Raw genomic sequence first — 125807 nt, 5'->3', positions numbered from 1 at the left:
GAATGCAATGTACTGTAAGATTTCAGCATAATAATAATGTATTATAACAACGCAATAAAAGAACGCAACATAAGAAAATGTAAGAATGCAATATAAGAATGCAGCATAATGTACAATAATGCAATAACAGAATAGAATAGAATAGAATTAGAATAGAATAGAGCTGGAAGGGACCTTGGAGGTCTTCTAGTCCAGCCCCCTGCTCAAACAGGAGATCCTATACCATTTCAGATAAGTAACTGTCTATACTATAGTCTTAACAATCTCCAGTGATGGAGTGCCCACAACTTAAGAATAAATCTTAAATATATTATAAGATGTGAGAGTGCAATATAATGCAATATAAGAACACAGGATAATAACGTGTTAGAATGCAATCAAATGGTGCAATATAAGAATGCAGCATAAAGTATAACATAAACTGCAATAACATAAAATCTAAGAATGCAACATAGTGCAGTATATAAGAAAGCAGAATGATAATACAATGCAATAAAATAACACAATAGAATGCAACAGAGGAATGAAATATAGTGCAATATAATAGTGCAATCTAAGAATGCAACATAATGCAACGGAAGAATGCAGAATGATAATGTATTATAATGCAATAAAATAATGCAACAGAGGAATGAAATATAGTGCAATATAATAGTGTAATATAAGAATGCAACATAATGCAATGTAAGAAGGCAGAATGATAATGTATTATAACGCAATAAAATAATGCAATGGAATTCAATATAAGAATGAAGTATAGTGCAATATAAGATTGCAACATAACGCAATATAAGAATGCAATGATGGTGATGATTGTGGCAGCCATATCAAGATAGAAAGAGGGTCAAATTAAGGGGTCAAATTTGGCTTTTGTTACCCCTGACAAAACTAATCTCTTTGGGGCAATTCTGCCCAAATTGAGACTCTGGTGAGCAGAGCTAAGCATCTCCTCCATCTCTAACCCCCAATGCACCAGCCGCTTCCTTCCTTCCTTCGTTTCAGTTTAATTTAGACTGACAGGAACAAGCTGCAACAGATTTGACAGGAACAGACTTCACTTTGTACTGGGTGTGCAAAAAATGTGCACAAAGCCACACTTTCAGACAGGAATAACCCTTCGCGGCGGGCGCCCCTAAACGCCCTGGTGGTTTGGGGCTCGTTTTAGCAAATCGGAGCTTTGTTAAGAACAAGGGAGCAAAGCTGGATCTGATGGAGAGAGGGGGAGGGAGGAAGAGAGAGAGAGAAGAAGGTACGAGATGGATGGATAGATGGCTGAAAAGAGAGAGAGAGAGAGAGACAAAGAGAGGAGATGGATGGATAAATGGCTAGAACAGATGGACAGAAAAGATGGAAGGGAGGGAGGGAAGAAAGAGAAAGGAAGAGGGCAGGAGGAAAGAAGGAAGGAAGGAGAGAGAGAATGGGAGGGAAGGAAGAAAGGAATGAAGAAAGGAAGAAAGGAATGAAAGAAACCTGGGGAGGAAGGAAGGAAACACAAAAAGGATGTATGTATGCCAGAGAGAAAATATAAGAAAGATTAGATAGATATAAGATAGATAGATAGATAGATAGATAGATAGATAGATATAAGATAGATAGATAGATAGATAGATAGATAGATAGATAGATAGGTAGGTAGGTAGGTAGGTAGGTAGGTAGGTAGGTAGGTAGGTAGGTAGGTAGGCAGGCAGGCAGGCAGGCAGGCAGGCAGGCAGGCAGGCAGGCAGGCAAGAATGAAGGAAGGAAGGAAGGAAAGCCGGGGAGGGAGGAAACATAGAAGTAGAAAGTAAAAGATGGATGGATGATGGCTAGAGAGAAAATATAAGAAAGATAGATATCTAGCCATATCCAATTCCAGCAACCATTCTTCATATATTTTAGCCTCCAGTCCCCTAATCATCTGTTGCTCTTCACTGCCCTTTTTCTAAAGCCTCAATATCATGGCAACCAATTGGTAGGGACCTCGGAGGTCTTCTAGTCTAACCCCAACCCTGCTCAGGCACGAGACCCTATACCGGTAAGGACAAATAGTCTCTTCTTAAAACCCTCCAGTGTTGGGGCATTCACAACTTCTGGAGGCAACTTCTGTTCCACGGATTAATTGTTCTCACTGTCAGGAAATTTCTCCTCAGTTCTAAGTTGCTTCTCTCCTTGCTTAGTTTCCACCCATTGCTTCTTGTTCTGCCCTCAGGTGCCTTGGCGAATAGCTTGACTCCCTCTTCTTTGTGGCAACCCCTGAGATCTTGGAAGACTGCTATCATGTCACCCCTAGTCCTCATATTCATTAAACTAGACATCTCCAGTTCCCGCAACCATTCATCGTAGGTTTTACCCTCCAGTCTCCTAATCATCTTTGTTGCTCTTCTCTGCACTCTTTCCAGAGTATCCGCATCTTTTATATATTGTGGAAAACCAAAATTAGATGCCACATTCATATGTGATCAAACCAAAGCATGAGAAAGTGGCCTTAACAATTCCTCCAGTTTTTAAGAGATTCACCAAGAAACTGGCACTCCATATAAAAGAATCTTTAGGGGAAAAAAGGTTAAATAGGAAGTTGGGAAAAATCACTTAAGAGACACTTACTCACCTTTCGCAAAAGGCAACAGATGCGCTCCACATTTTTCAACCTTTCTCTCTGTGGGGAAAATATAAAATATATGTTGAAATGGTCGCTTACGGCAGGGACGGCTACAATGGAGGGAAGAGAGACGGGTTGGGTGAACTTCAATTGGGGCTACGAAAATCCGGCTTTGCGAAAACAGCTGGAAAAAAAAGATACTCAATCTGTCATATTGCTCCCCCACCCTGCCCTGCCTGTTGCAGCCCGCAGCAGATTCGGAGAGTGAGGAGGGTTGGGGAGGAACCTGGGCCAGTCCTGGAGTCTGGGGAAGGCTCTGAGGAGGGCTCTGTGTCGGAGGCAGAGAGGGGACCAGAGCCATATGCCGGTTATCAGCTGCCTTTCAGTGGGGCAGAAGAACAGCTGGAGCCTGTTCCCAGTGTGCGCATGCGCAGAGTGGCCAGACGAAGGGAAGAGCTAAAGAACAGGGGTCGACTTGGGAGTAAGGCCCCAGGTGGACGATGAATGGCCCCTCCCAGAGGGAATAAAAGAGGAGCAACAGGGGAGTGGAGTTTGCAGGAGACCATTAGTTCGCTTAATTGGTTTGTGACTCTCCGAGACTCCTGGCCAAGTTCTGCAGATATCGGCCTGGCAGCTCTCCAAGCCAGATAAAGTCTGTGACCGTAAATCCTCCCTCGAAAGACTTTGCTGGATGTAAATGAGCAGAATTCACAGTCAATTAATAAAAGGGTTTTTTGTCAGGACGAGGAGTCGGCTTCAGGCTCTTGGGAAGCCTCGGTTAGAACACCGCTCCCAAATATTTATTTATTTTATTCTTCCCACATTGGAGGGCGTCGCACGGAGAAAAAAGTCGGGTCTCTGCATCCCCTTTGCGGTATAATCGCTTGGGAAATCCAAGAAAAATGTGGCCAGCCTCCGAAGCCCATTTTACAGACGGGGAAGACTGAGCTAAGGATGGCAAAGTTTTCCCGGCTGCGAATCCCAGATAGGGGAGCTTTCCGCCTTCCAGATGGAGCGGAGAACTGACGTTGCCAGATCTCGTAGCGCAACCAAAGACGGGGAGCTGTGAAGTGGGCGCCCGTTAACATTTGGTGGATCCAAATTTTAACTGTTCAGGAACGGAAAGTCATAAAGCTGCTATCAATAGAAGAGACTATTTATGGCTCAGAGTTGAACCGAGGGGTCCTGGGTGCTCTCTGAGCTGGGGGGGGGTGTTCCTTGCAGACGTTTCATGACCCAACTAGGTAACGTCATCAGTGCTAGAAGGGAGGAGGAGGAGAAGGAGAAGAAAGAGGAGGAAGAAGAAGGAAGGAGGAGGAGGTTGTCCTTGATGCTCTCTGAGGGCCAAAGAATGGAGGCCTTTGAACTCTGGTGCTGGAGAAGAAGACTCCTGCATTGAGTCCCTTGGACTGCAAGGCCATCCAACCGGTCAGTCCTAGAGGAGATCAACCCTGGCTGCTCTTTAGAAGGCCGGATCCTGAAGAGGAAACTCAAAGACTTTGGCCACCTGATGAGAAGGAAGAAGGACTCCTTGGAGAAGAGCCTCATGCTGGGAACGATGGAGGGCAAAAGAAGAAGAAGGGGACGGCAGAGAAGGAGGTGGCTGGATGGAGTCACCGAAGCAGTCGGCGTGAGCTTGAATGGACTCCAGAGGATGGGAGAGGACAGGAATGCCTGGAGGAACGTTGTCCATGGGGTCGCGATGGGCCGGACACAACTTCGCAACTCACAACAACAATCAACACCTCACGTGATCTGTTCATGCCAGCCCAGGACTTCACCTCTCTCCTCCGTACGTCCAACGGGCAAAAAACAATAATCCCTCTTTATTTTGAGTTCAAATCTCAGCATCACTTTGGGTGATTTTGTGCAAAGATGATGGGGAAAAAACGATTCCGTTTTTTCCACCTGCGCCATCCGTAGCTTGCAAACTGATCCAGGGCATCCACCTCGTTCTGCGGCCGGCGGGATCATTAAAGGGGGGGAGAATACAATTTTTTTAAAAAATCGAGGTCAGACGGCACTATTTATACACCTGGAGGATGAGATGGGCCAGCTGAGAGACATCGCACTCTCTTGGTGAGGTGCCAGCCACCGTTTAAGAGGCACATCGGGAAGATCTGGGACTCTTCGGCGTGTCCTTTTGCTCTAATCCCTTGTGAGGATAAAATGTCCTACTTTGATCTCACAAGGGGGCTTCCTCGCCGGCAGGAAACAGTTTACGCAGGTCGGAGAAGGAGCAGGATTCTGAATTTATTCTCATGTTATTTTTAAAGGCCCTTGGCCTTTTCTCAAACACTTTCAGAGCCCTGTTCTATGGGAAAGCTGGTGAGAAATATATCGGGGGTTGCCCCAAAGAACGTGTGTGTGAGAGAGTGAGTGTGAGAGAGTGAGTGTGAGAGACAGAAAGAAAGAGGGAGAGACAGAGAGAGAGACAGAGACAGAAAGAGTGAGTGAGTGAGTGAGAGAGAGACAAAGAGAGAGAGAGACAGAAAGAGGGAGATAGAGATAGAAAGAGAGAAAGACAGAGACAGAAAAAGTGAGTGAGAGAGAGAGAGAGAGAAAGAGAGAGACAGAAAGAGGGAGACAGAGAGAGAGAGACAGAGACAGAAAGAAAGAGTGAGTGAGTGAAAGAGAGAGAGAGAAAGAGGGAGACAGAGAGAGGGAGACAGAGAGAGAGAGACAGAGAGAGAGACAGAGACAGAAAGAGTGAGTGAGTGAGAGAGAGAGAGAGAGAGAGACAGAAAGAGAGAAAGACATAGACAGAGACAGAAAGAGTGAGTGTGTGAATGAGTGAGAGAGAGAGAGAGACAAAGAGAGAGAGAGAGACAGAAAGAGAGAGAGAGACAGAGAGAAAGACAGAGACAGACACAGAGAAAGTGAGTGAGTGAGTGAGTGAGTGAGAGAGAGAGAGAGAGAGAGAGAGAGAGAGAGAGAGAGAGGGAGAAGCTATTCTCCAAAGCATCCGAAGGCAGGACAAGAAGCAATGGAAACTAATGAAGGAGAGAAGCAACCTAGAATTTGCTTCTTTAAAAACTCCAGTGATGGGGAAGGGAGGAAGGAAGGAAGGATAAAAGCATTGGAAGGGACCTTTGAGGTCCTCTAGTCCAACCCCCTACTCAGGCAGGAAACCCTCTGCCATTTCAGACAAATGATCAGTCGCTTCTTAAAATACCGCAGTGAGGGGGAAGGAAGGAAGGAAGGAATAGCAAAATAACAGAGTTGGAAGGGACCTTGGAGGTCTTCTAGTCCAACCCCCTGCTCAAGCAGGAGACCCTACCCCATTCCAGACGAATAGCAGTCCAATCTCTTCTTGAAAACCTTAAAAGCCAGTAAAACCTCTGCCATTTTTAACACCTCCTTCGTCCATTATTGTCGGTCTTAATTTGGCTTTTGTACTTTTTCATCTTCAATTTTACAATGAAATTGAATTTTTTTCCCTTTTCATTACGAACTGTTTTTTTAAAAAATCTTGGTTCTACGCCATCCGTAATCGCCGTTTACGAGATGCATAAATTGCTTTAATTAATCACGAAATCATTACCTCCAGCTTGCCCCGTCTCTCTCTCTCTCTCACACACACACACAAACACACACAAAAAAAACACACGCAAACAATCTAAACAGCAGGAGCAGTGTCTCTGACAGCCCCTTCAATTTGCAAATTTCCGCCCAACCGATGGGGCAGAAAAATGTCAAAAAACAGCTTGTAAATCGTCGGAGCTTATGTTAATTTTCATTGAGATGATATTAAATTCAATTTAAATGCTGGTTGTGGAGCATGGAAAACCATTCCATCTTTAAAGGTGGTTTTTTTTTTTTCTACAAACCAACTGGAATATTTTCTCGTAATTAAGAAGGTGACAGTGCGAAATTAAGTAGGAATTAAGTAGAAAAACAAAACAAAAAAAGGGGAATTACATACTTAATTTTACACGTGCTAACTTAAAGAGGAAAATGAAATCCCCCCCCCCAAATATTATAATGTGCAGAAATGGATAGATTAATGTTAAGAATCAAGGAAAAGGAAGAAACGGAATACTTTTTAACATGGGATTCTTTTTATCCATGGCTAGCCAATAAAGACAGAAGTCAGAAATTATGGAAAGATGGGAAGGATTAATTTTATAAGGAAGGTTTATTAAAATGGAGAAACAAATACGATTACTATGATGTGATCAATATTAAGGTTATGAATATTACTGTTAGGGTGATGATTGCTGTTTCTCAAAATTAATTGTACGCAGACAACACACTGTTTATGTAAAAAATGGATTTTTTGGGTGGGGGTTATTAAATAACAACTTTTAAAACTTTAAAAATATTTATATATTTGGGGGGGGTTGATTTGCAACTTCTGTGTCGCAACGCAGCTTGCAAAAGGAACGCGAGAGAATCTTCTTCGGCGACTGACGCTGTGTGTATTGCCGGTTGCTTCTTGTAAACTTTTGGCTAGTTGCCACATTTAGACTCGGGTTTAAATTGTTTAAAAGAAGCAGACCCAACACAGGGAGTTCTGGACTTACAACAGTTCATTTATTGGCCGATTGAAGTTACGACGGCACTGAAAAAAAGTGACTTAGGATCATTTCTCACGCTTACGACTGTTAGGCTCAGCGGGCTGAGAGGGTCAGCCAGTTCCAGGCCATGATGCAGTCCCACTGGAACGAGGCCCTCCGGCTCTTTGCCATCAAAGCCTTCACCCAAAGCCCCCCACCAGGAGGCCGAAGCAGACCCCAAGTGGGAATTTCTGCCCCCCTCCGACCCACAAAAAAAGACCCCGAAGGGGGAGACTCTCTGCAGCAACACAAGCACGTCTCCGTCCCAGGGGCCGTAGTTTGAGGACCCCTGATTGAGTGCAATATAAAAATGCAAATAATTTTTCTGTGGACCACCAAAGTTTTCTCACAGACCCCCAGTGGGTGATCGCTGTTCTAGTCCAACCCCCCTCCCCCCAGTAGGCGGGAGAAGAGTGACAAAACTTTTCGGAGCTGTTAAGAAACCAAAGGCAGCTTAACAGCGTTGGAAGGGACCCTATAGGTCATCTAGTCCACCACCACCACCCCCGCCCAAGCAGGAGATTTTTTTTTTTTTGACTAACGGGGAAGGAGAGGGAGAAGACAGACAAATGGAGACAGAGACACACAAACCTCAGACACGATATGTTTAGACTTACTGCCCTGGCTGGATTGCCCTGGTCGATGGGGTTCTTAAAATCTATGTGCAATTCGTCAAAGGCGATTATCTAAAAAAAAGAAAGAGAGAGAGAGAAAAAGAAAGAAAGAGAAAGACAGAGAGAGAGAAAGAGAGAGAAAGAAAGAGAAAGAGAGAGAAAGAGAAAGAGACAGAGAGAGAAAGAGAGAAAGAGAAAGAGGGAGAGCGAGAGGGAGAGAGAAAGAGAGACAGAGAGAAAGAAAGAAAGACAGAAAGAGAGAGAGAGAGAGAAACAAATTTAGAAAATGTTTTGCTCAAACATTTAAAAAAAGCAAATAATCAGGTCAATCCATTGCAAACATCAACTGTCATTCCTGAACTCGCACTGACGTTCCATCAGGAAAGAAAAATGGGATTTAAAAAATATATATATCAGGGTGCAGAATTAGCACCTGGACCTTAAAGCCGCAGGGTTCGCACTGCAGACAGAGGAGTCTGTGCACCTGGTTTTAAGCCGCCCCGTTAAACTGAGAAGGGGATGTTTCGGAGTCCAGAAATTGGCCTTGGAGTTGTGGAATCCCAATTTCCATCAGCCCCTGCCAGGAAAGAGAATGGCTGTTGGGGTTTCCAGTGACCGCTGGAAATTTTGGAGACTGATATAATCTCATACAAATAAAACAATGAATACATGCTTCTGTCTATCTGTCCGTCTATCAATCATCTCTCATCTGTCTCTCTCAGGTGTCTGCCTGTCTGTCTGTCTATCTTTTATCTATCTATACGTACCTACCTAATCTATCCTATCCATCTATCTATGTCCATCTATCTATGTCTATCTTTCTATCTATCTATCTATCTTATCTATCTTTCTTTCTATCTCTCTATATGTATCTCTATCTCTCTATCTCTTATCTATTTATACCTACCTAATCTATTTTATGTATCTATCCTATCTATCTATCTATCTATCTATCTATCTATCTATCTATCTATCATCTATCAATCATCTATCTATCTATATTTATCTATCTCATCTATTTTTCTATATTTATCTATCTTTCTTTCTATCTCTCTCTCTCTCTATATATATATATATCTATCTATCTCTTATCTATTTATACCTACCTACCTAATCTATTTTATGTATCTATCCTATCTATCATCTATCTATCTATCATCTATCTATCATCTATCTATCTATCTATATTTATCTATCTCATCTATTTTTCTATCTATATCTATCTCTTTCTATCTTTCGTTCTATCTCTCTCTCTCTCTCTCTATCTCTTATCTATTTATACCTACCTACCTAATCTATTTTATGTATCTATCCTATCTATCATCTATCTATCATCTATCTATCTATCTATCTATCATCTATCTATCATCTATCATCTAATCTATGATCCATTCATCATCTCTCTCTCCCTCTCTCTCTCCCTATCTCTGTATCCTTCTTAATCATGCACAGGTAATCCTCAAAGTACAACTACATCTGAGGCCAGAATTCTTGTTGCTACCTAAGGCAGTTGTTAAATGACTCACATCTAATGTTACCACCTTTTTTTTTTTGGCCTCAGTTGTTAAGCGAACCACTGCAGCCGTTAACTGCATCACACAGTCACTAAGTGAATCCGGCTCCCCCCCCCTTGATTTTGCTTATCGGAAGCCGGCTAGAGACTTTGCAAAAGGTGATCATGTGAAACCAGCACCCACCCACCCAGAAGGCTGCAATCCTCAATGCTGTGGCGGTCATAAACCCAAGGACGGGACGTAACTTCGTTTTTGCCATGCCGTTGCAACTCTGAACGTTGTTAGGTCGTACCAAACCTTGCTCTAATCTAATATTCTCCCATTCTCTTGGGGGGTTTGGATGCTGGCAAAAAAAAAAAACCTTAGCCTTTTATACGCTGATTTTATTTTATTTTTTAAAACCACGATAAGCTTTCTATTTACAAAGATTAGCGCCGTTCTCATTTCTTCCCCCTTTGCTTATTCGCCGTTGAAAGAGTGCGGGAGGAGGAAAAAAAACAGCGAAAAGGATTCTAAAAGTTCATAAAGAATGAAACGTTGAAGAGGAGATAATTCAGGGTTTTTGTTTTTTTTAATCCGTTTCCGGACTCGATTTGCAGCTTTTCTGACGGATCAAAGCACTTCTCACAAAAGGAAAAATTATCTTTCTTTCTTTTTGAAAAAAGAGTTTATTATTCATTAAAACTATCTTTTTTTTTAAAGGGGAGGGTTTATTCCTTCTATCTCATGGCTGCTTTCACATATTATCTCCGAGCCGAAGTATTTCCAACCGTCGTTACATGTTGCATGTACACCCCCAAAAATTAAACATCAATCAATTTAAAAAGCAAGAGAGGAGAATTCCCACGTTGAATAAATCTTACGTTTAGGAACTGGCCGCTATCTCCGGATTTCCTTCTTTTAAATAAATAAAAATAGGTAAAGGTAAAGATTTTCCTTGTGCATAGGTGCTAGTCATTCCCAACTCTAGGGGGCAGTGCTCATCCCTGTTTCAAAGCCGAAGAGCCAGCGCTGTCCGAAGATGTCTCCGTGGTCATGTGGCCGGCATGACTCAACGCCAAAGGTGCCCGGAATGCTGTTCCTTTCCCACCAAAGGTGGTTCCTATTTTTCTACTTGCATTTTCTTACATGCTTTCGAATTGCTAGGTTGGCAGGAGCTGGGACAAGCAACGGGAGCTCACTCCGTTATGCGGCGCTAGAGATTTGAACCGCCGAACTGCCAACCTTTCCGATTGACAAGCACAGCGTATTAGCCCTCGAGCCACCGCATCCCTATAAATAAAAATAAAGGCGCCCTAAAAGACGTAAATTAATGCAAACAGACCTCCTTAAAAGGCTACGGGGGTTGTGACAATTCAATAGAGCCTCCATGCTCAGGAATAGTGTACCGTTTCTAAAGCAGATTCTGGAAATCTTAGTAAGGGCTAGATTGGAGATCTAGTTGTCCCTCAAATAACCAGGCCGGCTGTCCTGAAGAGCTTTCTAGATATTAGGCAGTCCTCGACTTACGACAGCGACATTAAGCCCAATATTTCTGTTGTCACGCGAGACGGTTGTTAAGTGAGTTTTGACGACCTTTCTGGCCACCGTTGCTAAGCGAATCACTGCCGTTGTTAACTCAATGGCACAGTCGTTAAGTAGATCCGGCTTCCCCACTGACTTGGCTTGTCGGAAAAGGGGGAACCCCGCGACGGTCGTAAATATGAGAACCGGGCGTCTGTCGTTCTCCATCTTCTCCACTGCCAGATCCTGCCAAGTTGGGTGAGTCAAAGAAACAGGATGGCTTCCCAATGCAGGGAAGCAAAAACGACATTTTAATTTTCTTTTCTTTTTTTCCTCCCGCTTCATATTTTCTTTCTTTCCCTCCCCTGAAGGCTTTGGGAGCCCAGGGGGGACTGAGAGCCTGGCCAGAACCACCCACGTCTCCTGGGGTCCCTTGTCCTCTGCCGGTGGAGGAGCTGAACTTCCGCTGCCTCCCAGCACGACAAAATAATAATAATAATGATTTCTTTCTTTTTTAAAAAAAAAAAAATCCTTCCCTTGGAAGGGATCTTTCCACTCCAGCCCATAATAGGAGCTTCCCTGCCCACGCAGCCTTTGCCTGCTGCTGTTGAGAGAGAGAGAGAGAGAGAGGGACAGAAAGAAAGAAAGAGAGAGAGAGACAGAAAGAGAGAGAGACAGAAAGAGAGAGACAGAGACAGAGAGACAGAAAGAGAGAGAGACAGACAGAGAGAGACAGACAGACAAAGAGACAGAGAGAGACACACACAGAGACAGAAAGAGAAAGACAGAGATAGAGAGACAGAAAGAGAGAGATGGAGAGAGAGAGACAGAAAGAGAGACAGAGACAGAGAGACAGAGACAGACAGACAGACAGACAGAGTGAGACAGAGAGACAGAAAGAGAGAGAGACAGATAGAAAGAGACGCAGAGAGAGAAAGAGACAGAAAGAGAGAGACAGAAAGAGAGAGATGGAGAGAGAGAGACAGAAAGAGAGACAGAGACAGAGAGACAGACAAGACAGACAGACAGAAAGAGGGAGACAGAGAGAGAGAGAGAGAGAGAGAGAGAGAGAGAGAGAGAGAGAGAGAGAGAGAGAAAGAAAGAAAGAAAGAAAGAAAGAGACAGAGAGAGAGAGAGAGAGAGTGACTGACTTGCCAGGAGCGAGAAAAGGACAGTGGAGACAGCTCACAAGGATGGGCAGGTCTTCCGGGAGGAAAGGGCACCACTGAGCGATCTTTCCAAGCGGGGAGACGAGGCAGAAAATGGAGACGAGGAGGATGGGTGGAAAACCACCCGCCGTGGGAAGTCAACAATGGGGTTTTCTTTCTTTCTCAAGTTAATTGAGAGCGGTGTGTGTGTGGGGGGGGGGGAGGAAATCCAGAGCTGATTAACTGTGCAGAATGGGGCAGGTGAGTCTACGGAACTCCCTGCCACTAGATGGGGGAAGCATTTGAGCTGGGTTTTTTCAAAAAGTATAGAGAATCAAGACAATATTAGGCAGAATAATTTAACCCGCAGAAAGACCTGGATGAATGAATAAGGCAAAAGAGTTGTAAAACTGGGCAAATCTCACTCAATCAATGTCACACTTAACAACCTGGGCTCCATTGTGGTCGTAAGTGCAGGACTGCCTGGAATTCAACCCATGCCGGATGAGTTTCTTTGTATAATTCAATGCCCGTTCGCCCATTTCGGGGTCCGTGGCTTCAAACCCACCCACCCCTCCACTCTATGGAAATTCGTCCCTCGCTCTATTTTATTTTTTTTTCTTTCCCTTTTGCTCCGGCGACAGTCAAAGCACAAATTACATCCATCACCTGTCAAAATCACGCTGAGTCCCCGCTGAAGTCCCGGGAAAAATGCCTAGCAACGCTGACAGGGCTCACTTCCGTGTGCCCAGCCAGAACGATTTTCACACCACGGGGGTCTCTCTCCTTCCTCAATCCGCCTTCACTTATACTTTCTCTCCCCTCCCTTCCCCGTCTACCGAGGGCCAGATATCTATCTATCTAGCTATCTATCTATCATCTATCTATCATCTATCTATCTATCTATCATCTATCTATCTATCATCTATCTATCATCTATCTATCTATCTATCTATCTATCTATCTATCTATCATCTATCTATCTATCATCTATCTATCTATCTATCTATCTATCTATCTATCATCTATCTATTCTCTCCTATCTATCTATCATCTATCTATCTATCTATCTATCTATCTATCATCTATCTATCTATCTATCATCTATCTATCTATCTATCTATCTATCTATCTATCTATCATTCTCTCCTATCTATCTATCTATCTATCTATCTATCTATCTATCTATCTATCTATCTATCTATCTATCTATCTATCTATCTATCTATCTATCTACCTACCTACCTACCTACCCACCCACCCACCCACCTACCTACCTACCCACCTATCATCTATTACTCTCTATTATTCCAACCTGCCTTCCGTTGAGGACCAGTATATTGCACGAGTCGAAAAGAAAGCTGGGAAAATATCTACAGACCCCTCGCATCCTGGACATAAATTGCTTCAATTCCTACTCTCAAAACGACACTATAGGGCTCTGCCCACCAAGACAACTAGACACAAGGACGGTTTTTTCCACATGCCATCACTCTGCTAAACAAATGAATCCCTCAACACTGTTAAATTAGCTACTAAGACTCTATTACTATTATTCTTCTCTTCCTTCCTAGTAACTATCTCTTCCCACTTATGGCTATAACCGTGTTGCTTGTTTCTTTAACATTTATGTTGTTTTATTTGTTCCCTAGTACCAGTTGATAGTTTATGAGTAACCTATGACTGTCACTGTGTTGGATCTTATGATTCCTGATGAATGTATTCTATTTGTCTTTATGTACACTGAGAGCATCTGCACCAAAGACAAATTCCTTGTGTGTCCAATCACACTTGGCCAATAAAGAATTCCATTCTATTCCTATTCTATTCTTTATTCCAATTCTATTCTATTCTATTCTATTCTATTACATTCCATTCTTTATTCCAATTCTATTCCATTCCATTCCATTCTTTATTCCAATTCTATTCCATTCCATTCTAGTTATTCTTTATTCCATTCCATTCTATTTATTCTTTATCCCATTCCATTCTTTATTCCAATTCTATTCCATTCATTCTATTCTATTGTTATTCTCTTCTCTATCCTATCCTATCCCATCCATTTGGTCAAGAGAGAGAGGGGGGGGGAGGGAGGGAGGGAGGGAGAGACAAATTAACAATTCTTCCAGTAAGCTTCCCAAAGATTCAACAGGAGGGTTGCGATGAAAAAGGAACGTGTAGGTGGCAAGAAGAAGTAAAAAAAAAATGACCTACTCAGATCTGCACGTTTCAGTTCATCGACAAAGGGGAAAAAATGGAAAAGATTGATGAGAGGTTGGCGCAAGCCGTCAGCAGTCGTGCTTAAACCTGGTTTAAGGAGAGGCCGGCGTTGCGTTCACTCAAATGTCCACTGCCCCAGGGAAACAGATGCTGTCCTTATTTCTTTAAAAGGACAAGGGTCTAATCCTCATCTGATTTTTTCCCTCTTCCCTTCCTCCCACTTTTCTCATTCCCATCCTTACATGGATTTTCTTGCTTAGAAATTTCCTTCCTTCCTTGAACTTGTTTTTAATTTTCCTTCCTTCCCTCCTTCTTTCCATCTTTCATTCCTTTCTCACACAAATTCCTTTCCTTTCCTTCCTTCTTTCTTCTCATCCTTCCTACAATTTACATACTTCTTAGAAATTTCCTTCCTTCCTTCCACTTTCTTGTAATTTACATACTTCTTACAAAATTTCCTTCCCTCCTTGAACTTAATTTACCTTCCTTCCTTCCTCTTTCTCACACAAATTCCCTTCCTTCCTTTCCTTCCTTCCTATAATTTACATACTTCTTATAAAGTTTCCTTCCTTCCTTGAACTTAATTTACCTTCCTTCCTCTTTCTCACAAATTCCCTTCCTTTCTTTCCTTCCTTCCTTCCTTCCTTCCCATAATTTACATACTTCTTACAAAATTTCCTTCCTTCCTTGAACTTAATTTACCTTCCTTCCTCTTTCTCACACAAACTCACTCCTTCCTTCCCTCCCTCCCTCCCCCGTTTCTCACACAACTTCCTTTCCCTTCCCCAGGATTGATTCTCAACCAGGGATCCTCTGATGGAAGATCTCTTCTTCCCAATTTCCAGATCAAAAGAACCAGAGCTCTGGGTGATCCAATCTAATCTCGGGGCTTGCGAAGGAGATTCAGGACTACGGACAGCTCTGTTGAAGAGACGTGCAGAAAATTCACCCAGCATCCAACAATTGGAAAGAGGACAAAACAGGGGAAATTCACTCCATCTTGTCATCTTTGATGCCAAAAGCCATCGTGGAGAATTGCAAAATTGCATCCTCACAAAAGACACTTTTCTAGAAATGTTTCGCTGGCCAGAAATCAAGATTCGTGGTGTTGGTTCATTCCGAAGCCTGGAGCAAACAGATTTTTCCTACCAGGAGAAGCCCTTCCTGTTGCAATTTGTATATAAAAGGTAAAAGTTCCCCTCGTACATCTGTGCTAGTTGTTCCTGACTTTAGGGGGCGATGTTCATCTCCGTTTCAAAGCCGAAGAGCCAGCGCTGTCCGAAGACGTCTCCGTGGTCATGTGGCCGGCATGACTCAACGCCGAAGGCGCACGGAACGCCGTTCCCTTCCCAACAAAGGTGGCTCCTATTTTTCTACTTGCATTTTTTAACGTGCTTTCGAACCGCTAGGTTGGCAGAAGCTGGGACAAGAAACGGGAGCTCCCTCCGTTACGCGGCACTAGGGATTCGAACCGCTGAAATGGCAACCTTTCTGATCGACAAGCGTTTTAGCCCCTGAGCCACTGCTGGGAAAATCTTCGCGAGGATTTCTTATGGCAAAGTTTACGCCTCGCATTGAAACTTTCTCGGACTTTGGGCAGAAAGTGGGAGCCAGATTCTGCCCCTCCAGTCCTCGGCTTACGACTCCCTTATGTCACTAAGCGAGACATTGGTAAAGCGAGCTCAGCCCGATGATGGTACGACCGTCCTTGCCCCAGCTGTCAGGTGAATCCCTGCTGTTGTTAAAGTGTGTCCCACGGTCATTAAGTGAATCCGGCTTGGCTGGTCAGATGGGTTGCAAAAGAAGGCCACGTGACACACACACCCCGGGACACTGTGACCGTCGTAAACACGAGTCGGCGGACAAGCGTTTGAGTTTTAATCGCGTGACGGTAGGATGTCAGCCTGAGAGACAACCTCTTTTTTTCAGTGCTGTTGTAACTTCGAACCGTCACTAAACAAACCGTCGTAAATCAAGAGCAGCACATAAAAACACCTCTCGCCCCCTTGAATGGCTCACATTTTAAGGAACCGCGCAAATCACGCAGGCGTTTTCCAAGTGCCATCTTTCCGGCATCAAAAGCCGCAATTCAGAACGATTGTTTCTGCTTCCCCCGACAGGATGGCAGCTGCTGTCAGTCCTGATACCAAGATTCGGCAAAGTGGTTTGAGCTTATTGTTGTTATTATTATTATTATTGTCATTATTATTATTATTATTTTAAAGAAGCTTATTTTTTAAGCTTTTAAGACCCGGGCGGCTTCCAGCCCGAACCAGTTCCCCGAACAAATTAAAAAATAAATTTGCGTTACAATCACACCCCCAAACTTTGGAATCTGCGAAAGGTGGAGCTGGTGTAAAATAAAGAAATAAATAAATGGCATTTGGTTTATTTTTATTTGAGCGTGGAATGGAGATAACCAGGTTTGCAAAGTTTCGGGTAAGGGAGAGGCGACTGTAAAGCCAAGATTTAAGATGTTAAGATATGAGAGAGGGAGTGAAGGAGGATGGAAGGGAAGGAGGGAGGGAGGAAGGAAGGGAAGAGAGGGAGAAGGATGGAAGGGAAGGAGGGAGGGAGGGAGGGAGGAAGGATGGAAGGAGAAAGTAAGGATGGGAGGGAGGGAGTGAAGGAAGGAAAGGAAGAAAAGGAGGAAGTAAGGAAGGGAGGGGGGAAGGAGGATGGAAGGGAGGGAGGAAGGAAGGGAGGGAGGGACGTGAGGGAGCAAAGAAGGATGGAAGGGAGGGAGGAAGTGAAGGAAGGAAAGTAAGAAAGTAAGGGAAGGAGGAAGTAAGGAATGGAGGGAGGGGAGGGAAGGAAGAAAGGAAGGAAGAGAGTGAAGGAAGGAAAGGAAGAAAGGAAGGGAGGGAGAAAGTAAGGAAGGGAGGGAGGCAGGGAAGGAGGATGGAAGGGAAGGAGGAAGGAAGGAATGAAGGAAGGGAGGGAGGGGAGGGAGGAAAGGGAGGGAAGAAGGATTGAAGGGAAGGAAGGGTCACAACAACGGGTTACCACAACTGCAGGGCTTCACTTAACCACGGGAGTCCATAAAGGTCGTAAAACGGGGCGAGACAACATCCCTCTCACTCAGCCATTAGGGTCTCCTGCTTGAGCAGGGGGTTGGGGTAGAAGACCTCCAAGGCCCCCCTTCCAGCTCTATCCAGATTCTGAATGATGGGCTCTTCTTTTCACCCCCATCCTGTTAGCATCTTCCGGCCGCTGGGGGCTAATCTTTTGTGATCCCTTTCTCTGCAAACTGCTCGGGATTTGGTTGGTTTTTTCCGTTTTGCACAATCCTTCGATCTGGATTGGCGGTTGGCGCCTGCCGAGCTGAATCATGGCAGGCCGTGCCAGGGAAGTGGGGGGGGGGCGTTTGCTTCTTACCTCGCACCCCCTTTCTTCCTTCCCATCGGGGAGGAAGGGGGGAGGGCAAAGGTTTGGGAAATTTGGAAGCCAGCCCCCCACTCACCCCTAATATCCTGGCGGCTCACGGGTGTAGGAGGGTATCTGAGAACAGGCTTGCCCGACAGAAACGCGGGGGAAGAGAAGAGAGAAATAATATACGGGAAAAGTCTGCTTTTATTCTTGTTTTCACCTTGAAGGTACTGTCGGTTGCTAGGGCAACCGGAGATGTCAATTTTGGGGGGCTTGTGTGCTGAATCTGCACCCAGCAGACAAGGGGGGGTGCAGAGGGGGGGGTGGCAGCTGGGATCCATTGAGAGTCTGTGTCCCCCTCTAGATCAGCGGTCACCAACTGGTGGTCTGCGAGAAAATTTTGGTGGTCCCTGGGATGGAGACGTGCAATGAACGCTTGTGTTGCTGCAGAGAGTCTCCCCCTTGGGGGTCTTTTTGTGGGGGTCGGAGGGGGGCAGAAATTCTGATTTGGGGTCTGCTTCGGCCTCCTGATGGGGGGCTTTGGGCGAAGGCTGGAGGGAAGAGCCGGAGGGCCTCGTTCCAGTGAGACTGCATCCTGGCCTGGAACTGGCCATGTTTTGCAGAGATCGGCCTGGCAGCTCTCCAAGCCAGATAAGGTCTGTGACTATAAATCCTCCCTTGAAAGACTTTGCTGGATGGGAATGAGCAAAATTCACAGTCAATCAATAAAAGGGGTTTTTGTTGGGACCAGGAATTGGCTTCAGGCTCTCGGGAAGCCTCGGTCAGAGCAAGGAAAGCCTATACCAATTAGGACAAATTGGTGGTTGAATTAAATTTAATCCAATTTAACTAAATTTGTTTAACCCTTCAACTGAGACAGACTGAGCTGGGCGGCTGGCTTGCAGACGTCTCATTACCCAACTAGGGAACGTCATCAGGGTTTGCAACCTTTATAGTCTCTGCTTAGGCCGAAGAAATCCAATTTTCTCTTTTCCTTCCCTTCCTCAGCCAGGGATGCCTTTTATTTAAAAAAAAGTATATACTGTACTTTTCCTCTGGAAAAAAATAAAAACAAATGATTCCTCGATGGCTTTTCTTAAAACATTCTTTCCAAGTCGGGGTCAATTAATTTTGGCATCCATCGCTTTGCCAGCCCTGGCCAAGATTTATTTTGGATGGCGGAATATTTCTCGAATAGCTGCCTCCAGAGGTGCCAACATACACAGAGAGAAAAGAGAGGCCAGAAAATGGAAAAAAACCTCGTACCTCAGAAGTCACTCATCAATCCAAAAGGAACAATCAATTTCCCCAAAAGGGTAACCATGGAAGCAAAAAAAAATAAAAACCTAGGTGCGCCCAATTGTTGAGCCTGTTTCCGACGTCTAGCAGGCCTTGTTGTGGCCCGCCAGCAGAGCTGGCAGCAGATTCAAGGAGTAAGGAGGGTTGGGGAGGAACCTGGGCCAGTCCTGGAGTCTGGGGAAGGCTCTGATGTGGGCTCTGTGTCAGAGAGGGGGCCAGGGCCGTCTGACAATTCTCAGCTGTCGATGATGAATGGCCCCTCCTAGAGAAAATAAAAGGGGAGCGACAGGGGAGTGGAGTTTGCAGGAGACCATTAGTTCGCTTCATTGGTTCGTGACTCTCTGAGACTCCTGGCCAAGTTCTGCAGAGATCGGCCTGTCAGCTCTCCAAGCCAGATAAGATCTGTGACCGTAAATCCTCCCTTGAAAGACTTTGCTGGAGGTGAATGAGCAGAATTCATGGGAAATTAATAAAAGGGGGTTTTGCAGATTAAAGACCCTCACTGCTTCCGGGGAGAACACGAATCAAAGCAAATCGCATTCCATCGATCCCCAAACTTTCTCCAAATGTTGATTCGATATTGAATCGCATCCGTTTTTGTGTTATTTTTGTCTATTGCTTGGTATCCTGAGCTTGTCAAAAAATAATAATAAACAGGCCATTTGACTGGGATGCTTTAAGGCGCCTGTCTTGAGCAGGGGTGGGGGGGGGGTTCAGACTAGAAGACCTCTGTGGTCCCTTCCAGCCTTAAGATTCTACATACAAATAATTCAAGGCAGCAAAGATATCCAACAAAACAGGTCCAAAGTCACCCAGCCAGCTATATGACTAAGGAATTACTAGAACTCCCAGTCTCTTGGTGATTCACCCAGCCCTCCTTTTTCTGCAAGACAAGAGCATCTATATATTTAATATTTATTTATAAGCCGCTTTGATTGTTTCTTACGAAGAATTCCAGGCAGTGAGGATGCCTAATAACTGTTTTTTCCTCCTATCCCCCCCTCCGCCCCCCACAACGACAACCTGTTGAGGTAGGTTGGGAGGAAAGGGAAGAGAGGCTCAAAGAAACCCAAACACTAGAACTCACCGTCTCCTGGCAATCGGCCCAAAGTCACCCAGTCAACTTTCATGCTTAAATTGAGATTAGAATTCACCACCTCCTGGTGATTGGGCCAAAGCCCCCCAGTTAGCTTCCATGCCTAAGTCTGAACTAGAACTCACTCTCCTGGTGATCGGGCTGAAGTCAGCCAGCCGGTTTTCATGCCTAAGGCAAAACTAGAACTCCCCGTCTCCTGCTTTCGTGCCTGATGCCTTAACCGCAAGACCAAACAGACTCGCTAAAGCCTCCCTGGACAAAAACTATAATTTCCAAGAGCACCCACTCGGCCTAATGACAAGGTAGCCTGGGAATGGCCGTTCCCAGCGCCTGGAAAGCCACAGGTTCCCCCCTTCAGGTGTTTCAATGAATTGGGTGGGCGGGGGGGGGGGGGAAGAGAGGCTTTCTCGAGCTATACGATGCTCCCTAAAGAATCTCATCTACTAAGAAACGGCGCACCCTTCGTCGGTTTTATTTTTTAAAAAAACAACAACTTTTGAGGTAGACCCTCCTAGCTCAAAAATAAATCTGCAAAAAATAACCTTTCGGATATACTGTATATCGAAATTTATCCAACAATCTACAACCCCCAAAATTTCAGCATGCTGGGAAAGTCATCGAAACGAACACCAAAAGCTCGGATAATATTCCAGAATATTTTGCCATATCAACGCAATATTAATTCCTGCATATTTGACATTTTTAACAAGGCGGGACCAAGCCAGCTAATCAACCTGCCTAAAACCCACTTCTTCTTTAAGAACGAAACAAACCATGGTGAAAAGCTCAGAGAGCGACGAAAAAAACCTATGTTGGTTTGTATCCTTTAAATAAAGGGATTTTGCTAGAATTGCACGTGATTGGAAGGGTGAAGAGATCCCCACAGATGAAAAAGTGTTTAAAAAAATATTAGAATGTGCAGAAATGAATAGATTAACACTTGCAATTAAAGGAAAAGAAGAATCTGATTATGATCATAGACGGGAGCTATTTTATCAATGGTTATGGAATAAATATGAAAAGAATGTATTATAAAGTGAAGTAAATTAAGAAGAGAAATGTTATAATAATAGATATGTGATGTTTTAAGTACTAGTATTAGTATTAAAATAAGAATATATATACAGTATATATATATACACACCCACCTATCTCTCTCTCTCTCTCTTTCTCACATCTATATCTATCAATCTATCTATCTATCTATCATCTATCTATCTATCTATCTATCATCTATCTATCTATCTATCTATCTATCTATCTATCTATCTATCATCTATCTAATCTAATTTCTCTCTAGGTATGTATGTATGTGTATATGTGTGTGTGTATATATATATAATATATGTGTGTGTGTGTGTATAATATTATGGTATCATTAACTATTATGACACAAAAAATATTGTACCCAGGCGACACACTGTTTTAATGAATGATGAAATGTTTGCATTAAAAGAAAATTAAAAGAATTTTTGGGGAAAAAATAAAGGGAAGGTAAGCATTCTTGGACCGTTTTATGTCAAATCGAATCCTAAGAATCAACCAATATTATTATATTATATTATATTATATATATAATATAATATACTGGATTCAAATCCCAGTAAGGGTATGGCTAGCTGATGAGAGCTAAATAGCTTGAAATAGATCTATACTAGTCTCCCTTTATTTATTTATCAGCACAAATATAACACACACACACACATATGTATAGCTGATATATATAGTATATAGCTGATAAGGAGGAGAGCCCGTGGCTTAGTGGCTAACACATCTGCCTAATATGTAACACAGCCCTGGTTCAAATCCCAGTAAGGGTATGGCTAGCTGATGAGAGCTAAATAGCTTGAAATAGATCTATACTAGTCTCCCTTTATTTATCAGCACAAATACAACAATCACACACACACAATATATATAATATAAATTATATTATTATTTCTTTTATTCATTAAACATGAAACTCAGTCAACTGAATATTTAAAGATGTGTCACAAATACCACAGACTGGTGCTAATGGTTGATATGGGTTGCTGCCAGCCTTCTAGGTGTCAACTTATGATGATGTGTTTAATCTTTGGTGAGATTCACAGCCTTTGGGGTAGCTTCTTGGTAGCTCAACAGCTCGAGTCCTAACCAAGGACCTAGGAACTGTTAAGGTATTATTATTATTATGGTATTATTACTATTATTATTGAAGAAGCGGGAATTCCACGCATTTTTACACTCCAATCAGATCCACGGGGATTCATTTCGCTCAGATCCTGCCCTCCCCACCCCACGGGGAAAACAATAACAAAAACCCACCGCCCCCCACCTCCTCAAAACGAGGAGATGCCCCCGCAGCGAAGGAGTTAAAAGATGCCAACATGCCCAATTATTAGGAAAGGACTGTCTATTGTAAACACATGTAGTTCCCATGGCAACTGGAGTCAGGCTCTCCTTGGTTACAGATGGAGGAGAGGAAAATTGGGGAGGGGGTGTCAGGGATGGAGGGATAGAAGGATGATTTTAATAAAATAATATATATATATATTTTGTAAAAAAAAGATTTCTTTTTCTGGGATTCCGAAACACGTCAGCAGAAAAGGAAGACGACGATGAAAAATTAAAATAAACCCTCATATTTTGATTTTTTTTAAAAAAATACCCCCCCCTAAAAAGAGGTAGGGGGATCGCTGGAAAGTTGCAAAGGCCAGGAAGGAGGGGGATTTTTCTGAATTTGGGGAGGGGGCTTCGAGACCCCCCTTTAAGGGAAGATTTGGTCTACGAATGGATTAGTGAGTGTTGGAATTTCGCATCCAGTCCTTTGAGAGGCGACTGCTGAAGGCCCCCCCCCCTCAAAAAACCCCAACTCCACGACCCCCCCTTTTTTTTCAAGGCAGCTTTTGCACCCCCAGACTCAAATCGTGGGGGTCTCCCTCTCTCTCTCTCTGCGAGGACAGAAGGCGTTTTGAGGGACTCACTGTGATGGCTTTTTCACCCATCGAGAATTGCTCAGATCTGCACCCCCCCCCCAGGTGCCGAAAGACCCTCCCCTCAAAATAAAAAAGGCTGAAGATTGAGATAGACAATGCTAGAAGCCGGAACGGCTGCCCCCCCCCCCACCTGGGTTGGAGTTGAAAGGATTGGGGGGAGAGAGAGAGAGCCCACCCACCCAAAACGAAGGAGCCTGGAGTTCTATCTTTGGTGCTAAGCCCTCCCTCCAAATTCCAGGTCTTTCCTAGTCCTTTACTGAGGAGGGGGTTGGTCCTTCACAATGCTTGCTTTCCCCTCCTTTTGATTACGGCCCCCTCCCCATCAACCCCTGACCCCCTCCCCATCCCGGGTTGCCAGGCCTGCGGGAGCTTCCCTATCAAAACTGCTCCCTCCCCAATTTCTCCCCCATCAGTTTTCCAGCAGGATAGGAGACCCCTCCCCACCCCCGCTTCCAAAGATGGATCGACGCCTGCTTTGGATGCCCCCCCACATCCCCTTCGCCTCTCCCTCCCCAAAATCCCTAAGACCCAGACCCCTGCCTCACTCCTTTCTCCCCTCCCGAGACCCTTCCTCAGTCGCCTGCTCTCCCTTTCCCAATCTTTATGCCCCCTCCCTTCCAGAGCTCTTAAGCCCCTTCCTTCTCTCTTCCCTGGCCCTTAAACCCCCTGCCCTGGCTCTTGAGCCCCCTCCCCTCCCGTTCCCCAACCTCTAAGCCCCCTGCCCTCTGGCCCCTGAGCCCCCTCCCCTCCCTTCCAGAGCCCTGAAGCCCCTTCCCCTCTCTTCCCTGGCCCTTCGCCCCCCTGCACCCTCCCATTCCCCAGCCCCTAAGCCCCCTGCACTTCCCTCCCCAGTCTTTGAGCCCCCACCCATCCTTCCCCAGTACCTGGTTTCCCTCCCGTCTTTGAGCCCCCTCCCCATCCTTCCCCAGCCCCTAAGCCCCCTCCCCTCCAGCCCCTGAGCACCCTCCCCTCCTTTCTCTGGCCCAAGAGCCCTCTCCCTTCCAGAGCCCTGAAGCCCCTTCCCCTCTCTTTCCCGGCCCCTAAGCCCCTTGCCCTCTTTCTCTGGCCCTTGAACCCCCGCCCAGAGCCCCTAAGCCCCTTCCCCATCCCCTAAGCCCCTTCCCTTCCCCGGCCCTTGAGCCCCCTCCCCTCCCTTTCAGAGCCCCCGCTTCCCCCTCCCCTGCGCCCCTTCCCCATCCTTCCTTGCGCCCCCTCCCCTCGGCCCTCCCTGGCCCGGCCCCCATTCCGGGTGGGCGGTGGGGGGAAATCGATCCGAGACCCCCACTCACATGCCAGATGACGAAGAAGATGAGCGAGGCGCAGAGGACCAGCGTGAGCATGTAGCAGAAGGCGGCGAAGGTGAAGGCCATGGCGGGGGGGTTCGAGGCAGGGCAGGGGGGGGCTACTCGGCCATCGGAGGCGCCGGGCCGGGGGTCTCACCGCCGCGGCAGCCGCTACGAGACCGGCGGGAGCAGCCGCGACGCCCCCCGCATCCTCCCCGTCTGCCGCCGCGGAGAGAGCGCGGGGGGAGGAGCCGAGGGCGGGGACAGAACGCGAGGGGGCGGAGCCAAGCTGCCCAGGTGAGAGACTGGAGTGCGAGCCAGCCGCTTAGGATCATGGGTGCTTTTTTTGGAGTGGAGGGGGGATTTTGGGGGGACCCCCCCTCCTCTGCAGCAGCCCCATGGTTTTGGGGAAGGGTGGACCGCAACTCCCATTGTCCCCTGCCAAGAAAGAACACTTCTAGATTCATCAACGACCCTATCACCAAGATCTTACTTCTTAGGAGCTGGACTACAAATCCCACCCTCTCCCCAGCGGGCAGGCAGGCTAGATCCTGGTCAGTTGAGGATGGGGTGGGGGTACTTCTGACCGGGGGTTGTGAGTTCGATCCTAGGTAGAGGCGCACGGACGGTCTCCTGCCTGGGCAGGGGGTTGGACTAGATGACTTGTGAGGTCCCTTCCAACACTCTTCATCTGTCTGGGTGGGGAATTCTGGGAATTGGGTCTCTCTTCCCACCCCCCCTCCACCCGCCAATCGTGCAGGCCGGGAGTGGGGATTCTGGGAGTTGAAGTCCAGTTTAGAAGCTCCTGGGCAATTGAAGGGTCAGCCCAACCTACCTCGCAGGGTGGTTGTGTGGCCAAAGGGCAGCCGGGGGTCCCTTTGTAGAGAAAAAGCAGAATATAAATATAGATGAAAGCTTCGTCCAGACAGCAGCCCAAAATCCCCCCCCCCCCACTTTCTTCCTTCGTGGCATGGACATCTCTTTCGTACAAACTTCGAAAGTTGACCGCAGTTCGCAGGCTCAAACCATGGCTAGTTCATTTCTGGTTTGTCCCCCTAGCCGGTTCCTAAAGAAATCCACAGTTCCTAGGCCGGACAATTGAACGGTAGTTTTCCAGCTTTGGCGCAAAACCTCAAAACCGTTAACTAACAAACAGGTGGAGCTTGGAAATCCTCCTCTCCCTTTCCACAAAACGAATCCTGGTTAATCCGAAGGTAGCTTGGCAGATGGTGTGAAGGCAGCCGCGACAAGATCTTCCGGGAGAAACTGGCTTAAGGGCGTGAAACGGAGCTGGCGGTGTAGCCATTCTTGATGGGCGCCAGGTTGCAGACCCCGGGGGAAGCCCGAGGACGGCCACGCGGTGGAAGAGCGCCCTCTGCTGTCCCCTTTGTAGACCTTCCTGCAGGATGGGAAAAGCTCCATGGGCAGGTTAAGACGGATTCAAGAAATGATTGAATGATTTCAATGTATTTTAATTAAATCTGAATTTGCCAAAGGCCATTTGGCCCAGGCAAAGGTTCCCCTCGCACATCTGTGCTAGTCGTTCCCGACTCTAGGGGGCGGTGCTCATCTCCGTTTCAAAGCCGAAGAGCCGGCGCTGTCCGAAGACGTCTCCGTGGTCATGTGGCCGGCATGACTCAACTCCCGAAGGCGCACGGAACGCTGTTTCCTTCCCACCAAAGGTGGCTCCTATTTTTCTACGCATTTTTTACCGGCTTTCGAACTGCTCGGTTGGCAGAAGCTGGGACTAGTAACCGGGAGCTCACTCTGTTATGCGGCGCTGGGGATTCGAACCGCCGACCTTTCTGATTGACAAGCTCAGCGTCTTAGCCACCGCGTCCTTCTTTTACCCAGGTTAAAATATCCTGCCCAACCTGGTTAACAGCAGCCGACCTACCTCGCAGGGTCGTTGCTGCTGCAGGGAAAATAAGAGGAGGGGGCTACAAGCCTCATTGCCCGTTTATAAAAATAATAGAACGCGGGACACGAATTAAATAAATGCATAAATAAATTGCCAGCGGCATCGCGATCCTTTCCCACAGACGGGCTGCTTTTCACTTTTATACCACTAGAGGGCAGCCGACTTCTTTGGCCCATCTCAGCCAGCTGGGGAATTCTGGGAGTTGAAGTCTCCCGCTCTGAAAAGCCGCCAAGGCTGAAAAAAGCCAAAATGAGTGCAAACGAATTAAGCCAGGATGCACCAAACCGTCGTTCGGGAACGCAACCCCGCCGTTGTCGTGCAAAACGAAAACAAAAAAAAACCACATACACACGCAAACCGAGCCTGGAAAATCCTCGTTTTGCAGAGGCTGGTTATGTTTTATTCGGGTTTTTATTTATTTTTTCCCCTCCCTCTTTTTTCTCTCATCTGTGTTTTGTAATGTCACTTGTGGAAGAGAGAGAGAGAGAGAAAAAAACGAACGGACGAATCGAGAGCCGACGGAAAATTTTTCCACCCTGCGGCGGGGGGGGGGGGGTTGTCCCTGACGTTCCTTAAATAAAGCGGGTGGGGGGTTGTCGGGCGTAAAAGGGGAAGAAGCGAGCGAGCGAGCGGGAGAGGGTGAGAGACAGACGAAGGGACCGCCGGGGGCAGACAAGTGGCCGGGGAAGGAAAGGACTTCCTGCTGCTAAAAATGGGGGAAGGGGCAGCTTTGGGCAGGGGGCTGGGCCCGGCTGCATGGGAAAAGAGATACCTGGGGCGGGGGGGGTTCCATTTGGTCACTGATACATGGGGGAGGAGAGTGGGGTACGAGAGGAAAAGAAAAAATGGGGAGCGGGGGGGGGGGTGGGACCACAGGAGACCCTATAAAATTATTCACAACCTCGGAGGGGCTGCCCAGCAGAGATACATTCATTGTGAAATGCAGAAGCCGGGGGAGACCTCAGACCCTCCCCCCTCCCCCCAAATCTCCCTCTTCGTCCCCTCCGTTTCGAGGAAGGGTTACGGGATTGGATCCATGGGAGCAGACGCGAAAGGGCAAAAAAAGCGATGGGCTGAGAGGGAGGGAGGGAGGCATTGGGGAGAGGGGTGGCTGGGAGGAGGAGGGTGTGTGTGTGGGGTGTTGAAAGACCTTTGGGGTGGGTGGAGAATGGAGGAAGAGGAGGAGGAGGGGAGGGCTCAGGAAGGGCCAGGGAAGGAATGACATAGCCTTGGAGGGGAAAAAGGAAATTCGGGTGGAATGAAAAGGAAACACCACCAAACAGATGCAGGAAGGAAGGGTGGGGTTTGTGTGTGTGTGAACAGCCTTCATTTGGGGAGGGGGGGTGATCTCCTACTTAAGGGGAGGAGGAGGAGGAGACGATGAGGAAGCAGGCAGACGGAAGGAAGGGTGGAGATGGGAAGGCTCAGCTTTGGATAACCAAATAGGGAGAGAGAGATTTGGGCTGGGGGGGGTGAGAAGAAGGGGAGGGGGGGGCTGAGCCCCCCCCTTTGCAGTAAAAGAAAGTGCCACCCAGTTCCTGCCTAAAGGAGAGGGAGACCCCTGTCCACCCCCCCATCAAACAAGAGACTAATGTGTTCCCCCCGCCCACCCCCAAAACAAACAGAAGGCAGGGAAAGCTTGGCCTGGGGAGACCCCCCTCCCGGCCTCTCCCGCCTCCCCGTCCAGAGTTAAAAGGGGAATGGGGGGGGGGAGACACACAAACGGCTAAAGACCCCTCCCTACAACTCGGAGCAGCAGCTGCGCTGGAAGGGAGGAAGGCCCCGTCCCCTCCGGCACGGAGGAATCATCCAGAAAGCCGCTTTCGGAGAATGAAGAAGAAGAAGGGAAAAAAAAAAAAAAGGGAAGAGGAGGAGGAGGAAGGGGCTGGACGGTGGGGAGGGGGGCAGGACCCCGCTGCCCCGGCCTGTCCCAGGCACCCCTCCCCGGCCCTCCCTCCCGCCCCCCCTTCTCCACAAAGCCATCATGTCCCTCCTGTTCAGCAACAGCCGCCACCGCCTTGTTTGACCGGAGTGCTGTCGATTCTCAAGTTGGGCCGGTCCCCGCCGGCCGTGGCCCCGGGGCCCATCCGCTTCTTGATCTCGGCCGCCATGGTCATGAAGGACTGCTCCACATTGGTCGCGTTCTTGGCACTCGTCTCCAGGAAGGGGATGCTAAGCGAGTCGGCAAACTCCTGGTTGCGGGTGGGGAGGAGACAGAAGAGGAGGAGAGGGTGAGGAGAACGAGCGAGAAACCAGACCGGGATTTGGGGGGGGGGGGAACGGCGAGTCCTCGGACTTCCGACCGCCACTGGGATCAGATGATCAGATGCTCCCACCCGCCGGACGCCCCGCCCCGCCCCCGATCTTGACTGGGAATGGAGGGACAGTGTTGTGGCCCCTCCAGCTGCCAAATTAGAGTAGGAGGCGGCGGCCTGGGAGTCAGGGCCAGCATGAAGGCAACCTGAGAGCTCCGAGGGGGGAGAGGGGATGGAGCTGGCAGAGAGAGACAGAGGCAGAGCCTGGGCCACCTGTCAGCCCTCAGATGGAGAGTCAACAGCCGCCAGGTCTGGAGGCGGCTGAGGAGGAAGAGGAGGGACAGCTGGGTTTATTGCCTAGAAAGAAAGCAGAGGAGAGGAGAGCAGTGGAAATCTATGGGCCGGTCCTTGGGACGGAAGAATCACCACTGCTAGCGAAGCCCCACCCGAGCTCTGGGGATAAAAGGCAGGGGGCGGAGATGAATTAGGTGTGGCAGACAACTATTCTCCTCCCGGACGGACAGACTTGTTAGACTGCGGTGAGAGACTTTTTGCCGGGGCTGCCAGCGCTAATAAAGGTAGCGTTGATTGATTTCCGAGGGTTTGCCGTGTTTGGGGAGCTGGGTCTGAACAGAGAGACCCTGACATTCCCACAGCTGGAGGCTCACCTTGGCGGTTGTGTAGTCCACCACCTTCTTTGTGGTTAAGTCACACTTGTTGCCGACGAGCAGCTTGTTGACATTCTCGCTGGCGTAGCGCTCAATCTCTTGCAGCCACTGCTTGACGTTGTTGTACGATTCCTGGACGACGGAGGGAGGAGGAAAGTGAGTACTGAAGGAGCCAGGTGCTACTCCCACACCCATAACTCTCGAGGGGGATCTGAAAGGCCAGATTGGCATTCCCCAGCCACGATTTCCAGGTGGGAGGACTTCAGTTCCCAGAATTCCACGCAGGAGGACTTCAAACTCCCAGAATTCCAAGCGGGAGGACGTCAACGCCCAGAATTCCAAGCGGGAGGACGTCAACTCCCAGAATTCCATGCGGGAGGACGTCAACTCCCAGAATTCCACATGGGAGGACGTCAAACTCCCAGAATTCCATGCGGGAGGACTTCAACTCCCAGAATTCCATGCGGGAGGATTTCAAACTCCCAGAATTCCATGCGGGAGGACTTCAAACTCCCAGAATTCCATGCGGGAGGATTTCAAACTCCCAGAATTCCACCCGGGAGGACTTCAACTCCCAGTATTCCAAGCGGGAGGACTTCAACTCCCAGAATTCCACCCGGGAGGACTTCAGCTTTCAGAATTCCACATTCGGCATTGCCAAAGGTGAGATTTCTGGGAGTTGAAGTCCAAACAGCTGGATGTGATGAATGGATGCGGCTTTGGGGCACAAAGACCAAGGTTTTGCCACTCCAAAGAAAAGTGTCTTTCCCTCAGGGGTTAAAAAAAATATTCTCCCACGGACCTCCGGTTACCCCCTCAGTCCTGAACTTTCCTGCAGCTGTTTGTCAAGGCCAGGACTTCAAACTCACAGCTGGTGGGACGGCCTGCTTCTCCTCCCCCCTGTCATTATTATTTCATTATTTTGGGGGGAGGTAAATTGAACTCCCAAGGAAATAAAAAAGCACCCCAAACAAGCATGGAACAAAGGCAGAGAAATGATGCGACACGGAGTTTAGTCTCCGCTTTGATTTTTGCGTCTTGCCCAAGGTGTGTAATGAGCCTCCATGGTCCTGTCCCTCTGCTGCTTGAATGACCCCACCCCCCTCCCCAGTGCCACTCTTACCTGATCCGTTACGTCATAGACCACGATGATGCCATGGGCCCCTCGGTAGTAGCTGGACGTGATAGTCCGGAACCGTTCCTGCCCAGCTGTGTCCCACTGGAGGAAGGAGAAAGAGCCATTAAAGCACTCTAACCGGACAGAACATTAGAACTCCCAGAATTCCCTAGTCAGCATGATTTAAGGTGGGTGGGCTTCAACTCCCAGAATTCCCCAGCCAGCCTGCTTTAAGATAGGTGGACTTCAACTCTCAGAATCCCCCAGCCAGCATACTTTAAGATGGGGGGACTTCAACTCCCAGAATTTCCTAGTCAGCATGTTTTAAGATGGACAGACCTCAACTCCCAGAATTCCCCAGCCAGCATGCTTTAAGATGGACGGACTTCAACTCCCAGAATTCCCTAGTCAGCATGCTTTACGAGGGGTGGACTTAAACTCCCAGAATCACCCAGCCAGCATGCTTTAAGATGGGTGGGCTTCAACTCCCAGAATTCCCCAGCCAGCATGCTTTAAGATGGACGGACTTCAACTCCCAGAATCCCCCAGCCTGGGTCCTGGATCTAAAAGCTACATCCAAAGATGTAGTTAATTGTTCAGAAAAAAAAAAGGATTTTTTGATTTTTATCCAGAGGCTCCTTCTGGCTTCACACCTGGAAAATGAAACCAAACCCAGACAGAGGTGGCCACCCGGCCTTCAAAACTTACAATCTGCAGCTTAATGGTTTTGCCGTCCAGTTCGATGGTCCGGATTTTGAAGTCTACCCCGATGGTGCTGATGTAGCTTTCTGTGTAGGTGTCATCCTAGCACAGGGGGGGGGGGGGGAAATTACGTCACTGCCGAGAAAAATGATTCATTCCATCAATCCTAGCTTTGATCCCTGTTAATTAGCCCGATCCGTAATTCTTAACCATCAAAAGCCTCCAAACCGTTGCAAAAGATAAAATCACCCATCTTTTAAATCAACGCATCTCCCTTGGAAATGGAATTCAGGAGGAGTCTAATCTGTGGCCAACAGCTAAAGGAATTTCATGGGGGGAGAAATCCTTTTTTCTCTCTCTCCAGAGGGGATTTAAGATGGGAAGGTGGGGCCGATAAGGAATTCCAGAAGCACAATTCCTGGGGCTTTTTTTTTAAATGCTTTTATTTCTCTTGGCCTCACCTTCCCTCAAAACACTCCTAAAGTAGCATCCGCTTTGCAACAGGAGGATTAGTAAGAAAAATAGCCATTTGGAGGGGGAATTGTAGATACTCACGGCAAACCGTAGTAAGAGGCAGGATTTCCCTACACCGGAATCTCCAATAAGAAGCAACTTGAACAGGTAATCACTGGGGGGGGAAAAACACAGAGACACATAAACAGATCAAAGAGGGGCAGGAACTTATTTAAATGTGTTTCTTAATCTCTTGGGGGGGGGGAAGCGACTTAATTATCCAGGTAGTCCTCGACTTACGGCCACAATTGAGTCCAAAATTTCTGCTGCTCAGTGAGACGGCGGCTAAGGGAGTTTTGCTCTGTTTCACCACCCTTCTTGCCACCGTTGTGAAACGAGTCATTGCGGTTGTTCGGTTGGTAACACAGTTGTTAAATGACACTGGCCTCCCCATTATTTTGGCTTGACCGAAAGAGGGGGTGATCAGGTGACACACCCACACACACCCACACACCCTGTGACACTGCAGACTTCGTCATAAATAGGAACCAGACGCCAAGTGGCCGAATTTTGACCACGGGGACTCTGCAATGGGAGAAACTGGCCACTAAATGAACTGTTGCAAAGTAAGGACCGCCTCTAATTTATCTCAAGACTCGGCTCTAGGAAGGAGAGTTTTGGCCACGCTTAATGCCTGCGTCAGACCGGCTAACTCAAGCTTTCCCATCCAGAGGTTTTGGGGAATGGATCCTGGACTTCAAGTCCCAGAATCCTCCTGTGGCGTGACCTTTGCCCTGAACTGCAGAAGATCTAGGACCGGGCGAGCAAGTTATCTGTCCCTCCCCAAGATGTGAACGGGGAATGAAGTCGATTGACAGAGGAAGTTTCTTAACCTTGAGTGGCAGGCAGGGAGGTGGGGGGGAAGCGGGCGGAGAGTCACGAGATGGGTGTGCTGGCACTTTTCCTGACTTAAAAGGCAAGGAGGGAGGGGCTGCCCCTAATCGGGGGGGGGGGGGGAAGAGAGGAGTTTGTTTGACTACTGGCCGGATGCTGGGGATGTTGGGGAGGTGGATTCAGGCTCCAGGCCCAGGCAGTGCCAATGAAGGAGAATTATTGGTAGCTCAGGATTGAAAGGAGGTGCAGCAGGACTGATGAGGCTACCTAGATGGGTCATGAAATGTCTGCGAGGAAACAAGTCAGCTCAGAGGGCCCCACAGTCCTCCTCCTCTTGCCCCCCTTCTCATTGTCCTTTACTCCCTGAACCGAACTCCCTTTCAAGACTGATGATGTTGCCTAGTTGGGCCATGAAACGTCTGCAAGAAAACCACTGAGCTCAAAGAGCACCTAAGAACCCCAGAGTCCTCCTCCTCCTCCTTTTCCCCTCTCACTTCTTTTCCTCCTCCCCTCCACAAACCCCCCTCCCTTCTAGCAGTGATGATGTTACCTAGTTGGGTCATGAAAGGTCTGCAAAAGCTCAGAGAACACCAAGGACCCCCCCCCCCAAAACAATCCTCCTTTCCCCCTCTCCCTTCTCCTTCTCATCCCAAACCTCCCTTCCTTCGGATGATGTTACCTAGTTGGGTCATGAAGCGTCTGCAAGAAAACCACCAAGCTCGGATAGCTCAAAGGACCCACAATCTTCCTCCTCCTCCTCCTCCTCCTCCTCCTCCTCACAAACACTACCTCCTTCTAGCACTGATGATGTTACCTAGTTGGGTCATGAAACGTCTGCAAGAAAACCACCAAGCTCACAGAGCACCAAGGACCCCACAATTCTCCCCTTCCCCCTTCTCCCTTCTAGCACTGATGATGTTACCTAGTTGGGTCATGAAACATCTGCAAGAAAACCACCAAGCTCAGAGAGCACCAAGGACCCTGCACCAGGAATTGGTTTCTAGTCCTGTGGAGGTTCAAACTACATCCGACCCCAGTTCCTAACTTCAACTCAAGAGAATGAGGATTATAAGATAGGATGTACAAATAAAACTTTCCCGGGCAAACACACTGCCTCAAAAGCCAGCAGTTACAGGTAGTTCTCAACTTATGACCACAACTGAGCCCCAAATTTAGGTTGCTAGGCAAGAGAGTGAGTTTCGCCCCATTTTACCACCTTTCTTTGGTCGGTTTCTAAGCCTAAAGACTATTGCGGTCTTGTCTTGTTTGTTAAGCGAATCACTCCAGTTGCTAAGTGAAGCACAGTCGTTAAGTGAAGCATACAGTCGTTAAGCGTAGCAAGCTTCCCCTATTGACTTTGGTTGCCAGAAGGCCGCAAATGGTGATTATGTGACACCCCCCCTCCCCACACACACACAGGGACAATGCAACCGTCACAAATATGAGCCAGTTGCCGATGTCTGAATTTTTATTGTGTGACCGTGGTATGCTGCTATGGTCGTAAGTGTGAAAAACTGGTTACAAGTCACTTTTGAAAGTGCCGTTGTTAACTGCCACTAAATGAACAGTTGTAAACTGAGGCCTGTAACCAGATTATCCAGGCTGATGGTGGCCAAGAAAATAAAGGGCAATTTTGATTATACATACATACATTACGCCGATTGCTAAATGCATAATATATTTCCACCACCCCACCAGCTTTTCAGAAGGAAGCAACCGTCCCTAACCGCAAGGCGGCACTTCCTAACGCCAACAGAAAATTCTCTCCTTCTGCCCTGCTCCAATTTTTAAGACCACATCCTTTCTCCTCCAGGGAGCTTCAGAACTAGGGAGGAAAAAAAATGCTTTTAGGCTACAAAACACCCTCCCGACATTTTAAGATCAGAGCTAAGAGCAAGGCTTGCAGTTCTGGGGCATGAACTATTTAAGGCTCCATAGATCCAAGGAGGAGAGACCCCAGCGCAGGTTGGGTTTCCTGCAATTCTCCACAACAGGGGAAGGCCTGGGGGACGTGTTTTGTTTCTCCCAGCATTGGAAAGTAAGCCACAATTCCACCACACAAGGTGTGCCACAAGCACGTGGCAGCTGGGAGTGCAAGAAGTGAGTGGTCCCTAGTTAATGGAACGGGGGGTGGTGGGGGGCAACGGCTGAATGAGACACTTCCTGGTGACCCTTGCTTAAAGATGAGCAAGGCAACCATGACTGACATCTGTCAAAGAGGCTGGAGGCCGGGAGATGTCAACTAACTAAACGTTGAGAATTGGGGAAAAGGGCCGAGAAGAGCAATTAGGATGATTAAAGGCCTGGAGGCTAAAACACATGAAGAACGGTTGCAGGAACTGGGTAGGTCTAGTTTAATGAAAAGAAGGAGTAAGGGGGGGACATGATAGCAGCCTTCCAGTATTTGAGGGGTTGCCCCAGAGAAGAGGGAGTCAAGCTATTCTCCAAAGCACCTGACGGCAGGACGAGAAGCAATGGGTGGAAACTAATCAAGGAGAGAAGCAACCTGGAATTAAGGAGAAACTTCCTAACAGTGGGGATAATGAAGGGCCACTTGTCTGGAATGGTATAGGGTCTCCTGCTTGAGCAGGGGGTCGGACTAGAAGACCTCCAAGGTCCCTTCCAGCTCAATTCTGATTAAAATCCAGATGTGGTTTGAACACCGTCGCCTCCCATCTCTATCCACCATCATGAGGTGGCCTAATCAATGCTGGTAGGTAGGTCTACTCATCGGTCCCACAATCCTGGTTTAAAAGAACCACCTTGAACGATCATCGCCGGAGGTTTGGCTTGGAGAGGGACCCCTCACAGAAGTAACCCTAGTCCCCGACACAACAACAAAAACCATCCGGAATCAGAGCTTGCCACAGGCGACAGCGGAATCATGGCAGAAACAGTCCATTGCAGGCAGTCCTCGACTTACGACCGCAATTGAGCCCCCAAATTTCCCGGTGCTAAGCGAGACGTTTGTTAAGTGAACTCTGCCCCCCTAAATGGTAAAACCATTTTTTCTTGCTGCAGCTGTTAAGCGAATCCCTGCAGCTGTTAGGTTAGGAACACGGTCGTTAAATGAATCTGGCTTTCCCCGGCTGCCCTTGCTTGTCAGACGGTCGCAAAAGGGGATCCCGGGACACTGCAACCGTCATAAATATGAGTCAGCTGGCAAACCTCTGAATTTTGATCCTGTGGGAGATGCTGCAACGGTCGTAAATGCGAATAATGGTCCTAAGTCACCTTTTTTCAGGACTGTTTTTCATACTAAAATAGGAACTAATTGTTTACGCCAGAATTTTGATCACATGACCACAGGGATAATGCAAAGGTCGTAACTACGAATAACGGTCATAAGTCACTTTTTTCAGTGTTGTTGTAACTTAAACAGTAACTAGATGAACTGTTGTAAGCTGAGGACTACCTGTACTTAATTTTGATGTTCTGAGAAGCGCCTCCTGAATTCATGAGTTTGCTTTATGAGGCCACCTCCAAATCAGCCTACGGTGCCTCTGAGCTCCTGCAGAGTGCTCCCTCTGCCTCTTCCACGCAGTGAGTAAAGTCCGACTTCCCGTCACTTGGCATTAAGCAACAGCTATGATGAGTCAGGCTACTACGGGCCCGATTGAATTTGCAACATCGGAGTAACCTTCACCGATCCATCGGATGGTCTCTGATTGAGCAACTGACCTCCCACAGTGCCTGACCAGATACTGGCAGTCCTCGACTTACGACCACAACTGAGCCCAAAATTCCTGTTGTTCGGGGAGACAAAGCGAACGCTGCCCTGTTTTATGACCTTGCGTGCCACGGTGAAGTGAAACCGTTAAGTTAGTGATATGGTCGTTAAGCGAAGCATGCTGGCTCGTCAGAAGATCCTGCGACCCCAGGACACTGTGACCGTCATAAATCTGAACCGGTTGCAGAGGGACTGGGTTTTGATCATGTGACGGGGGGGGAGGGGGCTCACCGGTCGTAAGTGTGAAAAACGGTTCTAAGTCCCTTTTTTCCAGGGTTGTTGCAACTCTGAACGGTCACTAAGCGGAGTGCTGTAAGTCCAAGGCAAGCTGCCCATAACCCCAGACGCCTTTCTACATTCCAGTTGTTGGCACTGCCCTCCGATAATGACGGGCCAAATATCACATTATAAATAACAATTATTATCTAGCCTGCAGCCGTTCCTGTTTGTTCCCCAATTTTTCCACCACTTTGTAGGCAGGAGCTGCAATTAAGAAATAGATCCCAAAGAGAGAGAAAAAAAAAATATATGTTTGTAGTCTGCAGTTTTTTAAAAATACACATCACTTTTTAAACTATTTCACTTTCATTATTAACACTGGCGTATGATGATCTTCAGAATTCATACCAAAGTGAAGGTTAAAAGAAAGTTGTGTCCACATTTATAGTGACCGCTTGAAGTTACGACTGGCTTTAAAAAAGCTACTTACGACCCATCTTCGAACTTACAACGGCCACCCCTCCTTCACACCTTGGAAGTTTTGATTGCCACAGACAAAACACACCAGTAATATGATTCCCCATTGGGGCACTGGGAAACCAACCGGATGTCATGGTACCCGGCTTTACGACCGCTGTAAAAGGAGTCGTAAAATCCAGCCCAGTCAAGTGGCGTCTGGACTTACAACCTAGTTAACCCCTTACAAAATTCCAGGCTTTGTTGTGTCCGTAAGTCGAGGCAAAAATAAGTCTCTACCACCGATAACGCAAGTGATTTACACGCACAAAATAATACAAGGAATAGCTCTGGATAATCCCATCCAGTGACGCTAAAGGCGATTTTTTTTAGAAGGAAACAAGAGCCTGGATTGTTTCGTTTTGGTCTGGCTGCATGATGACCTCCGTCCCCGTGGTTTGCAAAAATGAACTCCATGGCTTAAAGCAATGTGTCAACGCCACCAGAGGGGCAAATTAAGTCCCACAGAAGCTTTCAAAGTGGGGACGGTGTTTATTTTGTCACAACAAACCTCTTAAGGCGTCCCGTGGCACCTTAAATGAACTTTGCAGCGCTCATCGTTTCCTAAACCAGAATGCCAGGAGGACCAAACATGTTGAAGGCAAGCAAATCCTGTAAGAACCTCTAATGACAAAAGAGTGTTTAAATAAACCATTCGCTTCATACCTGAGGGGGGTTTTCCTCTGAAAAAAGCCACATTAAGGGAAGGCCTCAAGGTGAAGGGCAGAGCCAAGGGGAAGAGAAGCAATGTTTACATTAAAATGCAAGGTGTTTAATAGAAGGCACACTTGGATCCCAAAATCTGGTTTTCTGCATCCCAGGACAAATGCAAATAATGTCGAATAATTCCTGATTTTTGCAACAATAACAAAAAAAAAAAAAAAAAAAAACCCGAGCAGAAGAGCTGGAACAATGTGTAAAAGAGGGTTTGGGGTGATTAAAAATGTATAGGAGGCAGGGGATTTCCTGGGTGGGGTAGAGTAAGAAATAGCAACCGAAAATTGGAACAATGTGAGTCCAGAATACACAATAACAGAGTTGGAAGGGGCCTTGGAGGTCTTCTAGTCCAACCCCCTGCTCAGGCAGGGGACCCTATATATGCCCTTCTCCAAGGGAAGGGAGAAGAGAAAAATCGATTAGCTAAATAGGAAAGGGGCTTTGCGATGTTCCTACCTTATATATTAGACCAGGGGACTCCAAACCTGGGAACTTTTAAGGCTTGTGGAAGTCCCAGAATTCCCCCAGCCAGCCACGATTCACCGTCGTTAAGTGAATCTGGCTTGCCCATTGACTTTGCTTGTCAAAAGTTCGCAAAAGGGGAAAAATGACCCTGGGGACATGGCCACAGTCATAAATACGAGTTGCCAAGCGTCTTGAGTTTTGTTCACGTGACCACAGGATGCAGGAATGGTCGTAAGTGTGAAAAACAGACTTAAGTCCCTTTTCTCAGGGCCCTTGTGACTCTGAACCCACTAAGCAAACTGTTGTAAGTCGAGGACTACCTGTGTTACCTTCACAAACCAGCATGAGAAGGGAAGGCTAGCAAAGATTGGCGGTTTTAAAAGCTAACCACTATAAAACACATAAGATTAAAAAAAAACCATTTTTAAAAGCTGAAAAAAGATATAAAGATATAATGGTATGAAAGCATAAAGTTATAAACATAAAGATATAAAGATATCTGCTGCCTCCCTAAGATTTCTGTCACTTTTGCCGTCAGTCAAAAGGACACAAATATCCCAGTTGTTTTGAGTAATAGTTTACAGCCAACTTGTAAACAACTTATTGAGTTGGACTATTAAATCCATAAGGCTGGGTCAGCCAGGAATGATGGCTTTTTAAAAAACAAGCCTAACGTATCCCTTTTTTTGCGGGGTGGGGGTGGGGGTAGAAGCATAAGGGAGAGAAAATTGAAAATTGGCCTTGATGTGGATGATGGGGTTTCCAATCCCACTCATCTTGGAGGAGGGAAGAGTTTGCCGAGCTGTGGATGATGGGGTGATAACTCCACAACTTGAAAGCCAGAAAAGATTAGGAATTTATTATTAACTTAAATATCGTGGCCACCCAACTCCAATGGAGAGGAGGGTGCGGCTGTGGATGATGGGGCTACGGCTCCCCTCTCCCAACAGGGATGTCTCTGGAGGGGGGAAGGAACTGGTCCTGCTGTGGATGATGGGCCCACAACCCCATTCTCGCAACAGGAGGTAAAAACTCCCTGGAGGGGGGAAATGACTCTGCTGTGGATGATGGGTCCACAACCCCATTTTCCCAACAGGAGGTAAAAACTCCCTGGAGGGGGGGAAATGACTCTGCTGTGGATGATGGATCCATAACCCTATTCTCCCAAGAGAGGGTAAAAACTCCCTGGAAGGGGGGGGGGGAGAGAATTGGCTCTGCTGTGGATGATGGGTCCACAACCCTATTCTCCCAACAGGAGGTAAAAACTCCCTGGAGGGGGGAAATGACTCTGCTGTGGATGATGGGTCCATAACCTCATTCTCCCAACAAGAGGTTAAAAAAAAACCCTCTCCCTGCCTGCCGTGAAACATGGGTCACAATTCCACCGTTCAGAAGGCCAACTTCTGAGGGGGGGAGGGACACTCCCCCTGCTGTGGACCATGGGGCCTCAAACCCCTCCTCCCCCCAGGAAAGAGTTGCAACCCCACCCTCCCTCGGCTGGGGATGATGGGAAAGGCGACCCGACCCCCTTAGCAGCCCTTCAACTCTTCCGGCTGAGGGGGTGGGGGAAGCGGCTGATGGGGCGTGTAGTCCTCCCCCCCAACCCCGGGCGGGGCCGATGGGACTTGTAGTCCGGCCGTCAACGAGCCCGGCGGGGCCGGAGGGCCTCCTTCCCGGCTTGGCTGAGGGAAACTGAGGTAAAAGCAGCCCCTTTCCTTCCCTTCTTTCCCTCACGGAGCCTCCCCGGCGGCGGACGACACTCACTATTCGGGGTTCATGGCGGCGGCGGCGGCAGCGGCTCCTCCGCGGCGGGCAGACGAGCGGCTCTGCTGTCGGCTTCACTTTCTTCTTTTTTTCCCCCTTTTTTCCCCTTCTTTCTTTCCTTCCTTCCTTCCTCCGGCCTCCTTCGGGGCTTCCTGCCTGGCGGATCCGGTCGCTCCTCGCACAAGATGGCCGCCGCCGCTCCCCCCGCCCTCACCCCGCAGGGGCGACTTTATCAACGCGCACGCGCGAGGCCCCGCGCGCGGGGCACGCCGGGAGGCGTAGTCTCCGCGCTGAGGTGTTATTTTTGAAGAGGAAACCTTGAGTCAGGTTCTCTCTCTCTTTCTCAATCCCAGCCGCGCGGCCTGTCGGGAAATGGACATTCCGGCTTCCTGGTTTTGACGTCATCCTCCCCCTCGCCCCGCCTCCCGGGGTCGTCTTTCGGTGTCGTGGCCGCTGCCCCAGAGGCACTCTGGGAAATTGAGTTCTGGCCGCCTTGACCTCAGGGCTGTCATTATAGAGGGGGCCATTATAGTATAATTAAATTATTCGATTAGTCATTAAACAAACCATTTTCATTACTTTAAGTAGGATCTGATTACACGAGTTTGTCTGTGTGAAATATTTGAACAATTAGGCCTTTAACAGATGAACAGAATTGGAAGGGACCTCACAGGGTCATCTAGTCCAACCCCCTACCCAAGCAGGAGACCCTACATTTGGCTTTAACTAGGATCGAACTCACAACCTCCTGATTGTGAGGCAAGAGCTCGACCTCTAGGCCACAGAGGCCCTTATTTAAGTGCCTAAATTATTTTAATATTTCGCATCAACAAACTGGGTCCGGTCACACCTGTATAATTTTACCTAAACTCACACACGTAATATTTGTGGCATTTATTATACAGTGTTGTAAAATAGGTGGCCTTGCCCGATCTCTTATTTACCTACCAGGTAGTTCTCGACTTGCAACTGTCCTTTTAGTGACCAAAGTTACAAAGGCACTGAAAAAAAGTGACTTATGACCGTTTTTTCACACTTACGACCGTCCCAGCATTCCCCACGGTCGCGTGATCCAAATTCGGATGCTTGGAAGCTGACTCATATTTATGACGGTTGCAGCATCCGGGGTCATATAGTCACCTTTTGTTTTTATCCACAGTCATGCGGGTTTGTTCATAAGGGTGTGTGTGTGTACATCTAAAAACACAACCACAAATTTAATTTTCTAATTTGTAGGGCCGCCAATCGGACGTGTTTAAATAGAAGGAAATAAAAATAATAATACAGGATGGGATGTATTAATACATACGTGGCTGGAAAAGATGATACAACGTATTAGTAGAACAAGAAGCAATGGGTGGAAACTAATCAAGGAGAGAAGCAACAGAGCCGAGGAGAAATTTCCTGACAGTGAGAACAATGAATCAGTGGAACAGAAGTTGCCTCCAGAAGTTGTGAATGCCCCAACACTGGAAGTCTTTAAGAAGATGTTGGAGAGCCATTTGTCTGGAACGGTATAGGGTTTCCTGCCTAGGCAGTGGGTTGGGCTAGAAGACCTCCAAGGTCCCTTCCAACTCTGCTATTGTATTGTATTGACTTAAAACCTGAAATATTTTTGCTGGGGATTTTACCAGAAAATTATAATAAAAGAAAAGGTATATTTGATTATTCATGTTATAACAGCAGCTTAGGATCATATTGGCCCAAAATTGGAAAAGTGAGGCGATCCCGACAGAGGAGAATGTGATTAGGAAAATATCAGAATGTGCAGAAATGAATAGATTGACACTGGCAATTAAAAGGAAAGGACAAACCGATTATTATACAATTTGGAAATCTTTTTACCGGTGGTCAGAGAATAGACATAAGAATTAATCGTAAAAGAAGTTATCTAAAGTATAGAAAATATATTGTCAATATAACTAATAGAGCTAAATAAATTGCAATGGGATTGTTATAATATTAGATACTTAACGTATTGGAGATTAAGCCAAGATGAAACAATAAGATGCTATATTTTAATGTTGGGACAAAATATTTGTACCTGGAGGGCACACAGGTTAATGGAAAATGGACTGTTTATATAAAAATAAAATTTTAAAAAAATTTATTTATTTTTTAAAAAGACCAAACCACAGAATATTCCTCTTGTTTTTATTTCTAGAGCAACATAATTAAATACAGAGCACAATTCTCTTTCCTTTCGTTTCACCCCCTCCGACGTAACCGTTAACCTCTTCTCCGTACGCAAGACCCCCCCTCTGAGTGCCCGCAAACACGCACGGGAGATTTAAGGGGATATAAGTTACCGGGGTCCTGCCCGTTTTGAAATCCTGTGAAACGGCGGGGAGGGGGGGGTGGAAATAAAAAAATAAACTGAAAAATTACAGGCCCGTCCTCCTTACGGGCTTGCAATAGAGCGAGGGGCTTAATGGGTGGGGTCTTTTGCAAAATAGCATTTTTTTTTGCCACAAAGCAAAGTTTGAAAGCAGAATTTGAAGCGGGGGACAAGCTCCCTGCGTTTGCAATAATCCCCCCAAAAGGGAGGGGGGTTCTCCCCTCCATCAACCCCCCCGTCCCACTCCAAGGGACGCATCAGGAATGGAGAAATGGCATCTGATATAAATGCACCTTTGGGAAGCGTTCTCTGTCTCTAGAAGCAGCAGAAGGAAGAGAAAAGAGAGGAGGCAAAAATAGGGAGAGAAGACATTGGATCGGATTTTCTGCTCAAACCCAGTGTTCTCCCCCTTTGGCTTAAATCCTTAGCTATTTATTATTGTGATTATGATGGTTTTTATTGAATTGGACGCCCAAGCAACACGGGGGGGGGGAGGAGAGGAGAAAGGGGCTGTTTATTTTGCTAAGAAGGGGTGCAAAGCATCGCGGCTGGGAGGAGGCGATGATTGTTGGGCTAAAGGATTCAGCCGGTTCGTATCGGTTTGAACGAAGCGGTTGCGGAGATTTTTAACCGGCAAATACCGCCACTGGCTGGCCCCGTTGTCTCCCCTTATGTATCGCTCCCAAGCAGGGGAGGAAGATGGCGGGGTGGGAGTTATCTACAGTGCCCCTTAAGATGAGAGCCAGTGGGAATATGATTAATAATCCATCTCGCTCAGGCAAGGTGCCTCCTGCACCCAAATTTGGAGGGGAGAAAAAGAGAGGCGCGGAGAAGAACAAGATAGGAATATTTGCATGGACACCGGGGGGGTTATTCCGTCAGTAAGCGAGCCCCGGAATTAAAGAGGCCGCAGGAGCGATGCATCGTAATGCAGGCAGTCCCCCTAAAAATAAATAAAAAATAAAAATAAATCCAGTGCAGATCGAGGAGAAGAGAGAGGAGATTTCAAGAGAGAGAGGAGGGGCTGGGTTGGGATCTCTCTCTCTCTCTCTCCCTGAGGCTGGGCACAACAGATCCTACACAGAAAGGATCCACTGGGAAGAGAGCCATTCAAGAGCTCGAATTACTAAGCGTAATCATTCTTTCAACTTACGGTGCATTCAAAACTGACCTTGCGAGTTTTGTACCCCGTTTTGGCAAGAAAGGAGCGCCAACGAGTCCCCCAGGAAATTATATTATTATTATTATTTTGCTCCTTTCCCACCACGTTCCCGAGAAGAGGCTTTGACAAATCATGCAGCTTCGGGGGTCCTTCGCCCCCAAACAAGATGCAATTCACGGTGGGTCGTGGCAACGTATCAAGACATCCTGCCGTAATCTGGACTTAGAGGTGAGTGGTCGAAGAGTGGCACCTGGTAGCCAGGGCCGAGGATGAGCGCTGCGGTGGCAACATGCTGGGGGTGGGTGGAGGGGAGAGGGTGATCTGATGTGGGGGCGATGGCGTGCTTGTGGGGCGCCGGCGGAGCCCGCGAAGGGGAAAGTGAGATACCGCTCTGCCTCGGAGCTGCAATCGCGGGAGCTCTGTGCCGGCAGGATGGGGAATCCCGGGAGGATGAGGTCCCAGGCAGAAGCTAGGAGCAGCCCGGGCGTGGTCTGGATTTCCAGGCCTCCCCGCCCACTCCGACCCAGCCCGAGCCACGGGGGGGACGTCACGCCACCAGGGACCTTCGGCGGGGCAGGTCGACGTTGCTGGCGCTTAAGCCTCGGCTGTCGCACAGGTTGCTGGAGCCCTAGAGAGGGAAAAAGAGCGAAGAGGATTGAAGGGGGCAGAGGTGCCGGCTTTGCACCTCCCAATGTTGGAGGGGGTGGGGGGTGTTCCTTTTCCTTCTCCCCGTTCTTCCTTCCTTTTCCCTTGCTTTCTTTCTTCCTCTTCTCCTCCGCCGTTTCTTCCTTTTCCCTTCCTCCCTCTTCCTTCCTTCCTCCCACACCTCCCACATTCCTTCCTTCCTCCCCCTTCCTTCTTTCCTTCCCCTCCCTCCCTATTTTTCCATCCTTCCTTCCCTTCCCTCCTCCCTCTTCCTTCCTTCCCTTCCCTCCTCCCTCTTCTTCTTTTCCCTTTCACCTTCTTCTCCTTCCTCCCTCCTCCCACATTCCTTCCTTCCTCTTCCCTCTTTCCTTCCCCTCCCTCCCTCCATCTTTTTCCTTCCTTCCTTCCTTCCCTTCCATCCTCCCTGCCTCTTCCTTCCTTCCCCTGTCTCTCTCCTCCCTCCTCCCACACTCCTTCCTTCCACCCCCTTCCTCTTCCTTCTTTCCTTCCTTCGTCTTTTTCCTTCCTTCCTTTCCTCCCTTCCCTCTTCTCCTTCTTTCCTTCCCCTTCCTTTCTCCTCCCACATTCCTTCCTTTCTCCCCCTTCCTCTCTTTGCCTTTTTCCTTCCTACCTTCCCCTCCCTCCCTCCCTCTTCTTTCCATCCCTTCCCTCCTCCCTCACTCTTCTCCTTCCTTTCCTCCCTCCTTCCTTCCCTCCTCCCTCTATGAAAACAATCCAGCTACTCGACCAGATCACATTGTTATCAAAAGACACTGCTGTTAAGACGGACAGGCCACAACCTGCCATTTGACATTGTTGGCCAACGAGTCTCGCGGCTTCCCACCCCGCCATGCCAGCTTCACCACGGGAGCCCAATCCAAAAGAGCAGGCTGGGCAGCTTCCCCACCACAGGTGTGTTACCTGGCTTGGCTCCTCTTCTACGCTTTTGTTCAGGAAGTTGAGCGAACTGGCCCTTTTAATCCTGCAGCGAGAGAGTAAAGCCACAACGGGTGAGATTCCCCTCCCGAGGGGACCCACCTCCGGGGATCAGCATTCGGAAACTGAATCCCTCTTTTCAATCCGAATTCGGTCATTTTATTTCTGGCTGAACCATGTACAAGAAATCCTCGACTTAACAACCACTTGTTTAGTGACTGAAGTTTTTTCAGCACTGAAAAAAAGGGACGTCAGGTTTTTCCCAATGACGGCGCGGTCGATCAAAACCAATCAAATTGATTTTGCAATCAAAACCCAACCGGCTCACATTTACGACGGTCGCAGTGTCCCGGGATGTGTGTCACGCGATCCCCCTTTTGCAACCTTCTGACGAGGAAAGCCAAGGGGGTGTGGCTGGGGTGAATCCAGATCCGCTTAACGCCCGTGTCCCTAGGTTTTAATCGCCGCACGGATTCCCTTAACCATGGCGGCCGGAAAGGTCATAAAAATGGGACCGAAAACTCCCTTAAACAGGTGTTTCCCGTTAGCAAAAAATGTATATATATATATAAATGTCTATGTGTACCAGCATAACTCTGGACCGCCTGGAGCAATTTCAACCAAACTTGATACACAGATGACTTACTCTCTGGTAACAAATACTGTGGGGGTAAGACACTCCTAAGGCCCCTCGGGGTGTGTGTTCTGTTAAGATACAGCCTCTTGTGCCTCCAAATGACTTCTACTGTACTGCCCTCAAATGGCTTCTACTGTACAGCACAGTGGAATTGCCATGGTAACGGCTTCACAGTACTCCACAAGGGGGCTCCCTCTGGCAAGGGGGGGGAGGGAATCTAACATTCGAAATTACGTTTGATCCGGACGTTTCCCCCCTATAAATAAATACCCGGACAATGCCGGTTTATCGGCTAGTGTAAAAATAAAAATCGAAGGGAATGCAGGATAAGGGGCGTTCCCATTGCTCCGGTTCCCTCAAAATTAGAAACTCACCCGGGATTCCTCGGTTCTTGGGGGCTGCTCCCTTGAAGCTTCTTAACCAGCATCTCGCTGCTCCGTCGCAAAGCGTCTCGCAGCTTTCCGAAAGAGCCGCTGCGGCGCAGAGCTCCAGAGCCCACCTGGCAGAGCAAAAGACACACAAGTTGCGCCCATCTTTTAAGGTCACAAGGAAGTTGTTAGTTGTCTCTTTCTCTTTCTCTCTCTCTCACCCCAGACCATTCAGCTACTCCTTCTTCTGATTCGTTCTCGTTCTGGCACTTCCGGGTGCCGGGAGTCCCGTCGCGGTTGGGTCGATGTTCGGCACGGTTCCCGTCCTTTAGGAGCTCCACGATTTTGCTCTGGTTGAAAGCATCCATGCCCTGCGAAATACAGGAAGAGGAGGGTAGAAACATTTAATCCGTATCCCTCGCATACGGGCGGACGTGTGCGTTTACATGCGACGGTAAGGGAAATTTCCATTGCAAGTGACGGCGGTCGCAAATCAAGGCATCCACAGGCCCAATTTTGCAAACTGTTTCTGTGGGTGTGTGGAAGTCATTAAATGGATTCTGTGCAGTTATTAAGCAAACCCCGTTTATTATGGGGCAGTTTTGCTAGAAATCCAAAGTAGACTCCCCCATCCCACTAAAAACGTCGTAAGTCAGGGTCAGGCCAGGTAGTAAGCGCCAAAAATGCGATGTGGCCGAAGGATGCTGGAATTTCACATCTGGAAGTTACTTTTTTGTCGTTAACTCCGGTTGTAAGTTGAGGACTATCTGTGTAGAGGCAGTCCTTGACTTATGACCACGCCTGAGCCCAAAATACATGCTGCTCAGCGAGAAATGTGCTAACTGAGCTTCGCCCCATTTTACGACTTTCCTTGTTCAGGCAAACCCACTGCAGTTGTGAAATCAGTCACACGCGGTCACTAAGTGAATCAGGTTTCCCCGTCGACTTGGCCTGTCAGAAGGTCGCTAAAAAGGGATCACGTGACCCCGGGACACTGCCACTGTCATAAACCTGAGTCCATTGTTCAGCGTCTGACTATAAACCACGTGACCAGGGGGTCACTCTCCAACAGTCGTAAGTGTGAAAAATGCCCCTTTTTTTTCAGTTGTAGCTTTCAACGGTCATTAAGCGAACTCTTGTAAGTTCGAGGACTACCCGTATAGCCGATCCAGCACCTCTTTTAATCCCGTTTTCATCCCATGGAAAGAAACAAAACTCGTTACCTGTTTGCGCGATTTCTGGGCGCATTCTTCCAACGTCTCGGCTGCTTCCACTTTCCCCTGGCGCCGATACAGAGACCCCAAACTTTTTAGGGTGGCGTTGACGGTCAGGCTGCGGGGTGGGGATGCGGGTGAGAGAGAGAGAGAAGCAAAGGCAGGCGTCAGAGGAAGCGAGTTCCGTTGTTAAGTGAATCGTCCGGTTTTTTTCCCACTTACCTGTCGGCCTTGCAGGCTTTATACCAGCTGCCGTATTCTCTGTAAGGGGCACTGTTTTCTCGGTACTTATCCTGGAGGGGAAAACAAGACGTAAAAAATAAGGAAATGAAAAGGAAGGAATGGTGATCGTTTGGAGACAGCTGTTCTGACCGAGGCTTTCCGAGAGCCTGAAGCCCGACAAAACCCCCTTTTATTCATTTCCCGTGAATTCTGCTCCTTCACCTCCAGCAAAGTCTTTCAAAGGAGGATTTACGGTCACAGACCTTATCTGGCTTGGAGAGCTGACAGGCAGATATCTGCAAAACTTGGCCAGGAGTCTCCAAACCAATGAAGCGAACTAATGGTCTCCTGCAAACTCTACTCCCCTGTAGCTCCTCTTTTATTGCCTCTGGGAGGGGCCATTCATCGTCCCCCTGTGGCCTTACTCCCAAGTCAACTCCTGTTCTTTCGCTGTTCCCTTTGTGTCTGGCAACTCTGTGCATGCGCACACTGGGAACAGGCTCCAGCTGTTCTTCTGCCACACTGATGTCTGACTCTGAAGGCAGCTGATAACTGGCATACGGCCCTGGCCCCCTCTCTGCCTCCGACACAGAGCCCTCCTCAGAGCCTTCTACAGACTCCAGGACTGGCCCATCTTCCTCCCCAACCTCCTTACTGTCCGAATCGGCTGGCCACTGACGGGCCACAGCCACAGTCCCCAAATCCGGGATAAAACAATTCGCCCTTTGGACTCTCTGCCAAACCCCCAAAATACCTTACATTCTTCCCGTTCCTCCGCATGCATCCAGATGGGTTTATTGTCCCCTGCATAGAAGGGAAGAAATGGTTTAGAAAATTCGAGGCACCCGCATTGCGACAGGCTCAACCTTATGGATGCTGAAAAAGATGATACAACAACATATTGACTTAAAACCTGAAATATTATTGCTGGGGATCTTACCAGAAAATGTATATTTGATTATTCAGGTTTTAGCGGCAGCTAGGATCGTATATTGGGAATCTTTTTACCGGTGGTTAGAGAATAAACGTAAGAATTAATAGTCAAAGAAGTTACCTAAAGTATAGAAAATGTATTAATAGTTAACATAGCTAATAGAGTTATATAAATTACCATGGGGAATGCTTTAATATTAGATACTTAAGGGGTTGGAAATTAAGCCAAGATGAGATTAAATAATGAACAAGATTGTATCTTTGAACGTTGGCACAAAATATTTGTACCCCGACGACACACTAGTTAATGGAAAATGGATTGTTTATATATAAATATATATATATTAAAAACACAATATGGTGGCTGATTTGCTCCAACAACTGCTTCCTGTTGGGGCCCTAAGGAGCCCGTAGTGGGCAGGTGAGGAGTGGCTGGGAGGGGAGGGGTGAGTAGAGGCCGGCGAGGCGCACCTCGACGTGAGTGACATGGAATTGGCCACGCCCACCCAGCCGGTCCTTAGGCAGATCGTATTAGTGGTCCGAGGGATTTAAAATTATGAATTTAGTGGTCCCTGAGGTCCGAAAGGTTGGTGACCTCTGGTCTCTAACATTAAACCGTAAATCCTGGTTCATGGCTCCCGCTGGCCAGCTTCGCACAAGGTGCTGAGCCGAAGTGGCTGTGGCTTGCTCCGTGGGGTGAACCCGAATGGGAAGCTGAACTGGGCCGCGAACGGACAATCCGGCTGAAATTCAGGCGGTGCAACATTTCCTTTGGGCTGAGTTCATCAAAGGATCCAGGTTTGCTCATCCGGGATCAGCACACTTAAGGCAAGGAAATGACTAAGCGAAAGAGGAGCGTTTGAACACCGCTGGGTGAGTCACCTTGCCTGGAAAAAGAAGAATTTTCGGCCCAGCCCAACGGATGTCACAGTTCACACATCAGGCATTCCGACCCAGGTCTTGTCTAAGGTGGAACTAGAATTCACTGTCTCCCGGCGATCGGCCCAAAATCACCCAGCCAGATTTTGTGTCTAAGGTGGAACTAGAATTCACTGGCTCCCGGTGATCGGCCCAAAATCACCCAGCCGGATTTCGTGTCTAAGGTAGAACTAGAATTCACTGTCTCCCGGCGATCGGCCCAAAATCACCCAGCCGGATTTCGTGTCTAAGGTGGAACTGGAATTCACTGGCTCCCGGCGATCGACACAAAATCACCCAGCCGGATTTCGTGTCTAAGGTGGAACTAGAATTCATTGTCTCCCGGCGAACGGCCCAAAATCACCCAGCCGGATTTCGTGTCTAAGGTGGAACTGGAATTCACTGTCTCCCGGCGATTGGCCCAAAATCACACAGCTGGATTTCGTGTCTAAGGTGGAACTAGAATTCACTGTCTCCCGGTGACTCTATTGCAAGGGGAGGGTTTTCCAGTTGTCTCCGCAATTGATAGGGCTTTCCTGGTTATGACAGGTAGAGGAAAAAGTACGCAGCGCTAGGAGGAGACTCTATGGTGGGAGAACTGAACTTCCGGTCAGCTCCAGAATTGAACGAGGGGTGGGGTGTGTGTGAGCTTCCGGTTAGGACCTTCGACGCTCCCGGAAACCGGTCCCAATGGCTCTTTGAGTGTTTAAGTTTGCCGATCCCTGATCTAGACCAAAAGTTAGCCACGGAATAAGCCTCTTCGCCCTCTTTCCACACTTACACGCAATCTCTTGCACACCAGCCTAGCTGTTTTTCCAGAAGCCCATCTGTGCGAACGTTTGCCTTCCCCTCCCCACCTTCCAAACGGATGAAAATACTTCTTCCCACGCTTACCGTTGACCGACCCGAATTCCCTCTCATGCGCCTGGGTCAGGATCTCCTTGTAGAGAGTCTCGGCTTCCTTGTATTTCCCCTGCTTGATGTAAGAAGAAGCCTGGGGGGATGATTAAAAAAAAAGCCCAAAGTAAGAGGGACCAGGCCAACTTTATTGTTTTAAACCAGGGGTCACTAATTTTTTGGACCTCAGGGACCACCAAATTCCTAATTTTAAATCCCATGCAGCACTAATACGATCTGCCTAGTGGCCGGCTGGGTGGGAGTGGCGAGGAGGGCACGTGACTGGGTGGGCGTGGCCAACCCGATGTCACTCACATCGAGGGGCGCCTCGCCGGCCTCGACTCGCCCCTCCCAGCCACTCCTCACCTGCCCGCCCGGGCTCCTTAGCGCCCCAACTGGAAGCAGTCGCGGGAGCTAAGCAGCCACCACGAGAAAGAGTTGGCAAAAGAGGTCAGTTGGTGCTCTCTGAGCTTGGTGGTTTTCTTGCAGGCGTTTCAAGACCCAACTAGGTAACATCATCAGTGCTAGAAAGGAGGAGGGTTTGTGGAAGAGGAGGAGGAGAGGGAGGAGGACTGTGGGGTCCTTGGTGCTCTCTGAGCTTGGTGGCTTTTTTTGCAGTTTTCCCACAGTTCAACTCCGAGCTATAAATATTCTCCTTTAAAGGAACGGGGTATGTTCGCTTGTCTGCTTACCCAACTAGGTAACCTCAACAGTGTCAGGGAGTGTGGGTTTTTGCTGCCTGTTTATACGCAACAGCTTGGCCTTGCCCATGATGGTGGGTGTCATTTTCCCCCCTGCCAAATTCCTGGATTCAAGTGATCGCTTTTCGCTTGACTGTTTGTCTGGGGTTAATCCCCGCTTATCTGGCTGTGGGTCGCTGGGGAAAGATGCCTTCCTGCTCTTATTTTTTCATCCTTCTTCTCCTCCCTTGGGTTGCTCCGAGTCTCTCAAAAACCCCGACTCACCAGGTTGTTCTTCGTCTTGGCTACGTTTGGATTGTCAGGGCCCAGGCGCGATTCATAGATCTCCAGAGCCCGCTGGTAATAATACTGGACTTCCTCGTACTTTCCCTGGTTTTGGCAAAGGAGGGCCAGGTTGTTGAGCTGTTTGGCTACGTCGGGGTGATACTTTCCGAGCACCTGGAAGGAGAGAGAGAGAGAGAGAGAGAGAGAGAGAGAGAGAGAGAGAGAGAGAGGGAGAGAGGGAGAGAGTTCACTCTGTTATGCGGCGCTAGGGATTTGAACCGCCAAACTGCCGACCTTTCTGATTGACAAGCTCAGCATCTTAGGCACTGAGCCACTGTGTCCCTTGTAATAATGCTAGTACCATTTAAATATACGTAGCTGCAATCTTTACACTTCTAACATTTGTGTATATACATTATATTATATTTCAGTATACATAGTATATACTATTTCCCCAATTTCTACTTCTTTTTTCTCTTAATAAAATAACCACCCCCATCACCCTCTTCTTTTAACATCATCCCTTGCGGGGGGGAGTCCGGGAAACTGAATGGAGCTAGCAGAGTGTTTCAATGGCCGGATGCCCTTCCTGTCACCAGTATGGAGTTCCGTTCGGCCGATAATCTTCTCATTGTGGCCAAAGAGAGAAATATCTGCTTCTACCTAGGATTGAACTCACAGTCTCCTCAATAAAATAATAAAATAAAATAATAAATAAAATAAAGAAATTAAATAAAATAAAAAAGTAAAATAAAATAAAATAAAAAAGTAAAATTAATAAGTAAAATTAAATTAAATTAAATTAAAAAGTAAAATAAAATAAAAAAGTAAAATAAAAAAAATGAAATGAAATATGAAATGAAATAAAATAAAGTAAAATGAAATCAAATGAAATAATAAACATGTTCAAAAATATTCTATATCTATCCATCATCTCTTGTCCAACAAGGGAACTCCTATTCACTTTTTGGTGAATCTTCCATGCTTCTCCTATGGTATCTTGTAGAGCACTCAGACATTTTACAGACACCCTAAGACTGTCCCTTGGACCCCCGATTTTTTTATTCTTGCCAAGCATCTCTGTGGCTTAAGAAAACCTGAGGACCTTTGACCGTCCAACGAGCGGCGTGCAAATTTAAGAAACAGATGAATACCTTCTCGCGAATCTCCAGCGCCCTCTTGCACAAAGGTTCGGCTTCTTTATATTTTCCTCGTTTCCCGTACAACACGGCCAGGTTGTTGAGTGTGGCAGCCACCTGATTGTGAAAAAGAAAAAGGAAATAATAATAATAATAATAATAATAATAATAATAATAACAACAACAACAACAACAACAACAACAACAACAACAACAACAACAACCCCGAAGGGCTGTAGATTAACTGCCACGAACCAGTGTCTAAAGAAAAAGGACGTAGGGAATCTAGCGAATCGGAATAATGAAGTTGAGAGAAAAGGAAGGAAGGAAGGAAGGAAGGAAGGAAGGAAGGAAGGAAGGAAGGAAGGAAGGAGAGAAGGGGAGAGAAATGGAAGGAAGGAAGGAGAGGATAATGAAGGGGAGAGAAATGGAAGGAAGGAAGGAAGGAAGGAAGGAAGGAAGGAAGGAAGGAAGGAAGGAAGGAAGGAAGGAGAGGATAATGGAGAGAAAAGAAAGGAAGGAGAGGATAATGAAGGGGAGAGAACAGAAAGGAAGGAAGGAAGAAAAGAAGGAAGGAGAGGATAATGGAGAGAAATGGAAGGAAGGACAAAAGGAAGGAAGGAAAAGAAAGAAAGAAAAAGGGAAAGAAAGAGTTAGAGAGAAAGAAAGAAAGCAGATGGGAAAGAGAAGGGAAGGGTGAGGGAAGGAATGGAATTTATAAGGAAGGAAGGAGGGAATAATGAAATGGAGAGAAAAGGAAGGATGGAATGAAGGGAGAAGATAATGAAGGAGAGAGAAATAAAAGAAAGGAAGAAAAAGAAAGAGAGAGAGAGAAAGAAGATGGGGAAGAGAAGGGAAGGGTGAGGGAAGGAATGGAATGGATAAAACAAAGAAGTGGAAGATCACAGGGTCTTTAGCTCCTTCAACAGAGGGGAGAGGGAGGGTCTCAGCCTGCACTTACGGCTGGGTGGTCTTTTCCCAGGGTCTTTTCCCGGATAGCCAAAGCATCGTTGAGAAGGTGGGCGGCTTCCTTGTATTTATTTTGGTCTCTGGTGGGGAGGAAAACACAGATTAGTCTCCTAGGATTCACCGGCTGAAGAAGGGAAGAAGGGGTTGGAGTCTCTTTCTCTCTCCCCTCCACTCTGTGTGTATAAATCTTTCTCTCAATCTCTCTCCTTTTTCTCTCTCTCTTTCTTTCTTTGTCTCTCTCTCTCTCTCTCTCGTTTTTCTCTCTCTCCGTCTGTGTTTTTGTATATATATAAATCTCTCTCTCAATCTCTCTCCTCTCTCTGTCTGTCTCTCTCTCGTCTTTTTCTGTCTCTCTCTCATCTTTCCCTCTGTCTCTCTCTCTCTCTCTCCGTGTGTGTGTATATAAATCTCACTTTCTCTCAATCTCTCTCCTTTTTTTCTCTCTCTCTGTCTCTCTCTCATCTTTCTCTCTTCGTCTGTGTGTTTATATATATATAAATCTCTCTTTCTCTCAATCTCTCTACTCTTTCTTTCTTTCTTTCTTTCTTTCTTTCCTTATCTCTCTCTCTCTTTGTGTTTGTATATATATATAAATCTTTCTCTCAATCTCTCCCTGTCTCTCTCTCTCTCTCCTTTTTCTCTCTCTCTGTCTGTCCTCTCCTCTGTCTCTGTTTCTCTCTCTCACACACACATCAGAACAGCCCCCGGGGAATTCCACACCTGTACACCAGCGCGAGAATATTCAGCATCGTCGCCACATCGGGGTGATCGTGGCCCGAGGTTTTCTCAAGATCCTCCAGGGCCTGCTTGCAGAGTGGGACAGCCACCTCGTAGCGCCCCTGGGAAGCGTACTGGATCACCAGGTTGTGGAGGGTCCGTAGACGGGCCGGGATCTCGTAGCCGCCCTGCTGGGCTGCCGACTCTCCACTGTGGTGGGTTTGTCCTGCAGAGACCATCCATCAGCTGGAAAGAGCCCGTAAGTGTTTCCCCCTCCCCCCCCGTAGAAATACAGGCGGCCCTTGGCTTAGAAAAGCACAACATTAATAGAATGACAGAGTCGGAAGGGACCTTGGAGGTCCTCTAGACCAACCCCTTGCTCAAGCAGGAAACCTTATACCATTCTGGTGTAAATGGTTGTCCAAACTCTTCTTAAAGACTTCCAGTGTTGGGGCATTCACAACTTCTGGAGGCAAGCTGTTCCACTGATTAATTGTTCTAACTGTCAGGAAGTTTCTCCTCAGTTCTAAGTTGCTTCTCTCCTTGATTAGTTTCCACCCATTGCTTCTTGTTCTACCCTCAGGTGCCTTGGAGAATAGCTTGACTCCCTCTTCTTTGTGGCAACCCCTGAGATATTGGAAGGCTGCTATCATGTCTCCCCTAGTCCTTCTTTTCATCAAACCTGACATATCCAATTCCGGCTTTATATGTTTTAGCCTCCAGCTCAGTGGTGAAATCTAAATCCCACCCACCCCGGTTCTGTGGACGTGGCTTGGTGGCTGGGGGGGGGGGTTGTCATGCCTCACTCAGCTGCTCTGCTCAACAATGAATTCAGAGCCTTCCAAAGCTTACCTTGGCCCTGGTCATCGTCGTTAGGAAATAGATCGTCCAACGTGTCTTTTGCCGCCTCGCCGTTTTTCTCATCCTGCGCCAAAAAAAAAAAAAAAGGAAGCAAATAAAAAAAAACTGGCATTCACTTTCACGGGAGAAAGACGGATCTCCTTATTCCCATCTCAGGATAACAGAGTTGGAAGGGACTTTAGAGGTCTTCTAGTCCTACTCAAGCAGTCCAATATCGTTTTTAAAATCTCCAGTGATAAAGGAAGGAGGAAGGAAGGATAGTAGAATAACAGCGTTGGAGGGGACTTTAGAGGTCTTGTAGTCCAACCCCCTACTCAAGCAGGAATGGCTGTCCAATATCATCTTAAAAACCTCCGGTGATGAGGGAAGGAGGAAGGAAGGAAGGAAGGATAGCAGAATAACAGAATTGGAAGGGACTTTAGAGGTCTTCTAGACCGACCCCCTGGTTGAGCAGGAATGGCTGTCCAATATCTTCTTTAAAACCTCCAGTGATGAAGGGAGGGAGGGAGGAAGAAAAAAGAATAGCAGAATAAGAGAATAACACAGTTGGAAGGGGCCTTGGGGGGGGGGGGGTCTCCTAGTCCAACCTCCTGCTCAAGCAGGAGACCCTATCCCATTTCAGACAAATGGCTATTCTCTTCTTGAAAACCTCCAGTTTTGAAGCACCGGCAATTTCTAGTGGCAAGCCGTTCCACTGGTTAATTCCCCTCACTGTCTTTCTCCTTAGTTCCAGGTTGCCTCTCTCTTTGATCGGTTTCCATCCGTTGCTTCTCGTCCTGCCTTCAGGTGCTTTGGAGAACAGGTAGAAACCAACCCCCCCCCTCTTCTTCTTCTTCTTCTTCTTCTTCTTCTTCTTCTCCTTCTCCTTCTTCTTCTTGGCAACCCCTCAAATATTGGAACCCTGCTATCGTGTCACCCCTAACCCCCCTTTTCATTAGAAGGATTAAGACTGATACGGTAGCCTCTCAACGCAAAGGTTTTTGCCTCCAGACCTGGGTTCGAGGCTCACCTGACAGAGCCCGGAGGAGCCAAACCTGCTCTAAAACAGGTAGGTAGAGAAAGGTGGGAGAGGGACCACCTACCGAAGGGGAGACGTCCTCGTCAAATTTTTTAATCTGGTTCATGAATTCCAGGTGTTTCTTCTCCTCCTCCAGCTGCGCCACCGACTGCTCGCTCCGCTGCAGCTTGTGCTGGGTGGCGGCCAGCTCGTCCCGCAGCCACTGGTTCTCCTGCACCAGGCGCCGGACCTGAGCCCGCAGCTTCTGCTTCTCCGATTCCACGGCACTCAGGTGGCTGGAGAGGGCGATGATCACCTGGCGAAAGGAACAACATCCAAAATCATCAATCTCGTTAAAGAAGACTCCTGCCGGGATTCTGCTTGCAAGGTTTATTGATATGTTGGTGATGGTGATGTAGGGCCTAGTGGAGAGAGGGAAACGCTTTGAGAGCTGTTAGGCTACGGGATTTCATTTTCATGTATGCCAATTAGGGTACATTGAAAAGGGACAATAAAGTTACTCTAAGTGTGTACATACAGAAGAAAGGAAGGAAAGGAAGGAAGGAACAAGTAGAAATTCAGAAAGATAGGAAGGCAGGAAAGAAATGAATGGATAGGTAGATAGATGATAGATATATAGATAGATATAAGATGGATAATAAAGATAGATAGAGATAGATAGATAGATAGATAGATAGATAGATAGATAGATAGATAGATAGATAGAGATAGTAGAGAGAAAAATAGACTAGATAATTAGGTAGAGAAATAGAGAGATAGACAAGATAGATAGATAAAGTAGATAGAGATAGATATATAAATAGAGAAAGACTAAATAATTAGATAGACATATAGATAATTAGAGAAAGAGAGACAGAGAGACAGAGAGAAAGAGAGAGAGAGATAAATAAATAAAGACTAGATAATTAGAGAGAGAGAAATAGAGAAAGACTAGATAATTAGAGAGAGAGAGAGATAAAGACTAGATAATTAGATAGATAGATAGATAGATAGATAGATAGATAGATAGACGGATGGATGGATGGATGGATGGAGAGAGAGAGAAAGTAGATAGCTAGAGAGATAGAGATAGACTAGATAGATAATTAGATAGATAGATGGATGGATGGATGGATGGAGAGAGAGAGAGAGAGAGAGAGTTAAAGTAGATAGCTAGAGAAATAGAGAAAGACTAGATAGATAATTAGATAGACAGATACATTCAAAGTGACAATAAAGTTATTGTAAGTCTTTGTGACATAAATGTGGGGCTACTTTGTGGTCATAAACCGAGGGCAACCTGTATGTACAATGGCTGCTGTGTCCCAGGGTCTCATGATCGAGCCATGTGCCGTAAGTCAAGGACTACTGAGATAACCGTGAGCTCGGACATTTGCGGTGTCTCCGCAAAGTTAAGCCGAGAGGCCGTTGTGTTAAAAAGACACAACAAAGACCCGCAACGCAGAACGAGGGGAGACGAGTCAGCTGAGCCAATGCAGGTGAGACGGGGGTCTCAATTTCGGGGGGGGGGGGTCTCTGGCGGGAGGTACCTGGGCTTCTCCGAGGCCCAGCTCGATGGCCTCCAGGGACTTCCGAAGGAGCAGGGCCTTCTCCTGGGCGGCGCTGTTTTCGTGTTGTGGGGGCGGCTGTTCCAGGCGGCCGACGGTATCCAGCAGGGCGGCCAGGAGGGAGTGGTGCTCGCTGCGCAGGGTCTCCAGGCCTTGTACCACAGCCTTGGTGCCCAGCACGATCTCATCCTGGCTCATTTTCTCCAGCTTCTCCTCCCGGGGGTACAGCATGGTGGCCATCGCACCAACCTGTAGGGGGGCAGGGGGAGAGGAAGGGGCAACGGGTTTGGGGGCAGGTGTTAAGAGGGAGAAAGCGTGAGAGGGAGGGAGGTACTCTTTCCTCCTTCCCACCCTTTTTTCTTTCCTCCCTTCCTTCCTCCCCTCTATTCCTTCCTCCCCTTTTTCTATTCCCTCTCTATTCTTTCCTTCCTCCCACCTTCCCTCTTTATTCCTTCCTTAGTTCCTTCTTTCCTCCCTCCTTCCTTTCTCCCTTCCTTCTCTATTCCTTCCTTCCTTAGTTTCTTCCTCCCTCCTTTTCTCCTTTCTCCCTTCCTTCCCTCTCTTCCTTCCTTTCTCCCTTTCTTCCCTCTCTATTTCTTGCTATCTCCCTCCCTCTTTCTCTTTTCCTTCCCTCTCTATTCCTTCCTTCCTTAGTTTCTTCCTCCCTCCTTTTCTCCTTTCTTCCTTCATTCCCTCTTCCCCCTCCCTCCTTTTCTCCTTTCTCCCTTCCTTCCCTCTCTTCCTTCCTTTCTCCCTTCCTTCCCTCTCTATTCCTTCCTTCTTTAGTTTCTTCCTCCCTCCCTCCTTCTCCCTTCCTTCCCTCTCTATGCCTTCTTTCCCTAATTACTTCCTTCTTTCTCCGTTTCTTCCTTTCTTCCTCCATCTTTCTCTTTCCCTTCCCTCTCTATTCCTCCTTCCCTCCCTCCCCTTTCAAGGAATAGGAAATGAGACCAATATTGCTGAAGCTAGAAGACAAGAATTTCACCTACGATTTGTATTTATTATTGTTAATGTCGTCTTAAAAAAAACAAAAGATGTGATCCAGTCAATGAAATGTCCACAAACGATGTATGTTCATTATTGGGGGGCAAATATTTTTTTTAAAAAAGCAGCAATAATGTTGATTTCTCGTCTTTCCCCCCCCCCCCCTTCCCAATTAACAAAGATAGCGAAACAAGCTTGGCCAGCAAACTCAATTTCTTCCCCCCCACAACCGAAGCAAGGAGTCGGGTCAGTTCCTTCATTCCAAACTCAGATCTATAATCCAGCCAACTTTTTAAATCACGGTCTAAAATAGAAGGGGAATAATTCCCTCCATCTGGAAACACCCACCCACCCCCCAGCTTTGTGGTATCTGACATTACCCCCCTCCCTTTAAAACATTTTCTCTCTCTCTCTCCTGTCCAGCTTTTTCATGCAATTCTTGGTCTCCCCAGGAGGGGGCTAACGTCCCGGACATTACCGACGCAATGCGGCGTTGAGTGAGTCCTTGGCCAATTTGACCGAAGTCGCATCTTTCTCCTCCTCCAATTCCCCCCTCCCCCAACTTCTTCAAATCTGCTGCCACCGGAGCATCTCACTTCCTTTCTGGCGTTCCCCAAAAATTCTAGTTTGTCCAAAGAACGGATGCTGAATTTTGCAAACGGCTTCATTCCAAGTGGTAGCAAGTGTCTTTATTTTAAGGGGTCCCTTTTGCCAATGTTTAGTTTTGCAAAGTTTTAAAATTTAAGAAGTGGAAAAGGAGACCCTTCCTTTCCTCCTCTCGCCCCCTCCCCCCCCAAGCTCAGCAGGTATGCTGGGAGCACAACTTCCAAGTTGTTTTAATAATAATAATAATAATAATAATAATAATAATAATAATAATAATAATAATAATAATAATAATAATAATAATAATATTTGCGGCACAATTCAGAAGCACAAATGATCCACTGGAATTTGTGCCAAAATTATAATATTAAAACAACAACAAACTGGTGGGAACATAAGCCTGAAAAAGTCACCGAAAATCAGATGGTCAAGATCCTGTGGGATTTTCGCATACAAACGGATAAAATACTGGCGCATAACATACCAGACATCACACTGGTTGAGAAAAATAAGGTTACAATCATAGACATCGCAATACCAGGGGATAGCAGGGTCGACGAGAAGGAACATGAAAAAATCGCGAAATACCAATCTTAAAAATTGAAATCCAATGATTATGGCGCAAACCAGCAGTGGTAATTCCAGTGGTAATCGGCACACTGGGTGCTATTCCAAAGGCACTGGAATTACATTTAAAACAGTTAAAACTTGACAAAATCACCATCAGTCAAATGCAAAAAGCTGCACTCCTTGGATCTGCACGTATATTACGAAAATACGTTACGACGTCCTAGGCCCCTGGGTGGAGCCCGACTAGTAATCAATGCCAAATCCGGTGAAACAACTGGCCGCTGTGATACAATTGTATAATTATATATATATATATATATATATATATATATATATATATATATATATATATATATATATATATATATATATATATATATATATAAAATATAAAATTTGTGATGCATTTATGAATGTTCAGTTGACTGAGTTTCATGTTTAATGAATAAAGTATCTAATAATAATAATCATTCACCGATTTTGTCTTTTAACCTTCAAGCCCTTGATAAATAGTTAAATGAACAAGTGGGAACTTTACGTGGATTTCATTTGCCTGGAGTTTTTCCGCCAAAGAGGTTTTGCTCAACCCTGTCACCAACATCCGGAAAATCGAGTTTTCTCTTTCTTTCTGACAAAGCGTGCAAAAGGCGGATTGAAGGAGCAAACCGTCCCGAAGACGAGCCACCAATTTCTCCCCCCAAAATTAGGCCATGCCATCATGCCATCATGCCACCCTCGGGGCGATGCCCGTTTTAAGCCAGGCGTGGCTCTTGTGTCCATCCCACCGTCATTAATCCAACCAGTTTAAGAGGCAGGTACACCTCATTTAACCCATGCCTTTTCCAGGGTGGCAGGAGGATTGAAAACAACACCCACCGGAGAGGGAAAATAATCTAATCTAAGAGGCAAAGGGAGATATTAATCATCCTAAAAGCTCCGGGGAAAATAAAAATAAAAAAATCAACTGGGTTTGGGACTCAGCTTTGCCTCGCTTAGAATTGGTAAGATTTTCCAGGGGGGGAAAAAACAATCTTTTTTTCTTTTTTTAAAAGCGTCTTCCTCCTTTCCTGATTTTTTATTTTATTTTTAAATAGGCTGCTGACTTTCCCTCTGCCTTCAGCAAAAGTTAAAGCAAGCTCCCCTCTTGGTTGGTTGGTGTTGGGGATCCCAGCCCCCATAAGGCTTTGCCACAGGGCTGGGGATGATGGGCCCGCTGAAGTCCCTAATTTGCATCTGGCGTGGGAAGAAAGGACACTTCATGGACTTTTATATCCCATTCCTCAATTTATCAGATCTGGAGGGGAAGATTGAAGCTGTGTTGTACAGGGAGTTGTAAGTAAGATCTATTTTATTTGGGGGGGGGGGGGGAGACAATCTTTCCCTTATGCCTCCCCCCCCTTTGCTTTTTCTCACGCCTGTGTCTCCCTCCACCAATTCACCCCCTCCCTCCAAAGCGAGGCCTACATGGGGTGCAAAGGCAGCTCTGATAGAAAGCATGCTGGGCAGAGTCGGGAAACTAAGTTTGTGGAGAAAACCCTGGCTTCTTAGCTGCAGGCAGGGGAATTTGGGGGGGGGGGAATCCGCAAAAGATTGCTATAATTGATAAAGAACAGAGAACGAGAGTAGATAGATAGATAGATAGATAGATAGATAGATAGATAGATAGATAGATAGATAGATAGATAGATAGATGAGAATAATAGATAGATAGATAGATAGATAGATAGATAGATAGATAGATAGATAGATAGATAGATAGATAGATAGATAGATAGATAGATAGATAGATAGATAGATGATAGGTAGGTAGGTAGGTAGGTAGGTAGGTAGGTAGGTAGGTAGGTAGATAGATAGATAGATAGATAGATAGATAGATAGATAGATAGATAGATAGATAGATAGACAGACAGACAGACAGATAGATGAGAATAATAGATAGATAGATAGATAGATAGATAGATAGATAGATAGATAGATAGATAGATAGATAGATAGATAGATAGATAGATAGATAGATAGATAGATGATAGATGATAGATAGGTAGGTAGGTAGGTAGGTAGGTAGGTAGAGATGAGATAGATAGAGATGAGATAGAGATATATAGAGAGGAGAGAGAGAGGAGAGAGAAAGATAGCTAGAGAGAGAGATAAGATAGATAGATATAGATAGATATAGATAGAAATGAGAGATATAGAGAAGAGCTAGATAGATAGAGATGAGATAGATATAGAGATGAGATAGATAGATGATAGATATAGAAATGAGATACAGAGAAGAGATAGATAGATATAGAGATAAGATAGATAGATATAGAAATGAGATAGATATAGAGATGAGATAGATAGATATAGAGATGAGATAGATAGATATAGAGATATATAGAGATGAGATAGAGAAAGAGATATGAGATAGATAGATACAATAGATAGATATAGATGAGATAGATATGAGATAGATATAGATAGAAATAGATAGATAGATGATAGATAGATGCATAGATAAATAGATAGAGGGAGAGAGGGAGAGGTACAGATAAAGAGATAGATGATACGGTAGATAAGTAGAAGGGAGGAAGGAAGGATTTTTTCAGTTATAGCAATGCTTAAAGGCCCTTTACATTTGGGGGCTCCTTCTGGGAAACCTCTCCTTTTTGGGGTGGGGGTGGGTGGGAGTCCCCCTCCTGAGGGACTACGGCTGCCTCCTTTTCCAACTCCTGCCACCACCACCGCCCTACAAAAGAGGCCGTTTCCCAGCCTTTCGCCTGAAGGGGAACTGGGTGACCTCCAAAGTCACTTTGAGGGATTTATGACTCACCCCAAAATCCCCCCAGGACCACCACCCCCCATTCCTTTCTGGGAAGACCCAACCCCCCCCCCCATCTTAATCGCCAGATTTATCTTTTTGTCATTCTCATTTCACTAACTGGACCCTTCTGAGCTTTTGGGGGTGGGGGTCTCCCTCCCTCTCCCCTCTTCTCTTGGACCCCCCCCCCAATTCAATGAATGGGCTGGGTGACCCTGGAAGGTGGAGACCCCTCTCCATCCTCTCTCCCCCCCTTACAGGAGAGGGGCTAAGGAGGGGGGATCTAGCAAAAACTGCCCACCCCCCTTATTTAGACTTCCCTGAAGGGGGGGAAGAAGACCCCCTTTCCAAGCAAACAGCCCCCCCTCCCCGCAATTCAGCAGCCCCACTTGGGGAAGGGGCTGCTCTCCCCTTTCCTGAGCCCCACTTCCCTTGAAAAAAGGGGACGAGGAGGGGGGTCTTTGCCCCCCCCTTTGGGGATCTTCACTCCCCTCCTTTGCACCCCAAAAAGAAGACCCCCCCTCTTTTAAAGTGTATTTTGGGGGGCCCTTCAGCCTGATGGACGGTCCTTTTCATTAGGGGTGGGGAAGAGATAAAGAAGGGGGGGGCAAAGAGGGGAGCCCCCCCACCGGCCTCGCCCTCCTTCCTACCTGCGCGCGCAGCCCTGGCACGACCGGTGCGGCTGCCAGCCGGCGGACTCACATCCTTCCCGGCAGGCTTTGCGGCACCGGCGAGCGCGCGGCCCCGCCCCCAAACAACCACCTTAAAGGGGAGGCGGAGGAAGGCGGAGGAGAAAAAAAATGAAGCGCGTCGGAGGAGAGATAATCCCGTGCCGCCGCCGCCGCCTCCTCCTCCTCCTCCTCGGCGGCCCCGCCCGCGCCGCTTCTCTTAAAGGGGAAGGCGGCAGTCTGCTGATCTTCTGCGCTTGGATTGGGAGATTGCAATGATAGAAAATGTAATATACTATATATACCATAATATAATAAATATAACTGTATTATATTATACTATGCTATGCTATGCTATACTAATACTATACTATATAATAATAATATAGTATGGTATAAATAATGTATAATATAATATACTATACCATAATATAATAAATATAACTATATTATATTATTCTATATTATACTCTTCTATATTGTACGATATAATAATAATATAGTATGGTATAATATAATATATAATATAACTGTCTTATTCTATTCTATTCGTATTCTATTCCATATTTTCTATTGTATTGTATTCTATTCTGTTCCAAAATTCTATTCTATTCCCTTCTATAGTTTATTACATTCTGTTCTATTCTATTCTTATTCTACTCTTATTCTATTCCAATATTCCTATTCTATTCTTCTATTCCATTCTATTCTGTTCCATATTTTCTATTGTATTCTATTCTATTCTTATTCTATTCTGTCCAAAATTCTATTCCATTCTATAGTCTACTCTATTCCATTCCATTCTAGAGTTTATTCTATTCTATTCTTCTATTCCATTCCATTCTATTCCATATTTTCTATTGTATTGTATTCTATTCTTATTCTATTTTATTCTATTCCAAAATTCAATTCCATTCCAATATTCCTATCCTATCCCTATCCCTATTCTATATTCCAAAATCCTATCCTATCCTATAGTGCTTTGGTGCATCTGGCCTTAGGGGGGGGGAAACCCAGCTCTTACTCAAATTGGGTCCTTAATTCCTGTAAGGAGGTTTGCTTCAAGCTTTCTTTGAAGGATGAAGCCAATCCTTGGGTTTCCTGTTGCAACCTCCGGACAAATTCATTGAACTGAGCGGTAAAGTCCTCGACTTATGAAAGTTCATTTAGTGACCAAAGTTTCAACAGGAAAGGGACTTATGGCTGCTTTTGACACGAGTGACCCTTACAGCATTCCCACAACCACTTAAGATTCAGACTCTTGGCAACGGACTCGTATTTATGACGGTCGCGACCTTCCGACCAGCAAAGTCAACGGGGAAGTTGGATCCACTGAACAACTGTGCGACTCATTTAACAACCGCAGGGATTCACTTAATAAAGTGTGGCAAGAGGAGGCGATAAGACGTGTCGTAAAATGAGGCAAAAACCCACTTAACAATCGCCTTGCTTAGCAACAAAAATCTTTGGGCTGAATTATGGTCGTAAGTCAAGGAGTCCCTGTATCAACGGTTCAGCTTGGGAGCTGGGCTCTTTCCTCCTCTGCCATTTTGGGGGGCTTCTAGTTTCTCTACTGTCCATTGTAAAGCTCAAATCATGGCTGAAAGTTTTTCTTACATTCTTTCTTCCTCCTTTCTGAATAGTTAACAATTTGCCTCCATCAAATCAATCAATCATAACCCACATCAGTCAATCAATCAATCAACCAATCACTACCCACCTCAATCAAATCAATCATAGCCCATGTCAATCAATCACAACCCCTCAATCAAGTCAATCATAGCACATGTCAATCAAGCACAACCCATCTCAATCAAGTCAATCAATTACAGCCCATGTTAATCAATCACAACCCATCTCAATCAAGTCAATAATAGCACATGTCAATCAATCACAACCCCTCAATCAAATCAATCATAGCCCATGTCAATCAATCACAACCCCTCAATCAAGTCAATGCTAGTCCATGTCAATCAATCACAACCCCTCAATCAAGTCAATGCTAGTCCATGTCAATCAATCACAACCCCTCAATCAAGTCAATCATAGCAGACATCAATCAATCAATCAATCAAAACCCTCAATCAAATCAATCATAGCCCATGTCAATCAATCACAACCCATGTCAATCAACTCAATCATAGCACACATCAATCAATCGCAACCCACTTCAATCAAATCAACCACATCCCACAATCGATCAATTCATTCAATCAATCAATTACACCTCTATCCAATCAATCCATCCCAACTCCCTCTGAATCAATCAACTCAATCAATCCAACCAATATCTGAAGTACTTTACGAAACAAATCCAATTTTTTTTAAAAAAAACACAATTTATTTAATGAAAAAAAGAAAAAAAACCCACAAGGAAGTGGTTGATAAGACAATGGAAAAAAAAACCCAAGAATCAAATGCATTAAAATGCCAAATCCGGCTACGAAAATCAGAAATTCTAAATATGGATCGTTGGGAGAGGTGTGTTGGGGGAGGAGGGAGACACCCTTGAAATCTGCATTCCGAACGAAGGAGAGGAACCAGCATCGTTACAAAAAAAACAGAAAAGAAAAAATTATATATATACAAAACTCATATTTATGTACAGTAGCCGAGAAGAACCACGTGGAAATGTCGATCGCTCGAAAACAAAGGGATGTGCAAATTTGACAGCGGACAAGGAAACACCCACGGCCCTCAAATGGAGTCACTGTAACAGTCAAGACGGACCGGGGGGGGCCTTCGCGGTGAGGAGGCAAAAAGGGGGGGTTTTCAAGGCGGGCAACTGGGAGATTCCCGCCCCCCCTAAAATCAGGGGTCCTTTTGGGGGAGTGTCACCAATCTGTGAGCTTCTTTTGCAGAACAGAAGAGAGGCCCAGGGACACCATCGTACCCACCTGTAGTAGCGCACCCCACCTCTGACTTCCGATCCAGGAGACGTTCTCCACAGTTCTCGCGGCCTTCCGAGCCACCGGCTCAGGAGTATGGGTCTTTTAACCGGGGTCTACCTCTGACAATTCAAGCCTTGGGGAATCGGATGCAAATTCGGAGCAGGCCGGGTGTCGAGGGTCGGCAGGATCCTTTTCTTGCCAGATTTTGGCAAGGGTTTTTTGGCAATCCCCTTTCCCAGCCTCTCTCTGGAGCAGCAGGAAAATTCAGAATTGTGCTTAATTATATACGTCCTCTGCGCCAGAAGGAGGGATGGGGTTGATGTCCCCTTGGAATCAGAAGTCCGCCGGGGTGGGGAAACAGGTAGGCAGATAGGAGCCAAAAAATCAGGGCAGAAAATAAAAATATGGGGATTGTAGTCACCAAGATTTAAACCAGGGAAATGAGATCCTCTCTAAGCTGGCTGATCCCTCCAAGATTTCAAGGGGATCTCGCTAACCGGATCTAAAGTTTTGTTGCTGGTTGTCTTTATTGTCATTATTTTTTACCTTTTAACCCAAAACTGAGCCCTGGAACTCTCTCGTAAGGTGTGTGTGTGGGGGGGGAATGTCAGAAAGATTGGACGGCAAACTGCACACCCTGTTTGAGGAGAGGGGGAGGAAAACCCACCCGGTGTGGGGTGTTATCGGAGAGCTCCCTAAAAAGGGGAACGGTTTGTTTTATTACTGATGAAACGGAGATCAAGAGGTCTGAGCTGACTTAAAGGGAAAATTGAAATAAATAAAAAAAGGAAGGGAGGTTAAGATAGTATCTGTTTTATCCCCTGGAATACCAGTGTCTGGGTTTCAATTTTTTTAGAGGAGTGTGAAAGGGGTGATTTTTTTTTTAAAAAAAGGATGGCATGGGAAGAAACGGATCGGAGCGAGGCCGTGAAGACGGGATCGGAGCGAGGCCGTGAAGACGGGATCGGAGCGAGGCCGTGAAGACGGGATCGGAGCGAGGCCGTGAAGACGGGATCGGAGCGAGGCCGTGAAGACGGGATCGGAGCGAGGCCGTGAAGACGGGATCGGAGCGAGGCCGTGAAGACGGGATCGGAGCGAGGCCGTGAAGACGGGATCGGAGCGAGGCCGTGAAGACGGGATCGGAGCAAAGTCGTGAAGACGGGATAGGTCCAGATTTAAACTGCTCTTAAAAACAAATTTTTTTTCTTGGAGCATAGATATAGAGGGATCTCCGTTTTCAATTTCCAGAGCTAAATTTTCAGGGTTCTACCTTCCCGTTGCAAAATCCGTTTTCCAAATTCAAGGACTTTCGAACGAGGAAAATCCAGCGGGTTTTGAGACCGTGTGAATTCCACCAGGAGTCTTTTTTTTTTTTTTTTTTTGCCAATTCTTGGTTTCTTTCCTTGGAAAAAAAAGAACCACCAGAACAGGAATGAGGCTGGGATCCTTCCCACCCCAAATGGCTTTCATGGCGAGACGTGAAAAGAATAGAAAGGGAAGACATTTAGATTGGGGTGGGGTCTTTTTGCCCTTTGTATTACGGGATTTCCCCCCCCCCCCGGTGACACTCCAGAGATGGTGGTTAGCAGGCGGAGCTGAATCCTGCAAGAAGAATCCTTCCCACCCCATTTTTCGTGGGGTATGCCGATCTTCTCCATTGCTTTTCGTGGTCGGAGAGACGGAGCTAGTCCGATTGGGCGAGAAGAAGGCCAGTTTGCACGAGAGGGAAATGTCCCTTCCACTCCCCTCACCCGCTTTACGAGTTACGGGGAAGAGTGTTCCCCTTCCTAACGGGCGGGGTTGTTAAGCAAACCCCCCCACCCCCCAGGGACCTTTGCCGTGTTTTGTGCTTCTAGAAAAGCCGAAACGAGACAAAATAAAAAATTGGGAAAGTGTCTCCTGGGTGGTGAGATGGCTCAGCGGAGGATGGGACAAAGAAGAGGCGAAGAAGACAACTTTTCCACAGATCGCGAGCTTCGCTGAAAGGCTCATTCGGAAGACTCGGGCACCGGCGTGCCGACCCAGCTTAAAGAAGAGAAGTGGTTTGATGAATGGACGTCAGGGGAGAGATCTGGAGTGATCAGAAGAATCGGTTCTCGAGTGGTGGCACGCTCAGCACGGATGAGAGGCCGGAGGCCCACGGCACGATGTGGCGGCTATGCGTTATAAAAGCAGTCGGCGGGCCAGGTCCTTGGCTGGATCAAAAACAAACCCCCACCTCTGTTTTTTGGGGGGGAGTTGAGACCCTCCCTCCCACCCCACCCCTCTCCAGCAAAGCCCGATCGAGACACAGGAAACGCGACACGGGTGAAGTGAGCTCAGCGCAGCTCTCGGTTGGCGGATGGTTCGGATGGAGGTGGCGCCGCGATGCCGCGACGGAGCCAGGAGGGGCGCGGGAAGGCGTCCTTGCCGTTCCCCCTTTCAGGCCGGCTTGGTGCCAAAAAGTCCCACGGGGAAGTGCTTAACGTGGGTGGGCCACTGGGCGGCCAGCTGAAAGAACTTGATGTCGCTCCATTCCACTCCGTCAATGGAAACTACGAAAACAACGGGGGGGGGGGTGAGTGGACCAGGAGGCTTAGTCTAAAGCTCTACTTCTATTGAGAGAGTCAGCTTAGAACGGGGGTGAAGGCTGGAAAGCAGGAGACAGGGAGTTCTAGCTCCACCTTAGGCATGAAAGCCGGCTGGGTGATTTTGGGCCAATCACCAGAAGATGGGGAATTCTAGTCCCGCCTTAGCCATGAAAGCCAACTGGGTGACTTTGGGCCAATCACCAGGAGACGGGGAGTTCTAGTCCCGCCTTAGGCATGAAAGCTGACTGGGTGACTTTGGGCCAATCACCAGGAGACTGGGAGTTCTAGTCCTGCCTTAGGCATGAAAACCGACTGGGTGACTGTGGGCCAATCACCAGAAGATGGGGAGTTCTAGTCCTGCCTTAGGCATGAAAGCCGACTGGGTGACGGGGAGTTCTAGTCCAACCTTGGCATGTAAGCCGGCTGTGGAGAAAACAGCAGGAAGGAAGACAATGAAGTATATTCACTGCTTTAAGTTCACTCCTGAGTCTGGTCTGTGTCTCCTCTGCTTGGAAATCCTTCTCCAGGGGACTATCCCGAGTTCCACGCCCCCCCGAAAACACCCCCCCCCACTCCCCAGGCCTTACCTTTCATCATGGTCTGTTGCTGTTTGGCCGAGCAGATGAGTCGGTTGATACCGTCAATCATTTGGCTCTTAGAATCAACTTCTCTCTCTTTGGGTTTCTTGCTCAGGAAAATGGTGGGCACTAGAAGGAGGGAGAAAGAGGGGGGGGGCGGTCATCAGGTGGGGACAACTCGGGGCTGCCGGAAATCAACAGAACCAGACGATTCCTTTGGACAAAAACTGCAAGGGGGGGGGGCTAGTCCTCAAGGATCCTCAGGAGGGAGCATCAAGGATCCTCCTGCAGGTGTTGTGGTCTGCCAGATTCGGACAGTGAGGAGGGTTGGGGAGGAACCTGGGCCAGTCCTGGAGTCTGGGGAAGGCTCGGACGAGGGCTCTGTGTCGGAGGCAGAGAGTGGGCCAGGGCCGTCTGACAGTTATCAGCTGCCTTCGGAGTCAGACATCAGTGAGGCAGAAGAACAGCTGGAGCCTGTTCCCAGTGTGCACATGCGCAGAGTTGCCAGACACAAAGAGAGCAGCTAAAGAACAGGGGGAGACTTGGGAGTAAGGCCACAGGTGGACGATGAATGGCCCCTCCCATAGGGAATAAAAGAGGAGCAACAGGGGAGTGGAGTTTGCAGGAGACCATTAGTTCGCTTAATTGGTTTGTGACTCTCCGAGACTCCTGGCCAAGTTCTGCAGATGTTGACCTGGCTGCTCTCCAAGCCAGATAAGGTCTGTGACTGTAAATCCTCCCTCGAAAGACTTTGCTGGATGCGAATGAGCAGAATTCACAATTAATAAAAGGGTTTTTTATTAATTGGGAGTTGGCTGCATACTCTTGGGAAGCCTAGGTCAAAACAGATCCCTATCAGATCTCTCCGTCCCGCTTCTCCAGGTGGGGGGGAGGGGAGAGAGAGAGAGGGAGGGGGCTTCCGGCTTCCATCCCCTACCTTTCTTGTTCTTCTCTTTAGTGACCACCGTCATAGCCATGGTCCCCGAGGGCTGGGTCTCCCCGCTGTTGGGAAGCCGCGAGACCTGGACCGAACGGAAGACGCTCTTCAGGGTGTTTTTGGAGCTGCTGTCCTTCTTCTCCCCTTCCTTCCTCTTCTCCGTGGCTTGAGCCAGCCAGTAATCCACCTGCAGGCCAATCACATCGCTGTAAGGGCTGCTGGGAGACCTGGGAATCGGGAAAAAGAGAGAAGAAGAAGAGCGAGCAGGTAAGTCAATCCGGCACTGCCAGGCAGCATCCCCAACCCCCCCCAAAAAACGGACAGCAAGAAAAAAACGGAGGAGGAAGCCTCAAGCCAGAGAGGGGGGGGGTCAAACCTCCAGAAACCCAAGGACGGCCAAGCATGGGGGGGGGGAGCAGCACTGAGGTCACTTCCTGCCTGAAAACAGGAAGCTCTTTTTGCCAAGCGTTGACGGGACAGGCGGTGGCACTGACCTTGGGAGGTGGGGGGAAAGGATGCTGCCTAGGGAAGGATCAGATAAGAGGGAGCCTAGCCCACAGCTGTATAACGGGCAGAGAAAGAGACTCAGAAAGGAGCCGCCGTAACTTCTCAGGCTGGAAAAGAGACAGCGGGAGATGGGGTGCTTTTCAGACTTGCGAGGTTCGGTCAAGGAAGCCTTACAACAAAGTAGAATTTAAGCTCATCTGGTTGGGGGCAGCAACCCACGGCTCCGGAGACGCACGTGGCTCGCTCATCCCTCTTCGGAGGCTCCCCGCTGCTCAAAATACGCGCCACAACCGCCAAGGTGTGACACTCGCCGCCCCTGCGACGTGATTTATTGAGCTTCTCAACCCCCGGTAGGCCAAACCACGGTTAAATCCAAGAGAAGGAAAGCTTCAGAAGCAAACGGAAGGTTCAACGACATAGATTTACTTGGTGGCCGCTCCGGAAATAAGTCAGACGAGGGAAGAGTTTTGCGGCATCCGGAGTTTCCTTTTGCGCGGGAAATGGGTCCAAACGGCGCTTTCGGGTGTTTAAGGTTACCGAGCCCTGGCTCAAAATAACCAGACTTGGAAGGGGCCTTGGAGGTCTTCTAGCCCAACCCCCTGCTTAGGCAGGAAGCCCTACACCGCTTCAGACAAATGCTTGTCCAATTTCTCCTTAAAAAACGCCGGACGGGAGGTGGCCCTCGACTTACGACCGTGAGGGAGCCTTAAATTCCGGCTGGCTAAGCGAGGGAGTTGCTAAGGGAGTTTTGCCCGGTTTTGCCACCATTTTTTGCCAAGGTTAATCAGCGCAGTTGTTAAAAGTTAGGTTATTTGTTTCATCTATGGCGGACAACGGTGGTACAATATACACAAAAGGGGCATATTAATATAGGCGGTCGTCGACTTACGACCACAACGGAGCCCGGAATTTCTGCTGTTAAGCGAGACAGTTGTTAGCAGAGTTTTGCCCTCTCTTTCTTGACAAGAGTCGCTCTAAGTGAATCGCTGCCCTTGTTAAAATAGTCACACGGTTGTTAAGCGAATCTGGATTCCCCAGGTTTTGCAACCGTCATAAATACGAGTCAGTTGACAAGCGCCTGAATTTTGATCGCGTAATCGTGGAGAAACTGCGACGGTGTGAAAACTGGTCCTTGTTTTCAGTGACATCGTAACGTTGAATAGTCACTAAATGAACCAGGACTAGCTGTACTAGGGCATATGAAATATGTAGTTGGTTTTGCAATGTATGAAGAATTCAAGAAGTTATGTATTAAGTTATCGGTTAGGTTCTGAAATGCGTTTAGGCCATTGAAGCCAGCAACAATCTGGCTTCCCGGCTTCCCTTTTGACTTTGCTTGTCACGTGGTCGCAAAAGGGGATCGCGTGACACACACACACACACACACGGGACACTGCGACCATCATAAATATGAGTTGTCAATCTTATGAATTAAGATCACGTGGTCGCTGGGAATGGGGCAACGGTTGCATGAAAGTCTCAAGTCACTTTTTCCAGCCCCGTTTGGACTTCGAGCAGTCATTAAATGAATCGCCGTAAGTCGAGGGGCACCTGTGCTGATTAGAAAGTCACCTAGGGGTATCCGCGCTAGACTACGGAGATACCTAGGAGTGGTGCGTTGGCCTAGAGGTGGAGCCCCTCGCCTCACAGTAGAGGCAGATATATTTCTCTCTCTGGGCACGATAAGGATAGATCTGCTGAACAAAACCCCATACTGGCAACAGGAAAGGCATCTGGCCATGAAACACTCTGCTAGCTCCATTCAGTTGCCCAGACTCCCACCCTGCAAGGGATTCCGGGGTCGTTAATAGAGGATGACTGAGATACCTGTGGGGCGGTGTAAGAAAATTATTCCCCATTCTGAAACTGGGGGGGTGGGATAGGGGGGGCGGGGCACGACACCAAGTCTTTCGCAAAGACCAGGAGAAGAGAACGTCGCCACGTCAAAATCTTGGGGTCTCCTGACTTACTTACCCCACCACAGCCAGGCCGCTAGTCATCGAAGGGGAGGACGGTGGGGTAGCAGAGACGTCCTTGGCGAGGCCCGAAGTTGAAGGGGGAGAGGTGGAGGGAACGGTGAGGCTGATGACCGGGGAATCGTCCCCCTCGCCTGGAAAGGAAAGCAAGGACAAAGATTTTTGTCCCAGCATAAAATACCCTCGAGGTCTCTCATTTCCCCCGTTATCGAGAGGTGCCAGCTGTTTTCTAGGCAACAACAAATCATCGCGAGGAAATGGGAGAGGGAGGAAGCCAGCAATATTTGGATACGAGGAGCACCAGGGTGAGGCTGGTTTTACAAAATTATTAATAAAAATAATTAAAATTGACAATAATAAAGGAAGGGAGTGGAGTGGAAAGGGGAGAGGAGAGGAGAGAACAGAAAAGAAAATAGAAGAGAAATAAGAAGAGAAGAGAATGGAAAATAAAAGATAATAAAGGATAGAATATAGAAGAGAAAAGAAGAGAATAGAGAACAGAAATAAGAATAGAATAGAAATAAGAAGAGAAAATAAAAGATAATAAAGAATAGAAGTAGAAGAAAGAAGAAGAGAATATAGAAGAGAATATAAAAGAATTGATTAGAATAGAATAGAATAAAGAATAGAAGAGAAATAAGAAGAGAAGATAATGGAAAATAAAAGATAAAGGATAGAATATAGAATATAGAAGAGAAAAGAAGAGAATATAAAATAGAGAACAGAAATAAGAATAGAACAGAAATAAGAAGAGACGAGAAAATAAAAGATAATAAAGAATAGAAGAAAGAAGAAGAGAATATAGAAGAGAATATAAAAGAATTGATTAGAATAGAACAAAGAATAGAATAGAAATAAGAAGAGAAGAGAATGGAAAATAAAAGATAATAAAGGATAGAATATAGGAGAAAGAAGAAGAGAATATAAAAGAACTGATTAGAATAGAATAAAGAATAGAATCGAAATAAGAATAGAATAATGAAGTAAAAACAGAATAGAATTTTAGAATAGAATAGAAAAGCATTAACATAGAATAAAATAATGAAACAGAAAACAGAACAGGACAGAATTTTAATTTAAAGAACTACCTGCTGCTGCAGGTGAATCTTCAATGAGGCCCACCTTGACTACCTGCAAGAGGAAGAGAGAAAGCACAGACTGTGAATCCTTTCCCCCCCCCAAAAAAAAACCCCTCATCAGATCAGGATCCTGCAGGTGGAAGTCAAACCTTCGTAAGGAAGAACACTTACACACACACCTCTACCTATATAATTTGGCTATTTTATTCTCCCCCACACGCTTGTATGTGTGTGGGTGAGAATAACACTTTGTGATATCTTCTGATACGACAGGCCTGGAATTGGCCGCTGATGGGATCCTTTTGGGCTCCTGACAAGCCCTCGGCTTAAAAAGATAAAATTAGCCCACGCACCATTATATAATACAATACAATAGCAGAGTTGGAAGGGACCTTGGAGGTCTTCTAGTCCAACCCCCTGCCTAGGCAGGAAACCCTACACCACTTCAGACAAATGGCTCTCCAACATCATTTTAAAAACGTCCAGTGTTGGGGCATTCACAACTTCTGGAGGCAATTTCTGTTCCACTGATTCATTGTTGTCACTGTCAGGAAATTCCTCCTTAGTTCTAAGTTGCTTCTCTCCTGGATTAGTTTCCACCCATTGCTTCTTGTTCTACACTCAGGTGCCTTGGAGAATAGCTTGACTCCCTCTTCTTTGGGGCAACCCCTGAGATGTTGGAAGACTGCCATCACGTCTCCCCTATATCTTGCCTCCTAATGGTGGTGCCTTTTGAGTTTCAGCCACAACTTCCCGTCAGTGTCCGCTTGGTGACGGGCGAGCCGGCCAGCCGGCAGGGTTAGCGCAGAGAAAAAGTATACCCAGCTATCTCTTTGCCCCCCCCTCACCCCCCAAAAGCAGATATCAACTGTTTTCCAAATGTCCAAGGATCTTAAGATTTGTCTTACCCCAATAAAAGGGATAAACTTCTGGTAGGAATCTTCATCTTGGCTGCAGACAAAAAGGAAGAAGGGGTTATTTTATTTTGGCAATCAACCAAGGTTTACATCCAGCTTTCGAGTAACCCTATAGAACAGCGGTCACCCACTGGTGGTCCGTGAGAAAAGTTTGGTGGTCTGCAGAAAAATGAGTTACATTATTTTATACTGCACTAAATCAGGGGTCCTCAAATTACGGCCCCTGGGATGGATATGTGCGATGAACGCTTGTGTGGCTGCAGAGAGTCTCCCCCTTCGGGGTCTTTTTGTGCGGGTCGGAAGGGGGCAGAAATTCCAATTTGGGGTCTGCTTCGGCCTCCTGGTGGGGGGCTTTGGGCGAAGGCTGGAGGGAAGAGCCGCTGGTGGGGAAGAGCCGGAGGGCCTCGTTCCAGTTCGAATCTCACCAGGCTCACGGTTGACTCAGCCTTCCGTCCTTCCGAGGTTTGGTAAAATGAGGACTCAGAGTGTTGGGGGGGGGGGCAATAGGCTGACTCTGTAAACTGCTTAGAGAGGGCTGTAAAAGCACTGCAAAGCGGTATGTGTCTTAAGTGTGAAGGACAGAAGAGAGGGAGGGAGGGAGGGAGGGAAGGGAAACTGTGATGTAAAATGAAGAAAACTGCACAATAAAAATTAATTTAAAAAAAAGAAAGGGAGGAAGGTAAATGATGGGAGAGAGGGAAGGAACAACAATGATGGGAGAGAAAGAGAAAGAGAAAGGAAGGAAGGAAGGAAAGAAGGATGATGGGAGGAAGGGAAGGGGGAAAGATGATGGGAGGGAGGAAGGGAGGAAGGAAGGATGGTGGGAGGGAGGAAGACAGGAAGAATGTACTGAATTACTTGCCAGCACCTAAACAGGGGGAAACCTTAGCTTAGCTTTTTGCCAACTATCCTCCCAGTCTGCATCCCTAGTTAGTGCCTTGCATTCACACGCTGAATACGGGGGTCTCAAACTTAGAAGGACCACCCTCTGCTTAGTCTCCAGGAGTCGCAGCCAGCGACCTCAGAGAGCCTCCGGGCCATGGGGTGAGGTCACGATCTGATTGACAGACCGAGACGGGCTCTTCAGCCCAAGAAGGTCCCTGGTTCCTCCCACCAAGCTACCTTTGCTGTGGCTTTATACTTAATCGAGTCCCCGTATTGATTACCAGAACCATCTTGATTTTTTTGCGGGGGGAGGGGGGCACTTACAATTTGTGTTTGCAAGTCAGCATGGCTTCCGCCACCGGCAGCTGGTGAGTGACATTCGCCCCGTTCACGTACTGGGTGATTCGGCCCACGACATCCAGGGGTTCTGGGGAAGAGGGAAACACACACACATACACACACACACACAGACACACACACACACACACACACACACAAAAATGAACAGGTCAGGTGGGTCAAAATGTAAACCCGGAGCCTCAATTTCCCTTTCAGGTGACGGCCAAGGCTGATGGGATGGGAGGTAGTGAGGAGGGGGATTCTCCAGGAGAGAGAGGGGGAGAATCTCAGAAAAGTAAAGAGGCAACTCAGCTGGGATATTATGTGTGAGAGAAAGAGTGATGCTCTCACCGAGGCTTCCTGAGAAACCTCGGGAAGAAAAACTCCCTGTCCCAAGAAAACCCCTTTTATTAATTGACTGTGAATTCTGCTCCTTCACATCCAGCAAAGTCTTTCAAGGAGGATTTGCGGTCACAGACCTCATCTGGCTTGGAGAGCTGCCAGGCCCATCTCTGCAGAACTTGGCCAGGGGTCTCGGAGAGTCACGAACCCATTAAGCGAACTAATGATCTCCTGCAAACTCCACTCCCCTGTCGCTCCCCTTTTATTCCCTCTGGGAGGGGCCATTCACCATCCACCTGTGGCCTTACTCCCAAGTCGACCCTTGTCCTTTTGCTGTTCCCTTCGTCTGGCCACTCTGCGCATGCACACACTGGGAACAGGCTCCAGCTGTTCTTCTGCCTCACTGATGCCTGACTCTGAAGGCAGCTGATAACCGGCATACGGCTCTGGCCCCCTCTCTGCCTCCGACACAGAGCCCTCCTCCGAGCCTTCCCCAGACTCCAGGAGTGGCCCATCTTCCTCCCCAACCCTCCTCACTGTCTGAGTCTGACGCCAGCTCCGCAGGCTGCTGAAGGGCCACAACAGGTGAAAACAGCCTCTCTCCTAAAGGTTCCCAGAGGACAGGAAGTTCTCGGTTTACGACCACACTTCCATTGCCCCAGTCATTAAGGGAATCGCTGCAATTGTGAAGTGAATCACGGCATGTCCTGTAAGTCGAGGGCTACCCGTGTATAGATTTACGGTGTGCTAAAGATTCTCTACAAGAATCTGAGCTACTCAAGGTCAAAGCAAATCGATGGGAGATAAGAATTCAAGGTGGGCTGGACTTCGATCTCTTATAGGCATGAAGAGATTAGAGACTGATGAAACACGACACCTCCCACAGCTTCAGCCTGGTCATCTCCTACAATTGGCTAAATCAGGACTGTCAAAACTTGCGCTGGACACACCCACGCCCAGTTTAGCAACGGGAAGGGGGGAAAGGTCACAAGACGTCACATGTTGCCATGATGACGCGGGTTTGACACCCTAAATGATCTTACATCCTGCCTCAGAGTCCCCAAAAGACCACTAAGTAGGATGGAGAGAGACCCACCATCTCTCCGATATGCTGAATTTGACTCAAATGTCCCTGGAACAAGAATCCAGGTGGGGTGAGAATGGAGAGAAAGGTACGAAAAAGAGATTTCGGGAAAAGAGAAACTCAGAGCTTCCTGCTTACCTATGGCAGGTGGTTCCGGTTTGCTGAAGAGGTCACGCCAAGAGGTGTCTAAAAACATATTGCTGTATCGGCTGTCCACGGAGCCCATGTATTTCGCGACCGGGTGAGATCCTGGCGGAAAAACACAAGGAAGTTTATCAACAAATTAGATAGATAGATAACCTGGTGTTGTCCGGGTATTTATTTATAGGGGGGGAAACGTCCTGACCAAACGTAATTTCTAACGTTGGATTTTCCCCCTTAACCAGAGGGAGCCCCCTCGTGAAGCCATTACCATGGCAACTCCACTGTGTTGTACAGCAGAAGCCGTTTTACGGCACAACAGGCTGTATCTTAACAGAACTTGAATCCAAAGTGCACACTATCACTGTCAAAGGTACTGTGATTTGACACTATAGATATAATTCAGTCCTTTTCATTTCACCGGCCCAGGCGTTCCAGAGTTATGCTGGTACACACACACGCACACACAGCCATTTTATATACATGTAAGGAGAGAAGCAACTTAGAACGGAGGAGAAATTTCCTGACAGTCAGAACAATTAATCAGTGGAACACAATTTGCCTACAGAAGTTGTGAATGCCCCAACACTGGAAGTCTTTAGGAAGATGTTGGAGAGCCATTTGTTTGAAATGGTATAGGGTTTCCTGCCTATGCAGGGGGTTGGACTAGAAGACCTCCAAGGTCCCTTCCATCTCCTGTTATTCTATTCTATTCTAATTCTGTTACCTAGAGGGATGATGAGGAATCTCATGTGATTGAGCCAGTCCGATGTTTTATTGGCCAGCTGTTTCACGAAAAACCTCAAAATGGCACTAAGGTAGCTCTGGCCCCCGACGGATACCACCTTCACCGGCCGCGGCATGGAGGAGTTGCAATTGCAGCTGCAGAGAAGAAAAAAAAAAGAGGAAAATTAAAATGGGTGGGTGGGTTTCAGAAGCTTGGCCTCTGGAGAGTGGGGGGTTGGGATTGACAGATGCTGTGTGGAGGCTCTTGATTTAAAGACTCTCCTGTACGGAGATAATGCAGTGTGATGGGTTTGTTCTACTTGTATGTGTAAGGCAGGGGTGTCAAACTCAAAAACAGATCTGACCCACGTGCCTGCCCTAGAAACAGTGAAGGATGGCCCGCGGTGCTTCTGCCAGTGAAAACAGGAGCCGAGGCTGTCTGGCACTGATCAGCTGCCTTCGGAGTCAGACATCAGTGGGGCAGAAGAACAGCTGGAGCCTGTTCCCAGTGTGCGCATGCGCAGAGCTGCCAGACGAAGGGAACAGCTAAAGAAGAGGGATCGACTTGGGAGTAAAACCACAGATGGACAATGAATAGCCGCTCCCAGAGGGAATAAAAGAGGAGCAACAGGGGAGTGGAGTTTGCAGGAGTCCATGAGTTCACTTCATTGGTTCGTGACTCTCCACCAAGTTCTGCAGAGATTGGGCTGGCAGCTCTCCAAGCCAGAGAAGGTCTGTGACTGTAAATCCTCCCTTGAAAGACTTTGCTGGATGTGAATGACCGGAATTCACAGTCAACTAAGAAAAGGGGTTTTTGTTGGGACCAGAAAATGTAAATAATTTTTCTGGGGACCACCATTTGATGACCGCTGCTGTAGTCCAGCCTCTCTTTTTAAGAGAACCTCCAATCAGGAGCAGGATGTCATGCCCTATCAACCCCCCCTTCTAAACCCTGCCAGTCGTGAGATAAGCACAAGTGACTAATGAGACCGATGGGGTGAACTCACTATCTCTGGATCCGGGTGAGGAGAGCCGAGAGGACAGCTTGCAATTCGACGGTGGAGCAGGTGCAAACCACAGGTTTCTTCTGATCCTGGAGGAGATCGGCTACGTACTAGAAACAAAAACCAGGATGCAGTCAGGCCGGGGAGGGACGTGGCTTTTGGGCTGATGCTATGCAAAACTTTTCCCTGATGATTAAATCAATAGAGGAGAATATTGGGAGCTCGGGGTTGAAATGAGGGGTCCTTGCTGCTCTCTGAGTTTGGTGGTTTTCTTGCGGACATTTCAGGACCTAATTAGGGAACGTCATCAGTGCTAAAAGGGAGGGGGTTTGCAGGGAGGGGGAGGAGGACCGTGGGGTCCTTGGTGCTCTCTGAGCTTGGTTGTTTCATTGCAGACGTTTCATGACCCAAGTAGGGAACATCATCAGTACTAGAAGGGAGGAGGGTTTGTGAAGAAGAAGAAGAAGAAAAAGAAGAAGGAGGAGGAGGAGGAGGAGGAGGAGGAGGAGGAGGAGGAGGAGAAGGAGAAGAAGAAGAAGAAGAAGAAGAAGAAGAAGAAGAGAAGGAGGAGAAGAAGAGGAGGAGGAGAAGGAGAAGAAGAAGAAGAGGAGGAGGAGGAGGAGGTCCCTGGTGCTCTCTGAGCTTGGTGGTTTTCTTGCAGTCATTTCATGACTCAAACTAAGTAACATCATCCGTGGTAGAAGGGAGTAGGGATTGTGGAGAGGAGGAGGAGGACTGTGAAGTCCTTGGTGCTCTCTGAGCTTGGTGGTTTCCTTGCAGACATTTCATGACCCAACTAGGTAACATCATCTGTGCTAGAAGGGAGTAGGGATTGTGGAGAGGAGGAGGAGGACTGTGAAGTCCTTGGTGCTCTCTGAGCTTGGTGGTTTCCTTGCAGATGTTTCATGACCCAACTAGGTAACATCTGTGTGCAGGCACATACTGCCCACACGCAGCCTTCCAGGTCTTCGTATCTGAGAAGCGGAATTGGGTTTCGGCAAAGGTCGTGAAATAATACTTTGCCAAATCAGCGTCAACTTTTGCCGGCTGGGTTGCCATAAAGAGATCCAGGGAGATCCAGCAACTAACTTACCTGGCCTTGCCAGTCCACGGCATTCACCAGGATTACGTTTTCGGGCAGCGCAGCCTCCGACACGAGGATTTGATTCAACTGGTCGTAAACGACCTTGCGAGGAATCTGGGAGGAGAAAAGAAGGCAGGTTTTGAAGAACTGCCAGCCTTTCTGGATAATCCAGACAAGAAGCACAACTAGTATTAATTGTGTCTTTTGTGTAAGATTTTCACGAAATCTTCATCTAATGGGAACCCTGCAGGTTGTTGTAAGTTGCTGTCTGAATGCTTCCGAAGCATAGCCTGTCAGGAAAAGCTGGTCCAGTAGATAACTCTCTAACATTCCACTCAACAAGTCAACTCAATTCAATGCAAGGCAAGTTAAGCCAACCAACTCAATAAAAGGCAAGGCACCTCAAGTCAACAAGTCAACTCAGCTCAATACAAGACAACTGAAGTCAACTCAATTCAACTCAATGAAAAACAATGTAACTCAACTCAACTCAATGAAAAGCAAGTCAACTCAACAAGTCAACTCAGCTCATTGCAAGGCAACTTAACTCAACTTAACTCAATAACAGGCAAGGCAACTAAACTCAACAAATCAACTCAGCTCAATACAAGGCAACGTAAGCCAAGTCAATTCAACTCAATGAAAGGAAATGCAACTGAGTTCAACTCAATAAGTCAACTCAACTGAAGGCAAGGCAACTTAAGTCAATGCAAGTCAACTACCCAACTCAATGAAAGGCAAGGCAACTCAACTCAGAAACTCAACAAGTCAACTCAGCTCAATACAAGGCAAGTTAAGCCAATGCAATTCAACTCAATTAACGTCAAGGCAACTCAACTCAACAAGTCAAGTCAACTAAATGCAAGGCAAGTTAAGCAACTCAATTCAACTCAATGAAAGACAAGTCAACTCAACTCAACAAGTCAACTCCACTCAATGCAAGGCAAGTTAAGCAACTCAATGCAACTCAACTCAATGAAAGGCAAGACAACTCAATTAGTCAATTCAATTCAATGAAAGGTAAGTCAACTCAATTCAATAGGTCAACTCAACTCAAGGCAAGGCAAGCTAGGACAACTCAACTCAATGCAAGGCAAGCTAAGCCAGGTCAACCAAACTCAATGAAAGGCAAGTCAACTCAACTCAACAAGTCAAGTCAAGTCAACGCAAGGCAAGCTACACCAACTCATGAAAGGCAAGGCACTACCCAATTCCAGACCCACTCATCAGTTCCGGAAACACATTTCCTCATTCCAATACGAAACCAGGGGTATACGGTGCAGCCCCACCCCATTCCTACTCCAACTGAAAGTTGCTTCAAAAGAGGAAGATAATTCTGTTCCTACCATCGTCCTCCCTTCTCCCAAACTCCGCCGAAAGGGGGATCTGAGCCACGGTAAGGGGCACCGTAGTCGTAGCTCACCTGTGTGCTGTGACATAAATCCGGGGACCTTTCGCTGTCGGAGCTGTTGGTCCTTTCGCTCAGCGGCTTGGAGAGCTGACGTTCCTTGAGCGGGGTACTGCGCTTCTGACGAGGGGTGTGCGCATTGCTGTCCATTTTGCTGTCACCGATAGAAGAAACATATTAGTTCATAAATTTAGTGCTGTAACACTCAGGGAGGATAATCAAACTGATGCCACAATTGGAGGGGAAGTCCAATGTTTCCTCCTCCTCAACACAGAAGCCCAAAAGAGATAGTCCTTGACTTACAATCATTTGTTTAGCGACACTTTGAAGTTACATCGGTCCTGAAAAAAACCAGAGACTTACAACCGGTCCTCTGTTCCGACCTCGGCTTCCCAAGAGCATGAAGCAAATTCACATCCAGCAAAGGCTTTCAAAGGAAGATGTACAGTCACAGACCTTATCTGGCTTGGAGAGCTGCCAGGCCAATCTCTGCAAAACTTGGCCAGGAGTCTCTGAGAGTCACAAAACAATGAAGTGAACTCATGGTCTACTGCAATTGTCTCCTCCAACAGAGATGGCAGCAGAGTCGGACAGTGAGGAGGTTGGGGAGGAAGATGGGCCAGTCCTGGAATCTGGGGAAGGCTCTGATGAGGGCTTTGTGTCGGAGGCAGAGAGGGGGCCACAGTTATATGTCAGTTATCAGCTGCCTTCAGGGTCAGACATCAGTGAGGCAGAAGAACAGCTGGAGCCTGTTTCCAGATTTGTCAGACGAAGGAAAGAGCTAAAGAACAGGAGGAGATTTGGGAGGAAGGCCACAGGTGGACGATGAAGGGCCCCTCCCAGAGGAAATAAAAGAGGAGCGAAAGGGGAGTGGAGTTTGCAGGGGGCCATTCGTTCGCTTAATTGGTGAATGGCCCCTCCCAGAGGAAATAAAAGAGGAGCGAAAGGGGAGTGGAGTTTGCAGGGGGCCATTAGTTCGCTTAATTGGTGAATTAATTGGTGGCCAAGTTTTGCAGAGATCGGCCTGGCAGCTCTCCAAGCCAGATGAGGTCTGTGACCGTAAATCCTCCCTGGAAAGACTTTGCTGGATCGGAATGAGTAGAATTCACAGTCAGTTAATAAAAGGGTTTTTTATTAATTGGGACAAGGAGTCGGCTTCAGGCTCTTGGGAAGCCTGTCAGAAGAGCATCTCAGGAGATCCCTGCCAGATCTCTCTGTCCCGCTTCTCTAGGTGGGACCCTGCTGAATACCCCTTCTCTAACCACTGAGCCACCGAGGCTCTATTTTAAATAGTTCTTCTCAGATTTTAGTAATAATTTGTGTCTGGAACTCTGCCCTTTGATATTGGCCCAAGGGAATCATCAATAAAGTTGACTAGACCAACCTGGGCGATGCCATGCTTTGAAGATCCCCCTTGCTCGTTTTCATCGGCGTCTTGACCTTTTCGGGGATAATTAAGGTGTTGGAGAGGTCCCCGTAAGTGTCCTGCTCGTTCCCTTCCTAGAGAAACGGGGGAAAAAACACATTCAGGGATCGTTTTTTTCTCCCTCCCCCCCCACCCCCAACAAGGAAATCAGAGAGAATCTGCTACTTGCTAAGCGCTTACCAGAATGTCCGTTTCGTTGATGTTGTCATCCATGTTTTTGGTCCGATTCGGTTTGAGTTTGTCCCCGGACGAGGCTTCGATCTGGATCAGATGTGAAGGAGAAAAAAAGGTTATCTGTCTGTCCGTCTATCTCTCTCTCTCTTCTATCATCTATCTATCTATCTATCATCTATCTATCTATCTATCTATCTATCTATCTATCTATCTATCTATCTATCTATCTCAATCTCTCTCTATCATCCATCTATCTATCTATCTATATCATCTAACTATCTATCTATCTATCTATCTATCTATCTATCTATCTATCTATCTATCATCTACCTATCTATATATCTATCTATCTATCTATCTATCTATCTCAATCTCTCTCTCCTATCATCCATCTATCTATCTATCTATATCATCTAACTAACTATCTATCTATCTATCTATCTATCTATCTATCTATCTATCTATCTATCTATCTCAATCTCTCTCTCCTATCATCTATCTATCTATCTATCTATCTATCTATCTATCTATCTATCTATCATCTATCTATCTATCTATCTATCTATCTATCTATATCATCTATCTATCTATCTATCTATCTATCTATCTATCTATCTATCTATCATCTATCTATCTATCTATCTATCTATCTATCTATCTCAATCTCTCTCTCCTATCATCCATCCATCTATCTATCTATCTATCTATCTATCTATCTATCTATCTATCTCTATCAATCTCTCTCTCTTCTATCATTTATCTATCTATCTGTCTGTGTCTGTCTGTCTATCTATCTATCTATCTATCTATCTATCTATCTTTATCAATCTCTCTCTCTCTTCTATCATCTATCTATCCATCCATCTATCTGTTTCTCTCTCTCTTCTATCATGTATCTATCTATCTATCTATCATCTATCTATCATCTATCTATCTATCTATCTATCTATCTATCTATCTATCTATCTATCTATCTGTTTATCTCTCTCTCTCTTCTATCTATCTATCTATCTATCTATCTATCTATCTATCTATCTATCTATCTATCTATCATCTATCTATCATCTATCATCTATCATCTATCTATCTATCTTAACTTGGAAACAGTCACTAAACGAACGTTCGTAAGTCGAGGATTACCTTATCCAGGGCTGCCTTGTCCGGATAGGAAAATGAGTTTTTATTTTCCTGCTGGAATTGCAATACAATTTCTAACATTCGGTTGGCTCTTTTTCCTGTTTTTATTTTTCCTGACGACTTACCGGACTGGTGGCATCTTTGCCGAAACTCCCTTTACTGTTCAGGCTTCCAATTTCTGTCTGGGAACTGGACTGGGACATTCCTTCAAAGAAAGGCCTGGAAAACAGAGCAGAGCGGGGTCACGGGGCTGCCCAAAATCAAGAGGAAGGGACGATGGTCCCAAATTTTCCCAAGAACAGGGAGAGGGAAAACTTGGGAAAGGCCACAGAGTTAGAAATCTCCCTGGAAAATAGCAAATAGCCCTTAGACTTATATACCGCTTCACAGGGCTTTAACAGCCCTCTCTACGCGGTTTACAGAATCAGCCTCTTGTCCCCCAACAATCTGGGTCCTCATTTGACCCACCTCGGAAGGACGGAAGGCTGAGTCAACCTTGAGCCTGGTGAGATTCGAACTGCCAAACTGCAGGCAGCAGAAGCAGCCTGCAGTACCGCCCTCTAACCACTGGGCTCATAAAAATCCTAGAGTGTACCCTGTTACTTCCTCTCCACCTTCTCATTTCTTGGGACATTTCATGGAAGGGTTAGGACGGCGGGCAGACGCGGGAAGGGAAGGACGTGGCTTCCTCCGTTCAGCCCCACTCAATTCCCCAGCTTCCCTCGCGGTTGTTAGGCCTGCAGACGTCTTTTCTTTTGGATCTTTGGCCAGCCACACTTTCTATTATTCTACTATGCCTTTTCTATGGTGGGAAAATGGGAGGGGGGATTGTACGGAGTTCGATGATATGTAGCCATAACAGCATTCTTTCTAGAAAGGCAAGGTCATCCTCTGCAGCTCTGCAACTGACTGAAACTGGAGGGGTGGAAACTGCCAGCGTGGCAGTGGGAGATGGGACCCTGGGATGGTCTTGTGGGCGTGGGGGCAAGAGCTTGAATTTTCAACTAGGTGGGGGAAACCGGGAAGCTTTCAGATTCGGGTTTTCCCAGATGTGTCAACGTGGCTCTCTTCATAAACTGGAACGTTGAGCAATACTTTGCCTTGGACTCTTGATTTACTTTTGGGGGCTATTTGGAACCCTGACCGCTGTGCTTACTTGAGTTTGGGCTTCGGGGTACTGAGGATGCTCTCGGTATCCTCCATCTCAGGACCGCTGTCGCTCGGATTATACATCTCCAGACTGTCGTAAAGCTCGTCTAAGTCTTCTTCCACCTCCCGGATCTGCTCCCGAGAAACGTGTTCTAAGCCGAAGCCCACCTGGGGGGAGAGGGGGGGGAGAAAAAAGGCTTTGCGGTCAAGGTGGGGGCTCCACTCTCCAAGGGAGCGTCTTCACACCTTCATTGTAGGACGGTGTGTGTGTGTGTGTGTGTGTGTGTGTGTGTGTGACAAGACTTGGCTTATGAGGGACCAGAATTTAGGATATTAAGCCAGGCCATCGTTGAGTGAGTTGCACCTAATTTTTTTTTTTTTTTTTTGAGGGGGGTTGCTAAACAAATCTCTGTGGCTGGGAAGAGAGGGAGGGAGGAAAGAAGGAAGGAAGGAAGGAAGGAAGGAAGGAAGGAAGGAAGGAAGGAAGGAAGGAGAAAGAGGGAGGGAGAGAGGAAGCAAAAGGAAGGAAGGAGGGAAGGAAGGAAGAGAAAAGAAGGGAAGGGAAAGAGAAAGAGGGAGGGGAAGGGATGGAGGAAGGAAGAAAAGAGAAAAGAAGAGAAAGAGAAAGAGGGGGAGGGAGGGAAGGAGATAGGAAGGAAGGAAGGAAGGAAGGAGAAGAGAAAGAGGGGGAGGGAGGGAGGAGAAAGAAGGAAGAGGAAAAGAAGGCAAGGGAAAGAGGAAGTTAGGAAGGAAGGGGAAAAGGGAAAGGAAAGAGAAAGAGGGAGGGAGGAGAGGGAGGAAGGAAGGGAAATTCTGGGATTCATGCATCAAGCTGACAATGTCAAGAAACGCTGTGTTAGAAGGTTATAGCTTTAGTCTGGCAAGATCCTGCCCAGCAAATGAAGCATTGGACTTGATGGGATTTCACTTACCTCATCCGAGACTTTGAACCTTTTCAGTAAAGCCACAAACTTCTGCTTAATATTTGGCTGCTGTGAAAAAGAGGGATGGTTTGCTTGTTAGGAAAAGGGACCCAGGCCCAGAGAAGCCCAAGAGACAGGGGGACAACGCAAAGCATTGGGGGGGGGGGACACAAAAGCCGGGATAATGATGTATAAAACTTAAGACTTAGGGTTCACGTCCAGCTCTGCATTTTGCTAGAAGAGAATAGAACTGGAAGGGACTTTGAAGTTCTTCTAGTCCAACACCTTGCGCAGGCAGGGGCCCCTGGACCATTCCAGACCAAGAGTTGTCCCAAACAGCTATTGCTACGACCTCCAACATGACTCACCCGAGTGATTGCAGAAGTGGAGGTCAGTTTCCTTCTAGGTTTTTTCACCTTCCTAAGATCGTCGTCTTCGTAGAACAAATCCTGCCGAGAGAAAACCGAGAAGCCGTTGCAGGATTCAAGCAGATATACGTATATAGGAGACTAGTGTAGATCTATTTCAAGCTATTTAGCTCTCATCAGCTAGCCATACCCTTACTGGGAATCGAACCAGGGCTGTATTACATATTAGGCAGATGTGTTAGCCACTAAGCCACAGGCTCTCCTCCTTATCAGCTGAGCCAGGGAAATAGGTATGTATTTGTGTTACAACCCCTGGTATGCCCAAATATGGGAGGGAAGTCATTGCTCCCCTTTTCTGTCTTTCGACTCACTGCAGGAGTATATATATATATGGATTGGGATCTCTCAGTTCTATCTATCTATCTATTATATATATATATATATATATATATATATATATATATATATATATATATATATATATATATATATATATATATATATATATATATTCATTCTATCTATCATCTATCTATCTATCTATCTATCTATCTATCTATCTATCTATCATCTATCTATCTATCTATCTATCTATCTATCTATCTATCAATCATCTATCAATCATCTATCATCTATCTATCTATCTATCTATCTATCTATCTATCTATCTATCTATCTATCTATCTATCTATATATATATATATATAAGAAAGATGCTAGATTTACCTGTCCGTGCAATGGGTCGTCACTTCCTTCTTGTTCGGACGAGAAGCTCTCCTCTTCCTCCTCCGAGTAGTTATCAATGTCAGGGGATCGATCTGGGAAGCAAGACAGATTATCAATAAAACTTGTGAATTATGTTCATTCACAGCCTGTAATGAGTCCCAAATAGATTCCACGCTCACAGGGAGCCAGCAACGGTCGTTAAGGGTGAGGACCGGTGGTAAGAGACTGCTCTCGGCGCTGTTGCAGCTCCGAACGGACACTAAAGGGCGAGGAGCTGCCCGCACCTGATAATTTGGACTTGAGTCCTTCGTGGTCGATGGGCTGGCTGGACAGGGAGTAGATTTTGATTTCGGCCACCGGAACGGAGACGTCTTTGACGTTGCTGTGAAGTCCCAAAACCAGCGCTCCCTCGCTCGGGTGCTGCATCACCTGCCAACGAGAAACAGAAGGCCAAATTGCCACAGGGTGTGTATGTGTTTGTGTGTTTGTTTGTTTGTGTGTGTGTCTCCGAAAGCTGGAAACCCACGAGCAAAAATGCCTAGAGGGCCAGGTGGTCACTTGCCTCCTGGGCCTTCCCACCTGCCTCGCCTACCTCGGCCATGTTGATCAGGCCCACCGCCAAGGTTTTGTAGCCCAGGAAAGTCCGGTTTTTGTACCGCTTCCTTCTCTGCAACATGATTTGCAGTTTGTTGGCGTCTCGCTTCAGGAAGTGAGGGTACTGCAGAAAGGAAGGCAGGGGAAGAAAAGATTTTGGAGGGGGGGTGGGGAAAGAGGAGAAGAGAGGAGGGAGAAAAGAGGAAAGAGACCAAAAGAGAAAAGAGAAGAAAGGGAAGTGGGAAGAAACCATAAGAGAGGAGAGGAGAGGAGAGGGAAGGGAAGAAGCCAGAAGAGAGAAGACCAGAAGAGGGGGAAAAAACAGAAGGGAGAAGAGAAGAAAAGAGAAGAGAAGAGAAGAGAAGAGAAGAGAAGAGAAGAGAAGAGAAGAGAAGAGAAGAGAAGAGAAAGATGAGAAGACCAGAAGAGGGGGGAAAACAGAAGGGAGAAGAGAAGAGAAGAGAAGAGAAGAGAAGAGAAGAGAAGAGAAGAGAAGAGAAGAGAAGAGAAGAGAAGAGAAGAGGAAGACGAGAAGACCAGAAGAGGGAAAAGAGGGAAGAAACCAGAAGGGAGGAGAAGAGAGGAGAAAAGAGGGAAGAAACCATAAGAGAAGAGAAAGACGAGAAGACCAGAAGAGGGAAAAGAGGGAAGAAACCAGAAGGGAGGAGAAGAGAGGAGAGGAGAGGAGAGAAGAGGGAAGAAACCAGAAGAGAGAAGACCAGAAGAGAGAAAAGAGAGAAGAAGCCATAAGAGAGGAGAAGAGAAGAGAGGAGAAAAGAGGGAAGAAACCAGAAGGGAGAAGAAAAGAGAGCAAACAGGGAAGAAATCATAGGAGAGGAGCGGAGAAAAGAGAGGAGAAGGGAGGAGAAGAGAAAAGAACCTTTATTGTCATTTTTTACTGTAAGCACACAGGCACACATTAAAAATGAAATTCTGTTGTCTGCTCTCAAAAGAAAGTATATACACATACACAATACACATATCACACATACACACACACACGGCGTGGGGGGTTTGCTACAAATGCCCCTTCTAGCACTGATATTGTTCCCTTGTTGGGTCACGAAACGTCTGCAAGAAAAACCACCCAGCTCAGAGAGCACCAAGGACCCCTCCTTGCAACCCTGAGCTACAAATATTCTTTGTCGGCGCGACGTTTTGCCAAGAGCCGGAATCCCGCTGAAGCGCGCTTACCTGTAACGAGAAGGTCAGCTGAAGTTCCGTTTCTACGAGCCCGCTGACGGGCAAGACGATCTCGTTGGACCTCAGGATCCGCTTGGAACCCTGCAAGAGGCGTGGGTCAGTTTGTCTGCTGGAAAAAGCCGAGGCCCGATCGGAGTCCCCAAAGGGTAGATTGCAAGGCTCGCGGTTGACTCGCTAGGCTGCCTCGCTTTGCAACCACACGACTGTAATGGGTGGAGGGAGGGAAGGCGCTGGACGGGAGGTTTTTGGGAGGGAAATTTGGAACGCACGACACTTCAAGGTCGCCAGCTGGGAAAGTCCGAAGCAGACAGACCGCTCTCTCTCTCAAAAAAAAGAGTGTACGGAAGTGATTGGGGGAAAAGAGAAAGTTTTCCTTATGCTGTTTGCGCGCGAAATCACTCGAGCTGGCTTTTCTATTTCTGTACCCATATTGACTCTTCGGTAACGTTATGTACTCTTGGTAAAACAATGTCCCCCACATTTTCTCTTGCTGTCTGACCCAGTGGGATGGTTGAGAGCTCGGCATTAAGTGACCCAGTGGGTAACTTCTGTGACTCTTAAGGCCACTAGGTAGTTGCCACACGCCCTCATTCCTCAGTGTGACATACCTGCAACTTGACGGCAATCACCACCGAGCTGAGATCCTTATCCATCTCCTTCAGCATGATGAGTTTCTTCAAGGTCAGACTGAACAGCCTATACAGAGAGAGAGAGGGATGGGGGGGAGACAAAAATCCATCAAAAATCCAGTTAGACATCTCTTGATCCTGATGCAAAACAGAAAGAAAAAATGCTCTGTAGCAGGGGTCTCCAGCAAAGCTGGCTGAGGAACTCTGGGAGTTGAAATCCACAAGTTTTAAAGCTGCCAAGCTTGGATACTCCTGCTCTATAGGGCATTTGCCTAGAGCAGGGATCAGCGACTGTGGCTCTGGAGCTGCATGTGGTTCTTTCATCCTTCTGCTGTGGCTCCCTGTCGCTGGTCAGTCAAAGGAAAAAGGACGCCACACTAGGAGGAGACTCTATGGTGGGGGAACCGGAGGAGACTCTATGGTGGGGGGAGGAGACTCTATGGTGGGGGAACCGGACTTCCAGCCAGTAAAAAGGATGCTGTGCTAGGAGGAGACTCTATGGTGGGAGAGCCGGACTTACAGCTAGTAAAAGGACGCTGGGCTAGGAGGAGACTCTATGGTGGGAGAGCCGGACTTACAGCCAGTAAAAGGACGCTGGGCTAGGAGGAAACTCTATGGTGGGAGAACCGGACTTACAGCCAGTAAAAGGACGCTGGGCTAGGAGGAAACTCTATGGTGGGAGAACCGGACTTACAGCCAGTAAAAGGACGCTGGGCTAGGAGGAAACTCTATAGTGGGAGAACGGGACTTCCAGCCAGACTCCCTCCCCCTCCCACTTTCTTTCTTTCTTTCCTTCCTTCCATCATTCCTTCCTTCTTTTATTCAGATTCAAAATTTGATCCATTTTCTGGTAGTGAGAGTTAGGCAAGACTCAGATAATAAAAGGGATGGATTTTTAAATATATATATATATATATATATATATATATATATATATATATATATATATATATATATATATATATATATATATATATATATATATATATATATATATATAAATTATGCGTTTATTTGGTCTTGGGAGTTTGCGTAATCTAAGTCAGAAGGAGATTAGCAGCATGGGAGGGGGGGGGAAACCCAGGAGGCGTGGATCCTGCCAGCCAATGGCACTGAGTGTAACTTTAAAAACAAATAAACATGGGTGATTCATGAGAAAATCAAAGGCAAATAACGAATGGGCGACGGTGACAATAAGTAAAAGCTACATCTAAGCTGCCAACCGTAACGAAACCCCTTCTCGAGAAGGCTCGCCACTTGAAATAACTTGGTTTCCCGGAGCAGAATCAGGGGGAAACCCCAGCTGGCATCACTTTGAGTCAGGGCTCAGGGCTCAAACAGCTTGGTGAAAAACCAAACACCCTTCAACATTTGCCCCGCCAACTGCGAACCCCCCGAAGTTTGGGTCACAAAATGTCTGTGAGAGCATTTCAGTGACGCAAACGTTGCTCAGCTCGCAAAGCACCACAGTTCCCCCTCCTCCTCCTTCGCCTCCTCCTCCCTTCTAGCACTGATGAGGTTCCCTAGTTGGGTCATGAAATGTCTAAAAGTAAACCACCAAGCTCAGAGAGCACCAAGGACCCCACAGTTCTCCTCCCACTCTTCCTCCCCCTCTCCTTCTTCCTCCTCCTCTCTCCTCCTCTTCCTCCTCCTCACAAATCTCACTCCCTTCTAAAACTTACCTAGTCGGGTCATGAAATGTTTGTAAGGAAACCACCAAGCTCAGAGAGCTCCCAGTCCTCCCTCTCCTCCTCCTCTTCTTCCTCCTCCTCCTCCTCCTCTTCTCCACAATCCCCACTCCCTTTTAGCATTGATGATGTTACCTAGTTGGGTCACGAAATGTCTGAAAGGAAACTACCCAGCTCAGAGACCACCAAGGACCCCACAAAAGAAAAGACATCATTGATTTAACTTGGAACAGCATCATAACTTCAAATGCTAGAACTGAGCATCCCAAAATCCACTGTAAACCATTTCAAGTATTATTTGGAATTCTCCGCAGGGCGCAGAGAGTTTCTTCCTTAAGCAATCGATTTGCCAATCAAGCCCGGATGGATCTATAAATCCCAGCTCACTTTCTCTGACCTCTACCCGCCCTGCCGAGGGCAAACAAGGGTGTCTCTTTAAACTTTAAATCTGTGCTTCCTCTCCCCCCCCCTTTGCTTCATTACCCCAAACCATGATCAGAAACTCTTTTTATCAAGACTGGGGAAAATGTTCAGCATTCTGTTTGCCAAAGGCTGGAAATGCAATCAGACCACAGGGACCTACTATCACATGTGGTGGAGGTGCAGAAAAAGCAAGAAAATATTAGCTGGCTGGAAATGATAACTAGACAAAATATTGACCTGAAACTAGAAACATGCCTCTTAGGTATATTTTCGGAGAGTTACGACAAAGGGACCACATATTTAGTGTGACATATAGTGATAGCCGCAAGGATCATATGTGCTAAATATTGGGAAAATGGGAACACCCCCACCAGACGAGGTTGCAATTCGGAAAATTTGGGACTGTGCTGAAATGGATAGATTTGAACTCGGGTGCTGGAGAAGAAGACTCCTGCATTGAGTCCCTTGGACTGCAAGGCCATCCAACCGGTCAGTCCTAGAGGAGATCCACCCTGGCTGCTCTTTAGAAGGCCAGATCCTGAAGAGGAAACTCAAAGACTATGGCCACCTAAGGAGAAGGAAGAAGGACTCCCTGGAGAAGAGCCTCATGCTGGGAAGGATGGAGGGCAAAAGAAGAAGGGGACGGCAGAGGAGGAGGGGGCTGGATGGAGCTACCGAAGCAGTCGGCCTGAGATTAAATGGACTCCGGAGGATGGGAGAGGACAGGAAGGGCTGGAGGAACGTGGTCCATGGAGTTCCGATGGGTCGGACACGAATTCGCAACTAACAACAACAAAACTTAAGGTCTTCAGAATCAGAACTGCAAGCAAGCAAGCTAGAAGTCTCAAAGACGTTTTCTTTTGTTTTGGAAAAGACGGCTGGACTTATGTTTTTGAAGAGGAAGAACAGGAGGAGGAGGAGGAAGAAGAAGGAGGAGGAGGAGGAGAAGGAGAAGAGAAGGAGGAGGAGGGGAAGGAGGAGGAAGAGGAAGAGGAGAAGAAGAAGAAGAAGAAGAAGAAGAAGAAGAAGAAGAAGAAGAAGAAGAAGAAGAAGAAGAAGAAGAGGGAGGAGGAGGAGGAGGAGGAGGAAGAAGAAGGAGGGAGAGGGGGGAGGGGGAGGAAGAAGAAGAGGAGGAGGAGGGGGAGGGGGAGGAAGAAGGAGGAGGAGGAGGAGAAATTTCGCTTTGCATCCAGGAAGTCTCACCAGTTGTAACTGGATGGTGGGCGAGACGAAACGACAGGCTATGACTTACGACCACAATTGAGCCCAAAAAGTTGTTGTTAAGTGAGACATCAGTGAGTTTCACCCCATTTTACGACCCTTCTTGCCACAGCTGTGGCTTCGCAACTAAGAAGAAGAAGAAGAAGAGGAGAAAGAAGAAGAAGAAGAAGAAGAAGAAGAAGAAGAAGAAGAAGAAGAAGAAGAAGAAGAAGAAGAAGAAGAAGAAGAAGAAGAAGAAAGAAGACCAATCAGAGCACGCTACCTGTTTCCACCTGCGGAGGCCATAGTCCCACATTTCGCATCGCTTTCATGGGCCGTTTTAGGACATCCAAAAGCCAGAGGAGACGACCGGTGAGTGTGTGTGTGTGTGGGGGGGAGAGAAACCCCCTTTTTTTGAGAGAGAAACTGTTCGAGAAAAACCCGACGCGATTTCGAACAACCGGAGATCTCAGCCTCTTAAAACCAAGTTTTCTATGACTAAGTAGGGCAGGCTCTGGACGAAACTGTACACCTCGTGGGGATCCACACACACACACACACACACACACACACGCACACACACACAAAGGCTGTTGGGCTGGCAAGCCACCAAAATGACGGAGGACTCCAGGAATCTCAACACTCACCTGGGCTTGTTCCTTTGCTGCCGGGGAGAAAACCCAAGAGCCGTTGGAGGCAGCTCAAGGATCCCATTTGAATTGGCTCCGCTCGGGGAAGGGCTGGGATCTGATTCGAACCATTCAGGTTTTCAAAAGAAAAGCAAGCCAAACAGAAAGAGGTTTTTCCCGGCGGATCGGAATGCCTCCTTTCGTTCAAAGCTGCTTTCTCTCTCCTTTGCTTAGTTTCCATCCATTGCGTCTTGCCCTGCCTTCTGGAGCTAGGATGGCGGGATAACAAAGTTGGAAGGGACCTTGGAGATCTTCTAGTCCAACCCCCCCTTGTTCAGGCACCACTTCAGACAAATGCTCGTCCGGTCTCTTCTTAAAAACCTCCAGTGTTGGAGCATTCACAACTTCTGGTGGCAAGCTGTTCCACTGATTAATTGTTCTCACTGTCAGGAAATTTCTCCTCAGTTCTAAGTTGCTTCCCTCCTTGGTTAATTTCCATCCGTTGCTTCTTGTCCTGCCTTTGGGTGCCTTGGAGAATAGCTTGACTCCCTCTTCTTTGTGGCAACCCCTGAGATATTGGAACTCTGCTATCATGTCACCCCTGATCCTTCTTTTCATTAAAGTAGACATATCCAGTTCCTGCAACCATTCTTTCTATGTTTCAGCCTCTCCTAATCATTCCCAGTTGCAATGGATGGCTGTGAAGGTTGGAGCATTAAGGAAGGCTGAGGGCCAAAGAATAGAGGCCTTTGAACTCTGGGGCTGGAGAAGACTCCTGCATTGAGTACCTTGGACTGCAAGGCCATCCAACCGGTCAGTCCTAGAGGAGATCAACCCTGGCTGCTCTTTAGAAGGCCAGATCCTGAAGAGGAAACTCAAAAGACTTTGGCCACCTGATGAGAAGGAAGAAGGACTCCCTGGAGAAGAGCCTCATGCTGGGAAGGATGGAGGGCAAAAGAAGAAGAAGGGGAGGATAGAGAAGGAGGGGGCTGGATGGAGTCACTGAAGCAGTTGACCTGAGCTTCAATGGACTCCAGAGGATGGGAGAGGACAGGAAGGCCTGGAGGGACGTGGTCCATGGGGTCAGACACAACTCTGCAACAACAAATGTATCACCAGAAAAGACAGGATGGAATAGATTCTTTCCCCAATAGATGAATCATTTCTGATATGGAGCTGTGTGATAGATAGATAGATAGATAGATAGATAGATGATAGATAGATAGATAGATAGATAGATGATAGATAGATAGATAGATAGATAGATAGATAGATAGATAGATAGATAGATATAGATAGATACACACACACACACATATATATATATATATATATATATATACACACACACACATATATATATGTGTGTGTGTGTGTTGTATTTGTGCTGATAAATAAATAAAGGGAGACATATCTGGGCATACCAGGGGTTGTAACACACAATACATACATACATACGTATATATTTCTGGTAAAGTGAGTCCAGGAAGCCAGATTTTGGTTATTCGAAGTTATCAGGGGAAGATAAGATATCAGGGTAATGTTAGGTACCAGGAAAGGAGAATATGTGTAGCTGTGGGATGAACTGAGGGGTCCTTGGTGCTCTCTGAGCTTGGTGGTCTTCATGCAGACGTTTCATGACCCAACTAGGGAACCTCGTCAGTGCTAGAAGGAGGGTGGGGTTTGCAGAGAGGAGGAGAATTATGGGGTCTTTGGTGCTCTCTGAGCTTGGTGGGTTTTCTTCCAGTCCTTTCATTAACCAAGTAGGTAATATGGTCAGTAGTAGAAGGGAATGGGCTTTGCTGGGAGGAGGGGGAAGATGATGAAGATGAAGAGGAGGAGGAGAGGGAGGACAACTGGGAGGATGACGGTGGGATCCTTGATGCCTTCTTGAGCTTGGTGGTTTCCTTGCTGATGTTTCATTAATCCCACGTTATCCGAGACATCCTAAGGATCTGTTCGGCCTTTCAGGAATTCCCCAAAACGATTCCCTGTGCTGTTCTTGGTGCAACTTCCAGCTTTTGCCCCACATGCCAGCCACGCAGCAGAAAAGGAGTTGGCACCTCAGGGGGCCCTTTTGGGACAGGACGAGCCCTTGCAAATATGCATCGATTGAAATAATATTAATCACAGCCACCTCCCATCTCCTAAGCCACGTCTCTCCAGGCACGGGCCCAAGAGGGGAAACCCACAGTCGGAGGCTTTTAGATCACAACGCATCCTTTTCTTTCACTCCGGCTCTGGTGTTGCTGGATTAGCACCAATCACGCCAAAGTCTACGGTGCTGGCGGTTTGCAACTAAAGTGCGTTTATCCGTGCTCGCTAGCCCCCCCCACCCCCACCCCGGCACGCAGGAGGAACAGGAAAGCACAGGCGCTGAAACTCATGAGAGAATATTCATGCCGCGACTTGCGGAAGGCAATCGGAGACAATCGTTCCCCACAGTTTCATCATTCCAGATGGGTTGAGGCACGTCTTCCTAAGGAATGAGGCAAGAAGGAAGGGCAAGGAAAGAACCATGGGAAAGGAGGGAGGGAGGGAAGGAGAGAGAGAGAGGGAGAGGGAGAGAGAGAGAATGAACCAAGCCATAGATAGATAGATAGATGAGATAGAGGGAGGGAGGGAGGGAGGGAGGGAGAGAGAGAGAGAGAGAGAATGAACCAAGCAATAGATAGATAGATGGATGGATGGATGGATGGATGGATGGATGGATGGATAGATAGATAGATAGATATAGATGGATGGATAGATAGATAGATATAGATGACAGATATCATAGATCAGAGAGAGACAGACAGACAGCTCATAGATAGATAGATAGATAGATAGATAGATAGATAGATAGATAGATAGATAGATAGATAGATAGATAGATAGATAGATTAATATTGTCATTTCAGGGTCATGTTTTACTAAACTGAGGAAAATATCATACAGTTAGCCCTTGGCTTACAATCACAACAGAAGCCAAAATTTCCATTGCTTAGTGAGACAGTGCTTAAGTGAGGTTTTGCCACATTTTACCACCTCTTCCTTGCCACCGTTGTTAAATGAATTACTGCAGCGGTTACGTTCATGACAAGGTTGTTAAGTGAATCAGGCTTCCCCCGACGACCAGGCTCATCTGAAGGAGCACGGAATGCTGTTCCCTTCCCACCAAAGGTGGTTCCTATTTTCCTACTTGCATTTTTGACGTGCTTTCGAACTGCTAGGTTGGCAGAAGCTGGGACAAGTGACGGGAGCTCGCTCTGTTACGCAGCCCTAGGGATTCGAACCACCGAACTGCCGACCTTTCTGATCGGCAAGCTCAGCATCTTAGCCCCTGAGCCACCGCGTCCCCTTTTTACTCCTTCAAGGAAAGCAGGCAAAGATTTCACATTTCCCCCAGAGTCTCCAAGCACAAAGTTTAGGTGAATATTATGGAATGATCAACAGGTGTCAATCTCCCGAAAGGAATTTGAAAGGCTCACGGAATGCTTGGCTTCATGACTTCGGTTTCGATCGGGGTTTTATGAGTTTCACTTTATGACCTTCGACCGTTATAAATCAGCTGGAGTTTGTGGAGCAGGCAATAAACAGGAGCGGACAATCAAAGGACATGATCTTCAAATCCGTTTGCCTTTCTCCTGTCTCTCTACCTGGGAAAATGAGCTTTTAATTGCTGGAGATCAAAGGATTTCCGACACGCGATTACGGTTCTGAGAAACTCTTACGGTATGGATTTTTATGGGAACCACAAGACTGGAAGCCCATGCCATGTTCTGTTGTGACCCAACAAACAGAAGCCAACTGATTAGGCCGTTGCGCAATCCTCACGTTCCAAGATCGCTGGTTGAGCAACGTCCAAGGTTCCAGGAAAGGGCAAAATTTTCTTATTTCTTTTACGATCAACATCCTTTATCGCTCACAATTGTTCTCGCCTCGGTTTCCCCAGCGGCACGAAGCCGAGTCCTCTTCCCGATAAACCCCTTTTATTTCATTGACAGGGAATTCCTCTCCCGCAGTCGTTCAAGAGAGTTCCCAATTACCGACTTTTCTCAGGCTTGGAGAATATCTTTCAGACGCCGCAATGCTTGGCAAGAATGCAGAAATGAACTAATGGCCTCCTGCAAACTCCACTCCCCAGTTGCTCCTCTTTTATTTCCTCTGGAAAGGCCGTTCACTGTCCACCTGTGGCCTTACTCCCAAGTCAACCCCTGTTCTTTAGCTGTTCCCTTCGTCTGGCAACTCTGCGCATGCGCACACTGGGAACAGGCTCCAGCTGTTCTTCTGCCCCACTGATGTCTGACTCCGAAGGTAGCTGATAACTGTCAGACGGCCCTGGCCCCCTCTCTGCCTCCGACACTGCAATACTTGGCAAGAATGCAGGAATGAACTAATGCCTTCAAAGAAAAACCAGAAAGTCCAGTTGCTTCTTGAGGGGGGGAAAAAAGCACCTTTGGGTGTCCTTTCCATTCATTCTCCTGATTTCTTTAAAAAAAACAAAACCACTTAACGCTAGCCTAGCCAGCCGAAGCCGTTTTCAGCTTGCCAATTCTGCCAATGCGCTGCTATTTAATTCTTATTTCCCTGCCATTCATAGTAACCTGCAGGAGAAGTATAATGTGTCCTAATCATAACATTTGCTAATATTCCCGCAACTGACACCAGGAAAACAGAATCCGGGCAGATGTCCCAATCTTTTGTGTTGCTCACGAAATGTCACCGTTTTCCCCGGCTCTTTTGTGCAATTTCGACGTACACACCTAAGAAAACGGAACACATCGCGCTGACATCAACCAATCACCCAGAGATGATGGACAGATCTAGGTATATAGTAGATAGATAGATACTTCTTCACAGGGCGGCTATCTTATGAAGTGGTAGAAAGTAGAAATTGGGAAAATAGTATTATGTATGCTGATATATCTAGGACCCGGTGGCTCAATGTCTGAGAGACTGAGATTGTCGGTCAGAAACTCACAAGTATGTGCTAGTCGTTCCCGACTCCAGGAGGCGGTGCTCTTTTCTGTTTCAAAGCTGAAGAGCGAGCGCTGTCCGAAGACGTCTCCGTGGTCATGTGGCCAGCATGATTCAACGCGGAAGGCGCACCGAACGCCGTTCCCTTCCCACCAAAGGTGGTTCCTATTTTTCTACTTGCATTTTTTATATGCTTTCGAACGGCTAGGTTGGCAGAAGCTGGGACAAGTCGCGGGAGCTCACTCCGTTACGCGGTGCTGGGGATTCGAACCGCCGAACAGCCGACCCTTTCTGATCAACAAGCTCGGCGTCTTAGCCCCTGAGCCCCCGCGTCATTAGACTACCTCTACGGTTCTGATTTAACTGGGATGTGTTTTCATTCTTGCTGACTTCTACCTGGCGCCATCATCGTGTTTACATTTAATTGCCAGCCTATTATAAAGTCTTCATTTGGTCAAACCAGATTCCATTAAAAGTTCAATTTGTTTTTTGTAGACTCTCAAGTTGGCAGCAAGTCCTTTTTCCAGAAAAACGCAGCTTGCATCACTTAGTAGAATCTAATATACGTGCTAAAGATACCTTTGTCGATATTTAAGGATGAAGTTCCAGTTTAAATGCCTGTCCGCAAAAATCTCATTTTTTTTAAAGGGGTCAAAGAGCATTCCTTTACCGCAAGGGACCAAACTATTTTGAATTATGGCTTCTCTCTGCATTTGAGGTTCCCACGAAAAAAAACCGCAAAGTGAATAAAATAACTCTCTAAATGCTTCTTATTCCAAAAAGTAGCTACCAAATAAAGTGCTCTTAGACATGAAAAAAAAAAACACAAGGCTTCTTAATACGGTCTGTACATTCATTGAAGCTTTTCCATTTTGAAAACCTACAGAAATACAGCTAGTTCCTCGACTTACGACCACAGTTGAGCTCAACATTTTCCCGTACTGACCGAGCCAAAGGTTAAGTGAGTTTTTGCCTCATTTTATGATCCGTCTTGCCACGGTTGTTAAGCAAATTACTGCCTTTGTTAAGTTAGTAGGAGGACTGTTAAGTGAGGCTTCCTCATTGACTTGAAGGTCGCAAAAGGGGAATCAAACCACCCTGGGAAGGATACTGCAATGGTCATAAGTGTGAGTCAGTTCCTAAGTGTCCGAATTTTGATCAGTTCCTAAGTGTCCAAATTTTGATCAGTTCCTAAGTGTCCGAATTTTGATCGGAGAGAGCAACGGTTTTTACGTTGGAAAACAACGTTCCTAAATCACTTTTGCCAGTGGGTTGTTGTTTTTTTGTAACTTCGAACGGTCGTTCAATGAATGGCCGTAAGTCGAGAACTACTTGCCCACAAAAGCTTCAACAACATTCATTTTAACGTTCCCCGTTTTAAAAACCTACAAAAATAGACAAAAGCTGACTTAACGCTCGCAGGGAGGAAGAAAACGTGTGTCCGTAATCAGGAAAAAAAAAAGCTCGCTTTTTAAATGTTGTTTTAGAGAAAACTTGACAATTTGGAAGGACGGACTATCAAACTTCATTCAAGATCGCGATTTACCTTGGAGTTGTTTGCAATAACAACTTTCCAACAGCCAGGCTGTGCAAGTTACACAATGGTTACTTTAAAAAAGGAAAAAGGGTAGCTTGTTTGTAATCTGGTTTAACAAAATCCTTGCTATTTCCTCCTCTCCAAATAACAATACCCAACTCCCGTCTGCATGCCTAAATAGAGCGCTCCTGAAACGTATTGTATTATTGTTGCAACAAGGACGCAAACAGCCCCACAAGGTTACAAAACCATTTGGAAAAACAATCTTGGCTTGCAAGAGACAAGCGTGGCTCCCTCTTACAACATTTCCCTGTCTGGCTGTAGCGGAGGTTGGCTACATAAGCTGTTTTCCTTAGTTATTAATGCAGACGGCCTATCACAACGCAATTGGGAATATTTTAATTACTAGAAATCAGGATAATCATATTTCCCCCCCCCCTGCTACCTGTGGAATGGGACCAGTAGAGAAACATTTTGGAAGAAGGTGGGGTTTTGGTTTTTTTAAAAAGGAAAACGGATCGGTGTCCACGGAGGGTGGATGCATTTTAAGCCACGTTTTAACCTTGTTACTGTTATCGTTGGGGCGACGTTGTGGTTTGAAGCTGCTCGCGCCAGGCCTTCATTCTCGTTAAGCTACGATCCCTTTTACAAGAGAGTCTGTTGGGATTTTAACTGGGTTTCCTACTGAACGCGTTTCAAGGATTGGTTGCCTGACCTTAAGCTCCCGAAACTTTCTGATCAAACCGAGTTATTTAAACGGTTTTAATTAAAAATAAAAACCCACAGGCTTTAGGGCGGAGGCGTCTGCCATTTCAAGAGCTGACAAGATGGGTCGCCTCCTTTCCCAGGCTGACACGCCGCAGGTAGTCCTCAACGTAGAACCGCAGGCGAGCCCAACGTCCGTGCACCTAAGTGGAACTTTTGTCAAGTGAGTTTCCGTCTCGTTTTGCAACCTTCCTTGGCACGGTTGTTTAAATGAATCGCTGCGGCTGTTAAATCAGTAACCTGACTTAAGTTCAGTGAAGCTTGCCATTCCCCCATTGACTTTTGCTCGTCGGCGGTCGCAAAAGGGGATCATAAATCTGAGCCAGTCGCCAAGCAATTGAATTGTGATTATGCGGCCATGGGGGGGGGGTGCTAAAACAGTCGTAAGCATGAAAAACGGTCGCAAGTCACTTTTTTTTTCAGTGCCGTCGTAACTTCGAATGTTCACTGTGAACGGTTATACCTGCCCACAAAAGCCCTCATTTTTACAATCCTTCTTGCCACGGTTGTTAAGTGAATCACTCTGTCCATGAAGTTAGTAGGAGGGCTGTTAATTTGACTTCCTCATAGACTTGAAGGTCGTAAAAGCGGCGACCACACGACCCCAGGACACTACAATGGTCATAAGTGTGAGTCAGTTCCTAAACGTGGTATACCGGCGATTGGAGGCCCAGCGGGCTGAGACGGTCAGCCAGTTCCAGCCTTCGCCCAAAGCCCCCCACCAAGAGGCCGAAGCAGACCCCAAGTGGGAACTTCTGCCCCCTTCCGACCTGCCCAAAAAGACCCCAAAGGGGGAGACTCCTTGCAGCAACACAAGCGTTCATCGCACGTCTCCGTCCCAGGGGCCGTAAGTTGAGGACCCCGGTTTGAGCGCAGTATCAAAAATGCAACTTATTTTTCTGCAAAAAAACAGCAACGTTTTCTTCCCGACTACCAGTTGGTGACTACTAGAGAGAAAAGGTCATTCAGGTCAACATCTGGGAAAGTGATCGAAGTAGAACATCAAACCGTGTGAAAATGTAGGCGTTAACAGGATGCCCTGTTTCATCAAAGCTTGACGTGGTGAACGAATGGGTTTATTTTAGGTGGCAAAAGGCTTCTTTTTTATTTTTATTTTTTAACGCCGCGCCTGAAAAACAACAGATGGAGCGGAGAGAGTGTAAAGGGCTGGGTTTTATTTATTTATTTAAATTATATTTTGGGAGCTGTTTTCTTCTTTTTTTAGGGGGGGGGGGGAAGAAGGGAAAACAAAGGCATCCAACATGGCCTCTCTCCCGTCCGAAATTATTTTTGCTTCTTACGTTTCCACGCATCTCCAAAAAGGAAATCTTTTTTGTTTTGTTTTTAAAGGACTTGGACACGGGAGCTGTTGATCAATGCCGGAGCGATCATCCCAGGGGTGGCTTTTTCCTTATGTCGCCCGCGGAAATCTCGTTTCCAGTTCACGGCGTGGGGTCCCCACAAAGGGGAGGACAGACAGATGACACCGCGGAGCAGATGCCGGAGAAAAAAGCAGGCTACCGATTTAAAAAAAGAATAAATTTGGGAAAGGGGACGGCTAGAAAATTCGTCTCTCGGCAGCTGGTAGAAGCTGGGGAAGGCCTGGAAACTCGGGATTCTTTCCCCATCTCCTGGAAAATGTCCATGTAAACAGAATAGTTTTGCAAAAGCACAGATTACTCGCCGTCCGCAATGGATTCAACAATTCTGTTATAAAGATGAAAGGTAAAAATATCGCCTGTCCAGTCGTGTTTGACTCGAGAACATGGTCCGTGGCCAGCATGCTTATAAGCCAGCATGCTTATAGGCCTGTTTTGGTCTAGGCTTCCCCAAACCACGAAGCAAACTCCTTGTCCTGATTTTTTAAAAAACTTGTTTATTAATTGACTGTGAATTCTGCTCCTTCACATCCAGCAAAATCTTTCGAGGGAGGATTTACGGTCACAGACCTTATCTGGCTTGGAGAGCTGCCAGGTCGAAATCTGCAAAAGGCGTCTCGGAGAGTCCCGAACCAATGAAGCGAACTAATGGTCTCCTGCAAGTTCCACTCCCCTTTTGCTCCTCTTTTGTTTCCTCTGGGAGGGGCCCTTCATCGTCCACCTGTGGCCTTACTCCCAAGTCGACCCCTGTTCCTTAGCTGTTCCCTTTGTCTGGCAACTCTGCGCATGCGCACACTGGGAACAGGCTCCAGCTGTTCTTCTGCCTCACTGATGTCTGATTCTGAAGGTAGCTGATAACTGTCAGACGGCCTCGGCCTCCTCTCTGCCTCCGACTCAGAGCCTTCCCCAGACTCCAGGACTGGCCCAGGTTCCTCCCCAACCCTCCTCACTGGCTTCGCTTGGCAGTAGATTTAAGTCCCATTAAAGTGCTCGTTCATCCGATAAGTTCTGAGCTCACCGAAAAAATGTCTTTCAGCTCCAGATTTTTTTCAAAAATGTACGTTAGGATAGGAAAGTATGATAGCGGTATCTTTGAAAAAACGAATTACAAAAGAGGAAGAGATTTAGCAAGCAGGAATCAACATGAAGTGCTCAAAGGATGGGAGGGGGAAAAAAACCACACACAGAAGAATCTTCAGCCCTGTGAGAATTCGGACGTGTTTGGATCGAAAGGAATGCTTCTGGAGATGATCGGAAATGACAGGCGATCCAGAAATCCCGGATTACGTTCTGTTGCAACCGAATAAAATGCAAAACAGCAGGAGCGAAGGAGCGAAGTTGCGTGACTAATGCGCTAGACCAATTGTCTAATAAAACCAGTCGAACGCATCCCAGTCACAACAAGGCTAACCAAGATCATCAGTTTTAATCCCCCAGGAGCACACTGGGATTTGAAACTTGAAAAGGGGGATGGATGCCTTGATTGGCATTCGAACATCCTCCAAGTCTGAGGTTACCAAAAGGAGACGTCACAACACACGGTTAAGAAACCAATGCTGTGTGAATCCCAGCTATTCTGTTTACAAGACTTGAAAATAGATCCAGAAAGGTGATTTGCCCACACTGATGAATAAAGCATTGGCAGAAACTGCCTTTCCAGCTGCTGAAGCTACCGCGTTGTCCTTTGGGGACAATTAATCAGTAAATACACGTGATTAAAATATTTTTATAGTCTCGCAGACAGAGACAAAGGAAGGGGGAATAAAATGCGGGCTTATATTTCTTGAGAAGACATTTACGTGTGTGCTAATACATACCGAGCAATATTCCCTAAAGGTAAACGATAAAGGTTCCCTTCGAACATACGTGTTAGTCGTTCCCGACTCTAGGAGGCGGCGCTCATCTCCGTTTCAAAGCCAAAGAGCCAGCGCTGTCCGAAGACGCCTCCGTGGCCGTGTGGCCGGCATGACTCAACTCCCAAAGGCGCACGGAGCGCTGTTCCCTTCCCACCAAAAGTGGCTATTTTTCTACTTGCATTTTTGAACGTTGCTTTCGAACGGCTAGGTTGGCAGAAGCCGGGACAAGTCACGGGAGCTCACTCCGTTACGCAGCGCGAGGGATTTGAACCGCCGAACTGCCGACCTTTCTGATCGACAAGCTCGGAGTTTTAGCACTGAGCGCCCGCGTCCCCTAATCAGAAAATACAAGTGACTAAAATATTTTTATATCCCAGCGGATAGAAACAAAGAGGAAGGGGGAATAAAATGTAGGCTTAAATTTATCGAGGAGACAAATATGTGTGCGTTAATACATTCCTAAAAAGGGCATAAATTTTAACCAGCAGCGCCATATATATAGACTTCCATAATTATTTAAGTCGCACCAGCAGCTGTGCCAATCGCCGTACTGCATATTGAACGGCGTAATTATTTCTTCTCGGGAAAAGGCCAAACACACACACAAAAAAAACCCTTTTTTTTGTTTTAGCAAATTACCCAAATGCCAAACGACGGCGTTATAAAAATAACACAAGAAATTCTGGAACGGGAAAGAGACTCTGTTCGGTGAACTTCCTCTGCGGCAGGAAACTTAAAATTCCTCCTGCTTGAGTAAATTGTGGCACGCACACACACCGTTTTTCTGGTGCAAAAAGCCGACGTGAAAAATTAGGCGGGCCGCAACCAGCTGTTACACGGAGGTTAACAACTGCAGTGTGTGTGTGTATGTGTGTATGTACCAAAAATTAGAAGTTGCGTTGACTCACAGAAAGTGTTGGGGGAGATAACTATGAACTGTCATTTTAGCTCCCACCCACTTGCCAAAAAACAACAACAACAAAACCCCATGTTGAATTTTCCCAAGTAAACATGGCACTGAAATGCGATCACGCCTTCTGCTCTTAAACCAATATTTTCTGTTCAGCAGAAGATAGAAAGAGTCTCGGCCCACCCCAATCCCACATAATAAGGAATCATTTCGACTGCAAAAATTGTGCCCACATTCTTCACCAAGGATACATACCGGGGGGTCTCTCTCTCTCTCTCTCTTTCTCTCTCTCTCTCTCTCTCTCTGTCATCTATCTATCTATCTATCTATCTATCATCATCTATCATCTATCTATCATCTATCTATCTATCTATCTATCTCTATCTCTCTATCACTCTATCTATCTCTATCTCTATCTCTATCTCTATCTCTCTATCTATCTCTATCTCTCTATCTCTCTATCTCTATCTCTCTATCTCTCTATCATCTATCTATCATCTATCTATCATCTATCTATCTATCTATCTATCTCTATCTCTATCTCTCTATCGATCTATCTATCGATCTATCATCTATCTATCAATCATCTATCTATATCATCTATCTATCATCTATCTATCTATCATCTATCTATCTATCATCTATCTCTATCTCTCTATCTCTATCTTTCTATTTATCTCTCTCTCTATCTATCTATCTCTCTCTCTCTCTCTCTCTCTCTCTCTCTCTCTCTCTCTCTCTCTCTCTCTCTCTCTCTCTCTATCTATCTATTTATCTATCTGTCTATCATCTATCTATGGCCAAGGTCATCTTAAGAAACAAAGCTTGATGTTACTCAGTACGGCTGGACAATTAGAAAGCTTGGCAGCCACGGGAAAGATTATATATATAATCTTACAGGATGTCTTCCCCCCTCCTCCCATCTAAGTGCAGAGGGAGGAAATATGATAGAGTCCTAATGTCCAAGATTTGTTTTTTTTTTAATTTTCCTGAAGGAGAAGGAGGCCTGGCACTTAAAATGGATTTCAGCTAAAGCCTGTCTAAGATTTAGACCTTCCCTGCTTTCCGAAAGCTATTTGAAATTCAGTCCTGTCGTTAAAAGCTCTTTCTCCCCTTGTGCAAAGACGCAAGGATCTTGAGCTCAAACTGAATGGACATTTCAGACCGAAATAATAACAACAACAACAACTGCAATAACACCAGCGGAACTGCAAAAAAATGCGCTACTTGGAACATCATATATTTTAAGAAGATACCTGGTTGATACCGAAGACAGCAACCAATATCAACCATTAGCACCAGTCACTGGTACTGGTGACAACTTTTTAAATGTTCACTTGAGTGAGTTTCATGATTAATGAATAAAGTATATAATAATAATTAATAATAATAATAATAATAACAATAATAATAATAATAATAATAATAATACAAGCATCTTTTAAATGTGCAGTTGAATGAGTTTAATATTTCATGAATAAAAGAAAGAATAATAAATAAATCAAAAGTAAAATTAACTTTTTCACGAGTGAAACTGATCTTTCAGGAAGGAAGGCGGGGGAAAAAAAGAAAAGAAACATTACCTAATAAACAGCCCCAGACCTGTTGTAAGAAAAAAGGGAAATGCCAGCCTGGAGATACGATAATGCAACACTGGGGATGTTAGAAAGCCGTTGGAGGCGTGCTTGTTAGCAGGGAAATATTGACCAAGGAAGCAAAAGGCTTTTGATAAGGCGAAGGGGAGTTTGGAGGAAAGGTTAAAATGCGCTCTGCATGGGGCTGCCCTTGAAGAGCATCTGGAAGCTTCCGTTGGGGCAAAAAGCAGCGGCTGCTAGTGTGGTTTTGCGCACACCACGGTGTGCATATGTATCACACCTCTCCTGCGGGAGTTGCGTTGGTGGCCGATGTACTTCCGGGTGCAATTTCAAGGTGCTGGCTTGGGACCAGGTGATCTGAGGGTCTGTCGCTGGCTAGTCGCATCTACCTGACTATCAGAGTGAGAAGGCAAGGAATGCTGAGGATCCCCGAGGAAGATACACCTGGCGGGACCCAGAAGAAAGGCCCTCTCCATGGCGGTTCACTCTCTCATTCCCCCATCTCTGTTTCAAAGCCGAAGGCCAGCAATCTCCGAAGACGTCTCCGTGGTCATGTGGCCAGCATGACTCAACGCCGGAGGCGCACGGAGCGCTGTTCCCTTCCCACCAAAGGTGAGCCCTATTTTTCTACTTGCATTTTTTCAGGTGCTTTCGAACTGCTAGGTTGGCAGAAGCTGGGACAAGTGAGAGGAGCTCACTCAGTTACGCGACGCTGGGGATTCGAACCGCCGAACCGCCAACCTTTTTCTGATCGACAAGCCCAACGTCTTAGCCCCTGAGCTAATGCGTCCTCTAATCAGAAAATACACGTGACTAAAATACACGGGGGAAAAATGCAGACTACAGGAACCATTTGCCCCACTCAGGTGACCCCGAGGACACAGATAAGCCTCCAAACGGCCTCAACGACCCTCTAAAAGGATGCAAATGACCAGCTGCCTGCAAGGAGGATCAATCCTTCCCTTCCCCACTATCCAGTCAGAGCCGAAGAAGCTTCTTGGATGAGAAGCAAAATGTCTTTAAAGAAGACACAAATAAACCTCCAAGTGGCCTCAACGACACTATAAAAAGATGCAAATGACCAGCTGCCTGCAAGGAGGATCAATCCTTCCATTCCCCACTATCCAGTCAGAGCTGAAGAAGCTTCCTGGATGAGAAGCGAAACACCTTCCAAAGAAAAAACAAGAAAGTCCACTTGCCTCCTGAAAAAAAAAAGCACCTTTGGGGCAACCATGACCTGGATGACGGAGAAGCTCTCTTGACCAAGGGTCACCAACCTTTCGGACCTCAGGGACCACCAAATTCATAATTTTAAAACCCCACGGATCCAACTAATATGATTTTTTTTAAAAAAAGAGAGAAATAGTATTTAGTTCAAGATAAAAAATGAAAATATTTTTTCCGCAGACCACCAAAAGTTTCTCGGGGATCGCCAGCGGTCCACGCACTACCCGTTGGTGACCGCTGCTCCAGACTTCCACCTGCCTTTTAAGGAAGTGTGCCAGTTAGAAAACGCACCGTTCAACGTGTGTTCATCTGAATATCAAAACAAGATTTCTGATTTTGGCACAAAAGCCCAAAAGAACTCTTCCAACGGAGCAAGCGAACCAGCTGAAGTGGATGAGTAGCTCGCCAGCTGCCCATGTTGGTCAGAAGTTGGTTTAGAGCAAGAGAGGAGTAACATGTTGGCACGTGGGGCCCTCCAGTCTGAGGAAGTGCTTGTAAGCGGAACCACGAGGCGATTGAGTACACGATAACTTTGCACTCAGGGGAGTATACAGCTAACTTCAGCGTAGTATCCGAGATGTAAATGCACCCAGAGTTTGAACAACCCTGAACTCAGATCATATTGTGGGAAGGAGGGGGAACAACGTTGGCCTGGCTTAATAAGCGCGGGGAGACCGCCGACTCGATGCAAGATTGGAGGTAGTCCTTGGCTTTACGACCACAACTGAGATCAGGATTTCCACCACTGAGTTTTGCCCAATTTTGCCACCGTTTTTTTGGCCATGTTTGATCCCAGGGGAAAAATGACCCTGAGATTCAGCAACAACCGTCGTAAATACACGTCGGTTTGCCAAGTGCCCAAATTTGGGGTTGTCTGAGGCGGCTGTGACGGCCATAACCGTGAGGACTGTCCTATGTCACTTTTTTTCCAGAGCTGTCGTAACTTCGGAGCCGAAGGAAAAAATGGTTGCAAGCTGGCTCAATAAATTCACAAGCCGGCATCCCACCGATGACCACAAAACAGTCAAGCCATCTACGCAACCATATCCACGGGAGACCCAAAGCCCTTCTCAAGATCTGTCGCACCACTGCTTCCCAAATGGAGGGGCTTACACACTTACACACGCACAACCAAGAAGGTGTCGCTTTTCTCATTGTCGGTGGCTTTTAGAAGGCCTGAAGCCATATCCAGACCTGCCCATCATCCACTCGGTGGCTCACGGTAGCAAAGTTTGAAGATGGGTGGACTTCTAACTCCCAGATTTTGTTATGGGGTCCTTTATTAATTTATTTGACTGTTTTCGTTAGTTTTTCATCATTTTTAAATGGGGTTTTTATGTCCTGTAAGCTGCCTTGAGTCGCCATGGGCGAATAGGCGGCAATATAAATTTAATAAACAAATACATACATACAGGGTGAATAGGCTGCAATATAATTCAATGCATAAATAAATAATGGGCAAATAGGGGGCAATATAAATTCAATACATACATAAATAAATACACACACACACACACACACACACCTACATAAAGGGCGAATCGGCTGCAATATAAATTCAATAAATGAATGAATGAATGAATAATGGCCGAATAGGCGGCAATATAAATTCAATAAACAAACAAATGGCGAATAGGTGTCCATAAAAATTCAAAAAATAAATAAATAATGGGTGAATAGGAGGCAATATAAATTCAATTAATACATACATACCTAAAGGGCGAATAGGGGGGGGGGGGCGATATACATCCAATAAATAAATAAATAAGAATAAACGGTGATTAGGCGGCAATATAAATTCAGTCAATCAATCAACAAATAATGGGTAAATATAAATTCAATAAATAAATAAATTCCCCAACTAGGTGGCTCAGTGGCTAAGACGCTGAGCTTGTCGATCAGAAAGGTCGGCCGTTTGGCGGTTCGAATCCCTAGTGCGGATCTCCTGCGTGAGCAGGGGGTTGGACTAGATGACCTCCAAGGTCCCTTCCCACTCTGTTATTGTTAACATGCTTTTGAACTCTTCCTACCCTCCTCTTCTTTCCCCCCCTCCCCAAAATCTATGGGAGGGGGGGAGTCCAGGAGGTTGGATTGCATCACTACTTCATGCACCCAGGTGTCTTGGAGAGGCTGGGGATGATGGGAAGGAGTCCAAGGGGGTCTTTGGGCAGAGGGAGATGATGGGAGATGGGTTGCTAACCCTAGGGTACTTTGGGCGGTTGGGGATGATGGGAGGTGGGAGATGGGAGGCCTGCCCCCACCCTAGAAGGCTTTGGGTGGCTGGGGATGAGGTCCTCGCGTGGCTGGGGATGATGGGAGGTGGGCTGCAGTTCTTAAGGGTCTTTGGTGGATGGGAATGGGGGCAGGTGGGCCTACACCCAGGGGTCCTTGGGCAGCTGGGGGTGATGGGAGGTGGGCTGGAACCCAGGCGATCTCTTAACAGCTGGGGATGATGGGAGGTAACCTGCCATCCCAGTCTTCTTTTAAAAGCTGGGGATGATGGGAAGTGGGCTGGCACCCCAGAGGTCTCTCAAACAGCTAGGGATGATGGACTCCCCTGGAGCTGGGGATGATGGGAAGAGGTCTCTCGACAGCTGGGGATGATGGGAGGTGAGCAGCCACCCCAGTGTCCTTTAACAGCTGGGAATGATGGGAGGTGGATCTTCACCCTAGAGATCACTCAACCGCTGGGGATGATGGGAGGTCAGCTGCCATCTAGTGTTCTTTTGACAGCTGGAGATGATGGGAGGAGGTCTCTGGGCAGCTGGGGATGATGGGAGGTGGGATCCCACCCCAGAAGCCCTTTGACAGCTGGGGATGATGGGAGGAGGTCTCTGGACAGCTGGGGATGATGGGAACAAGTGGCCCCCCTCCCCACCCCCAGCCCCTCACCTGGGGACGCAGCTGGGGGAGCTCCGGTCCACCTCCCAGGTGGCGTACAGGTTCATCTGCACGGGGCGACCCGAGGCCGCCGAGCCCGGCGGGGCCTGAGCAGCGGGTGGCGCCCCTCCTCCGGGGGCCGAAGCCCCCAGACCCACCGACGGCTGCGGGGGCTGCGGCGGCGACGAGGAGGGCTGCGGCAGCGGCGGAGGCACCGTCGGCGGGGCCAGCAGCTGAGGCATCCCGGTCAGCGCCGGGGACCCCGACGAAGGCTGCGGGGCCGAGGGCGGGGCGCAAGGCGCCGGCTGGAGCAGCGAAGGGCCGGCCGCGGAGCCCCGGGGGCCGCCCAGCACCGACGCCCCTCGCTCCGACATGGTGCCGCCGCGCGCGCGGAATTCTCTACCTTCCCCTCAGCCGCGCCGCGGCCGGACTGACAGACGGGCGCGCAGACCCGCGGAAAGGCCCCGCCCCCTTTTCCCCGACAGGCCCCGCCCACCCCACGCACACGCACGCGCGCGCAGGCCTTGCGTCGCCTGGCTTCCACAGACACACACACATAAATACCTCCCTCCCTCCCTCTGCTCCTGTTTGCGCGCGCTCGGGGCGGGGCAGGGGAAAAGGCGGAGCTTCTCTTCTCGTCGCCCCGGCGTCGATTGGTCCGGCCGGACGCCCGTCAACTCCTTTTTTGTTGTTGTGGTTGTTGTGGTGGTGGTTTAAATCCCCGCCCACTAGGGCGGGTTTTCCTACCTGACCCGCCTGGTTCTCCTTTGCGTCCGACCCTTAGAGAGGGCAAAGTTACGACTTCATGGATGGATAGAAAGAAGGAAGGGATAGAAATTGAAATAGATGGATGGATGGCTATACAGAGAGAGAGAGAGAATGGATGGATAGGTAGGTAAGGAGAGAGAGAGAGAGAGAGAGAGAGAGAGAGAGAGAGATAAGAGATACAGAAGGCAGAGAAGGAAGAGACAGATGGACGAATGGACAGATGGATAGATACAAAAGGCAGGCAGAAAAGAAAGGAATAGATAGAAATTGAGATAGATACATAGGTAGGTAGGTAGGTAGATAGATAGATAGATAGATGATAGATAGATAGATGATAGATAGATAGATAGATAGATAGATACCGTAGATAGATAGATAGATAGATAGATAGATAGATAGATAGATAGATAGATAGATGATAGATAGATAGATAGATAGATAGATAGATAGATACCGTAGATAGATAGATAGATACCGTAGATAGATAGATAGATAGATAGATAGATAGATAGATAGATAGATAGATAGATAGATAGATAGATAGATAGATAGAGATAGGTAAGTGGAGAGAGATAGATAAAGGGAGAGAGAAATAGAGATACAGAAGGCAGGAAAGAAGAAAGAGGCGGATGAATGGACAGATGGCAGAAAAGAACGGAATAGATAGAAATTGAGATAGAGATATGTAAGTAATGAGAGAGAGATAAATAGGTAAAGAGAGATAGAGAGAGATAGGTAAGTAGAGAGAGATAGAGAGAAATACAGAAGGCAGGAAAGAAGGCAGAGACAGATAGATGAATGGACAGATACAGAAGGCAGGCAGAAAAGAAAGGGATAGATAGAAATTGAGATAGGTAGGTAGGTAGGTAGGTAGGTAGATAGATCCACTTCCCTTCTTTTTAGGCCTCATTTTTCCAAACAGTGGGGATTTTTTTTTACATAAATCCAGACCCAGAGATGTATACACTCCCCAAAAATTGGGTGGGTTTTTTTTTACATTAAGACCAAAAAGTGGGGGTGGGGTGGGGGAGAACACACCGACAGACACTAAACATCTTTTGCCTTGTTTTCCAACAGGCAAATTGGCCCTTTTCTCCTGGGGGAGAAATTGAGGGGGGAGCCCTCAATTTACTTCTTAAATTTATTTGAAGCTTTTTTAAAAAAAAAATCTTGATTTTGTAGAGGAGAGTGGTAAAGGACCCTCCTTCCAATCATTTTTCGAGCAAGGCAAGGGATGATTGAGGGCGGGTTGGTGTCGAAAGGTTAAAATGCTTCAGCACAATAAATGTAAAGTGCTCTCTGGGTATTTTTAGTGCTCTCTGAGCTGGGTTCTTTTCTTGCAGACGTTTCATGACCCAACTAGGTAACGTCATCAGTGCTAGAAGGGAGTGGGGATTGTGGAGAGGAAGGGGAGAAGGGGACGAAGGAGGAGGAGTTGAAGGAGAAAATGGAAGAGGAGGAGGAGAACTGTGGGGTCCTTGGTGCTCTCTGAACTAGGTGGTTTTCTTGCAGGCTTTTCATGACCCAACTAGGTAACCTCATGAGGGCTAGTGTCTCAACCCTGAGCTACAAATACTCTTTATTGATGGCATAATTTAAATGTTGGTGCTGCGAGGAAAGGATCCCACCCCCCAGGTGTGGTTCAGCCCACAATGAAATATTTATTTTCTTGTGCATCGCTGGAGAAACCTTAAAAGACGCACACCCGAGGATGGAACACAAAGAGGTTTATTGAATGCCAGTGTTCTTACGACTATGCTTCATATCTTCGGAACCGAGAGGGGGGAAAAAGCAGGGGGAAATGTTTTCCCCGTGAATCTTCTTTTACACGTCGTTTTCATAGTCAGCCGGATTTTTTCTCTTCAACCTTTTATTGTAGTCGTTCGCCCAGGAGTATACCATGTACGCAACGACAAATGCTTTTAAAAAAAACACACAAAACAGAAGGAAAGCTTAGAGTTGCACGCCCAACTTAGAAGGGACCAAATCCAGTTTCTCCAACTCTTATCACTTCCTACGCAATACAGTTAGTCCTCAACTTACGGCCATCCTTGAACCCTGGGTTTCTGTTGCTAAGCGAGATGTTTGTTCAGGGGGGGAACTTACTCACGTGGAGGAAGCCCAAAGGCCATTAACTTGGTTTAAACAAGGTTCAAATCGCCATTAAAAATCAAATTGCCCCACGTTGGGAACCACTGGTGCAGGGTCTCCTGCTTGGGCAGGGGGGTTGGACTAGATGACCTCCAAGGTGCCTTCCAACTCTTGTTAATCTGTTTCTATCTGCCGAAGCAGCCCAGCTGCTATTTTTGCATGCTTGCCCAGCCAGGTTAATTCATATTTTCACGCTATGTTTATTAATTGAATGGCTGCAGCGCCAATCTTCCTTGCTGTTTGTTTTATCAAGTGGTCAGGGAGAAGGATGGCCCCAAAAAATGAGAATTAAAAATAACAGGACCGATTCTGATTTTTATGCTGCTCTGTTGCGCCACCTACCGTTTTCTATTGGAAACTTTTCTAAATAAGTACATGAATTCCAAAGTTGAGACTTTGGGGAGGAAAAATTCAGAGAAGAGCAACTAAGATGATCGAAGGTCCGGAAACTATAAACCGTAGGAAGAATGGCTGCAGGTTTTGGGTCTAGCTAGTCTAAAGAAAAGAAGAATTAGGGGCGACAGGATAGCGGTATTTTAGTATTTCAGGAGCTGCCACAAAGAAGAGGGAGTCAAATTTTTGTCAGAAGTACCAGAAGGCAGGAGAAGAAACAATGGTTGGAAACTAATTAAGAGAGAGAAGCAACCTGGAGTTAAGGAGAAACTTCCTAACAGGGAGAACAATCAACCAGTGGAACGGCTTTAAAAAGAGATTGGACAATTATTCTACTCTACTCTATTAAATTAAACCCTAGCCAATTTCGTTGTATTTAAGTACAATGACAATAAAGATTATACTTATAAATGTAAACTGTAAATTATAAACTATAAGTTTGTACCCTCTGACTATCATTAAATGTTGTACCTTATGATTTGTGATGAATGTATCTTGTCTTTTTATGTACACTGAGAACATCTGCACCAAAGACAAATTCCTTGTTTGTCCAATAAAGAATTCTATTCTATTCTGTTGTTCTATTTTGTATTCTATTCTTTTCCATTCCATTCTCTATTCTATTCTCTATTCTAATTCTATTCTATTCTCTATTCTCTTCTCTATTCTATTCTCTATTCTAATTCTATTCTCTATTCTAATTCTATTCTATTCTCTATTCTAATTCTATTCTATTCTCTATTCTCTATTCTATTTTCTATTCTAATTCTATTCTATTCTCTATTCTAATTCTATTCTCTATTCTAATTCTATACTCTATTCTAATTCTATTCTATTCTCTATTCTAATTCTATTCTATTCTCTATTCTATTCTCTATTCTATTCTCTATTCTATTCTCTATTCTATTTTCTATTCTAATTCTATTCTATTCTCTATTCTCTTCTCTATTCTATTCTCTATTCTAATTCTATTCTCTATTCTAATTCTATTCTCTATTCTAATTCTATTCTATTCTCTATTCTATTTTCTATTCTAATTCTATTCTATTCTCTATTCTAATTCTATTCTCTATTCTATTCTCTATTCTAATTCTATTCTATTCTCTATTCTATTCTCTATTCTAATTCTATTCTATTCTCTATTCTATTCTCTATTCTATTCTCTATTCTATTCTCTATTCTATTCTCTATTCTATTTTCTATTCTAATTCTATTCTATTCTCTATTCTAATTCTATTCTCTATTCTATTCTCTATTCTAATTCTATTCTATTCTCTATTCTATTCTCTATTCTAATTCTATTCTATTCTCTATTCTATTCTCTAGTCTAATTCTATTCTATTCTCTATTCTATTCTCTATTCTATTCTCTATTCTATTTTCTATTCTAATTCTATTCTATTCTCTATTCTAATTCTATTCTCTATTCTATTCTCTATTCTAATTCTATTCTATTCTCTATTCTAATTCTATTCTCTATTCTATTCTCTATTCTAATTCTATTCTATTCTCTATTCTATTCTCTATTCTAATTCTATTCTATTCTCTATTATATTCTCTACTCTATTCTCTATTCTATTCTCTATTCTAATTCTATTCTATTCTCTATTCTATTCTCTATTCTCTATTCTATTCTCTATTCTATTCTCTATTCTATTTTCTATTCTAATTCTATTCTATTTTCTATTCTAATTCTATTCTCTATTCTATTCTCTATTCTATTCTCTATTCTATTCTATTTTCTTTCCTCTATTCTATACTTTAGAGGAACCTGTTAAAAAAAAACGTTTTCCCCACTTACGAGGCGTCACCCGAAAGAACGAGGAACTGAACCGTCTCCAAGTGTTTAAGATCTTGTGTGAGATGTTGGGGAACATTTTTTGTTCAAACGGAGACAGATAGTAGCTGACAACATGCCTTGTTTTCATCAGGTTCCCAAACTGTTTCCCCATCTTGGCAGATTGCTCTGTGTGGGGAGGGGGAAAAAAGAGGACAGAATCAATTTTAATAAATAAAATAGGAAACAGAAAGGTCAGTTACATGTTTGCAAAGATAAGCATGTTATTGTATGGTTGGAAAACCAATTTGGGTTAGTTTAAGTCATGGGGGGGGGGATAATCTTGGAAGAATAACAGCTTAACAGAGTTGGAAGGGATCTTGTAGGTCATCTAGTCTAACCCCCCCTGCCTGCCTTAGGTATGAAGACTTTGGAAGGAGAAGGAAAGAATAAACCACTTCTGAAAATGTTGCCAAGAAAATTCCATGGGCTTCTCCAGATAGCCACCAGGAGTCAAGGCTGGCTTGAAAGCATTGACACATAAAATATGCCCAGATTCTACTCTAGAGAAAAGAAGGACTAGGGATGATGTGATGGTACCTTCCAATATTTGTAGGGCTGCCCCAAAGAAGAAGGAGTCAGCCTATTCTCCAAAGCACCTGAAGACAGGAAGAAATGGATGGAAACTAATGCAGGAGAGAAGCAACCTGGAACTAAGGAGAAATTTCCTGACTGTGAGAACAATTAACCAGTGGAACTGCTTGCCACCTGAAGTTGTGGGGTGCTCCATCGCTAGAGGGTTTCTTTAAGAAGAGATTGGACAACCATTTGTCTGTGATTGTAGAGGGTCTCCTGCCTGAGCAGGGGGGGGGACTAGATGACCTCCAAGGTCCCTTCCAACGCTCCTTCCTTCCTTCCGCCTTCCCTCAAAGGGGGCTTTCCAGAAGAGGTTGGACAGTCACTTGTCTGCAATGGTATAGGGTCTCCTGCTTGAGCAGGGGGAGTGGACTAGATGACCTCCAAGGTCCCTTCCCACACTGTTCTTCTTTATTCTAGCCCAACACCCACCCACCCACCCCTGTTCAAGCAGGAAACTGCACGGAGCGCTTCTGCACCGGAGACTTGGCCAAACAATTTAATTCCAAGTCTATAAGGCGAGCCCTGGTAGACTTTGGGCTCAGGACCGCCTACCTCGCAGGGTTGTTGTGGAGGGCCAAAAAAAAAACCCAAAGGAAGGGGAGGGGATGGAGCTCCTGCAAAGGAAGACGCCCAAATCTATTCAAGGCTTACAAAAATCAAGCCTTCACCTTAAATTCCCGACACGCGAGACGCGTTCCGACGATCCTGCGCGAGAAGTCACCCTTTTCTCCTCCAGCTTCAACCGCCCTTATTTTCCGCTTCCAGTTTTTGACGTCACTTCCGCTTCACAGGGACGAAGCTGGTTGAGGGCGAACGCTTTCACGCCTCAGCGCCCACACCCATCATGGCGGCGGCGCCAGGCCGTGCGTGGCCGAGGGCGCATGCGCGCGCGGGCGTTTGACGTCAGGCGTGGGAAGATGGCGGCGCTCGCGGCTCTGCGGAGGCTGCGGGCACCTTCAGGGTCGTGGCTGCCCGGGAGGGCGCTGGGGGCGGCCCCCAGCCGGTAATCTTCCCCTTTTCGACCCCACTTGCAGGGAGAGGGTCTTATTTCTGGCAGAAAATCGCGGGAAAGGATGTTTGGGGGGGGGGAATTAAACCACCCTAGAGATGCATCAGGTTTCTAGTCCTCATAGAGGTCCCAATTGGACATAGGAGTGTTTTTCCTCCCGGAAAGGCGGTTAGAAAGGAAGGGAGGGCGCTCTGCACGCGTTCAGAGGCACGGGAGGCTGTTAACGCCCCATTGGGGCTTGGATTTTGGAGAAAGTTTGCTGGGAGTGGGATGGGGGTGGTGGCTCCCCCTGTTTTTGGCATAATCCTGGCAGGATGCAAGGGCTGTTTTTGGTAAAATGGGGAGGGCCGACACTAAAAAGGCCCTGGTGCTCTCTTGATGTCACTAAGTGAGGCATTGGCTGCAAAAATCTCCTTTCTTTTGCCCCGGAAACTGACAGGGAGAGCCACGAATAGGGGTGACCTTAATGGATCCAGGGTGCAAAGTGCTGAAGATGGGTGGACTTCCAACTCCCCAGATTTTGTTACAGGGTCCTTTGTTAATTTGTTTGATTCTTTTTGTTAGTTTTTTATCATTTGTAAATGGGGTTTTTATGTCCTGTAAGCCGCCTTGAGTCGCCGTGGGCGAATAGGCGGCAATATAAATTTAATAAATAAATACATATATACATGCATACATACAGGGCAAATAGGTGGCAATATAATTCAATAAATAAATAATGGGTAAATAGGGGGCAATATAAATTCAATACATACATACATAATGGGTGAGTAGGCGGCAATATAAATTCAATAAATAAATAAATGGCGAATAGGTGTCAATAAAAATTCAATAAATAAATAAATAAATAATGGGTGAATAGGAGGCAATATAAATTCAATAAATAAATACATACATACAGGGTTAATAGGTGGCGATATAAATTCAATAAATAAATAAATGGTAAATAGGCGGCAATATAAATTCAATCAATCAATCAATAATGGGTGAATAGGCAGAAATATAAATTCAATCAATCAATCAATCAATTCCCCAACTAGGGACGCGGTGGCTCAGTGGTTAAGATGCTGAAGTTGTCAATCAGAAATGATGGCGGTTTGAATCCCTAGCACCACTTAATGGAGCGAGCTCCCATCACTTCTCCCAGCTTCTGCCAACCTAGCAGTTCGAAAGCACGTAAAAAATGCAAGCAGGAAAATAGGAACCACATTTGGTGGGAAGGGAACAGCGTTCCGTGCGCCTTCGGTGTTGAGTCATGCCGGCCACATGACCACGGAGACGTCTTCGGACAACACTGGCTCTTCGGCTTTGAAGCGGAGATGAGCACCGCCCCCTAGAGTTGGGAACAAGTAGCACATATGTGCGAGGGGAACCTTTGCCTTACTCTTATCGTATACGCGTTGTTGCTTTTTTCTTTTTTTTCCTTTTGAATGGCGAATTCTCCTTTTTCCCCTTCTTCTAGAGGGAAACAATGGCAACCCGATACGGACTTTATGAAGCAATTAGAAGGCGCCGTCATGTACCCCAGCAAAGTGTCCGAAAAATGGGTCCCTCCACCGTGGAACAGTGAGCATCTCTTCTGGGGTTGTGTTATGACGCAGGCAACTGTGGGAAACCACAACTGCCAGTTCTTTAGCGGGTGTTGGCCTACATTTGCATCCCGACAAACCAGGATGTCATGCAGCTGTCTTTTAGATCTAGAAAGCCAGGATTAGAACTCACCGTCTCCTGGTGATTAGTCACCCAGCCGGCTTTCGTGCCCAAGGAAAGACTCAAACTCACTGCCTCCTGGTGATTGACTCGAGGTCACCCAGCTAGCTTTTATCCCTAAAGTGGAATTACTCATCTCTTGAGTAATCTGGGATCTCTTTGCTCTTTCAGACAGGGATCCCATAGTAGGGAGAATGGCCAACATCACTCTCAACTTTGGGCCCCAACATCCTGCCGCCCACGGGGTCCTGCGCCTAGTCATGGTGCTGAATGGGGAGAACGTGAGGAAGTGTGACCCCCATATCGGCTTGCTTCATCGGGGGACGGAGAAACTCATCGAATATAAGACCTACCTCCAGGTAAGAAGCGGGCCAGGGGCACCCCATATATCTGTCCCGTACATGCCATCCTGGTGGTTTCTCAGCCACCCCGCAATCACTACCAAGCACTTATCACAAGGGACCTGCAGCTCCTTCTTCCTCCTCCTCCTTCCTCTCTTTCCTCCTTTCTCCTTCTCTCCTTTCTCCTCCTCTTCTTCATCTTCCTCCTCTTCTTTCTCCTCCTTCTTTACTTCCTCCCTCTCTACTTCTTCCTCTTTCCTCTTTCTCCTTCTCTCCTTTCTCCTCCTCTTCATCCTCCTTCCTCTTCTTCATCTTCCTCTTCTTTCTCCTACTCTACTTCCTCCTCTTCCTTCCCCTTTCTTACTCCACTTCTCCTCCTCCTCTTCTTTCTCCTTCTCTCCTTCCTCCTCCTCTTTTTCCTCCTCCTCCTTCTTTGTTACATACACACAGACACACACATACACACATATATATACATACATACATACATATATTTGTGTTACAACCCCTGATAAAACCCCTTTATTTATTTATCAGCACAAATACAACACATATATATGTATGTATGTATGTGTGTGTGTGTGTGTGTTGTATTTGTGCTGATAAATAAATCTATTTCAAGCTATTTAGCTCTCATCAGCTAGCCATACCCTTACTGGAATTTGAACCCAAAATCTTGGGCATACCAGGGGTTGTAACACAAATACAGATATATATCCCTCTGGTGACTTTGTAGGTCATCTAGTCCAACCCCCCGGTAGAGAAGAAAAGAGCATAAAAATTGAAACCAAAACCAAAATACAACCGAGTTTATGCAGTGGAACTCGGATTTACAGCTCAGAAGCTCTTGTAGGCCAAATTTTGAAAGCCTGACGGGATCCTGATCCTTAAAAGGATCTCTTGTTCTTTTCTGCCTCAGGCCCTGCCGTATTTTGACCGACTAGATTACGTCTCCATGATGTGCAACGAGCAGGCCTACGCTCTGGCTGTCGAGAAACTGCTGAATATCCAAGTGCCCATCAGAGCTCAGTGGATACGAGGTGATTTAAATCCATATATATATATATATATATATATATGGTTATTTGTGTGTGTGTGTGTGTGTGTGTTCCAGCATAACTCTGGAACGCCTCGAGCAATTTCGACCAAACTTGGTACACAGATGACTTGCCCTCTGGAAACAAATACTGAGAGGGGAGGGTAAGACCCCCCCCCAACACCCCTTAGGGTTTGTGTTCTGTTAAGATACAGCCTGTTGTGCCTTGGAATGGCTTCTACTGTACTGCCTTAAAAATGGCTTCTACTGTACAGCATAGCGGAGTTCCCATGGTAACGGCTTCACAGTCCTCCACAAGGGGCCTCCCTCTGGTAAGGGGGAAAACCCAATATTAGAAATTTTGTTTGGTCCCGACATTTGTGAATGTCTAATGCATGATTGGGGTAAACAAATAACAGGGCAACGGCGGGTTAACGTTTTTATTTATTATATTTATCATTATAATATATGTATTATATTTAATATTTCCAAGGAATAAAGTCCCTAACGGTCATAAGACACACTTAACGATGACAATTGAGCCCAAAATGTCCATGGTTAAGTGAGACATTTGCCCAGTGAGTTTTGCCCCATTTTACGACCTTTCCTGCCACCGTTGTTAAGTGAATCGCCGCAGTGGTTTAAGTTAGTAAGCCGGTCGCTAAGCGAATCAGGCTTCCCCATTGACTTGGCTCGTCAGAAGGTCGCAAAAGGGGTATCACGAGACCTTGAGACACAGCAACGGTCGTTAAGCATGAACCGAAGCATTTGAATTTTGATCACCTAACCATGGGGGTGCCACAGAGGTCGTAACTTGCGAAAAACGGACGGAAAGCACTTTTCTCAGTGCCCATTGTCACTTTCAAGCGTCACTAAACGATCTGTTGTAAGTCAAGGACTACCTGTAGATCATCATCACCTTCCTCTTCTTTTTAACGACCCCATAATCCCTTGCGGGGTGGAATCTGGCCAACTGAATGGAGCTAGCTAGAGTGTTGAATGGCCAGATGCCCTTCCATGTTGCCAGAGCGGAGTTTTGTTCTGCAGATCTATTCTCATTCAGCCCGGAGCGAGGAATATCTGCCTGTACCTAGGATCGAACTCACCAGCCTCCTGATTGGCGAGGCCAGAGCTCCACCTCTATGCCACCGCACCACTCCCAAAGACGACCTGTAGATGCCCGTTGGCAATCCCCAATGAATTTTAATCCCGTAACCGTGGGGACGTAGCAATGGCCGTAAGCCGTTCAGAGGCTAACTTGGGCTTTTGCTTTCTAGTTCTCTTCGGAGAAATCACGCGGCTGCTGAATCACATCATGGCGATCACCACGCACGCCCTGGACGTTGGGGCCATGACCCCCTTCTTCTGGATGTTTGAGGAGAGAGAAAAGGTAAAATCTACACACACACACACACACACACCCCTACTGGATTCAGCTCCTCAATCTACTTTAGGGATCTTTTGTAATCCAGTAGGCTGGACTGCTGGATCTGGGCTCTGTTTAGTAGCCAGGAACTGCAGAGCAAGAGGGAAAGGATATAGGGGGTGGTTTGTGAACCAGACGGCAAAAACCCCAGGGGTGGGATTCAACCAGTTCGGATCGGTGTAGACGAACCGGTTGCTCTAACAATCAGCTGGGGAGCGAACCGACGGTCAGGTGCTCCCACCCGCCTCTTCGCTTTACTTACCTACACCCTCTCAGCTGATTCGCACGGCAGAGCAACGCGGAAGGTACGTTTTGTTCAAGCTGCGCGAACCGCGAAATCGACGCACCGGCTTCTACTGTGCTGCCGTCAAATGGCTTCTACTGTACAGCGCAGTGGAGCCGCTGGCAGGATCCTACCACTCGCTAAACCACCATCTCTCTGCAGATGTTTGAATTCTACGAGCGAGTGTCCGGGGCCCGAATGCATGCTGCTTACATCCGGCCAGGAGGCGTCCACCAAGTAAGGAAGGCATTAGGGATATGGGCTTTGGGAGGGCGCAGGCCGGAGTTTGAAACCCCGCACTTTGGTGCCTTTGAAGCGTGATTTTTGATGACGGTGATCGGGGGTTTTTTCTTCCAACTTGACCACTTTTTAAACGGGCTGGGGGGAATTCTGGGTGTCGGGAAATCCACCCTTCTTCTAACGGCCAAGCTGGGGAAAAGAGCGGGGACGGTTTATGGACATGTCTCAGTGGTCGGTGCAGAAATTCCAGAGTCGACCTGGGAGATAAATTTGCCGGTGGCGGTGTGTCTACATTCGATATATAGAGTTAAATTTTTAAATACGTTAATCCCCAACGCTCAGGATATGCCGCTGGGATTGATGGACGACATCTACGAATTCGTGAAGAATTTTTCCGCCCGGGTCGACGAGGTAGAAGAGGTGAGGCTGCTTCGGCAGTGGGAGGTTGGGGGGGGGGGGTTGGGGATTTTGGGAAGATTTGGGGGGGGGAAGACGGGAAGATTTGGGGAGGTGATGGAGATTTGGGGAAGATTTGGGGGGTGATGGGAAGAGAGTGGGAGATTTTGGAAAGATTTGGGGATGGGAGATTTTGGGAAAATTTGGGGGGTGATGGGAAGAGAGTGGGAAATTTTGGGAAGATTTAGGGGGTGATGGGAAGAGTGAGAAATTTTGGGAAAATTTGGGGGGTGATGGGAGATTTTGGGAAGATTTGGAGGGTGATGTGAAGAGTGGGAAATTTTGGGAAGATTTAGGGGGTGATGGGAAGAGAGTGAGTGATTTTGGGAAGATTTAGGGGGTGATGGGAAGAGTGAGATATTTTGGGAAGATTTAGGGGTGATGGGAAGAGAGAGATTTTGGGAAGATTTGGGGGGTGATGGAGATTTGGGGAAGATTTGGGAGGTGATCAGAAGAGAGTGGGAGATTTTGGGAAAATGGGGGGTGATGGGAGATTTTGGAAAGATTTGAGGGTGGGAGATTTGGGGAAGATTTGGGGGTGGGTGGGTGGAAGATGCTCTTCATTTTAAGGGACCCAGCATAGGATGTTGCAAGGTGCTCAGCCATTTGAAGACAAAAAACTACCTTCCTTTTCCCCTTCATCTAACTGAGTTAAGCATCTTCTAAGAATTATTGTTTGTACAGATGCTGACCAACAACCGGATTTGGAAGAACCGCCTAATCGATATTGGGGTGATCTCCGCGGAAGATGCCCAGAATTGTGGCTTTAGGTAACATTTTGGCTTTAAACTCCTCTTCCTCCACCAGCACCACCCTCGGATTCTCCGACATCTTGTGCATCCTATTTCAAACAAAGGTAGCCTTGGATGTTCACTTAATGACCGCTCAAAGACACAACGGCGTTGAAAACAATTGACCTGTGACTGTTGTCCACATAACCACTGTCGCATCATCCGCAGGGTGATCAAAATCCAGGTTTTTCTGTCAGGATTCCGACAGATGCCCTAATTAAATCATGAGCCTCGAGCCAAGCTTCAAAAGAAATCCAGTTATTTATTGGGAGCTTCGCTGTCGGCACGTACCCAAGTGAAGCCAGCTCTGACCCCACGTAATTTACGGCCCAATTATGACCCTGTTTCCCAGGGTGTGTCATAAATCACATTTGAGCAATTTCCCGGGTTGTAGAGATCACTCCCCTCTGGCCCGCTGTGGGTAACCCTGGGATATAGCCTTGAGAAAGGTATGTCTGGAATGTGCCTCTGTTTGTGCCTGCCGCTTCGTCGGTTTCCCATCCCCTCCCTCTCGAGTTGTGTATCAGGTGCACCCAAATTTTCACTCGTCTTATACTCCGAAAAATACGGTACCTGTACAGCCGAGGGCTGAGCAGCGTCTTATCTATTTGCTCCTCGAGCAGCGTCTCTTCCCCTCATCCTACATATCCCATTGCATGCTTTCCTCCCCACGGTGAAAGGCTGTTGATCGCTTTCTTGTTTCCCTCCCCCTCCCCCGCCAGCGGTGTGATGCTTCGTGGATCCGGGATCCAGTGGGATCTTCGCAAAACCCAGCCTTACGACGCCTACGACCAGGTGGAGTTTGATGTGCCGATTGGATCAAGGGGAGACTGCTACGACAGGTATGGCTGCAGTTGGGGGAAACAGCCCCTCCCTCTCCTATCCCCGGAGTCTCCCGCCATAGATAAGTAGTCCTCGGCTTACGACGGTTCCTTTAGTGACCGTTCAAAGTTACAACGGCACTGAAAAAAATGGGACTTAGTCACGTGATCCAAATTCAGATGCTTGGCAATTGATTCATATTTATGATGGTTGCATAATCCCAGTGTCACGTGATCCCCCTTTTGCGACCACCTGACAAAGTCAATGGGGAAGCCAGGCTCACTTAACGACGACTGCAGGGATTCCCTGAACCACTGCGAGAAGAAAAGTTGTGAAACAGGGCAAAGGTCCCTTAAGAAGTGTCTAACTTAACGACAGAAATTTTGGGCCCCACTGTAAGTCGTAAGTTGAGGACTTCCGGTATCAGGAAGTCCAGATCTTGGGTTGGAACGCTTCGGAGGGCCCAGTAAGAGCCCTCGTTCCCCTGTGAAGGACACAGGGGACTCTCAAAGTGACCGCTTTGCTTCTTTCAAAGCCTAATGGTCCTCAACTTGCGAAACAACTGGGGAGAAGGGAAATGGAATTCGGAGATCGGGAGAGCTTGGAAACCATCAAGGTCCCCACTGAAGGTGCTGTGAGAGAGACGACCTGTTCCCATAACAAAAGAGCATCTCGTAATTGGAGATGGGGAGAAGGGAAATGCTATTGTTTAACTAGGCAAGCATTCGTGCAGGAAAAACCAGAGCTGGTTTTGTTTCTTCAGTCCCAAACATGGTGTATCCAATAACAGTTTTGCTTTTCGGAATTCAAATCTCCCGAGAGTATTTATTTTGTTTTGTGTTCAGTACTTGGGACACTCACCTGTCTTTCCTCCTGCCCACAGGTACCTCTGCCGCATCGAAGAGATGCGCCAGTCGCTCCGTATCATCTTACAGGCCCTGAACAAGATGCCGGAAGGAGAGATCAAAGTGGACGACGCCAAGGTCTCACCTCCTAAGAGGGCGGAGATGAAGGTAGAGTTGAATCTCCCTTGGCCCATCCCAGACCAGGCAGGAATCCCAACCAGATAGCAATAGCCCTTAGACTTATATACCACTTCGCAGTGCTTTTACAGCCTTCTCTAAGCGGTTTACAGAGTCAGCCTCTTGCCCCCTGACAATCTGGCTCCTCTTACCCACCTCGGAAGGACGGAAGGCTGAGTCAACCTTGAGCCATTCAGAATCGAATCTTTCGTTCTTTTCTTCCTTCCCTCCTTCTTTCCTTCCTTCCCTCCCTCCCTTAAAAGGTTTTGAAGAAGAGATTGGACAATCATTTGTCTGAAATAGTATAATCCAGGGTCTCCTGCTTCAGCAGGGGGTTGGACTAGAAGACCTCCAAGGTCCCTTCCAACTGTCCTTCCTTCCTCCCTCCCTCCCTTTTCCT

At 46.8% G+C, this 125807-nt stretch overlaps 4 protein-coding genes across 6 annotated transcripts in view; 1 reads left to right on the top strand and 3 right to left on the bottom strand.

Moving 5' to 3' along the window:
* Window positions 1-27934: 27934 nt before the first annotated feature.
* Window positions 27935-39928, bottom strand: LOC309399988 (ras-related protein Rab-1B). The gene is made up of 6 exons (XM_081968285.1): window positions 39583-39928; window positions 31380-31452; window positions 30831-30926; window positions 30129-30224; window positions 29006-29137; window positions 27935-28274 (listed from the first exon to the last, which is right to left on the bottom strand). The coding sequence occupies exons 1-6, from the start codon at window positions 39594-39596 to the stop codon at window positions 28080-28082; spliced, it is 606 nt and encodes a 201-aa protein (XP_081824411.1). The 5' UTR covers window positions 39597-39928; the 3' UTR covers window positions 27935-28079.
* Window positions 39929-41722: 1794 nt separating this feature from the next.
* KLC2 (kinesin light chain 2) lies at window positions 41723-62816 on the bottom strand. Its single transcript, XM_081967952.1, has 16 exons — window positions 62682-62816; window positions 57051-57317; window positions 55586-55816; window positions 54495-54567; window positions 53646-53868; window positions 52918-53005; window positions 51972-52073; window positions 50818-50991; window positions 49850-49949; window positions 47859-47908; window positions 47105-47175; window positions 46892-47000; window positions 45890-46039; window positions 45675-45799; window positions 44649-44709; window positions 41723-43710 (listed from the first exon to the last, which is right to left on the bottom strand). Exons 2-16 carry the CDS (start codon window positions 57306-57308, stop codon window positions 43630-43632), a joined length of 1896 nt encoding a protein of 631 aa, XP_081824078.1. The 5' UTR covers window positions 57309-57317; window positions 62682-62816; the 3' UTR covers window positions 41723-43629.
* A 4051-nt stretch (window positions 62817-66867) lies between these two features.
* PACS1 (phosphofurin acidic cluster sorting protein 1) lies at window positions 66868-110994 on the bottom strand. 3 transcript variants are annotated; one of them, XM_081968139.1, is made up of 24 exons: window positions 110557-110994; window positions 89476-89563; window positions 88859-88948; window positions 87663-87788; window positions 87355-87499; window positions 87071-87162; window positions 86345-86425; window positions 85986-86045; window positions 85061-85221; window positions 84030-84123; window positions 82774-82854; window positions 82552-82667; window positions 81183-81321; window positions 79769-79873; window positions 78679-78785; window positions 77673-77827; window positions 76943-77053; window positions 75364-75466; window positions 74146-74188; window positions 73247-73289; window positions 72157-72292; window positions 69676-69902; window positions 68748-68867; window positions 66868-68124 (listed from the first exon to the last, which is right to left on the bottom strand). In XM_081968139.1, the coding sequence occupies exons 1-24, from the start codon at window positions 110916-110918 to the stop codon at window positions 68012-68014; spliced, it is 2898 nt and encodes a 965-aa protein (XP_081824265.1). In that variant the 5' UTR covers window positions 110919-110994; the 3' UTR covers window positions 66868-68011. The 3 variants fall into 3 exon arrangements, with proteins under 3 accessions (XP_081824265.1, XP_081824266.1, XP_081824267.1); XM_081968140.1 differs by having other exon boundaries at window positions 85986-86042; XM_081968141.1 differs by lacking the exon at window positions 110557-110994 and adding an exon at window positions 93091-93449.
* Window positions 110995-117118: 6124 nt separating this feature from the next.
* NDUFS2 (NADH:ubiquinone oxidoreductase core subunit S2) overlaps window positions 117119-125807 on the top strand; it is a 12510-nt gene continuing 3821 nt past the window's right edge. The window contains exons 1-10 of the mRNA XM_081967837.1: window positions 117119-117274; window positions 118743-118846; window positions 119162-119349; window positions 120251-120371; window positions 121645-121757; window positions 122239-122313; window positions 122659-122736; window positions 123457-123542; window positions 124286-124405; window positions 125269-125398. Coding sequence (XP_081823963.1) covers window positions 117153-117274; window positions 118743-118846; window positions 119162-119349; window positions 120251-120371; window positions 121645-121757; window positions 122239-122313; window positions 122659-122736; window positions 123457-123542; window positions 124286-124405; window positions 125269-125398 — 1137 coding nt within the window. The 5' untranslated portion in view covers window positions 117119-117152. The remainder of the gene's footprint in view (window positions 117275-118742; window positions 118847-119161; window positions 119350-120250; window positions 120372-121644; window positions 121758-122238; window positions 122314-122658; window positions 122737-123456; window positions 123543-124285; window positions 124406-125268; window positions 125399-125807) is intronic.

The sequence above is a fragment of the Natrix helvetica genome, assembly GCF_964273705.1.
Source record: "Natrix helvetica genome assembly, chromosome: 16".
Lineage (NCBI taxonomy): Eukaryota > Metazoa > Chordata > Lepidosauria > Squamata > Natricidae > Natrix > Natrix helvetica.
The sequence above is the reverse complement of the archived record's forward strand: the minus strand, read 5'-3'. Positions and strand labels throughout refer to the sequence as shown.

Coding starts and splice junctions, on each gene's coding strand:
- LOC309399988 (XM_081968285.1), bottom strand. Junction 30,927..31,379: donor GCCTCTTACTACGGTTTGCC/GTGAGTATCTAC, acceptor CCCCTGTGCTAG/GATGACACCTACACAGAAAG. Junction 30,225..30,830: donor AAACCATTAAGCTGCAGATT/GTAAGTTTTGAA, acceptor TCCTTCCTCCAG/TGGGACACAGCTGGGCAGGA.
- KLC2 (XM_081967952.1), bottom strand. CDS start 57,308: ATGGCCACCATGCTGTACCCCCGGGAGGAGAAGCTGGAGAAAATGAGC. Junction 53,869..54,494: donor CGACGATGACCAGGGCCAAG/GTAAGCTTTGGA, acceptor TGGTCTCTGCAG/GACAAACCCACCACAGTGGA. Junction 50,992..51,971: donor CGCTGGAGATTCGCGAGAAG/GTATTCATCTGT, acceptor CTCTCCTTCCAG/GTGCTCGGAAAGTATCACCC.
- PACS1 (XM_081968139.1), bottom strand. CDS start 110,918: ATGTCGGAGCGAGGGGCGTCGGTGCTGGGCGGCCCCCGGGGCTCCGCG. Junction 86,426..87,070: donor ACGACCCATTGCACGGACAG/GTAAATCTAGCA, acceptor TTCTCTCGGCAG/GATTTGTTCTACGAAGACGA. Junction 79,874..81,182: donor ATTTATGTCACAGCACACAG/GTGAGCTACGAC, acceptor TTCTCCTCCCAG/ATTCCTCGCAAGGTCGTTTA.